This window comes from Lithobates pipiens, unplaced genomic scaffold, assembly GCF_037356315.1.
Source record: "Lithobates pipiens isolate NorthernLeopardFrog02 unplaced genomic scaffold, aLitPip1_a1.2 Scaffold_1, whole genome shotgun sequence".
Lineage (NCBI taxonomy): Eukaryota > Metazoa > Chordata > Amphibia > Anura > Ranidae > Lithobates > Lithobates pipiens.
This window is the reverse complement of record NW_027507685.1, coordinates 190611681-190720682: the sequence shown is the minus strand read 5'-3', so window position 1 is coordinate 190720682 and position 109002 is coordinate 190611681. Positions and strand designations below refer to the sequence as shown.

Here is a 109002-nt window from a genome sequence, read left to right as displayed (position 1 = left end):
TAAATAATGTTACACAATTTGTATGAGTCTCTCTTTAGTACTAATTAAATAGGACGTTATTAATATGTACCCCCTTTATATATATATATATATATATATATATACATTTTTTTTTTTATATATATATCTATTTATTGTATTTTTATTGCTATTTTTATTTCATTTATTTATTTAACATATCCTTTTTCTTCTGTCCGAGTTTACCTGGGAGTTACCTATTTAATCTTCCCCAGGCAGAAGCAATTATACATATTCCTCCCTGAATAGAATTTCAGCTCAAAACAAAAATAACATAATGGGGAAATGCTAAGGGATGCCATTTACATTGGGTACGGTTTTCAAAGGTATATAGGTAGGCTGCAGTGCTCCGAGGCTAATTTAATCTGTCTCCCCTAAGGGCGTTATAGACGGAGGGGAAGTAACCGTGCTTATCCTTAGCAGAGTAAGGGCATCCCACACCCAAAATGGCGCTGTCAGTTTAGCGCAGGCGTAGTGGAGCACTGCACCCTATTTAGGTAGTAAGGTGCACCAATATGGCCGCTCCAGAGGACGTCAGAGTGACGAAACGCATAGGGCGTGGCCACGTTGTGTGCACTCGTTTGAACGGATAGAGACGAACGGCTGAGTTTTTTTCCATACGCATATGCTTTTAATGTCAAATGTGAGTAGGTTTTTTATACTAATAAACGAACGATCTGGTTAAGAATGTATTCCACTATGGATATGTCTTTCCTCATATATAATTAACGTTGGAGACCATACGGACGGAATAGCGAAGCTTCACCCAGTGCACCAGCAGCAGCAGCCAGAGAGCAGCACAGTGGCTTACATTGTAAAGGTCCATCCAGCCCCATAAGGGGCATTAACTCTGGTGAGAGCATTTACATACTATAGCACTGAGTGGTGCACCGGGGATGAAGTTTTCTAATTGAAGACCCGCACTGTTTGCACGAGTGAATGAAATATTCCCTATTGACTTTACGCATCAATTACAGCAATAATCTGAGGAGGCAGTATCATTAAGCCAAACATTAATTTCAGATTTATATTGGACATAGATGCGTCTTCATGCGATTATTGGTTGAACATATTTCTGATCCCTGGCTGTTCTGATCCCTAGTCGCTTTTTTGCACTTGTTTTGCACATGTTTGCACAGTTTGTTCTGAACTAGCACATTGTTGGATACAAACAACATTTTCACCATTTTGTATATCTAAATGAATGTTTATATATTTTTGGTATTCACTCATAGCAGGCTGACACGTATAAGATAATTTAATATCTATTTTGGATATAATTATGATGGAACACGTATGTTGATTCAATATTGATTACACATATATTCTTTCAATTAGGATACAAAATTGTTTTAGGAAATCTTTGCACGCTATTGTCAATAGCTTTTTCTTTTTAAAAAAACACCATGTTTTGGTGATAGGTTAATTTATCACATCACTGATAGGGTTTAGCGCCATAACCTTTTTATTTTACACCGAGGGTGAGACATGCCTGTCCATCCCTGTGTGTCCGTCCATCCCTGTGTGTCCGTCCATCCCTGTGTGTCCAGCCGCCCTGTGTGTCCAGCCTACCTGTGTCCTGAGCCTGTGTCCTGCACATACGGCGGCCATGCCAGGATCGCCGCACCTCTTCTCGTCTGTGACAGATGGCGGCCATTCCACTGTTGAAAAGCCACGCCTCCGTCTGTGATAGGCGGAACACTCAATTTCCCAGCAGTCTGTGTTCCGCCTATCACGGACATCCTCTCATCCTCGTCCGTAGTATGAGGATGAGCAGATGTCCGTGATAGGCGGACCACTGACTGCTGGGAAATTGAGTGTTCCGCCTATCACAGACAGGGAGGCGCGGCTTTTGAATAGTGGAATGGCCGCCGTCTGTCTGCACGACACGCTGATCGGGTAGACAGACGGCGGTGACTCGAGTATAAGCCAGGGGGGGCACTTTCAGCCTAAAAAAAGGGGCTGAAAATCTTGGCTTATACTCGAGTATATACGGTACTTTCTGGGCAGTATCATTTTATGATCTTTTTGTTTAAGAGGATATTTAAGAAACAAGAAAGATGCCATAGAGGGGAGAAGGCTTAGGGACACTGGAAGACTCCCAGACAAACCGATACTCATGCACCATGCATGAATACACATTTTTACATTCATGAAGATCCCTGCTTCTTGGAACTCGGAGGTCACACAAAGTAATTCCTCTGTAAGAGAATCCATGTTGAATGCCCTGGCAGCCATCTTAAAAATCCTGGTAACCAACAATCCACACTAATAGCCATATTTGGAATGGGTAAATATTTGTTTATTATATCTTCTATGTTCTCTTAAATATTGATGTTTTCAATATTATTGAAAATCTTTCTCCTGAATCAATAATCGCCTTTTCGATTTTTCTCAATTCTATTTTTCATTATAAATTTATTTTTTTGCATAGTTGCCAATTTTATTGACAAACAAACGTCTAATTTATTTCACATTGTTAAAGAGGGATTCCACCTAAAAAAAAAAAAAAAAATTAAAAGCCAGCAGCTCTAAATACTACAGCTGCTGACTTTTAATAAATGGACACTCACCTGTCCCGGGTTCCAGCGATGCCGAGGCCGATCGATCGCTCAGGTCTCGCCTGCTGCCGTCACCATTCTAGGTAAGGGAATCAGGAAGTGAAGCGAATCAGCTTCACTTCCCGGTTCCCTACTGCGCATGGGCGAGTCGCGCAGCGCAATAGAAATTGTCCGCGCTGTCACTGGGACCCGTGTGTGTCCCAGCAGACAGCGCGGCAGGACAGGAAATTACATAGACTCCCACGGAAGTCTATGCCCGGAAGTGGGTGTAAATACCTGTCTTTGACAGGTATCTCCACCCCCCTCCCCCCTGTAAGGTGTCAATTATGACACCGGAGGGGGGGAGGGTTCCGATCAGCGGAAGTTCCACTTTAGGGTGGAACCTCGCTTTAACTACTTACTTACCTGCAGTATAGTAACGGTTGGACGTGTGAAATACAGACATTCTGTTTAATTGTCAATTATCAAAAGGGTATTGATTCTACCGAGAAGTGATAATGGTGATAATTAAGTTCAAAGTACTATACGCCCATTTTGTGGGTGTCTCCATTAATTGTCAAGGTGTTCATGTGACGTAATCGATATTTTAATTTCATGTAAATATTTGTCTTTTGTCAACCAATAAATGTAACTATTTTTTATGATCACTTGTCTCCGTGAATGTTTCACATGTATAGACTGTGTCATATAGATTGATTTTGTATCTTAAAAATATCTTCGTTTAAAAATTACTTAATAAATATTGTGCGGGAAACTGTCCCTAAGAAGCACAACAGCACGAACGTCTGAAACTAAGAGGGATATCAGTCGTACTGTATCTGTATGAGCTGTTACTTTTTGCAGACTTCAAAAGCCAGGTCCTGACAAACATGCAGGTGGCTCACTTCAAGGGCTTAGGTTGGCTCCTAAATTTAGAGAAATCAAATTTAGTCCCAGCACAGGAGTTGAAATTCCTGGGTTACACACAAACTCGGTACTTCAGAAGGTCTCCCTCCCCCTAGGAGAAGATACAAGCTGTAGTAAGGCAGATTCAAACCAAACTCTTGGTGTCTGTTCGGACAGCTATGGCAGTCTTGACTCTCCACAGCATCCATTCCAACCAGACAACATTCCCGGCCACTCCAGATGAACATCCTTCAAAGATGGGCTCACCAGGAGCTAGCCAGCCAATTGCTTACCTGGGCAGAGCGAAACGTGGCTTCACTGATGGCAATCCATCTAAAGGGGTCCCACAACCTTCTAGCTGATCTGCAAAATGGAGCCTGTATCTGGTGGTCTTCCTGATGTCACCTAGGTATGGGGTCAACCTCAGATTTGTTTGTAAGCCAGCAGAACTCAAAAGTGCAGATGTGCTACCTACCTTCCAGTTGATACCGCTTGTCCTCAGGAAGTTCAGAGAGGAGAAGTCTAATCTGATTCTGGTCGCTCCCTTCTGGCTGGACACTGGATCCTACATTACCGAACAGTCGCCAAAACATTTTAGGAAATCCAAATGCTCTCTTCATAATCTTCTCGAGATGCCACAAAGGGGAAACCGCTTCCAAGAACACTCTAGTTAGGTGGCTTAAATGGGCAATCATGCAAGCCTACAAAGCTAAGGAGAAGTACCCCCTTCAGGTATAGCTGCCCCCACTCTACAAGAGCAATGGCAGTTTCCTGGGTTGAAAGGGCTGGTACTACCTGGTCCAACTTTTCTACGTTCCTCCATCAATATAGGCTTCGGCAGGAAGGTGCTGCAGGCAGTGGTCCCACCCTAGGGTAAGTTTCTCAGTTATCCTCTCCAAGGCTGTTCCGAAAGTCGATTTGAGAAAGTCTTAGCCCTTGTACACACAGTCGGAGAATCCGTCGGAATGTGTCCTATCGGACCATGTTGTCGGATAATCCGACTGTGTGGTATGCATCGGACTGATTCCGTCGGACCCAATTTTCCAACTTGTTGGAAATATTTCCCAACCAACTGGGCCGATCGGACATACTCCGATCATGTGTAGAGAATTTTGATCGGACCAAGTGCCACGCATGCTCGGATCAAATTTCTACATCAAAGCTATTGGCTACTAGCCTGAATGTAGTCCAATCGTAACGAAATTACGTCATCACGTTCTGAAAGATCGGATTTTTCGACAACTTTGTCCGACCCTGTGTATGCAACAATTTTGGACAAAATCCGACGGGCAAAATCCGACGGATTTGGTTGTCGAAATCTCCGACCGTGTATACAGGGGCTTAGACTTGCGGTGACTGTACTTCTAAGAGCATTTCAGGACGGCAATTACTACCCTTCCTGTTGTCTTTAGGAGTGTTTAAGTATCTGTCATGGTTGTGTTGATGTTTTTCTGTGCTTTGTATTCCAGCATGTCAAAGACCACACAATAACTAAGGCCATGGTGGAAGAGGAGGGATTATAAAGCTGCATGTGTTTCCTGGAAAATGGGTGGCGTTATATTTTCTTAAAGGCTGTCCTGAAAGGCTCTTATACTGTCACCAGTAAGTCTAACAAAGCCTTTTCTCTAGTGTCCTCAGGTGATAATCAATAGTGACTTCTCTACAAAATCAAGATGACCATTTCATTATTAGAGCTTTTGTTTACTTTAACCACTTTCAGACTGGACCATTTTGCTGGTCAATGACCAGAGGTCTTTTTACAATTTGGCACTGCGCTGCTTTAAGTGGTAATTGTGCGGTCATGCAATGTTGTACCCAAACAAAATTTGCGTCCTTTTTTTCCCCACAAATAGAGCTTTCTTTTAAAGGTATTTGACTGACTCTGCGATTTTTATTTTTTGCGATATAAACGTAAAAAAGACCGAAAATTTTGAAAAAAAATTATATTTTCTACTTTTTATTAGAAAAATTCAATAAACTCAATTTTAGTCATACATTTAGGCCAAAATGTATTCAGCCACATGTCTTTGGTAAAAAAAAAAAGTCAATAAGTGTATATTTATTGGTTTGCGCAAAAGTTGTCACGTCTACAAACTAAGGTACATTTTCTGGAATTTACGCAGCTTTTAGTTTGACTGCCTATCGAACTTCTTGAGGTGCTAAAATGGCAGGGCAGTACAAAACCCCCCCAAATGACCCCATTTTGGAAAGTAGACACCCTAAGGAAATTGATAAGAGGCATGTTGAGCCCATTGAATATTTTATTTTTTTGCCTCAAGCGATTGAATAATGACTAAAAACTTTTTTTTATTTTATTTTATTTTTTTACACAAAGTTGTCACTAAATGATATATTGCTCACACATGCCATGGTAATATGTGGCATTGTACCCCAAAATACATTCTGCTGCTTCTCCTGAGTACAGGGATACCACATGTGGTCGACTTTTTGGAAGCTTAGCCGCGTACGGGGCCCCGAAAGCCAAGCACCGCCTTCAGGATTTCTAAGGGCATTCATTTGTAATTTCACTCCTCACTACCTATCAGTTTTGAAGGCCATAAAATGCCAAGATGGCACAAAACCCCCACAAATGACCCCATTTTAGAAAGTAGACACCCCAAGCTATTTGAGAGGCATGTTGAGTCCATGGAATATTTTATATTTTGCCACAAGTTGCGGGAAAATTACAAACTTTATTTATTTTTATTTATTTTTCACAAAGTTGTCACTAAATGATATATTGCTCACACATGCTATGGGCATATGTGAAATTACACCCCAAAATACATTCTGCTGCTTCTCCTGAGTACGGGGATACCACATGTGCGGGACCTTTTGGGAGCCTAGCCGCGTACGGGGCCCCGAAAATCAAGCACCGCCTTCAGGCTTTCTAAGGGCATACATTTTTGATTTCACTCCTCACCACCCATTACAGTTTTGAAGGCCATAAAATGCCAAGATGGCACAAAACCCCCACAAATGACCCCATTTTAGAAAGTAGACACCCCAAGCTATTTGCTGAGAGGCATGTTGAGTCCATGGAATATTTTATATTTTGCCACAAGTTGCGGGAAAATTACAAACTTTTTTTTTTTTTTTTTCACAAAGTTGTCACTAAATGATATATTGCTCACACATGCCATGGGCATATGTGAAATGACACCCCGAAATAAATTCTGCTGCTTCTCCTGAGTACGGGGATACATGTGTGGGATTTTTTGGGAGCCTAGCTGCGTACGGGGCCCCGAAAGCCAAGCACCACCTTCAGGCTTTCTAAGGTCGTATGCAGGGTCTCCACGAGGACAACAGAGTTCATTGTCGCTGAAGTGCATGAACCGCAAAATCTGCTCGTATTGTGCCCTGGACATGGAAGCAGGGAACACGTGCATATGGTGAATTGGGTCAGTGGACCAATATGACCGCAACTCACTCTTTTTGGTTATGCCCATGTTGAGGGAGAGGCCCAGAAAGATCTTAAATTCGGAAACCGTAATTGGTTTCCAATGTCTGGCAAGGGCGGACCGGGGAATAGCGGCGATGTGTTGACCAGCGTACAAATTGCTTTGGTCCACAATAGATCTATAGAGATCTTCGGTGAAAAACAGTGAGTAAAAATTAAGTGGCGTAAAATCAACTGTTTCCACATTAATGCTAGGTTGGCCAGTGAATGGGGGAAGTACGGGTTCTGCAGAAGTGGTGGGCACCCAATCAGGATTGGCGAATTTTGCAGGAAGGGCACTATGGGTACGACGGGCCTGTCTTTGTCTTCGTCTTGGTGGCAGCGGGACACTACTTGTGCTTGCCACCTCGCCAGCTTGAACTGCACTTATGGGACTCGCCACGTCACCGTGTGCTACTGCAGTGCTGGATGTACGTCCAAGGTTTACTAGGCCGCTGGTGCTTGCCAGTTCACCAGAAGGATGAGCGGCTCTAGTAAGTCTCTGCTCCATACGAGGGACCTGCGATTCTTGCACCTCAACAACAGAAGAAGTTCGGGATCGGGTACGCCTGCCCTTAACAGGGACCTCATCTCCGTCGTCAGAGCCATCTGTCATGGAGCCGCTGTCCTCTACAGGATCGTATTCTGAGCCTGAATCTGACAGATGAGTGACTTTCTCTTCACTATCTGTCATGCTCAAACGTGTAGGCCTCTTCACTAGTGTACCTTCGCTTTGCCATTTTGGGCTCTAAATTTAGGGGTACACCAGTGAGACTCACAGGTAAAAAAGCACCTAGGCTGTCGGCGACTGTATCAAAACGCTACAAAAAAAACTGTTAGCGATCGCAGGGATCAAGCCTGACTCTGTGAACGCTGCAGTTATGTGTGTTGTGTTTTGTAAGTGACAGTGATCAATCGATACTGCACTTGGGTGGGCTGGGCTGGGCTTGGCTTGGCGGAGGGGGAGGGGCTAAACGCAGGTGCTAGCAGGTATCGGGGCTGATCCCGCTAACAATGCGTTTTTGGGAAACCTAAACTGCTGGCAATGCTAATATAGATCTGATCAGATCAGATATTGATCTGTTCAGATACTATATTACTAAGGGAGGTGTATGCTTTGCGCGTAGGTGTTAGCGGTACTGGCACTAACCTAACGCTGCCTGGGGCAACGCAGACCCTATCTGACCCTCAAACTTATATCACCCGCCGGGTGATCAGGGGGTTAAACCTTAGGTAATCAATGGCGGTTGCCCTGAAACTATAAAAAAATAACCAACCAACCAGCGTCACCTGTAACAGTTATATGGTGATCACTGGTGAAAGGGTTAACTAGGGGGCAATCGGGGCTTTATGCGGTAGTATATGGGGGTCCCTGACGCTATAAAAAGCTGCGGCGAACCTAAATACCTACCTGCCTAACTAGCATCACCTGTGACACTAATACAGCGATCAGAAAAACGATCGCTTATTAGTGACACTGGCGACGGGGGGTGATCACGGGGTTAAACCTTTATTGGGGGGGGTTAGGGGGGTACCCTAGACCTAAAGGGGCTAACCCTAATTGCCCTAACAGTTATTGCAGTCACAAATGACACCAATGCAATAATAAAATAAAAAAAATGCAATTGGTGTCACTGTGACTGGGGGTGCAGGGGTGATTGGGGGGGTGAAGGGGGGGTGAAAGTGTGCCTGGCGTGTTCTACTGTTAGTGTAGTGTGTTGGTGCAACTCACTGATCATCTCTCCTCGGTGCCGGAATGAAAAAGACCAACACAAGGAGAGATTACATCACTTCCTCTGCCTGTGTTTACAATACAGGAGAGGAAGTGATGTAGAGGAAGCATTTCATTAGTCAGGAGCGATCGCGAGGGGGTGGCCATGAATGAATGGCCGCCCCCTCATCCCGGATCGCTCCTGCACGGAATCCGACCGCCGCTGGCACCGGGGGGGCCCCCGATCGGGCCCCCCACCCGCGGGAAAGCAGGGACGTACCTGTACGCCAATGTGCCATTCTGCCGACGTACATCGGCGTGCGGCGGTCGGCAAGTGGTTAAAGTGGAAGTAAACTCCCCTATTGTTTTCAGCAAAGGAAGCTGCCATCTTTGCCTCTGTTTAATCTTCAACTGCTATGGTGCTGCACATGTGATTCGTTATGACACCAGCCATTGGATGGTTTGATAGTTTGGCTGAGAGCACAGCCAATGTGCAGTTAGCATTCCCGGCATGCCTTTTTTTTATTTTTTTTATTTTTTTTTTTAACTGTTTAAATCCATGGGTTTACTTCCACTTTAATCAACTCTTCATTGTCTAAGCAGTGCAACCTCAGTAAAACCTTCAGAACTTTACCTTGACCCCATGCTGTGGGGACAGTCGCAACAGGCACTGGGTCCTGTATGGATGCTCATCTTGGCACTGGCTCTTGGTACCAGAGCAGTATCCTAACGTGTGTCTGCATCTGTTTCTAGCTACATTGCTAGAATGCAACAGGTGGATTATGTGATTTTTTTTTTTTAAAAGGCAGAATTTTCTGCAGTTGTCACAATTCCTCGAACAGCTTTAATACAGCCATCACTGTCAAGCTGAGAAAATTCTAGTCAGATTCTGTTATATCTGCCTTTCAAAAGTAGAAAAGAATTTGAGGTCTTGGACGATTTCTTCCAAGGGTCTCTATGCATGTAATATGGCTTCACACAATAAATAATGGGCTCAATCCAGGAAGAATTTTCAGTATTCCAAAAACCATTGCCAAAATCTTTCCACTGGATAAGAGTTTGTAACGAAGTGGGCTATTTCAATAGGTAGAGCTGTCGTTTTAAGTTGTTAGCATTTCCCTAGCTATAAAAAAGAAAAATCCTACGTTCATAGGTTCTGCAATTGGGAAGTTTGCAACACTCTCTTTACACTTGAACCAGCTGTTGCTGTGATTTCTGTCTGTCAGAACAATGCTAACTGGGCTGTGGTTATGTACAGCCATTACAATCCTGTTTTTCCACGACTCTACCTTAAAGGAGCAACTGCAGAAATGACTCCCTTCCCTGCTCCCTTGTGGAGATGCAGTAGAATTAGTTCTAACATACATTTCTAGAATGGCTTTGACTTTCACTAACGTGTGCAGAATCTTGCGCCTGGTCATCAAAAGTGGTCTGCCAATCTGTTACCATCCTTAGCCAGTGCTAGAACTATAGATTCAATCAAGGCCTCAGAAGTACAACACCCTGAACCATTGTTTGTTCAGGGGATTAGTAGTTTTAAATACTACTAGAGGTCAGATGTAAAAAAAAGTTTCTACTTTAATCAAACAGGACATAATGTGACCAGGTGGATATGCCAAAGACTGGGCGAAAGGGAGCCAATGCAAAATTGCAGGCAAACGTTTTGTTCTGGCGACGACTTGCATAAAGCTCAACCCTGGTGATGATTCCTTGTTTTAACATGATCTCTGCTTATTGCATGCCTGAAATAAAGATAGATTGCATTCTATTTGACTAAAGCAGAATACTCTGAATCACATTTCCTTTGATGGATTATGCCCTCAATATATCCATCTTCATTCAGGGCCCGAAATGCACCACTTTCGTTTTTCAACTAGCGTTGAATCTTAATGCCGGTCCTATGGCACACAGAAGGGTATGGAGAGGATATTGAGGCAGTATTGAAGGAAGCTGTGGAAGACCTCTTCCCCCTGCCTGCCACCATATTGAAGAGGGAACTTCTTTATTTATTTACACTGATGCACTTTATGTTCTTATGCTGGGATTATATATTTTATCAAATTATTTACACTGCACTTTATTGGATATCGTTTTCAAGCACTGAGGCACTTTAGAATGTGTACACTTTGAAGTAGTTAGTTGTTAGCAGATATTTTGTATTTATATTACTCTTAGTTTTGTGCACAGGCACATTTATTGGTAGGTATTTATTGTATTAATTTGGAGTGCAACACCACTTATTGATTTTTTACTATACACATTTGGGGAGGGTTTGCACCCCTGCCGGTGATTTGCTGCAACCATAGTTTTAATTTTGTTTTATATTTATTGTTGCGCGAGAATACCTTTATAATTATTTCTTGTAACATGCATTGTAATGTTTAAAGCTCATTGCCTCTGTCTGAAAAAGCTTTACAATTGTGCAGCCTGACTTTTCTTCTGGCCTTTTGGGTACAAAGAGACCTGCAAACCATTTCCTGTTCACGAACAGATAAAACCCTAATTTCAAGAAAAAAAATTTGGACATTGTAAAATCTACATAACAATGCAATGATTTTCACATCTCATAAACCCATATTTTATTCACAATAGAAAACAAATCAAAATGCTACCATTACCCTTTTTTTCTTAAAATGGTAAATATTCTCTGTTTATCCACTTCCCGACCAGCTACCGCAGTTGTCCTGTGGCAGGTTGGCTCCCTTGGGCAAAACTAAGTTACCCTACGTTGCTTCGCCTTTTGGCCACTAGGGGGCACTAGCTGCCGGAGCCGATGCGGGTGCCTGGTGGCCGCCATGGCCAGCAGGCACCCGTGTTTGCTCGTGACAGAGCGAGATCTGTGTATGTAAACACACAGATCCCAGTTCTCTCAGGGAAGAGCAGACAGATAGTATGAACACCAATATCTCTCTCCTAGTGTGTCCCATTCCCCTACAGTTAGAACACACACTAGGGAACACAATTAACTCCTTCCCTGCCAGTGACATTTATACAGTAATCCGTGCATTTTTATAGCACTGATCGCTGTATAATTGTCACTGGTCCCAAAAATGTGTCCAATATCACAATCCTGATAAAAATCACTGAAAATCGCCATTACTAGTAAAAATAAAATAAAAAATGCCATAAATCTACCCCCCATTTTGTAGACACTATAACTTTTGCGCAAACCATTCAATATACGCTTATTGCTATGTTTTGTTTTTTTCCTGTTAAAAAAAAACTATTTTTTTTTTTCCCTCAGTTTAGGCCAATATGTATTCTTATACATTTTTTTTTTTTAAACAAAAATATGTATAAGAATACATATCAGCCTAAACTGAGGGAATTTTTATTTTATTTTTTTTGGAAAATTTATAGAAAAAAGTATAAGAGTGTTTGTTTGTTTTTTGTTGTTTTTTTTTTAATTCAAAAATGTCATTTTGTTTATAGCACAAAAAATCGCAGAGGTGATCAAATACCACCAAAAGAAAGCTCTATTTATGGAAAAAAAGAGGACGTCAATTTTGTTTGGTTTCAGCGTTGCACAACCGCGCAATTGTCCGTTAAACTGACGTAGTGCTGTATCTCAAAAAATGGCCTGGTCATTTTGAGCCAAATCTTCTGGGGCAGAATTTGTTAAACATTTGACATGATTTGCAAATCATTGCATTCTGTTTTAATGTAGATTGTACATAGCATCCCAACTTTTTTGGAAGTGATGCTATAGAATGTGTAGTTTAGGACTACTGGATCAAAAACCAGTCCTTTAGTTCTCCCCAGGTGTTAACCTCAAAACCAAGGCTTAATATTGTCACAAGCCTTCCAAGAACCCCTCTTCACAATAAATGTTTTTTTGTGGCACTCAGGACTTGAGACATCCAAGACCACTGGGTTCAAACTGTCATTTTTTTTGCCTTCTACTATCCAAGCTGCCAGTTTCAGACCCAAAGGAAGGCAGATTTAATGATGATCTTCCACCAACTTCAGGCAAAACATGTTTGTACAAGTTCCTTTTTTAGAGGCACAGTTTCAAGGTTTTTATTCAAACTTATGTACAGTGACAAAACCAAATGTGTTTACCCATTATTGGACTTAAAATCCATAAAACAATTTATTTGTGTACCAAACTTCCAGACAGAATCTATGAGATCTGCTATTGTTTCTCTCAAAGAAGGGGAATCCTCTTGAAGTCAGTATACATTTGAGATGCCTGCAATTTTTTCATCACACGTTTTGATGTTTGAGACCTGCACTTAATTTTTTTTACTACCATTCAGGCACTTCTCTGTACCCCAAGTGTTCACAAAAATGCTTGTTCTGCTTCTGGCTCTTCCATGAACTCAGGGCATTCATGTCACAAGTAACTTGGATGACCACCTCTTGAAGGACAATTCAGTCAGGATCTTGTAGGTCTTGCACACCATTCTCCTAAGGACTATCCAGTTCCTTCAAACCTTCCCAAAGTCTAACTTCCAGTCCTCACACCATATGGAGGACCTGGCAAGAAAGATTGCAGCCATAACTGCTACAAGAGTTGTTTAGGATACAAAGAAAAACCCACAGGTAACCTCAGGAGAAATACTTGAACAAAAAGGAGCTGCATGGTCAAGTTGTCAGAAGCCTTTACTGTGCCAATGCCACAAAAAAAGCCTGGCTACAATGTCTGAGAACACCTTGACACACATCACAGCTTCGAGCACACTGTAATCTGGAGTCACAAGACCAAAATGGAGCTTTATGGTAACAGTCTTCTGCAGGAAAGCTGGGCATGGGATGCTCTTGGACTTAGCCCGACAATGATCCTAAACACAAGGCCAAATTGACCCTTCAGTGTTTACTGCAGAAAAAAGGTGAAGGTTCTGGAGTGGCCATTACACTCACCTGACCTTAAAGTGATTGTAAGGGTTTGTTTTTTAATTTATTTTTTAAATAACAAACATATGCTTACCTCCACTGTGCAGCTCGTTTTGCACAGAGTGGCCCCAAACCTCTTCTGGGGTCCCCCGAGGGCTTTCGTGGCTCCTCCCCACATCAGATAACACCCTAGGAGAAGTGCTCTCCTGGGAGGTTACCTTGCGCGCACGCTCCAGAGTCCAGCATTCGGTGTCCATAGTTACCGAATTTATGACTCAGCCCGCCCCCCCGACACCATTGTATTTTATTACAGCAGTGGGAGCCAATGGCTGCACTGCTATCAATCTATTCAATCAAGAGCCGAGAAAAGTTTTCAACTTAATATCATCAAACCACTCGGGAGATCTCAAATGTGTTTTTCATGCAAGATGACCAAAGACTTTGCATGACCTGGAGGCTATACCACCTGCAAGATTTTGAGGCCTCATAAACAATTATTACAAAATCCTGCACGCTATCATTAATGCAAAAAGGGGAAATGCACAGTATTAAGAACTAAGGGTATGGAGATTATTGAACAGGGTTAATTTAATTTTACTTCTTGCCATGTTTTATGATTGTGCCATTCTCTTATGACCTACAGTTACAGAATATGATACCAATAAAAAATGTGTTTTGCCTGTTCACTCATGTTTACAAATGATACATACTGTCTATTACCAGTTCTCCAAAAATATGCAAACTTTTAAGCAGACCTGTATTTCAAAATCACTGCCTAAGGTAGTGGGGAGAACCCCATGAAAACATTCTGGCCTAGATCTTTTAGCCTTTACAGTAGATGCTCTGATGATTCCTTGTTCTCTATTTTAGCTGGGTTCCCTTACCTTTGAGGAAGATCCTCCTTGGACTGATGTGCAAGATAGGAAAGAGGTGCGGTGAGTCTCATCACACTAAATTGATCCAGAAGAATGTGACACACAGACAAACTTAGGTTTCTGGTAGCTGAGACTTGGCATCTTCCAAACAGGCAATTACTGGTCCAAGGCCCATCCTGCTTCTCGGTTATTGGCTTTAATGGCATGGCTTTTAAAATTCCACACCGCTGCTGGTCTTACAGTGGTAAAGGTTAAGGTACAAGTACTGCTGTCTTCTGCTAGATAACAAAAATACTTTTGCTCGTCACTCTTTCCTGTCATTCAGCCTAGACGAAGCACCATCATGCTGATGCTCCTAAACCACTATGTGGCTCTCCAGTCTCCTACTACCTGCCTACTGTGATTGCAGCTGCCTAACCCAAATTGGTCACAGATGTTAAAATGTCCTCCTTAGATTTCAGTTGGGACTAACTATAGTGTCTGTTCTTTCTATATTGACAGTGACTTTAATCTTCCAAACTGTCAAAATGGGTAGATTCCCTAAAGAATTCCTTGCAGGCCCCGGATCCATAGAGCGGCTGGAATTAATACCAGGAGCCTTGTGCTTTAGTCGTGAGGGCTTGTTAAAAAGCATCAAAACTAGTGTCTTACGTGGAAGGGTTGTACATACAAATGTGTTTGCAAACTTTGGCTGTGTGCTTGGGATGGTGATACATCCAAAGAACATTTGTCGTCTAAACCCTCTGTTTATTAGAGACAAGGTTATAGCGATAGGGGCGAGACATCTTGAACTTTAAGTACTTTAAAACAATTATTTTCCTCTTGTCCACTACCTCTCACTAGATAATGAGACCTCAGTTAGTAAAAGAGGTCAAATGAGCATGAAAGCGACAATGATATAGATTCTAAAAACAAAGGACCAATCCCACCCGATTTCTAAAGATGTAAACTCCCCGGGCATCCAGATCTCAGTTTACAGGTATATAGAGGTCAATATATACTTTAGGGAAATTCAGCCACAGATGAGGAAGTATCCATATCACTAGATAGAAAGCAGCTCCCATCAATGCAAAAAGAGAAATACACCAAAAGTGTGATATATTTTTTAATTAAAAACAACTTGTTAAAACATAATAAAAGCTGGCAAATTAATTAGAAAAAACATCTCCAAACCCAGACAGTGCATATCATCACCCCTGATGATGTTAGCTGTGATGAAACGGCAGTAGGGACATTGTGCGTGCATACATACATACATGCAGTGCGCGACTCCCTTTTTTGGAGATTAGCAGAGCTTTTTTTTTTTTTTCATCTTTTATCCTTGCAAGGAACGTTTTTATGTATTGTGAATCTGTTGGTACCTTTTTTTGAATAAATTAGTCAAAGGTATCTCTGCACTATTGGAGTCTTTTTTTTTTTTTCTTTTTTTCCTTTATAACTTTTTGTGGAAATCCATTGGATGACTACATCCCACTGGTGGATGGAAACGTCCATTGATACGCAGTGATCATCTTCTGAAAGAAGCGCCTTTGAAACCACTTTCCACAGACGTTGGCCGGTTACCTGTGAGGACAGTCGTTGGTACTTCAGCACAAAGCCTCCTGTTCTACTAAGCCAGGCATGCCCAAAGTCCGGCCCGCGGGCCAATCGCGGCCCGCGGCCCGGTTTTGAATGGCCCGCCTGATTATTTAAACATATATATCTTTTGTGGCCCCCCGGCGATCTCCCAGCGCCGGGGCCACAAAAGATATATAGTCCGGCTGCCTCGGAGGGAGGAGGCGGGACGAGTGCCGTGCACACAGGAGGAGAATTTCCTGTTTACACGGCAGCCTCTGTAATAGGAAGTCCCGTCTCTGCCATTGGACGACTGTGCTGTCCATCAAAGGAGGCGGGACTTTCTCTTAAAGAGGCCGCTGTGTAAACAGGAGATTCTCCTGTAGGATGTCTTTAGCGCTCGTCCTGCCCTCCATGGCTGCACTGATGGTAATGGTGGCTGCATTCCTGGCAATTGCAATTGTGGAGCTGCATTCCTGGCAATGGTGAGTGAATTCCTAGCAATGGTGGCTGCATTCCTGGCAATGGTGCCTGCATTCCTGGCAATGGTGGGTGAAATTCCCGGCAATGGTGGCTGCATTCCTGACAATGGTGGGTGAAATTCCCGGCAATGGTGGGTGAAATTCCCGGCAATGGTGGCAGCATTCCCGGCAATGGTGGCAGCATTCCCGGCAATGGTGGCTGCATTCCCGGCAATGGTGGCTGCATTCCCGGTAATGGTGGCTGCATTCCTGGCAATGGTGGGTGAAATTCCCGGCAATGGTGGCAGCATTCCTGGCAATGGTGGCTGCATTCCTGGCAATGGTGGCTGAATCCCTGGCAATGGCGGGTGAATCCCTGGCAATGGTGGCTGCATTCCTGGCAATGGTGGGTGAAATTCCCGGCAATGGTGGGTGAATTCCCGGCAATGGTGAGTGAATTCCCGGCAATGGTGAGTGAATTCCCGGCAATGGTGGCTGCATTCCCGGCAATGGTGGCTGCATTCCCGGCAATGGTGGCTGCATTCCTGGCAATGGCAAGTGAATTCCTGGCAATGGTGGCTGCATTCCTGGCAATGGCGGGTGAATCCCTGGCAATGGTTGGTGCATTCCCGGCAATGTTGGCAGCATTCCCGGCAATGGTGGCAGCATTCCCAGCAATAGTGAGGGAATTCCTGGCAATGGTGGGTGCATTCCTAGCAGTGGTGGGTGCATTCCTGGCAATGGTGGCAGCATTCCTGGCAATGGTGGCAGCATTCCTGGCAATGGTGAGTGCATCCCTGGCAATGGTGGGTGCAACCCTGGCAATGGTGGGCACTGCATTCCTAGCAATGGTGGGTCTGCAGATGGACACTGACCCTTATTTTGCTTCACAGTTCTTTATTTAAAATTGTAAGTTTTTTTTTCCTGAAGCTTCCCTGAAGTGATGGTGCGTGTTATACGCCAATACGCTGTATCCAAATAATACACTTGAGTTCAAACATTCACCACACACAGCCACAAAGGCAAGAGAATTCTTGTGGGGAAGTGTATTAGTGCTCGGACGAACACACTTAGAGCGAATTTGAATGGTTCAAAGAATGTCAGGCAAAATGGTCGGCCCTCGCGCATGTTCACTTCATCAAATCTGGCCCTCTTTGTAAAAAGTTTGGACATCCTTGTACTAAGCCTTATGTGACCCCCCTGGACAAGGGTGGTCGCTGGCTTTTTGGTAAGCCTCCATTGCTTATTCCTAAGTGACAGGCTGCACTAGTGGTGGAAACGTATCATTTGGATTTTGTTTGTGAACACTTCTTTATTGGATTATTTCACCCATGAACTGTTTTTGCGTTTGATACATGTGCTTGTTTCTTATGGATTGATCATATTAACACATATGGACTATTATGTTTTTTGGATTACTTGATTATTTAGAACACACCTTTGTATAATCACGGTTTTTATTCATAATCCCTTGCATTATTAGTTTATCACCCAACGCTGCACTTTTTGTCTATAGTGCATATCGTCAGCAAGTGTAGCTACGCCAATGTGTTTCAGACAAGACGACACCATCAGGGACGAAGATGTGCCCCCACTTGTACAAGTGGAGGTCTGCCCATCCAGATGGGTTTGTTGTCAGTTTACCTCCCTTGCTATTTGGATGATCAGGCTATGACCCTTGTAGCTATCAGGCTAAACCCTTCAGCCTGGCATCTTTCTGCTGTCTTTTTTGCAATCTCTTTTTTTTTTTTTTTTTTTTTATTTATGGGTGCACAGAAAATGTCAGTGCAGAGTCAATTATAAACAGCTTGTAATACAGATGAGATTGATACTTGTAGCTTAACCCACAGATATCATCACGTAAATGGATAAAGCGGTGGAATCACAAACTAGCAGACAACTATTTCAGACTGGTCAATAATCTCATTACATCATGAGGATGGCATAGGCAGTATTCTCACAATCTTTCTGTTACTGCAGGCAACTGTGTCTCTTAGGTGTAACTGGGTTCTCCATATCCTCAGACCTTTTGGTTCTTACTCTGGCAGGAGCTTAGTTATGGAAGTGGTACCCTACTTCGAGAGTTCCATATGCTCAAGTACTGTTGAATCCTTTGCAGTACTGAATGCCCCTAAGCTAGAACCCTCCTCTAAGGGACCTCCTGACAATCAACAAGGACAAGTTTTTTTGTGGTTGAACTGGATGGACTTGTTTCTTTTTTCAACTTGACTAACTATGTAACTATGCAAGTCCCTACTGTTCCTTACCTAGTAAACACCTGACCCCTTAGTGTCCTTTAGAAACAGTGGCTACTGATCAAAGCACTGAACTTTATATTTACCCAAGTGCTTTTTCATGGTGTCCCCATTGTAGAATCCCCAGAAGACACTTGCTGAAGGTGGATAGTTTTCTGAATTCTAGTAGACTGATCCCTTCTGATGGGCCCAACACCTGCGTGCCTCGTCTGTATATGGTTACCCAGTTTCTGGTTAAAAAAAAAAAATGGACCAATCCTTTCCTTATCTGTCAAAGTACCTCTTCTGGGCTTGTAGGGTATATAGGGAATACCCAAAAAAGATGAATAAGCTATTGTGCTGATTAGACCCCAACCATCATTTAACAGGACACATGAGTGCCAGGAGAGTGGTAGGGAACACCAGGTGAAGTGCATGCAGCTCCTCGCAGATTAGGTCTTGAGATTCTAATACATCTATACAAAACAAACACAAGAGGGCACCTCCATCAAGGTGTAGCGATTTATTAAAAAGAATAAGACAATAAAAATGCACTCACTAGTTAAAAGTGGAAAAAGGCTTGTCATAAGCCCATAGAGACCTCCAAATGGATCACCGCAAAGGCTGCAGCAGAGTTATTGGTGGAAGTACAGCTGTCAGGCTTTGGCGGCTTCTGGGTGTAACAAGATGGCTGTGGCTCCAAACAGCACCTATCTCAGCTGTATAGTATAGTATAGTGACGGCAGTGGATGAGGCGTGACTACATGTTTCAGGGCAACAGGACCATCTCTTTATCAAACCATAGGTATATCCCCCTGCACTTGCTGTCGCCATCACGCAGCCAAGCGTGGTGGTGTTTTTCCAAGCCACAGCCATCTTGTTGCACCCCGGAAGCTGCTGTTGCCTATGTTACAGCATGAAGCCTGACCGCTGTACTTCCACCAAGATCTCTGCTTCAGCCAGCCGCTTGCCTGTGGACCTCTGCAGCCTCATGATGATCCTATGGAGGTCTTTATGGGCTTAGGACCAGCGTTGATCCACTTTTAATTAGTGAGTGCATTTTTATTGTCTTTCATTCTTTTTAATAAATCTCTACACTTAGATGGAGGCCCCCTTTTGTGGTTGTTTAATATTTGTTTAGGAAATTTCCTCCTATCGTGGTCTCCTCTTCCCTTGTGGGCTCTTCTTTCCAGCCTTTGCCTTTGTCTGGGAGCTTAGACTCCTGACAGAAAAACTCCTTAGACTCTCTGGACAAAGCAGTCCCTGGTGAAACCCATCAGCTTCTTGCAGGGAACGGGGTGATTTCTTACTCTTGTGAATTTATATTCTGACCTGATCTTCTTTGGACATTACCTAAAACGTAACTCCATAAATACCTTCTTTTCAACGTCTGCGAGGTCCCTCACCAGCATCTTCTCTCTGGTCTCTCCTGAGAACCAGGTCTTTGGTCACCTTTTTTTTTGCCTTTTTCAAAATATTCTTGTTAACATTGTTGATGATCTGCACTACAAACAAAAAATACACAAAAACAGAACAATTTTGGCCTCTATTGGATGATATAGCTCCTGCACCTGGGTAGGAGTTCATTCATCTTGGCACTAAGACACAAAATAAACACAGCTCAAATGTACATTCCACAGAATATTGCAAACAGGCAGGTAAGGTTGCTTTATTAAAGATGAGATCTAGAATGGAATGTCTGCAATGAATAGCCTGTTTGCCATAATTTTTTTTTTTTTTTTTCATATGTTCAGTTTATTACCACTATGTCTTGCGGGACTTTCACCTCTGGGAATGTGTGGGAACTCTCCAATGCGACAGGTCGTATGACCCGTTCCCTATGCTGGGCAGTGCTGAATATCTCACTTCCCTACAGACATCGCCTTCTGGATCTCCTACTTTGATGCTTGTCTCATTGAAGAGTGAGAGGGTTCAGCACCTGAATGCTCCTGCCAGCAGGCAGAACATGCTGCGATTTGATGCAGATGTGGGATCTAATCACTGAAAGATGGGTCCTCCTATGGCCGAATTGCAATCTCCTTGAAGTTTTCCTTTTAGACTTCTTCCAAATTCCTGTCTCTAGTAAGGCAAATAGCCTTTGTAGTGTGAATAAGTCCATTGAGAGACACAGGTTTCACCTATTTTTGCTGGGTATAGAGCCGCTTATATGGAGGTTGGTTTACAACTTTTCTGTTTACCAGTGTCCAAACCTCCTGTAGGTAACCGTATACCCCTACTACCTTGTGAGCAAGGCCGTTGCTGAAATGCATCTTCCTCTGCTGTACTTTTATCTTGATGGAGATGTAATAAATTTGGACCGATTTAACCACTTCAGCCCCAGAATTTTTTTTGCGATACGGCACTGCGTTGTTTTAACTGACAATTGAGCGGTCATGCCCAAACAAAATTGATGTCTTCCCCCACAAATAGAGCTTTCTTTTGGTGGTATTTGATCATCTCTGCAATTTTAATTTTTTGCGCTATAAACAAAAAAAGCAATAATTATTCTTCTACATATTTTTGGTAATAAAAATCGCAATAAGCATATATTGATTGGTTAGCACAAAAATTATAGTTTCTACAAAATAGGGAATTTATGGCATTTTTATTTTATTTTCATTTTTGGGATGATTGATAATTATATAGCGATCAGTGCTATAAAAATGCACTGATTACTGTGTAAATGTCACTGGCAGGAAAGGGGTTAACACTAGGGGGCGATCAAGGGTTATCTGTGTTCCCTGACTGTGTTCTATCTGTAGGGGGAGCGGACTGATTATAGAGGGGATGACAGACCATGGCTCCTAGCTATTAGGAACTCACGATCTGCACAAAATTTTTGTTTACACACGTGTCCCTGTTCTGCCTCTCGTGCCCGCCATCGCAACCGTCGGCCACGAACATCGGCACCCCCATAGTGCGCGTGCCTGTTATCCTGCTTAAAGGAGCCAAAGTATAGCTACAACGGCTCGTGGGAACGTGCCAACCTGCCGCAGTATAATGACGGCAAGTGGTTAAAGAGTATGTGTGGAGTTACGGATTGTCCCTTTTCCATTCATCACTTTGGCAGCTGAGCAACTGCACATCCTGCACTGGAAAGCTCAGGAGGACTTTCATTAATTTGGGGTAGTAGCACCTTTCTTTGTTGATTTTTGTACTGTCTCAAAATTACTTATTTTAGGGTAACTACAAAAATCCTATTTGAGACATCTGTTGCCTTTGGCATCAGATTGAAACATGCTAAAAAGGGACTCTTGAATAGTGAATGTTGGAATCTGGTCGACTTGGATCTTAAAGCGGGGTTTCACCCTAAAGTGGAACTTCTGCTCATCGGAACCCTCCCCTCCTCTGGTGTCACATTTGACACCTTTCAGGGGGGAGGGGGGGTGCAGATACCTGTCTAAGACAGGTATTTGCACCCACTTCCGGGCATAGACTCCCACTGGAGTCTATGCTGTTTCCTGTCCCGCCGCGCTGTCTGCTGGGACACACACTGGTCCCAGAGACAGCGCGGACCATTCCCATTGCGCTGCGCGACTCGCGCAGTAGGGAACTGGGAAGTGAACTCCCAACTCTTCACTTCCTGATTCCCTCACAGAGAATGGCGGTGGCAGAAGCCGAGAGATCGATCGGTCTCGGCTGCCAACATCGCTGGACCCTGGGACAGGTGAGTGTCCATTTATTACAAGTCAGCAGCTGTAGGATTTATAGCTGCTGGCTTTTAATCATTTTTTTTTGTAAGTGGAATTCCTCTTTAAAGACACTTTTGTAAATGCTTAATGCAATTCTAGCACCTGTTTCTGATTGCATTTTTACTTGCGCCATTGTGTATTTACAAATGTTAATATGCGAATGTATAGTGCATAATGCATGCTGTTGTAAGAAAAAAAAAAAATGTGTGTGATAGCAGAGGAAAGCATGCCTACCAATTGACCTTTAAAGTAACGGTTACTGCCAAGTAGCGATTCAGTTCGCATTGTGTGCTATACAAGTATTTCATTCATTCACGTTTCATCGAAGAGGGTTCTACAGCTCGTTAATGTTGCTTGCCCCATTTTATCAATTTGTAGCCAGGCTTTGACTGATTTGCTTCCATTAGTACATGCAAGCCCATAGGAAACATATCCGGCATTTTAATCAGTTACTGTATGTGGATTACAGTGTGCTGTATGCTAAGCGATCTTACAGATCCAGACATAAGCAGTTTTCCGTGCATCAAAAGAAATGTGCTTCCAAAGTTGGAATTTTATACTGTTACTACAACAACAAAAAAGGCTAGGCTGCTCCCAACACTCTAGTTTCCTTGGATTCTTTTTTTATTTGTTGGAGGAAACCATAAAACAGATTGGCTGCACCATGGGCAGCGCCGGGACTGGTGGTCAGGACTGCTCATCCCCCACTTAATAGTTGGAAAACTTCTCTCAAAAAATGACCAGTACTATATTTAAATTTTTGAAAATTTATTAATATTTAACTGAATAAATACATCTTTGTATACATAAGTGGTGTTAAACAGTGGGTTTCCTTTTAGAAGTGAAAAACTCCAGAGTCAGGTATTGAACATCTTATGTACTAAGGTGCATGGACGCCGGCAGAAGTAAGAAAGTTGGTGAACCCTTAGGCTGCAATCACAAAATTTGTTGTGCTTGCAGTACCATTAATTGTTAATGGAACCTCAAACACAGCAAGCAAGACATGTGGTTCTGCAGGAGGCAAAATATAGATTGTGTGTGTGTATATATATCTTACATTTTTTTTCTTAGATTGTAAGCTCTAACGAGCAGGGCCCTCTGATTCCTCTGGTACCAAATTGTAACGTAGCTGTAATGTTTGTCTGCCTTTTGTTAAGCACTGCACAAATTGTTGGTACTATATAATTCCTGTATAATAATATAATATAATACAAACTCAAAAAGATACTTAAAGCAGAACTTCAGTCGTTTTTTTTTTTTCATCTTTTATCTATTCAATCTTCTTTGGCTAGTAAAACATTTTTTTCCTGCCAGTAAATACCTTATACAGACCACTTCCTGTTTCTTGGCTGGTAAAAAGCCTAGGCTTATGACAACAGCTCTCTCTCTCTCATGAGTTTGGGGGGGGGGGGGGGCGAGGAGTGTCATAAGAGGGCCAATGAGAGCTGCAGAACTGGAGGTGGGCCTCTTTTTGTGTCTGTTTAAATCCAGGAAGTGAACAGGCAGCAGCTTCAGCTTCCCACAGTTAAAATGGTTGCAGCCAGACTCAGTGGAGGGAGATTTCTGCACCATATTTGGCAAGTACAGAATTACAGTATATAAAAAAAATATGCAAAGTGGTTGGAGGGAAGCTTCACAATGGCAAAGATGTTTTTATTACAAATTATGTGAGCAGACTGCAGTTCCACTTTAATGTTTTTTTGCAGCATTTGTCAGATGTAGGGAAAGCCCATTAAAATTAATGGGCTGCCCCATCTGTGACAACACGCTACACCAGTGTGTATGGGGGCTTATACTTTTATAAACAAGGATTTAGTCTATTTAAACCAAGAACAAAAATGTCATATATTGGCTTACCATTCCTTATATGCCAATTTTCATTTTTCTCTTTCATGTATTGAAGGACACAGCCATACTTCATGACTGATGGGTTTGTTGCCGCCTACATGAGCAGGATGTTAGGTGCAACTAAACTAAAAAGCACACCCAGTGGGCGGTCCTTTAGAGGTGGCCAACTCCCCCCCCCCCCCCCCCCGGGATTCAGTTATTTCCAAGCTTTCTATATAGCATTGCACCAATAATGGTATTGGTGCTCATATTAAGCATTTTCACGAGTAGTCTGTGCTGTACCAGCTGCCCCCTCCCTGCCTAGCTCTGATCAGTACAAAGGACTCTGATCCAGGGTCCCGGTGACCATTCTAGGCTGTCCAGGGTTCCCTCTGACACTATCCTCTGCCATCTAATCCTCCCCTGACCCTGTGTGGGAGCCCTCTCCTCTTCCTGCACCTCCCATCTACCCTGCACTCCTCACCCCATACTGATCCATGATAATAATTTTTCATTAGTCTAGAAAAAAAAAACTGTCACATGATACTAAAAATAGGTTTCAGTTATTGGTAGTACTTTCCAGTTTTCTAGAGTTTGTAGTTCCAGTCGATTCATTTATTTTTGGTCTTCAATCAACTGTCATTGTAGGCCAAGTATCCTAGATCCAGGTAGCCCCCCACCATTGCCTAAATTTTTCACAGTACAGAAAATAACCATTGACCCTGCCAGAAATCCAGTGTTCATGTAACACCCTGTGAATTAATCTAAAATAATGTTATGAACCTTCCTAGTTCTGTAATGGATGGGCAGAGTTGTGTGTCCCAAAATGGAAGAGCGGTCCTCTTTTATTGTCCAGTCACATGATGGCGACAGTACAAGAATAATACCTGCTACTTCTTTGCAGTAATCAGGTCTTCTGTCCTTGCCAGACAGGACTGTGTAAGTACTAGCACTAGATTGAAACAAATAAATTAGTTGACAGATAAAATTAGCTTCCTGTGTGTAGTGGTTTGCTCCAAATTCAGCTTTAACGTCTTGCTGCCTACAAAATTCAGATTTTTGTTTACTAGCATGATGGCCCATGCTGAGGAAACAGGAATCTATATTTAACTTTTGAACTAGGAACCTGCTTTCACAAACCGTACTGATCTCACACTATTGGGAACCATACTCACTGACAGACAATCATGGTGGTCTCATGAGTTAGCTAATAAAACAAGGCACGTGGATGAGTGAGTTTGGGGTGGGACTTGACTGGCCTGCACAGACCTCAACCCGATAGAACACCTTTGGGATGCATTGGAACGGAGACTGCAAGCCAGGCCTTCTCATCAAACATCAGTGCCTGACCTCACGAACTTCTGGAAGAATGGTCAAACATTCCCATAGACACGCCTAAACCTGGTGGACAGCCTTCCCAGAAGAGTTGAAGCTGTTAGAGCTGCAAAGGGTGCGCCAACTCAATATTGGATCCTATGGACTTAAGCCCCATACACAAACACTCATATTTTGTGCTGATTTTTTTTCCTTCATATTTACCAAAACCATATAATATGAGGTCAAACCTTAGGCGTTTCAATTTGTATGCAATCATGCCCTTGCACTACATGGTTTTGGTAAATCTGAAGACAAAAATCAGCAGAAAATCTGATAGTGTGTATGGGGGCTTAAGACTGGAGTGGCATTAAAGTTTATGTGCGTGTAAAGGCAAGCGTCCCAATACCTTTGGTAATATAGGGTATGTATGAGCGTTTATGTGCATATTGGGTTTGAGCGTAAATGCCTTCTACTAGCCAGTGGAATACATTTATATGCATACGGGTGTGTTTAGACAAGCAAGCAGATTTTTCTGCTCAAAAGCACCTCTCAGAACGCTCCTTTGGCGTTTTCTTCTTTTCTGTCTGTAAATGCTCCTCTTCAAATACTCCTGTAAATTTCTGTGTGCATGGCCACGTAGACTAACAGAGAAGCTTTTACAGGCCTATAAAAAAAAAAGAAATAAAGAAGTTGAACACCTGTATAAGTAGCGTTTTTAGGCTTGGGTTGCACGAGACCTTAATGTGAAATATACTGCAAAAAAAAAAAATTGTTTTGTAAATTGCATATTTTAAACATTTTTGGGAGCTTATACAAAAAAAAAATGCAGCTTTGTAAAATGTATACTGAAGACAAGGCTGTCTTTATTGCTAAGACTTTGGTGCAGTCCAGATAACATTGTAGGAGTTATTTAAGCAGAGATTCCAAAACCTTTACACAGCTGTATATTGAGTGTATAGGAATCTCATTTTCTCTGGTTAAAGGATAGGATCTGTATTGTCCATGCAAAAGAAAAAAAATATATATATATATTTCACACATATTTAATCAAAGTTCTGGTTTTCTTGGAATTCCATTTAAGTTAGGTTCTCCTAGATCTCAGGCTTTGTCGTCATCTTTGATAAATGGAAAAAGCACCTTCATGATTGAGGTAAGGGAGGAGGCACTTCCAGAATTAACAGTTACATTTTTTTGTGTGCTGATTTTCTGCCTTTTCTAACAAATTCACAGATTCTTCATCAGCCTTATTACCAGGTACTTCGTGCTGTTAAGAAAAAGAACAACCGGTAAAGGAAGTGCAGTTATAGAATGCAAATGTTTTGCTATTACCCCGTCCTAACCCAAGTGGAACTCGTTCGTCAAAAGTCGAAGGTGCTCGGCACAACTGATCTGCTTCTGAACTTTCAAAAAGACCTTTCATTTAGGGTGCATTCATACCTGCGAAGGCACCCTGCCTCCGATTAGATGTGAGTGGTTCCCAGGATTAGCTGCGGGAGGTAGCCCCATTATTATTATTACTATTATAATACAGGATTTAAATAGAGCCAGCAGTTTACGCAGCACTTTACAACATAAGGGCAGACAATAGAATTACAATACAGGAGGAATCAGAGGGCCCTGCTCATTAGAGATTTCAACCTAAGAGGGAGGGTCAAGTGATACAAAAAGGTAATAACCTTGGGGGATGGGCTGATGGAGAAAATAAATGTAAAGTTAAGTAGGGGCAGCATAGGCCTCTCCGAAGAGATGAGTTTTCAGGGATTCTCTAAAAGTGGACAAAGTAGGAGATACTTGGACAGATTGGGCTAAGGAGTTCCAGAGGATGGGAAAGACTGGGAGAGGCGAGCTTGTGAGGCGGTAACAAGGGGAGCTGGAGAGCAGGAGATCTTGGGAGGAACGAAGGAAACAATTTGGTATTTTGAGACTAGGTTGGTGATGTAGCTGGGGGCAGAGTTGTAGATGGCTTTGCAAGTTGTTAGTATCTGGAATTTAATTTGTTGGGTGAGTGGAAGCCAGTGGAGGGGTGGCAGAGACTGAGTGGTTGGCAGCTGTCATGACAGACTGAAGGGTGGATGTCCCATGTAGAGGTAAGTCAATAAGGAGGGAGTTGCAGTAGTTGAGGTAAGAGAGGAGGGAATGAATTAGAAGCTTTGTGGCGTCATTGGTTAGGAAGAGGGAATGAGGAATTGAAAGCAATGGGAGGCTGCTGGCTCCCGCAGCTAATCGCAGCCACTCACATGTGATTACTGCATGAGTGATCATAAGTGAGTTTCTGTGATTAGCTGCGGGAGTCAGCAGCCTTCCATTGCTTTTAAAGGGGCTGCCTTTTGCAGATAATCATAGGAACACCCGGCTTGGGTTCTCGCATCAAAATTGGAGGCAGGGTACAATTTCAGTTGTAAATGCACCCTCAATGAAAGGCCTTTTTGGAAGTTCAAAAGCAGATCTCAGTCGGGCCGAGCACCTTAGACTTTTGAGAAATAAGGCCTACTGCACAGACAATTCATACATATGGCTGTGGAGTTGTGCATATAGCAGTGTCTTTGGCTCTGTTTAGGTTCTAGTGCTGGTTAAAAGGAAGGAGAAAATCTGGGTGCTATGGGAATAACTATTCTTTCATTAAAGTTTTAATTGCTATCACTGATTACCCGCTAAGGCTTATTCATACCATTAGATGTGTTTTAGCACAGGTTTCTACATATCATTCCCTGGGCCAGCACAGCACATGCCCCAGTTCTAGCTTAGTGCCCTGAAAAGGTATTGTCTCTCTTCAGCTTTTTGCCAATTCAAGATTTAATCACTCTGCTGGTAATTGTCCTATAGCTGGTAGAGTAAAATCAGCCCCCCCCGCCCCCCCCCCCCCCCCACCTTAAATACACATTCTAGGCTCCCAAGCCTTGGAGATTTACTGCACACCTGCATCAACCTAACTTAAACTGGCTATACACAAATATTTCTCTCATTCAACCCAGCGGCTGAAGGAAAAAACATCCATAGATTTCCCCATCCATGCTAAACAGTATGATTCTCTTCCTGTCGGCTATTTGACAGATGGCACCGTTGGCTGTCCTCATTCCCCAATCTTAAATGCAGTTGATTGGCTGTAGTCATTCTTTTTGTGCCGTCTACTTCAATGTCTCAATCAAAGTTAGTTAAGTTGGGTGGTGTCTACAGGGCCACCTACAGCTTGAATTCTGTCTGATCCACATGAATTGGCCAACATTCGAACAGTGTATGGCCAACTTAAAAATGAGTAAGCATTTTCAAGGTGGGGTTTCAAATATGTCCCTGTGGGAAGGTTAAAGATTATTTTTACTTGCATAGGTTGCCTAACTTACACCAGTGCATTGCGGTAAAGCATACATACAGCAGTCAATGAACTGTATAAATGCCCAAGACCACCTGCATGCATTTCCAAACTTCTGAGTTTAACAAAAGCTTAGTAAACAGGGTTTCTTTTGAACTGGCTGACATTTGGCCCATAAGTACTGCAGCTGGTCTGACAGCAGCCAGCCATTCAGCCGGTTTCTGATAAAGGGCAATGACCAAAGAAAAAAACTGCCAATCTGCCCTCTCAGCCAATGGCTGAGAGTGATGATCGAAGTGTTTGGACTGGGGGACTGTCCCCGTCCCCCTGTCAGAACACAAAGCAACAGCAGGGGATATCACTGTACTAACAATGGATTTTTATTACAGTGGCACCGACCTGAGCTGTCAGTTTTTTCATTCAGTCCGTTGGGTTGAATGAAAAAAAAATATATATATTAGTGTGTACCAGGCTTAATTATTAAATGGGAGGAATCATCTGGGGGGGGGGGGGCGCGACACATAGTTAGACTTTGTTCACACAGACAGGATTTTAGCATACACCCATGTGAGGGCCTTGTTTATCTGCACAAGGATGTTCAGGTCAACTGGGATACAACAGTTGCATGGACAGATGTCAAGATTGTGAGCAGCCACTGTGTCTGCACAACTGCTGTGTCCCAATTGACCTGATTGGGACTGCCTGCACGGGGTTGCCCAAATACATGGGTATCCCCATATGGGCAAACTAGGCCCTTGCACAGGTGTACCCTTGAGTATGCATGTGTGAATGAGGATACTCAAAACTGGGTTCACATTTGCTGCAGCCTTGGCTCACAGCAGGGGGGTCCGGAGCATCCCTGTTGACTGATTCGGGTGCAAATTTCTGCCTGAATTAACAGCCAAACATGCACAGGATCCTTCTTCAATGCAGACCACCCGGGAGGTATGTGAACCGTCTCCATTTGAGAGTCCGGCACACTCTCCTGTCAAGCGAATTAGATGTGGGTTTCTCTGCATCTAAGTGAACCCAGCCTAAAAAGTGATGTTGAAGATGCCTTCTTTCTTCAACTTCTCACCACTTATTCTCACTGCGGTTTGTTCTTTGCGACCTTTCCTGTGTTGTATGGAAATAATGACGTAGGATGAACAAGATATTACATTGTTGGCGGTATTACAAAAGGTACACTTACCCCATAAATTGTAATAAAGATCAATAGATTTTCACAAAATATACATACATGCTTAAGGGCTAGTCTGACTGCTTGCACAAATGCTTCCTCTACATTCACTGCTTCCTTTGCACTTGTTTCAAAGTATTCTGCATTACATGATTTGCACCATTCTTGTGCCTGCCGAGGAGAAACCTGTAATAAAATACAGGTAAGTGAGGTGGTTGTTATAAAAATATATTATTTATAATATTATAACCAAAAGTTTACACCTTATTAAAGTTGATTTAGTGTGGGCTTTACCTAGATGACTACATTTTTTTTTTTATTCAATGCATTTTTAGTAAAAGGTTTCCAAAAGTTACAATACACCTTGGCTCAGTATCGTACTGTATGTTATTAGAACACATGCCTGTTGATTCAAATGTAATAAAAAAATAAATTAAAAAAAAAGTAATTATAATAAAAATGCATGCATGACAGACCATACAAAACACATATTATGCAATACATTAGTAGAAATTACATTTGTTAGGTCAAGGAATCCTGTTATCGGCTTAGAACTTTAATGCCGCGTAGACACAAGCAGAATTTTCCGACAGAAAAAGTCAGACGGGAGCTTTTCATCGTATATCCCGATCATGTGTATGCCCCATCGGACTTTTTACGTCGAAAATTCAGACAGACCTAGAAAGAGAACATGCTCTAAATTTAAAGGCAAAGGAAGGTTGCAGCTGATTGCACCCACTTGCATGTCGTCTCTCAAGCAGCGCTTACATGTGTGTAATCGCAGCATGATGATCAGAAGTTCTAACCCTTTTCCACTTTACTAAAACTTTTGGTCTGTGTTGGGGAGAATTACAATCATTGTCTTGACAGGAAGTGAGAAAAAATGTCCCTAATAAAGAACCCAGACAGCCCAACAAGGGCTCCAACTTTTTTCCACGCTAAAGAATCGGCTGAATTTGAGCTTTAATCCGGTTGGAACTGCCCAACGTGTATGTTGCAGTGACAAAACGCGTATGGTGGAGCGGCGTGCTGATGCCACCGTGTGCTACGCCAGTCCCGGAAGTTGCGGGCTGCTGTCAAGAGCTGGCCAGCTCGATTGTTTGTTGTTGCTGATTTTAACCAACTTTCTGTAAGTGTGATTTGTCTTTTCTTGATTAATAAATCACTTAAGGTTTTATACTATGAAAGCCCCTCCTCTCTCTATTTCTATGGGGATCTAACCATCCGATTTACTGAGACAAGGATTACTACTACCGGGATTGATTAGCTTGGTGCTTGCCACAGAGACCCCAGGCTGGGTTACTAGCCATCCGTGCTCCTGGGTCCCGTTACAAGGGACCACAACGTTCTGGTAAGCTGCAGTGTGTCTGTAGGTGGAGGCATTTTTTCCACTCCTTGAACGTTTTCCATGTGGTTTGGATAGGTCATCGTGATCAAGTTTTCTTCACTTATTGTGCATGGACTTATTTTCTTTTTTTTAATCAACCAGGTTTATTTCGATTTACAGTGCATACATGTTATAGATTAAATTTACAAAAATGGTACATATCGTACAAATCCTCAAATAACAATTATATAACCATCTCAAATCTTCGATATCACATCACGTTTTATGCATGAAATAAATAAAGCAAAAAGGTACCTTGTGTCGGTGTTTTGGATTGCTTCACTACCCATGGGCCGGAAGATCTACGTGTCATTTACAATCCTATGTGTTGTGCAAAAGCAGGCTATGAACAAGTGCTAGACTCCTGCAGCCACCTGTCCCAGATTTTGTAGTATTTCTCAGGACATCCTCTATTGATGTATAGAATTTTTTTTGTAGGGGAGGGTGCTGTTTATTTCTGCTTTCCATTCTGCAATGCTCGGGGGACAAGTCCTCATCCATTTCCTAGCTATTGTCTTTCGTGCTGTGAATAGCGTCTCGTGTAAAAATGTCTTCATGTACCTGTCGGTCAAGTCTGGCAAGAGTCCCAAAATGCACATTTTTGGGTCTAGCGTGGCCGGAGAGCCCATTTCGTCATGGAGGAATCTTACTATCTGTGTCCATAGTCCCTGTACTTTGGGGCATGCCCAGAGTAAGTGAATGAATGTTCCTCTCTCCCCTCCACACATTTGGCACAAAGTGGACTGGGAGCCTCTGTACCTGGCAACCCTGAGGGGGGTAAGGTACGCTTGATGGATTATGTAAATTTGGGTCAGCCTGTCCGAATGTTTTGGCGAAACCGCTTTACAGAATTCCAGAGCTGCCTCCCATTCCCCATCCTCGATAGGTCCCACCGCCCTTTCCCAGCGAGGCTTAAGTCCATAAGCTATTTTAGTTGCTACTGGGGTGGAGAGTAGGTTGTAGAAGGCTGAAATTAGTTTTTGAGGATCAGTGTTTTTGGTGATTGCCATAGTGACATTTGAAGTGGGCTTGGGGGGGGGGGGGGACAATGGGAATTGAGTACGGGTTGCATGTTTGACTTGCAGATATCTAAAGAACATATGATTGGGAAGATTGTACTCCTCTTGGAGTGTGTGGAAGGTTTTTAGAGTCCCATTGGTAAATAAATAATGGAAATAGAAGATTCCATAGGTGGACCAGCAATCTACATCAGGAATTTGCCAGAAGTCAAGTAGGGCCTTGTTGTGCCATAATGGGGTGAAGTCGTTATATAGGGGAATCTCCAGTTTGGCGGAGGAAATGTCCCATATGCGTCTATATTGATGCAGAAGGGCCAGCTCACCAGTCCTCAAACCAGTATTTCCGGTGTTTATTGTTATTGCATAAATAGGGTCTTTAGTGTATCTGGCCCACTTGGGGCACATCAGCTGGAGGAACCTCTCCCTGTCTGTCTTGTCAATGTGGTATAGTTGTGATAATTGGGACGAAATATAGTATAGGTTAAAATCCGGTAGTGCCATGCCAGTTTGTGTCTGTTAGGACCCCATACGAAAGGTTTGAGGAGGGCTTCAAGAGTCTTAAAGTATTTCAAAGGTAAGTATGTTGGGGAGTGCCATATAACATATAATACTTTGGGAAGTAGAACCATTTTAATTAAGTTTATTCGGCCCCATACCCCCAGTGGCAGACGAGCCCAGGTCCTCAGCTTAGTTTTTACATAGGACATAAGGGGTTCAATATTGAGATGTATAAAGTCTGTCGACATTCTGGATACATGGATTCCGAGATATTTGATGGTACTAACTCTCTGAAGTGGCAGACTGGCCTGTGACTCGGTTGGTGGGAAACTGTCTATTGGTAATATTTGCGATTTTTCCCAGTTAATTTTTAAACCAGAGAAAGTCCCAAATTGTTCAATTGTATGTAGTGCCACCTGCAAGTAGGTTCCCGGATCTGCCAGGTATAAAAGGGTGTCATCCGCGTACATACTGATTTTTTTAATCAGATTACCTGAGCATAGTCCCTTGATTTCTGGATTATCCCGGATGGATATGGCTAGCTGCTCAGCAGCCAGGGCGTATAACAACGGCGAGAGAGGGCAGCCCTGCCTTGTGCCCCTGGTGAGGTCAAACTGCTCGGAGGGCCATCCGTTCGCCGTCACCCTGGCTGTGGGCGACCGATACAGCAGTTGTACCCATTTAATGAATTTAGGGCCGAAGCCATACCCCTCCAGACATTTCCACAAGTTCTCCCATTCCACCGAGTCAAAGGCTTTCGCCGTGTCTAAAGTCCCCACCACCCTAGATCCTGCCTCCATGTGTGTAGCCTGTAGGTTGATGAACAATTTGCGCAGGTTAAAGGATGTGTTGCGACCCGGAATAAATCCCGCCTGGTCGACATGTATTAAGGAAAGGATAACTTTATTCAATCTCAAGGATAGTACCTTGGCGAGAAGTTTTATGTCCACCTGGAGTAGGGAGATTGGACGATATGATTCCGGATATCCCGGGTCCTTCCCTGGTTTGGGAATGAGCACTATTATTGCCTCTCTCATGGATGGTGGTAAGGAAAAGGTTTCAAACAGGTGGTTGTATAGCGTGAGCAGTTTCGGGGTAAGAAGTTCACTGTACTGAGAATAAAACTCGATTGGAAGACCGTCTGAACCAGGGGATTTGGATCTGGCAAAACTGGCTATAGCCGTGGCTATTTCGTCTGTAGTGAGGGGTGCCTCAAGAAGGTCAAGCTGGTCTGTCGTCAGTTGAGGGAGGGTAATGCTATGTAAGAAGGCCGTTCTCTGGTCCGTTGGGTCTGTAGTCGTTGTCTTGTATAAATCTGCAAAGAAGTCCAGGTAAGCCAACAGCTTGCCTGCCTTTTCTCCATGCTCAAAGAATTTCTGCTTCGTGAAAAACTGTTTTTGTCTGGCCTTTGTAAACTGAAGTTGAGTCGCCACTCTGGATTGCAGCTTGAGTCTAGCTGCTATCTCTGAAGTAGGATTAATGGCATACTCTCGTTCCATGGAGGATAGTTCAGTTCTGCTAGCGCCCTGTCAAAGATATCTGTGGATTTTGTCTTAATTGCATTTATGTGGGAGGTGAGGGTCGCGTGCGCATATAGTTTGAATGAGTCCCAAATCGCCGCAATAGAGGCAGTTTGGTCGTTTTCCGCAAAGTATTGTTTCCATAGGTTCGGGAGCTCGTCATCGTCCGGTAGCAGGGACAACCAAAATGGGTTTAGGTGCCAAGGCTTTGGGGGTTTACCCACGGGGATGCTCAGTGAGGTCCAGTATGGGCTGTGGTCAGATAGTAGTCTTGGGCAAAAGGCTGTTTCTAGTATCCGTGGCGTTAGGGTGCTTGATACAAGAATAAAGTCAATGCGGGACATGGAGTTGTGGGAAGGTGAAAAGCAGGAATAGGCTTTTGCGAGGGGAAATTTGTAGCGCCAAGTGTCTATTAAGTGGACAGTGGAGGTCAGTTTTGAGAATTTTGTCTCCCTGTTAGCCGCATCCGTCCCCTGTGTAGCCTGGAGTCTATCTAGTGCCGGCCGTAGGGTGGTATTGAAGTCTCCCATTCAGATCACTGGTATTGTGGGATGTCGGGTCATAAGGGCGAGTCCCTCGATCACAATCATACTGAATGGTGGGGGTATGTAAAAGGCCATGAGGAGAAACTGCTCGCCATTAATTTGGCATGAAGAAATACATATCGGCCCTGAGGGTCTGTAATTACTTCACATAGCTCAAAGTGCACCGATTTAGCAATTAATATTGAGACACCTGTGGCGTGGATAGTGTGCGTTGAATGGTATGCCCATCCCACCCACGGGCGTCGGAGGGCCATCTGCAGCCTCCCTTCTATATGGGTCTCCACCAATGCCACCACATCCGCCCTCTGCTTCTTTAGGAATGAGAGGGTAGCGAGCGTTTAACCTTCTCACGCAGGCCCCTCACATTCCATGTCAGGAATTTTATAGATGTCATAGCGTGGCTTGTGAAAAATAACACCACGGATCGTCTAGTAAAGAAGCATGGAGTATCCAGAGCTTGAGTAACATTAGAAACTGGTCTAGATCGTACAATACATGTGACAACCAGTGAGGAGACATACCTGTTGTCGTGGTCCCCTCTTGCGATAATACATGTGCACTGAGATATTGAAAAAATAACAGTATAACGTTCCCCTCCCCACCCTACACCTGCCCCCACATGTGCGGGCCTCATCCCCCGACAGTTGTAAACTAACTGTCCTTCCATAGCTTCGGTGATGGTGAACTCCAGGGTTTGGCGAGGCTGAACCTTGCTGCATCTCATGGGCTAATGGGAAATATATTATATAGTAGGGCCGAGGTACATACTTCACCACATCAAGCACCCCTTCACCACTTGAACATTTTCCGATAGCCAGTTCCTAAGGCACCATATGCACATTTAAACATTGCAAAATCAACTGTTGAACAACCCTCTCCCCCCTCCCCGCCTTACACCCACCCCAACTTGTGTAGGCATTATCCTTTAACAACTCAACTGTCAGCTGGGAAAAACAGTAACTGCACATCTAGAACGAAGATGAGGAACAGTTTTAGTCGCTGGATCAAACAGAGGTCCCGAGCCCACCACCGCAAAAGGAGGATGAAAATGGGGCCTAGTTGTGTGCCCCTGCAAGTTGGCATAAAAAGGAGGCAGCAAAGCCCAGATCCACCGTTCATCTACAAAGTCATGGTTCCCAGTGGCTAGTGGGGCATAAATTCGCTGCACTATGCATGCGGCTTGTAAGACCAACACACCTCTGAAGCTCCGTGTGGCGGATAAGATCAGGGGTATAAAAAAAAAAAAAAAAAAAAAAAAAGGGACTCCCATGAGGGGAGCAATAAAATATAGCAGGTCCACTCTAAACATCCAAAAGAACAAAGGGAAACAATTTGGAAATGTGGCCAGGGTAATTAGGAAGGCCGAGTGTCGGCGGAAACATAAAGCAAGGTGATCTCACCATTCCATTCACTGGATGTGTCGTCGGTCTCTCCCGTCGTGCGCAGGCCCACGTTCCAGCCATGAGATGACTTCACGAGTATCCTCAAAGAACGACACTCGGCCATCATGTTCCACTCTCAGGCGTGCAGGGAAGAGCATGGAATACTTCAGGTGACGGTCGCGTAGCCTGCGTTTGGCTTCCATGAAGCTCTGACGACGTTTTTGTATTTTGGCTGAGAAGTCAGGAAATATTGCCACCTTTACGTTTCCCACTGGGAGGTTACCTCTCTCTCTCTCTCTCTCTCTCTCGCAAGTCGCAGCGCGGCATCTCGATCCTTGTAGTTTAAAAGCTTTGCAATAAGTGTCACGTTACCTGGTAGGAGAGCCCAGAATGCAGGGAGCAGCGCCTCGTAAGCCTCCGGCTCGAGAGCCCCTGGAGGTGGAGACAGGGATTCAAGAGTTCGGAGGGCACAAGTGCCAGGCCGGGTTGCAGCAACGGAGATCCACCAGCTGGTGCAGGAGGTCAGGCTGGGACGGGAGGAAGTAGACAGCGGGCACGACAGGAGCAGCTGGTACTGGCAGACAGGCAGGAACAGCAGGAGCAGCTGGTACTTGGCAGACAGGCAGGAACAGCAGGAGCAGCTGGTACCGGCAGACAGGCAGGAACAGCAGGAGCAGCTGGTACTGGCGTTCAGGTGGGTACAGCAGGCGTGGTCAGGAACGAGCCGGGTCGGTAACTAGCGGGCAGCAGAGGTACACAGCAGAAGGCAGGAGCGTGGTCAGGCAGGCAGAGGGTCGGAGGCAGGCAGCAATCAAACAAGGTCAAAAAACAGGCTGGGTTCAGTATCAAGAACAAGCAGGAGCAGGTAGCAGAAGTCACGGGAACGCTGTAGACAGGACAGCACGGGCAAACGGGAGCAGATTCTTGAAATAACCTGTTGGGCGCCAAGAACGGTCGCACGGTGAGTTTGCGTGCCCCCGCGAGTAACCGTGCTCCCGTTCGTGACCCCGCGTACCCGCGTACGCCCGTTCGCTTTGTCGCGCACCCGTGTGCGCTCGCTCGTGTCAACGCGCACCCGCGTGCGTCCATTTGTGTCAACGCGCACCCGCGTGCGCCTGTTAGGATCTACACGCGTGCGTTCGTTCGCGCCAACCTGCGTCTGAGGACACCGACGAGCTTCTTGCAAAGGGAACCTGCGGGTGAGTTTCCTATGTACGATCGGAACAGTAGGTCGATCGTGACAATAAGTGTGCGGGGGGGGGTTTAGCGGGCATCCTATGCGCCCTCTCCACCACCAGCACAGGGGAGAAGGCCTCGCGACCGTAGGTGGCTACCAGCAGCTGTTCCAGGAACAATGTTGGGTCTTTGCCTTCCGCTCCCTCCGGGAGACGGATGAAGCGGAGATTACACCTCCTCAGACGATTTTCCATGTCGTCTTGCTTGTTGAGCAACTGGTTAATCTGTCGCTGCATGTGTTCAGATCCGGTCTGCAATGGCGGGAGGACATCTTCAATTGTGCTGATGCGGGTTTCCGTCTCTGTGACCCGATCGCGGATTTTCTGAAAATCTTGTCTAATCAGAGACACGTCCATCTTAACCCCCTCAATCTGGGCGGTGAGGAACGTCCTGCAGAGTGTGATCGCTTCCAGTAGTTTATTCATGTCTCCCTGCCCTCGCCCCCCTCCAGTCCTCTCAGCACCGCCATCTTCCTCCAGCTCCTCTCCTTCGTTCCAGCGGTACTGCGCAAGCTTTGCTGCGGATGATTTTAGGCTCTTCGGGGGGGACATCTCTCCACCTATTTCTTCAGCTGTGGTCCGCAGGCCTGCAGCTGCACCTCTGGACCCAGCCTGAAGACAAACAGTGGTGGCAACAGCTCGTTTTAGGTTTACCACATTTTTATTTTTGGTTTATTACCTTTGTATATATTTTAGTGTATATTTTGTATTGTCTTGAGTTTATTCTATTTTTTTATATAATCTATGTGCACTATTTCATATATATGTATACGTACACTGTTTCATATATTTTTTCAGTTCACTTTGAGATTCATTTTGAGCACTGCACTTATCTTCCACTTAGACCCCTTTCACACTGCAGCATTTTCAGGCGCTACAGCGCTAAAAATAGCACCTGAAAAAGCAGCTCCTTTCATTCCAGTGTGAAAGCCGGAGGGTCACAAAAAGTCCTGCCAGCAGCTTCTTTGAAATCAATGTGGCAGCGCTGCGATACCGCCAGCAAAACGCCGCTCTGGTGGCATTTTGCGGATGAATTGAACCCCTTTTCGGCCATGAGCGGGATGTTAAAAATGCCTGCTATTGGCCGAATAGCCCCACTAAAACTTTGGTAAAGCTTTACTGCGGACGGCCCCCTTAGCTCGGTGTGAAAGGGCTCTTAGTTTGAAGATCGGGATACATTTGAAGTGATAGGAGGAATGGGTTCATATGTGAAACTCATGTTTGTTTTTGCAGCCAGCATACATGTTCCTATAGCTCCCAACTGTCTCACTTTAATGGACAATTGCGCGATCGTGCGACGCTGTACCCAAAACTCATGTCCTTTTTTTTAGAGCTTTCTGATGATATTTGATCACATCTGGGGTTTTTATTTTTTACGCTATAAACAGAGACAATTGTGAAAAAATAAAAATTATTTTTTACTTTTTGTTATAATAAATATCCCCCCCCCCCAAAAATGTAAAAAATTATTCATCAGTTTAGAAAAAAAAAAAACGCAATAAGTTTATTGGATTGCACAAAAGTTATCACTTCTACAAAATAAATAGAAGATAGATTTAGGGCATTTATTATTATTATTTTTTTATACTAGTAATGGTGGTGATCAGTGATTTTTAATCGGGACTGCGACATTGCGGTGGTCAGATCAGACACCTGGCATTTTTTATTTTTATTTTTTACTCTTCTTCTCTGATCCCCCCCCTGTGCTCTACTCTTCTTCTGACCCCCCCATGCTCTACTCTTCTTCTGACCCCCCCCCCGGCTCTACGCTTCTTCTCTGACCCCCCCCCCGTGCTCTACTCTTCTTCTCTGATCCCCCCCGTGCTCTACTCTTCTTCTCTGATCCCCCCCCGTGCTCTACTCTTCCTCTCTGATCCCCCCCCGTGCTCTACTCTTCCTCTCTGACCCCCCCCCCCCCCCGGCTCTACGCTTCTTCTCTGACCCCCCCCGCTCTACTCTTCTTCTCTGACCCCCCCCCTGCTCTACTCTTCTTCTCTGACCCCCCCCCGCTCTACTCTTCTTCTCTGATTCCCCCCCGTGCTCTACTCTTCTTCTCTGATTCCCCCCCCCATGCTCTACTCTTCTTCTCTGATTCCCCCCCCCGTGCTCTACTCTTCTTCTCTGATCCCCCTGTGCTCTACTTTTCTCTGATCCCCCCCCCCGTGCTCTACTCTTCTCTGATCCCCCCCGTGCTCTACTCTTCTTCTCTGATTCCCCCCCCCCCCCCGTGCTCTACTCTTCTTCTCTGATTTCCCCCCCCCCCGTGCTCTACTCTTCTTCTCTGATTCCCCCCCCCCGTGCTCTACTCTTCTTCTCCGATTCCCCCCCCCCGTGCTCTACTCTTCTTCTCCGATTCCCCCCCCCCGTGCTCTACTCTTCTTCTCCGATTCCCCCCCCCCCGTGCTCTACTCTTCTTCTCCGATTCCCCCCCGTGCTCTACTTTTCTCTGACTCCCCCTGTGCTCTACTCTTCTCTGGTCCCTGTGCTGTTCTTTACCCTGCCATTCTCCTGTTACCCTGTACTGTCTCCTGACCACCCCCCAGCTCTGCCAGATTCCCCCCTCCCATCTCCCACGTCTGCTGTGGAAAATGTCAGGATTGAGAGCAGGGAAGACTTCCCTGCCTGAAATGACAGAGTAAGTTATCTGTACACATCACTTACTCTGTCCATTCCTAACTGTAGCATAATAAACTGTGTTTACAGCCACAGTTTACTATGCTACCACACCCACTTTTTGCAGCGGTGCACTACGCTTGTCACAGGTCAATCTCCCCCCTAAATGTCCCTCATTCTCACCTTCAAAAGTTGGGAGGTATGCACTGGTAGGCTGCTGGGCACTGGTGAGGCCCAGGCAGGCTGCAGATGATGGGCACTGGTGAGGCTGCATTGATCTCCTGTACCACGTCCCCAGTCTCTGACCATCTCCTGTATAAAAATATTTTTTAAAAACAGTCATTTTCGGTTTTCGGCCTAGTGTATTTTTCATTTTTGGTATCGGTTTCAGCACCAAAAAACCCATTCGGTGCACCCCTACTAATGACACTGGCAGGGAAGGGGTTAACATTATGGGGCAATTAAGGGGTTAAATATGTTCCTTACTAACTGTATGGGGGACTGTGTGACTAGGGAAATCTGGAGGATCTCCCCTGTCAGAACGTGATTTGCCATGTTTACACAGACAGATCCCCATTCTGTCTCTGCGGGGAGCAATCACGGGTTGCCGTCTAACATCGAGTCTGCCCCACCCGCTGATTGGCTCCCCCCTTAGCCAGGCGGTACGCCCAGAAGAGGGACTCATAATTCACAAATGGAGCAAAGGGTATGTGCTGCGTAACTGAAGGTTTATACCTTGGTACAGACCTACGGCTGGAGGAATAATCTGCAGGGGCCTGGGCTTCAATGCAAAAAAATGAATGCATGCATTTTAGTTCATTGCAACCCAACGTTTATCTAGAAAAAATATCAGCATGTTCCTTCTAAGTGTTTTATACCACAAAATATTTTGCACATCCTGAACTATGCTGTTGCTCAGCATGCTCACAGTTCATTCAGTCATCCTCTTGCTTTGAACCTGAAAGCCCATATGGGGATATAGGCACAAAGCTAGAGGAAGACTGTGCAAGAGCCTGACATTGCACCCATGATCAGCAGGTTCCAGTAAAATAATAAATTTTTCAGAAGATAGCAGGCTAAAGTGACACCTGCTGACGTCCCAGAAGTCAGAGCAGGCACCGCGTCATCCTGACAAAGTGTGGATCTGCCAGATCCTGGGACTGACATCCTGCTCAGCCTCTCAGCAAATCGCTGAGAGCCTGAGTTGGCCGCTCCACCCCCTCCATATCTCAGCGCCCTGGTGAGTGAGGAGGGGGCAGAGCAAGAGAGCCAGTGACTGACAGTCTGCAGCTCTCTGCTCACGGAGCTGTCAGAACCGAGTAATCGGCGGTGTTCAAATCGCTCAGTTTTAAGTGTAGAGGCACTGGGGGACAGATGCAGCATTCACCTAGGTAAGTATAAAACTGCAGAAAAGCCCAAACTCATACTTCTCTTTTAACAATAGGCATTAATATAAAGAGACTCGGCCTGTCTCTGAAGAACCAGAACAGATTTTTTGACAAGAAAAAATACGATTTTTGTACTCTCCTTAAAATCCTTTTCTCTGAAGTTCATTGACGGACACTGCTCCATTAATCTTGACCGTAGGGTTATTACGTCACCTTCAGGAGAGGACTAGGAAGAACATGTAATACATATGAAAAACAACAGAACTGTACAGTTCTGCCCAGGGCGGTTGCTCTGGCAATAACCCCTCGGCCTGCTTCCTGCAGCTCAGTGCGTCAACAGGCAGTATAACTTGAAGAAATAGGAGGGGAAGGTGTTGTGTCCATCAATGAACTTCAGAGAAAAGGATTTTACGGTGAGTACAAAAATCCTATTTTCTCTTTCGTTCATTGACTGACACAGCTCCATTAATCTTGACAGTAGGGACATCCCCAAGCAGTGTCATAATGAGGGGTGGGAACAGCAAACACAACTTCACCCACAACCAGAGGTGCCCCCCAACGGAGGAGTCACCACCTGAACCAACCGCATCAGAACTTGCAGCCAACATATGCATCAGAATACATTGACAATCAAAATGTAACTCTCCAACAAGAAGAAAGAGTGTAAATTGCAACAATTACACGGCCACCTGCAAAACTTTGCGACCAAAGCAGGCATCAGAAGATGCGCTTACATCAACTTTGTAGAGCTTTGTGAAAGTGTGAACAGACGACCAAGTCGCTGCCTTATACACCTGGGAGACTGATGCTTGATGTCAGAAAGACCAAGAGGTCTCAATTGCCCTGGTGGAATGGACTGTGACAGGAAAGGGGGGCACCTTCCCCTTCAAGGTGTAAGCCTGGACCACGTTCCGTCTGATCCACCTGGAAATGGTGGTCGACAAGACCACCAGCCCTTCTTTCGGACCAGCTACTAAAACGAACAGAGAACCTGACTTCCGGAAGGGAGCCGTGGCAGACAGATATACCCTTAGGGCCCGCACCACGTCCAGGGAATGGAGGGCCACCTTCTTAGGATGTGTCGGTTTAGGACACAGAGATGGTAACACAATGTCTTCATTGAGATGGGAGGCCGAAACCACCTTCGGCAGAAAAGAAGGTTCCGGACGCAACACCACCTTATCCCTGTGGATAACCAGATAGGGCGACTTGCAAGACAAGGCCGCCAGCTCAGAAACCCTCCTGGCAGATGTAATAGCCACTAGAAAGACCACTTTCTGAGAAAGAGTCAACAAGGGGATTTCCCCGATGTTCTCAAATGGCGGTTTCTGAAGCGATGATAGTACCAGGTTCAAATCCCACGGAGGTACGGGTGGATGTAGCGGAGGGACTACATGCCAGACCCCTTGCACAAAGGTGAACAACAATGAGTGAGAAGCCAGGGGTAATTGTGAAAAAAACAGCCAAGGCTGATATCTGTCCCTTGATGGTGCTCAAGGCCAACTTCTGCTCTACTCCACGCAGTAAGAACAGCAGGATCCTAGAAACGGAATAGGTGCATGGATGCCACCCCATCTCCTCACACATGGAGATATAAGCTTTCCAAGTACAATGGTATATCTTCCGAGAAGAATTCGTGCCCTCAGCATAGTGGAAATTGCCAAGTTCGACACACCTTGGTCCCTTAGCACCTGGCTTTCAACAGCTATGACGTTAAAACCAGCGACGGTAAAGCAGGTGGAGTATTGGACCTTGTGACAAAAGGTCTTTCCTGAGTGGACCCAGACACGGAATCATCCTCACTGTACGATTGGTCCTGGTCAGCGTCCTGACACATCAGAGCTCTCCCCGTTTCAAGGACCGCCGACAAAGCATCCAAAGGCACTGCACTATTTGCAGGTGAGCCAGTTACAATTGCAGGGAGGTCTGGGGAAGAAACGCAAGCTACTGATGCCATGCTGAGCCACCCTGTCTGCCACCCATGGGGACTTAGGACAAGGTGCTCAATCCCACCCTCCTAGCTGCTACAGACTGAGGAGCCCCCACCGCAGGACTCGCCACTCTGACTGAGTGCTGCCCCATGCTGTAACTGATGGCTGTGTCAGCTCACAAGTGTCCAGGAACAAAAACCATGCTCTTCTGAGGCACAGGAACCAGCAATTTGGAGAAAAAAACGTGCTGAGGCTACAAGAAAAATGGCCGCTGGGTGCCCTTGTATAAAAAAAAAAAAAACACAGGGAAAATGGCCGCCGACCATGCTTCTAACAGAGGCTAATAGAAAATGGCTGATGATCAAAACTGTACACAGAGAATGCACAGACAATGGCGGCGGTCAGCGTTATGGCGGCAGCACATGCAGAGCCCACAGACACCAGCAGAGAGACAGATGACAGCACAGGGACACAGACGGCCAGCACAGCCCCCAATCAAGGATCAGAGCCCCCCCGGAGGACACCTGGCCCAGGTACACACACCGCACTACAGCCCAGTCATGTAGCATCCCCCAGGGGGGGGGGGGGGGGCGGAGACAGGGAGAGAAGGGAGAAGAGGAACCCCCTAATTGACCTCCCAGGGAATGCCCATCTGATCTGTCCTGCTGAGACAGGGAGAGCTGTATTTACCATCCGGATAAGCTGGCGGCATCCCATCACAGACCCACACACTTAGTGGCTGCGGGCCACGGCACACTGTGACAAAGACATCCGTAGCCTGTCATATGTGTGCCCTGGAGCATTGCGCTCACCGGCCGCCCCGGGAGCCTGAGGGGCATGTCGTGGCTGACCCAGCGCGTAGCTAGGGCCTGCACACGCTTGATGGCCAGGCTGGGGAGACTACAAGGATCTATATTATCCAGCCTGCCACCCAGCCGGCTGTTGATAGAAGATCACAGGATCTTAAAATCTTGGAACAAAATCCTCAAGACCGATGGTCCCAACAGGGAGTCTAGGTTATTGCCAGAGGGACCGCCCCCTAGGCGGAACTGTACAGTTCTGTTTTTTTTTTCACATGTATTACATGTTCTGTCTAGTCCTCTCCTGAAGGTGGCGTAATAACCCTACGGTCAAGATTAATGGAGCTGTATCCGTCAATGACGGATGAAACAACCTTTTAAATTAAATGGGTGTGGTCTCATGAGCATGTGGCAGTGTTTGAGCAAATTAAAAAAGGTCTTAAAAAGGTAAATAAACCCAAAATTAAAAGCGCAATATATTGCAGTGTACAGTCCTTAGATGTGATGGCTGCATTCGTTTACTTTTTTTTTCGTTAAGCTAATCCCAAGGGAGGAAAATGTATATATTTGCACCCCATGTTATGGAGTTATGCGGTCAACTCCACAATTTAAAAATACTATGTTACAGCATCAACGTCCCCATAGGGGTATAGAAAATACAAAGACTTTATAGGTGCAATTAGTACAAGGACATACCAAATTGAATAAAATTTCAATTTATTAAAGTTACAAAGGTACATAAACACAATTTTACAATACTGAAGCTTTATGGTCATTTAGGATGTGTTATTGTAGCTCTTATAGTTATTCCTACATCTTAATCCTATATGTTTCGCTGTATGGCATCCTCAGGGACAAACGTGTTTTTTTGGCTACTATATGAAGGAACTGAAAGCAAATTACAAATGCATTTAGGGATTTCTTGCCAATGGATAAGATGTATTCATGTATCAAATTTATTGTATACGCTATGTATGGAGTTGGTATTTACTGATATAACATTACATGTATTGTTTGTTATTTACTATAGTGCTAAAAATAGCACCTGTAAAACTCTCCTCACTCCAGTGTCAAAGCCCAAATGCTTTCATACTATAGCGGAGCACTGGCAGGATGCTAAAAAAAAAAAAAAAAAAAAAAAAAAGTCCTGCAAGCAGCATCTTTGAGGCGATGTAGGAGCGGTGTATACACTGCTCCTACAGCTCCCCTTGCCATTGAAATCAATGGGCAGTGACAAAGTGCCAGAAAAGCAGCGCTTTTAACCCTTATTCAGCCATTAGTGGGGGTTAAAAGCGCTTCGCTAGCAGCCGAAAAGCCACTTTACCGCTGACACCCCCAGTGTGAAAGTAGCCTTAGTCTCTTGTGCCATGCCCACGAGTCTGTGGCCATCTCTTGGGCCATGCCCACGAGTCTGTGGCCATCTCTTGGGCCATGCCCACGAGTCTGTGGCCATCTCTTTTATCACTTCCATATTCTTTGACTATATCCTGTAGCGGGTCTCCTGTCTCTGACAATGCATAGCCGGTGAATTTTATGTGCGGCCCTTTGGTGATGTCAAGAGCATTATATGAGAACCAAAAATACCTGTGTTTTTTTTGTTTGTTTGTTTTTTTTTGCTAGAAAGGGCATATAGCAGTGTGCAGGGGGTTCATCCAGAATTTTTAGTGTTAACATGTGGTCACACCCCTTTAGCACCTGATGGGTTATATACATGTAGAAGCTTTTGGGATTTGAACATTACTATAAGCCTGAAACTTCAGTTTTTCTTCAATGTAGTCTTTTTACAGGAAACTGAAACCTATGATGAGAGAAGCTATTTTGAGGTTTAACTCCTTAACGTCCACACTATAGCCGAATGACGACTACAGCGCGGACCTACTTTGCCGGAAGTCCGTGATAGGACATCTTCCCCTTTACACACTCCCTGCACGCTCCGGTGACCAATGAGACCTGGCTGATCACAGATACTGGCCCCTTACCACATGATCAGCTGTCAGCCAATGACAGCTGATCACGTGATATAATCCAGGTCGGTAATTGTTTTTTTTATTTATTTTTTCCCTCTCACGCTAACAGCAGATCATCACCAGCTTCTGTGAAAGGGACATCGGTCCCGAAGAGTGATGCCTCAGCATACACCAATGAAGGAGAAAAAGTATCTGTTTGCAAACAAAATAGAAAAAAGTTTTTTTATTTTTTTTTTCCCCCAAAGATTTTCAGGCTTTTTTTTTTTTTATTTTATTTTTTTTTACAAAAAATGAAAAACCCAGCAGTGATTAAATACCACCAAAAGAAAGCCCTATTTGTGGGGGGAAAAATGATATAGAATTTGAGTACAGTGTTGCATGACCGCGCAATTGTCAAAGTGTGACAGCGCTGAAAGCTGAAAATTGGTCTGGGCAGGAAGGGGGTTTAGGTGCCCAGTAAGCAAGCGGTTAAAAAACACATCTGTATCAATGAAGGTGTGATCATGGTGCTGATCTCAATAACATTTGCATGATTGCTATAACAGAAGGTCATGTACATAGTGTATGTGTGCCACGTTGTAAAGATGTCTCCACAGCACAACCATCTTAGCCACTCAACGCCTCTCATGCAAACAACTGCTGAATGATGTGTACAGCCGCCAGCCAAGCGTGAGCCAGGACACAGGTGCAGCAGCCAGACCGGAGAACTCTGAAGTGACAGACTAACTGTGGTTTCTATGGAGGGTATAGTCTTTCAGTCACTAGGAGGCCAAGCTTTACCAATAAAACTCTGAATACTCTACAGGCACTTATATGTATCAAAACAAAAAAAGAAATGCAAAGAGACTATTCCCACTGTAAATAAAAAATGGACATTGTATTCTGTCTTTTTGTTTATAATAGTGCTACGATACAAAGCTTGGCAAAGTTACTAATGAAATAAATTGGTTCAATTTATAAAAAAAAATTCCTGTGCAATGTCTCAGGATTTGCACAGCAATTGCGAATAATCCCTGTACTACATCGATTTTTCTTTGTCAGCACCATTTAGTGGTCATAATGCAGTATTTTCCTGATTACAGTATTTCAATAAAATTGCATTGTGGCAACTAGGTGGAGCGGATGATCATAGTAAATACACATATTAGACACATTACGTCGATTATTTCCAACATTTTTTTTTAGTATCACATTTGTATGCAATACTAAAAAGGCAAATAAACCTTATAAATGGCAAAACGTAAAATAAAAATATTAGCCAACTGGGAAAATAAAATGAAGTTATGCACAGCTGAATAAAGTATATACAGTGCCTTGCGAAAGTATTCGGCCCCCTTGAACTTTTCAACCTTTTGCCACATTTCAGGCTTCAAACATAAAGATATAAAATTTTTATTTTTTGTGAAGAATCACCAACAAGTGGGACACAATTGTGAAGTGGAACGAAATCTATTGGATATTTTAAACTTTTTTAGCAAATAAAAAACTGAAAAGTGGTGCGTGCAAAATTATTTAGCCCCTTTACTTTCAGTGCAGCAAACTCACTCCAGAAGTTCAGCGAGGATCTCCGAATGATCCAATGTTGTCCTAAATGACTGATGGTGATAAATAAAATCCACCTGTGTGTAATCAAGTCTCTGTATAAATGCACCTGCTCTGTGATAGTCTCAGGGTTCTGTTGAAAGCGCTGAGAGCATCATGAAGACCAAGGAACACACCAGGCAGGTCCGTAATACTGTTGTGGAGAAGTTTAAAGCTGGATTTAGATACAAAAAGATTTCCCAAGCTTTAAACATCCCAAGGAGCACTGTGCAAGCGATCATTTTGAAATGGGAGTATGAGACCACTGCAAATCTACCAAGACCTGGCCATCCCTCTAAACTTTCAGCTCAGACAAGGAGAAGACTGATCAGAGATGCAGCCAAGAGGCCCATGATCACTCTGGATGAACTGCAGAAAACTACAGCGGAGGTGGGAGAGTCTGTCCATAGGACAACAATCAGTCGTACACTGCACAAATCTGGCCTTTATGGAAGAGTGGCAAGAAGAAAGCCATTTCTCAAAGATATCCATAAAAAGTCTCGTCTAAAGTTTGCCACAAGCCACCTGGGAGACACACCAAACATGTGGAAGAAGGTGCTCTGGTCAGATGAAACCAAAATCAAACTTTTTGCCCACAATGCAAAACGATATGTTTGGCGTAAAAGCAACACAGCTCATCACCCTCAACACACCATCCCCACTGTCATACATGGTGGTGGCAGCATCATGGTTTGGGCCTGCTTTTCTTCAGCAGGGACAGGGAAGATGGTTAAAATTGAGGGGAAGATGGATCCAGCCAAAGACAGGACCATTCTGGATGAAAACCTGTTGGAGTCTGCAAAAGACCTGAAACTGGGACGGAGATTTATTTTCCAACAAGACAATGATCCCAAACATACAGCAAAATCTACAAAGGAATGGTTCACAAATAAACATATCCAGGTGTTAGAATGGCCAAGTCAAAGTCCAGACCTGAATCCAATTGAGAATCTGTGGAAAGAGCTGAAAACTGCTGTTCACAAACGCTCTCCATCCAACCTCACTGAGCTCGAGCTGTTTTGCAAGGAAGAATGGGCAAGAATTTCAGTCTCTCGATGTGCAAAACTGAGACATACCCCAAGTGACTTGCAGCTGTAATCGCAGCAAAAGGTGGCTCTACAAAGTATTAACGCAAGGGGGCCGAATAATTTTGCACACCCCACTTTTCATTTTTTTATTAGTTAAAAAGGTTCAAAAATCCAATATTAAGATATAAAATATCCAAGACTTCACAATTGTGTCCCACTTGTTGGTGAGTCTTCATAAAAAATTAAAATTTTATATCTTTATGTTTGAAGCCTGAAATGTGGCAAAAGGTTGAAAAGTTCAAGGGGGCCTAATACTTTCGCAAGGCACTGTAGCCCACACCGTTTTTTGTTTTTTTAGCTCTTGATAGAATAGAGAATAAGAACGTAGTCAAGTTTTTCTTGCTGTTTGTATCCCTGCAAGGGGAGTGTTAGCCTCCTTTTTTTTGCCATGGTGTTTACTGTACCCGAAGCAGAAAGTGATGGGAAATCCAAAGTGTTATAAAAACGAGAGGTGAGGGTAACTCTTCCAATGGGGACCCCTGTTTCAGGGGCAACAGCCAAAGAGGTGAATTTCCCTCATTTTTTAGAGATTTTCTATCCCTTCTGATGGATCTCCAGAACATGAAATTTCCCAATGGAAATATACAGCAAAAAATTAATTGCTGAAAAATTTGGCTGCTGGGGAGAGATGCCTGTCAGCTGGGAGGTGTAGGTATGCTAGTTGAGGGTGAAGCCACCAAGAAGAGATGTCTGTTAGGGGGATCCATAATGCATTAAAGGAAGTAATGTCTTTCAACATGCAACTTTTGAGGGTTAGGTATACGGCCCTTAAGTTGCATGAAAGTCAGAACTAAAGTAGTGCATGAACTACTTTGAAGTCGCTGCAACTTTAAGTCGCACATATATGAATGTGTATCACTGGAAAATATGGGGAATGACTTGACATGCAGCTTTGATGTCCAAAGTTTCATGACAGGTTGCACAAGTGTGAATGGTGCCTTATAAAAATCTGCGGGGGGTGGGTGCATGTGAGGAGGCAGGGAGAGGTGTTTGTCAGCAAGAAGTAGGCTAGGGAAAAATGTCTGTCATTGTTGGGGAGGGATGTGGGGTGGCCAGGAAGGGATATCGGTAGACTTTGGGGGGGAGTGGAAGCTGGGGAGAGAGAGATGTCTGATGAAGGGATGAGTAATCTAATGTAGGGGGTCCCATGGATGCAATACAGCAGCTCCTGCAGAAGCTCTATGAAGAGCCGGCTGTAAGGCTGCATTCACATCTATGCGTAGTGGGAACTTACGTCCCCACTGGTGTTTATCTGCATGTTTTTCACGTGTTAACGCTTGTTGTGTGTAGGGCAGCCTATTCACTTGAATGAGCTGCCCTACACACGACAAAATAAGCTCCCATACTTTTTTGAAGCAGAGCATGGGGCACCAGGGTGCCAATTTAAATTTTAATGGCAACGCAAGCGTGATGTGCTTTTACAAAACACGCGGCAAAGCATGCATTCTTTATGCACTTTGCCGTATGATTGGAAATGAGGAGATGTGAACTGGGCCTAAAACCCAAGCCTGCAACACTCTACTTTGCTGGCCATAAAGCCCAATCATTTCTGGCTGTAGATCCCGATTGTAGTTCACCATGGCATGTCCAGTGCTTCTGCTGGACCACGTCATGCCTGGGAAACTGGTCTGTGTCAACCAGTGACTGGAAAAGTCAGTGGCAGTTCTAATAGTTCTTCTCACACAAATTCCCCTTCAATTCATAGTAAGATATAGTTCACCTCTAAGTTCAAAATAAATACAATAAAACAGCACAGAGAAGCAAGAAGAGGCTTGTTTACTCAGTGACGCATCAGCTGCAGTAGGAAACAATGCACTAACCTGACGTTCCTCTAGATCTGTCTTGTTGGCAACCACCACAAAGGGAAATTTGTCTGGAGATGAGGGATCAGCTTGTACCAGGAATTCTCTATGCCAGGTGTCAAGAGCGTGGAAGGAATTGGGGGACGTCACGTCAAAGACCAGCAAACAACAGTCTGTGCCCCTGTAGAGTGCTGCACCCAGTGACTGAAAGCGTTCTGTTCCCGCTGTATCCCAAATCTGGATAAAAAGAAAGACATCTATATTAACATGAAAATATTTAAATTGTATTACTCCATACCCATTAATCAGATTTTTATCTTTTTCTAGAAATTGATAGAAAATGATAGTTAGAATCTTATTGTTTTGGGCCAGTACAAAACACTTATTTTATTCATATATGGGACCTAATTGTGGAAACTATGGCATAGGAAAAGCAGGCCATGGGGCAAAGGACTAATTACCAGTATTACCTTTCGGCTGTCTGTGTCAATGGACGCAGGACTCGGAGTGCGCACGCATGAGTGCCCCCATGGAAAGCGCCTCTCCGTGGTGGCACTCGATGAGGAGGAGGGGCCAGGAGTGCTGCCAGGGGACCCCAGAAACACAGGGAAGGTAAGTATGACATGTTTTTATGAAAAAATAAAAAAAATACCTTTACAATTACTTTTAAATGCATTACTGTATGTACTTCACTATGGCTTGCCATTGGATTCTTGCAAGATTTCCAGTGTTTGTTAATCATCTTTTTTTTTGTATTGGTATAAGTTTTAGCAGACTTGCAGTGGTGCCATTAATTGATAATTGCACTGGATTTCTACTTTCTGATAGGTCAATGGTTATATATCTGAATTGTTCTGTACTTGCAGGGTTTTAAAGAAACAAACATGGGGAAATGTATTGAACGTTTTATTTTTATTTTTTTGTGTGCCCTGACTTGCACTTTAATTCTCCAGCAACCCTGGAGAACTATGGGGAATTGTCAATATTTGTAACAACCCCTGTGACATTCATCTCACATCTGTGTTCTTATGTTATCTTTTTCAAATATACGCATAATGTCAATTTACATTACGAGATCCCTAGAATAATTTTCAATGGACAAGCTCCTACATCCGCACTTAGACACAGGTAGATGCCCACCTTGGTTGTTGTTTACCTGTGCTGTCACCAGTTTGTCATCTAGTCGTAGCTCTTTGGTGAAGAAGTCTGCTCCTATGGTGGCTCTGTAGTAGTTGGTGAAGCGACTGTTGACGTACTGGTTCATCAGTGCTGACTTTCCCACTCTGCAAACCACAGATTCCTAATTAGATGCACATTCAATGTGGGCACAAAGAAGGCATACTCAGTTCTCTACTTGACATCTAGTAAATTCTTTGCATTCCACCAGTCATGTGAGGTGGAGGGTAAACACAGATTATAAGATCAGAATCAATAGAAGGTTTGCAAAATCCACATAAGACTATTATTACCCATCAACAGATACAGTGTACACTGTCCTTTTCTCAACACAGTAGGAGGAATCTGCTCCTACAGCCGCCATATATTTCAATACCATTCAAGCAGATCTTTCCTAGGAGGGACAGTCATGAGGCATGTCTTGAGATGTCTAGAGTGGACCTAAACTAAAAATGAAGGTCACCTAAATTAGGTCCTATGACCCAGTGTGCCAAGGATTTGCTTTGTTACATCTGACAGGTAGGTACAATGCATCCGGAAAGTATTCACAGCACTTCACTTTCTCCACATTTTGTTGTACAGCGTTATTCCAAAATGTATTTGAAATATTTGCAAATTAGAAAAAAATCCCATGTACAGTATCTCACAAAAGTGAGTACACCCCTCAGATTTTTGTAAATATTTTATTATATATTTTCATGTGACAACACTGAAGAAATTACACTTACACTGCTACAATGTAAAGTAGTGAGTGTACAGCTCGTAGAACAGTGTAAATTTGCTGTCCCCTCAAAATAACTCAACAAAAGTAAGTACGCCCCTAAGTGAAAATGTCTAAATTGGGTCCAAAGTGTCAATATTTTCTGTGGCCACCATTATTTTCCAGCACTGCCTTAACCCTCTTGGCATGGAGGTCACCAAAGCGTCACAGGTTGCCACTGGAGTCCTCTCCACTCCTCCATGATGACATCACGAAGCTGGTGGATGTTGGAGACCTTGCACTCCTCCACCTTCCTTTTGAGGATGCCCCACAGATGCTCAATAGGGTTTAGGTCTGGAGAAATGCTTAGCCATTCCATCACCTTTACCCTCAACTTCTTTAGAAAGGCCGTGGTCGTCTTGGAAGTGTCTTGGAAGTGTGTTTGGGGTCGTTATGTTCGAATACTGCCCTGCTGCCCAGACTCTGAAGTGAAGGGATCATGCTCTGCTTCAGTATGTCACAATACATGTTGGTATTCATGGTTCCCTCAATGAACTGTAGCTCTCCAGTGCTAGCGGCACTCATGGAGCACCAAACCATGACACTCCCACCACCATGCTTGACTGTAGGCAAAACACACTTGTCTTTGTACTCCTCCTAGCCTGGTTGCTGCCACACACGCTTGACACCATCTGAACCAAATAATTTTATCATGGTCTCATCAGACCACAGGTCATGGTTCCAGTAATTCATGTCCTTAGTCTGCTTGTCTTCAGCAAACAGTTTGCAGGCTTTCTTGTGCATCATCTTTAGAAGAGTCTTCCTTCTGGGACGATGCAGACCAATTTGACGCAGTGTGCGGCATATGGCCTGAGCATTGACAGGCTGACGCCCCCCCCCCCCCACCCCTTCAACCTAGGCAGCAATGCTGAGAGCCCCCCTGTCCTTTTGTTCCACACTGTATGTATCGCACACCTTAACGAGTGAGATGTGAAGAACCTGGGAAAGAAAGATACAGGTGGATACTAGCCGCTGGACGAATGTGGATGGATTAGCTTTGGCTTTTAAATTGTGTTTCTATACCAAGTAATTGAGGTGAGAGGCTGGGGGAAACTGGTGGTGCACTGGCTTGGCACTGAATTCAGTCACTGGATTAGCACACACTTTGGAAGTCACTTTTGTGCATGGACTTTGTTTTGTGTTCACGAAGCATTTGCATGAACTGGAATTAATGAGCATTAATTATTTATCAATATATTTTTTGATTTTTGCATTTTTTGCACATTTTCTTCTCAGCAATTTCTCTGGATTTTATATATTTTGGCATGATTATGTTATGCAAGCACATGTAATATTGTAGTAATTATTTTATTTGCATTTTCTGTATCGCACATTTTGCACTTTGTGAGGTGATTCACACTTGTCGCACTTTACATTTTTTAGATAAGGATTATTTTTATTTAGTTGTTTTTCGTGGTTAGCGCCGCAATTTATTCACTTTTAATGCTGGCAGCACTCCTACATCTATTTCCCAAAGACAACCTCTGGATATGACACTAAGCATGTGCATTCAACTTCTTTGGTCGACCATAGTGAGGCCTGTTCTGAGTGGAACCTGTCCTGTTAAACCGCTGTATGGTCTTGGCCACTGTGCTGCAGCTCAGTTTCAGGGTCTTGGAAATCTTATAGCTTAGGCCATCTTTATGTAGAGCAACAATTCTTTTTTTTTTCCAGATCTTCAGAGAGTTCTTTGACATGAGGTGCCATGTTGAACTTCCAGTGACCAGTATGAGAGAGTGAGAGCGATAACACCAAATTTAACACACCTGCTCCCCATTCACACCTAAAACCTTGTAACTCTAACGAGTCACATAACATTGGGGAGGGAAAATGGCTAATTGGGCCCAATTTGGACATTTTTACTTAGAGGTGTACTCATTTTTGTTGCCAGCGATTTAGACATTAATGGCTGTGTGTTGAGTTATTTTAAGGGGACAGCAAATTTACACTTACTACTTTACATTGTAGCAAAGTGTCATTTATTCAATGTTGTCACATGAAAAGATATAATAAATATTTACAAAAATGTGAGTGTGTACTCGCTTTTGTGAGATACTGTACATACAGTGGGGGAAATTATTATTTGATCTCCTGCAGATTTTGAAAGTTTGCTATAATTTTTTATTATAGGTGTATTTTAAAGGATAGAGACAGAATATCAACCAAAAATCCAAAAAAGACGCAATACAAATGTTTTAAATTGAGTTAAGTATTTGATCCCAATGGAGGAGATGTTGGCACTGGACAATGACACTTACGCCAAATTTATTTCTCAATGGTCGATCTGGCTCCGCTTCTCTTCTTCTGACGCTTTAATGAACCAAATCTTAAACGCATGAGGACGCTGTGGGCTCTCCCTTACCCTACCCCCCCTACCCATATTCCTTCCCCCTCCCCCCCTTCCTCCCCCTTTTCCATCCTCTCCTCTTGCTATTTAGCTTTCCCCTATACTGCCTTGCTCCTCTTTACTTTGCTCCTTTCTCTTCTCTCTTCCTTTCTATCTTTTCTTTTTTATGTTATTGTCTAAAAACTGCCTCATGTAGTAACCCATGGGTGTTTCTCACTACTGTGACCTCTGGGATCGGAAAACACAGGTCGTCTTCTCTACTCTCCAAGCTTCCCGTCAGGGACCGGCTGTGGCCGATTGTCATTGGCCGGTTTCCCGTAATTGTACCTCTGTTACTGTTCCTGTCTGCATTTGCCTCATGATGGTTACTGTTTATTGTTTTTACTTGACATGTTTTAATAAAAATATTTTCAATACTAAGTATTTGATCCCCTACCAACCAACAACAATTCTGGTTCCCACAGACTGGCTACAGTATGTGCTCTTGTACACAGATTAGTCCTGTCAATTTAAGAAGTGGCTCCTAATGACAACTCATTATGTGTCTAAAAGACACCTGTCCGCAGAATCTTTCTTCCATTCAACCTCACCATCATGGGCAAGACCAAAGACCTGTCAAAGGACGTCAGGAACAAGACTGTAGACCTGCACAAGGCTGTAATGGGCTACAAGACCATCAGCAAGGAGCTTGGTGAGGAGGAGACAACTGTTGGAGCAATTATTTGCAAATGGAAGAAACACAAAATAACCATAAATTGCTCTTGGTTTGGAGCTGTGTGCAAGATTTCCCCTCGTGGGGTAAGGATGATCATGAGAAAAGTGAGGGATCAGCCCAGAACTACACAGAAGGAGCTTTTGAATGATAATGCAGTTGCGACCACAATCCCCCTCCTCAGAAAGGCACATGTACAGGCCCATCTGAAGTTTTGATTCAGAGAAAGAGTGGGAGAAAGCGCTGTGGTCAGATGAGACCAAAATTGAGCTCTTTGACATCAACTCCACACGCCCTCTTTTGGAGGAAGAAAAATGCAGACTATGACCCTAAGAACACTATCCCTACAGTCAAGCACGGATATGGAAGCATTATGCTTTTGGGCTGCTTCTCTGCTAAAGGTACAGGCTGACTTTGCCACATTCAGGTGCCAATGGACAGGGCCGTGTATTGTAAAATCCTGGACGAAAACCTTCTTCCCTCAGCCAGAGCACTGAAGATGGGTGGTGGATGGGTCTTCCAGTATAACAATGATCCCAAACATCCCGCCAAGCCAACAAAGGAGTGGCTCAAGAAGGACAATAAGGTCATGGAGTGGCCTAGCCAGTCTCCAGACCTTAATCCTATAGGACAGGGATATGCAATCAGCTTTGATAAAGCGCATGCGCGCGAAACATGTTAGCAGGCCGGTCGGCATGACAACCCCCCCTCGCTACGGAGCCTTCCACGTGACCAATAGTGACCCGCAACCGTTCGGGCAAGCGAAGCGCTGCGCTCCAAGCCTCTCCAACACACAAGGTGGACGCCACCTTGTGTCCAACTTGCATTAACATCCTTCAGCGCTTACTGCACCTCCGTCCCGGAGCACAGGGAGCAGGATTGACCCTTTTTCTTCCACTCCTCCAGCTCAGCGTGACGGCGCCCCAGCCCTACAGTCCAGCCATTAACAAAAGTGAGTGTCTTTTGGGAACTCAGTTCCAACCATTTATTTACACCTATATACGAATTTCACTGGTTCCCCCTGCCTCTGGGAGATAATCACCCACAATCATTCAATCCACGTGTACAATAGACTACACTAGCAACACAGCCCTGTTTTTACCAACATCTCAAAGTTACGAGTAGAAGATCCCAGGGTTAATTTATCATCAAGCAACTGTTGTTTTATTGTCGTGATTGACTGATGTAAAGGTTTTAAGATCCCTGGAGGATCAGACGTCTTTTATTGAGTTTTTTTCTTTTTCATTTTAATAAATTGTTTTTATGCTTTTCACATCAGACTATGAGTCTCTCTGATGCGCTGTTCTTGTGATGGTTCAATTTCTGCTTTCTTCCACCATGTCCAAAGTGGTCTAGCAGCTGCACATTGAGACTAATTATAGGCCCTCTATGAGACAACAATTAACCTAATATTTGGATAAAGCGTTCTCTACAAAAGGTTTTTTCCATTTGTGCGCCAAGAACTTTTGTTTTTAATATTGTGAGGGATATGCAATTAGCGGACTTCCAGCTGTTGCAAAGCTACAACTCCCATCATGCCTCTGCCTCTGGGTGTCATGCTTGTGGCTGTCAGTCTTGCTATGCCTCATGGGACTTGTAGTTCTGCAACAGCTGGAGGTCCACTAATTGCATATCCCTGCTATAGGAAATGTATAGAGGGAGCTGAAACTTTGAGTTGCCAAGTGACAGCCCAGAAACCTTAAGGATTTAGAGAAGATCTGTAAAGAGTAAACCAAAATCCCATCATGAGATGTGTGCAAACCTGGTAGCCAACTGCAAAAAAAAAAAAAAAAAAGTCTTACCTCTGTGCTTGCCAGCAATTGAGCATAGTAGGTAGGATACACATACAGAACTTCAGTGCAACAGGCACTACAGCAACTAATTTGTTCACTCAACATACATGGGCATATAACACAGTACTGGGAAAAGTCAGTGCTGCATGATCCACAGAGTAGCATTTTGATACAAGGTTCATGAGGAGAGGGGGGGGGGGGGGGAGGGATACACATGGGGTCCACAGGGTATACCAATATGGGGTTTGTCTAGCTCCGACATTGCAAGTGGAGGCATCCTCCAGCCATCTATCCCAAATTTTATTATATTTGCTGGGGCAACCCCTATGAATGTAAAGTAGCTTCTTGTGGGGGAGGGCATTATTGGTTGCTCTAATCCATTGTTGCAGTGTAGGGGGGTTCCCTCATCCACGTCTTGGCGATCTGCAATCTGGCCAGGAACAATGTTTCTTGCAGAAAAATGTTCAGGTATTTTTCGCCATAAGAGAGTGAGAGGAGCCCCAGGATACATTGTCGAGGGCATAGGGATATTGGAGAGCCCATGCGATCGTGGAGGAACCGGACCCCCTGGGTCCAGTAGCCCTGTATAGACGTGCAGGCCCAGAGTAGATGATAGAAGGATCCGTTTGGGGAGTTACAGCTGGGACAGTTGTGTTCAGGCTTATATTTGGAGACACGGTAGGGTGTGAGGTATGATCTGTGGAGGATGTAAAGGTGGATGAGGCGATCCGAGAGCTTGGGCAACACAGTCTTGTAATTTGCCAGGGCCTCCTCCCAGTCCCCACCCAATACCACACCCAGGTCGTTCTCCCACCGGGAGTGCACCTGATGAGCCGTGGCAGTGGGCGTCAAGAGGTATGTGTATAGCACTGAGATTAATTTCTTGGGGTCTTCACCTAAAACGAGGTCTACCAACAGGGAAGTCTCGAGTGCTGGGATATGATCCCCGAATTGGGTATTGAACGTGTGTCGAAGCTGGAGGTAGCGGAACAGCATGTGAATGGGTAGCGTAAAGTCATCTTTGAGGGTCTGAAAAGATTTGCCCACCCCATTGGTCACCACCTGTGATAAGTATATGACACCCCTATCAACCCCCAGCCCGTGGTCTGGGAAGAGGGCAAGTTCTGATAATCCTCGGTTACCCCAGAGTTGTGTGTGGGAGTGAGGAGAGGGGGCCCCTCCCAGGCGCATGGCAAGTTGCTAGACCTTACAGTGGTGGAAGAACATGGGGTGCCTGTCCTTGGTACGAATCGGGATGTGGGGGCCACAAAATAGGATCTGGTAGGTATGAGCCAGTGGACCGGGGGTTTGTGAACAAACGAGTGGAGTAGCGGACCCTGTCTGTTTGAAGTGAAAGAAGAGGGAGAGTTGGGACGCTATATAGTAAAGGAAGAGGTCAGGGAGTGCAGTGCCACCTAGATCTGTTGGGCATTTTAGGACACGCCATGGCAATTTAAGCCGGGACGAGCTCCAGATGAACGTGTTGAGGATAGATTCCATTGATTTGAATATACGGGGGGGGGGGGGGGGGAGGTATAGTGGTGCTTGTCAAAAGATGTAGAGAAGCTTGGGGAGGAGTATCATCTTGACCAGATTTATCCGGCCCATCACCCCGAGGGGAAGACGGGACCATACTTGCGTTTTGGGCTTAAGAATATCAAAAAGCGGTTCAACGTTGAGAGTGTGGTAGTCAGGAAAGGATCTAGAGATATGCACACCAAGGTATTTGATGGAGCTCGCTCTAATTAATGGGAGTGCCGCTTAGTCAGCTGTGGGGGCCACGGGAGAGCGGGAAGGAAGGGGAGATCCTACCGTTTACCTGGATACGTGCTGTGGAGGCTTGGTATAGTAGCTTGAGCCGCTTAATAAATCCCTTGGGGCCCCCCCAGGTCACCAGAACTAGTGTCCTCATTGGAAGATTTCCCCTCTATTACCCTTCTGGGACAACTCAAAATTTTGTGACTTTCTTCTACTTTCACTTTCTGATAATGGAAAAACAGAATAAATAGAGAGGGTAAATGTCCCTAATGGGGGGACAGACTGCAATAAAAATGTAAGGGCCCATTCACACCTGAGCAATTTTCTGCTTGAAGCTTGCAGATCTAAAATGCTTAACAAGCCAAATACTGTTCAATTCAATGGCCACTGTTCACATCTGAGCATTCTCTCGCCTGAAGCAAAATGCCCCTCGCTCAAAAAAAAGTACATGAGCTTCTTTTTGGCAGATTAGAGTTTTTGGCCCCATAGACTTCAATAGAAACACCTGACTTGAGCGTTTTTCAAGCGTTTTGTCACTTGTTTTCTGCTCAAATAGCAGCTTTCTCCACCCCTAATTTCCTCTCCCTCTCCTAATGCATTCTACTGGCTAAACAAAAACACCTAAAGCTATAAAACGCTTGTAATATGCTTCTAAAAATCTGCAAAGACACCCAAAAAATGCCAGTAAATCACTACGCTCAGGTGTGAATGGAGCCTGACAGGTGTTCTAATCTCTCTCCACTCCCATCCAAAAAAAAACAAAAACAACAAAAAGTTTAATTTTAGCTACACTTTAATCCCTTCAGATCCTCGCTATAGCTGAACGACGGCTACAGCGTGGATCTACTTTTCGTGGCGCTCTGCGATCACCAAGTCAATGAGACTCGGGCGATCACAGATCGGAGTGAACCCCCCCCCGGGTTTTGGGATCCAGATCACTGGCTTCTGTGCAAAGGACATCTGTCCCAAAGTGAAAGAGGCGAAACCGCCTCAACGGTGCACACCAGTGCCGCCTGCCACTGCAAAAGTGCCAGCAATCAGTGCCACCTAGCAGTGCTGCCTATCAGTGTCACCTACCACTGCCCATCACTGCCAGCTATCAGTGCCACCTATCAATGCCCTTCAGTGCCACCTCATCAGTGCTGCCAATTAGTGCCCATCGATGCAGCCCATAAGTGCCTTGTTCATTTGCAAAATGACCTGTTTGCAAAATTTATTAACAAAATATAAAACGGTTTTGTATTTAAAAATAAATAAATAGAATACGTAAAATTTAAAAAACCTTCAGTCTTTCGAACGACTTTAACTTTGTCTTCTGGATCAGGAGTATAGGGCTTTTAGAGATGCTGAACATAAAACATGAGAATAGTGACGGTGTTGGCCATAGCAACCAGTTCTCTGGTTTATTAGATCACATGTAAGCAGGTACAGTTGGCTAGTCTGTCACTAGGCGGCTCTGTCGCAAAATAATGTGGTAAGAGGGAATTGTGTAATTGGGTGTTAGGTCCCCTTTTTACACAAAGTCTTCCTGTAGTGATGTAATGGGTGGAGTTGGGGTCCATATAAAATGGGGAGTGGCCTAGAAGGGCAGGCATAGGAGCCAAACACCCCACAGCATGTGGATGTAGTAAGCTATTGCCAAGGGCCCTTTATGGGGTTGAACTCCAGGTGAGGTAGTTTGACAACCAGAAGAGCCAGTTGTAATTATGGTTTAAGGCCTGGTTTACACCTGTGAATTTTTTTTGCGCTTTTCAGTTTTGCAGAAACACACTGCAGTCCATTTAACATGGTTTCCTATGGATGTAGTTCACATCTGTGCATTTTATGGAAAGAGCCAGGGACTTTTTTTTTCTGGTTTTTGGTTCCATAGAACAGTGGTCATCAACCCTGTCCTCAGGGCCCACTAAGGCTGGATTCACACCTATGCAGTTTTAGTGCTTTTTGCATTTTGCAGATTTGCACTACAGTCCATTTAACATGGTTTCCTATGGAACGCGTTCTGTAGTGCAAATCTGCAAAATGCATAAAGCACTAAAAATGCATAGGTGTGAATCCAGCCTAACAGGCCAGGTTTGTAAGATAACTGAAATACATCACAGGTGATATCATTTGCTGCTCAGTGATTGCAGTATTCTAGTCTGCATCTCCCCAAGGTAATACATAGGTTGATGGCCACTGCCATAGACTTCAATAGATGAAAAGCGTGTATTGAAAAATGCAAAACGCACCCGCAATGTGCAAACTGCAACCTGCATAGTTGTGAATCAGGACTTAGTGGTGGACTGTGAGCTGGATGCAAAAGGCATTTTAGGCCAAGCTAAGTGTTTTCTGATGTGAGTACTAGTACACCTGGGAGAGTATTCAGCTGGGCAGAGCTATGGAGTGGGAGGGTCAGTTCACACCATAGAAACGCAGTCTGGATGCTTTTCTGTAGGCGCGTTTTGATGAAGTCCAGTGCATTCCCCCCCCTTTTTTTTTCTTAACCTTGTATAAGGACATGTGTGGCATCCCTTAAAACCCGAACACCTTTGAATTACACAGATTCGAGGCTAATTAAATGCAGATAAGGCACAAAGTCAGTTTCGTTGAAAACCATATAACCTTTCCATGCAGAAAAAAAAAAATGCACTGGACTGTATGTGGGGGGGGGGGGGGGGGGGAGAGGGGAGAGAGGGGGAGAGAGAGAGAGAGAGAGAGAGAGAGAGAGAGAGAGAGAGAGAGAGAGAGAGAGAGAGAGAGAGAGAGAGAGAGAGAGAGAGAGAGAGAGAGAGAGAGAGAGAGAGAGAGAGAGAGAGAGATTGGTATACAACGGGTAAGCACCTTGTTAATCTCAGCTGACAAATCAGGATGTGTCACCTTGTTAATCTCGGTTTGAATGGAGCAGAATTCTACAGGACCTATAATGGGAGATGGGGCCCAACACTCTGGTGCTCCCAAAGAGAGGACAGTGGGTACAAGTGAAAGATGTCTTTTATGTTCCATTTACAAATGACTGTTACAGTATGTCCACTGTGTGTATGGCGTCCTATGTCCTATACCTGTCAGTACGTCAAGAGATGTTACATCATGGCCATCTTTTGAAGAGGAACAGTAAAGTGCAGAAAATACATCTTTGGTGTGGACATTGCTTTCTTTTAAATATAAAAGGCTCATTATGGCCGGGAAGTCCTGGGTGGGCCTATGGGAAGCATTTTGGCACAATATGGCAAAAGCTAGTGGTTCACTGTCTTACCCAAGAATTGGCGGAGTGGGGACTTTCACATTTTGGCACCAACTCCTGGCCAATCAGAAGTCCCCTTACAATGCTCAGGTCAGGCTGAGTGTTTTCAATGCACAGCACAGACTTTCTTCTTTTCAGTTTTAATAAATCACCCCTCATGGTCAGCATGACTGCTTTTCTATAATACAAAGATTACCATTTGTACTGCACAAGAAAAACTTACCCCGCATTCCCAACTAAAAGAATTTTGATGTGTTGTCTTGAGAACATCTCCCAATGTCAGGTAGCACAACATAAGTTGAAAGTCCTATGGAAAATATCTGCCAAGAGAGAAAAATAGTAAGTAATGGGGATCAGAGACGTATGATGTCTTGTTTCTTGAACAACGAGTATACTCCCTCTCCCAGCAGCACTTGGGCTGGGAGAGGGAGAAACAGCAATAAGAGGCAATCGCCACCCCCCCCCCCCCCCCAATGTCGAAAAGGGTTGTCGGAAAGAGGTCCGAATACCATGTAGCAACCATAAACCAAGTATTCAAGTATTTGGATTGTTGTTATGATGCAGTCCTATTGACCTCAATGGGTGAGTTTGACAGGCCGTCTGTCAAACTTGGCACAAACTTAGCAAGCCAAGTTAAATTTGCTGCAATACTTAAACAAGGAAGGCTCCCTGACAGCAGAATACAATAGCACTGCGGGAGGTATCCCCCCTCCCACATCAACCATGACTCTGTTGAAGAGAAAATTGCCTAATCTATGGCCTGCCTTACCTGCTTAGGCGTTTTTTTTTGTAAAGCTGAACTAACCCTTTAAGGTAGGGAGGTTGGGGGAGTACTTAAAGTGCGGATCAACCGCATGCTTTTAATGCCCCCCAACTGCAAGTCTAAACAAGTCCTTAAAGTGATTGATATTTTAATTGAAAACAAAAAAAAACCGTCACAAACATGTTATAATCCCCTGCTCTGTGCAGTGGATTTGCACAGAGCAGCCCCAATCCTCCTCTTCTCGGGTGCTTCTTCTATTACTCCTGGCCTCTCCCTCCTGTTGCTTGCCCCCACAACAAGCAGCTTGCTATGGGGGCACCAGAGCCAAGCTGCTGCTCTGTGGGTCCATTCAGACACCGAGCTGTGGTTCAGCCCCACCCCCTCTCTCTCCTGATTGGTTAACTGTTTGAAAGCAGCGGGAGCCAATGGTGCCGCTGCCATGTCTCAGCCAATCAGAAGGGAGTCCTGGATGGCCGAGACACTTGTGGACATCGCTGGACAGAGATGGGGCTCAGGTAAGTATTGGGGGGGGGGGGGGGCTGCTGACTTTACAACCTCTTTAAGGCAGGGCAGTTGGGGTTGCTTAAAACGCGGATCAACTGCATGCTTTTAATGCCCCCCCAACTGCAAGTGTAATCAGTTCCTTAATGGGGTGAAGGTAATAATGCTTAGAGAGTCGGGGGCCTTTGTGTAACACTGGAGCTTGTGTCATAGACTGTCTGCAAACCATAGAGAATGGTGGTGGAAAGGTCTGTGGAGACAAATTTGCCAAGTCTATTTTTTTTATTTTTTTTTTTGGTGTTAAGGTGCATACAGAGGGACCACAAAGTGCAGATTTTGCTCCTGTTTTTTGCAACTTAGTACTTTGTTTGCCTTGCTTGATATGCACTGCTTTTTATACTGTATATATGTTTTCATGATATGGTTTCCGATCATCCTCATGCTCTTGTAACAATCTCTGCACAAAGCTTGCAATCAAATTCCAGGGAATCTGTTTGCATGGCATCCTAGGGGGATATCCCAAGGCTCATGGGCCACAGCATAAACAGTTTAATTTTCTCAGCTGATAACACTGAAAATCTCTATCTAAAGCACCAAAGGATCAACAATGAAGTTTGCTCTTGCAAAGTAAACTGGGGTTTGTATTCAAAGTAAACCTTCACTCCAAAGTAACATTTTGCACCATTCCAATGATCCCTCAACTTTCAAAATAAGCTTTCTATAAAACAAAAAAAAAAAGTTTATGAATAAAATTTTTTTCATTTATCTTTTTTGTGTTTATTTTTTCCATACCGTCTACATTTTTGCCTAGGTGAGAATGAGGTTTTATTATCTTCCTTCTGCCCCCTGAGATACTAACATCACATATCCAAGGAGTAGTGGCGGCCCGTCCATTAGTCTAGCTAGCTAGCGGCTGAGAAAGGGTTAAAACCGCCCGCAATACACCACAATAGTGGTGTTTTTCACACAGTATTGCAGCGCTGCCTCATTGATTTCAATGAGGAGCAGCGGTGGAGGAGAGGTAAGCACACAGCTCCTTCACCGCTCCAAAGAAGCTGCTGGTAGGCATTTCCTGATGTCCTCCCAGCACACTACTCCAGTGTGAAAGCCCTCGGGCTTTCATACTGGAGACAATGGAGCAGCAATTTGAGGGCAGATTGCAGGTGCTATTTCTAACACTATAGCACCTACAAAGCGCCCTCGGTGTAAAAGGGGTCTTAGGGGGAACGCCATGTACAATGTAAGAAAAAAAAAAAAAAAAAAAAAAAAAAAAAAAAAACGGCACGGGTTCCCCCTCCAAGAGCTTATCGGGCCCTTCGGTATGGATTTTCAGGAAACCCCACTCCGAAAAAAACAGCGTTGAGGGCCCTCCTCAAAAAAATCCATGCCAGACCCTTATCCAAGCACACAGCTCGGCAGGTCAGGAAAGGGGGTGGGGATTAGCGAGAGCCCCCCCCCTCCGAACTGTACCAGGCCTCATGTTCTCAACATGGGGGGGGTATGTGCTTTGGGGGCACCCCCCACCCCCATGCACCTTGTCCCCATGTTGATGAGGACAAGGACCTCTTCCCGACAACCCTGGCCATTGGTTGTCGGGGGCTTATCGGAATCTGGAAGTTCCCTTTAACAAGGGGGGGGGCCCAGATCCCAGCCCCCCACCCTATGTGAATGAGTAAGGGGTACATTGTACCCCTACCCATTCACCTAAAAATATAAAAATAAAAAGCTCTGTTGTCTCTTCCTATCTCTTCTCCCCACTCTGGCTCTTCTGCCTCCTCCACTGACTTCTGCCCCTCTCCGGGTCTTCTCCGCCATCTTCTCGCTTTTTTGCTGGATCTTCTCCCGATGTTGACTCAACACTCTCTCCCGCTCTAATGATGGGTGCGTGGTGTGCCACTACTTATATTGGCATGGGAAGGGGTCTCCTTTTTGGAGCGACATGCTTTGGGTGTTGCAATTTAGGTGGCATTAAAACTGAATGGCACCTGAACAAGCCTTGTGTGATTTTTGTAATTTTTGCATAGTGTTTTGGGATTGTGGGGGGGGGGGGGGGGGGTGATGTGCATTTTAATTCATCACACAGTTTACAGCACCAAAAAAAAAAAAAAAAAAAAAAAGCAGCAATGAATGAGAATTCAGCCCACACCACAGTGAATGGGTGGTGACGATGCAGCTACAAAAAGTGCCCCCAGAATGGGGTCTTTAATAATTCACTTCTTCTTTCCTGTCGTCTCCCCTCCTAATCCACACTGGAGGAGAGTCCTTGCCCCGGGTGAAAGAATGTCTTGCTTTGCCACTGGGTAAGAATGCAGCCCAACACTTGTTTTTTTTCCTCCCCTCACAAGTGTAAATGAGCCCCAAGGGTCCTTTCACACGGGGCGGATCAGTTCTGATCCGCCCCGTGGATATCCATTTGCTCAGCGGGATCACTCCGTCGATCCCCGCTGAGCAGGGAGATGACAGGTCCGTCTCTGCACACTGCGCAGGGACAGACCTATCACAGCGCCGCCTCTCCCCTATGGGAGATCGGATGACAACGGACCGCAGTGCCCGTCGTCACCCGATCCGATCCGCAGACGGATGGAAAAATAGCTTTTTCCTCCGTTACACTTTTTCGGAGCGGGTCGGATGTCAGCGGACATGTCACCGCTGACATCCGACGCTCCATAGAGCTCTATGGAGCACCCGTTCAGGTCCGCCTGAAAAACTGACAGGCGGGCCTGAACGGGACGTCAGTGTGAAAGGGGCCTAAAGAGCTTTTCTACTCTGCTGTACATTGCACACTTTTTGATGCACCTGCAATGTATTTAGCGGATTTAAACTGAAAGTTCACGTAGGCTTTTAAGCGAAACCCATGCAAACGTGATTAAGGCTGACCATACATTATACAATTCTCTTGTACAATTTTCCTTTAGATTTACCTAACCTAAACACTTTCAATTTGTATGCAGTCAGGCAGGCACTGGCACTACATAGTTGAAAGTAAAGCTAAATGAAATTCAATAAGAAAAATGTATAATGTATGGCCAGCTTAAAGCAGAGCTCCACCCGAAGGAGAAGCCGATTGTTTGCTTCCCCCCTTCCCCGCCACATTTGGCACACTTTGGAGGAGGAGCGGATACCTGTCAAAACCAGGTGCCTTCTCACTTCAGTTTAAGATCATTGAAATAGGCAGACACGGAGGGAGAGACTGAACATACAGTGGGATGATAGAGGCACATAAACTGACCACAGTATCATGGGTCAGCATCCACGATTAGCATAGTCAGTGCACATAGAGGAACAGCAGGATCAACAGGTATTGTACAACAAATTACACTGCAGAAGCACTATGCTATAGATCATGCTTTATAGGAACAGGATCATTTTATATTATAATTTATGTATTCATTTATTTTTAGGGTTACAAACACTTTAATTTTCTGACCAAAGTTCCACATTAAGTATCCATTGCTAATGTTATGCTCAAAAACCAACTTGAGTAAAAAGAAAACCAGGCTTTTGTTTGTGCACAACCGCGTCTAATACAATTTATATGGATTTTTTGCTGGTGACGCAACAAGATGTACATCTATCAAGGATTGCAGTGCATTTTGTACATGCAACACAGCATGTGAGTGCATGTCAACACACTTGCACAGAACACACACGCTGTGGTGTGGATCATAAGCCTTGTTGGATTGTTAGGCCTCATGCACACGAGACGCAGATGAAACCTCTGTCAAAAAAAAGCTGAAACGCGCGTTTAGAAACGCGCGTTTTGCCGCGTTTGCATGTCGCGTTTAGACGCGTTTAGACGCGTTTAGACGCGTTTGCGTTTAGACGGTTTATAAAGATAACATCATGTAGACCCTCCCCAAGCTCTCAAAGCATTTTTTTTAACTATTTCTGCTATTTTGATCAGAGTGAGCAGCAGCAGCATAGAGAGCAGTTGTACACTTGCATTTGCCGTGTCACTTGCCACGGCACCTGCCACAAGTTGTGGATTGTCCACTTGCCACGTCACTTGCCACAAGTTGGGGATTGTCCACTTGCCACATCACCTGCCACGTCACCTGCCACAAATTGTGGATTGTCCACTTGCCACGTCACTTGCCACATCACCTGCCACGAGATGTGGATTGTCCACTTTCCACGTCATCTGCCATGCCACCTGCCACAAGCTGTGGATTGTCCACTTGCCACGTCACCAGCCACATCACCTGCCACAAGTTGTGGATTGTCTACTTGCCGCGTCACTTGCCACATCACCTGCCACGTCACTTGCCACATCACCTGCCACAAGTTGTGGATTGTTCACTTGCCACGTCACCTGCCACGTCACCTGCCACAAGTTGTGGATTGTCCACTTGCCACGTCACTTGCCACGTCACCTGCCACGTCACTTTCCACGTCACCTGCCACAAGTTTTGGATTGTCCACTTGCCATGTCACTTGCCACGTCAGCTGCCACGTCACTTGCCACGAGATGTGGATTGTCCACTTTCCACGTCATCTGCCATGCCACCTGCCACAAGCTGTGGATTGTCCACTTGACACGTCACCAGCCACATCACCTGCCACAAGTTGTGGATTGTCCACTTGCCACGTGACTTGCCACATCACCTGCACGTCACTTGCCACATCACCTGCCACAAGTTGTGGATTGTCTACTTGCCGCGTCACTTGCCACTTCACCTGTCACGTCACTTGCCACGTCACCTGCCACAAGTTGTGGATTGTTCACTTGCCACGTCACCTGCCACATCACCTGCCACAAGTTGTGGATTGTCCACTTGCCACGTCACTTGCCACAAGCTGTGGATTGTCCACTTGCCACATCACTTGCCACGTCACCTGCCACGTCACTTGCCACGTCACCTGCCACAAAGTTTGCGTTTAGACGCGTTTATAAAGATAACATCATGTAGACCCTCCCAAAGCTCTCAAAGCATTTTTTTTAACTATTTCTGCTATTTTGATCAGAGTGAGCAGCAGCAGCATAGAGAGCAGTTGTACACTTGCATTTGCCGTGTCACTTGCCCACGGCACCTGCCACAAGTTGTGGATTGTCCACTTGCCACGTCACTTGCCACAAGTTGGGGATTGTCCACTTGCCACATCACCTGCCACGTCACCTGCCACAAATGTGGATTGTCCACTTGCCACGTCACTTGCCACATCACCTGCCACGAGATGTGTTTGTGCCACTTTCCACGTCATCTGCCATGCCACCTGCCACAAGCTGTGGATTGTCACTTGCCACGTCACCAGCCACACACCTGCCACAAGTTGTGGATTGTCTACTTGCCGCGTCACTTGCCACATCACCTGCCACGTCACTTGCCACATCACCTGCCACAAGTTGTGGATTGTTCACTTGCCACGTCACCTGCCACAAGTTGTGGATTGTCCACTTGCCACGTCACTTGCCACGTCACCTGCCACGTCACTTGCCACGTCACCTGCCACAAGTTTTGGATTGTCCACTTGCCATGTCACTTGCCACGTCAGCTGCCACGTCACTTGCCACGAGATGTGGATTGTCCACTTTCCACGTCATCTGCCATGCCACCTGCCACAAGCTGTGGATTGTCCACTTGACACGTCACCAGCCACATCACCTGCACAGTTGTGGATTGTCCACTTGCCACGTGACTTGCCACATCACCTGCCCGTCACTTGCCACATCACCTGCCACAAGTTGTGGATTGTCTACTTGCCGCGTCACTTGCCACTTCACCTGTCACGTCACTTGCCACGTCACCTGCCACAAGTTGTGGATTGTTCACTTGCCACGTCACCTGCCACATCACCTGCCACAAGTTGTGGATTGTCCACTTGCCACGTCACTTGCCACAAGCTGTGGATTGTCCACTTGCACATCACTTGCCACGTCACCTGCCACGTCACTTGCCACGTCACCTGCCACAAGTTTTGGATTGTCCACTTGCCACGTCAGCTGCCACGTCACTTGCCACATCACCTGCCACGTCACCTGCCACAAGTTGTGGATTGTCCACTTGCCACATCACCTGCCACGTCACTTGCCACAAGATGTGGATTGTCCACTTGTCACATCACCTGCCACATCACTTGCCACATAACCTGCCACAAGTTGTGGATTGTCCACTTGCCACGTCACTTGCCACAAGATGTGGGATTGTCCACTTTCCACGTCACCTGCCATGCCATCTGCCACAAGTTGTGGATTGTCCACTTACCACGTCACCAGCCACATCACCTGCCACAAGTTGTGGATTGTCACTTGCACACCACTTTCCACGTCACCTGCCACGTCACCTGACACAAGATGTGGATTGTCCACTTGCCACGTCACCAGCCACATCACCTGCCACAAGTTGTGGATCGTCCACTTGCCACGTCCCTTGCCACGTCCCCTGCCACGTCACCTGCCACAAGTGGATTGTCCACTTGCCACGTCACTTGCCACGTCACCTGCCACAAGTTATGGATTGTCCACTTGCCACGTCACATGCCAGTCACCTGCCACAAGTTGTTGATTTTCCACTTGCCACGTCACCTGCCAAGTCACTTGCCGCGTCACCTGCCAGGTCACTTGCCACGTCACCTGCCACAAGTTGTCTATTGTCCACTTTCCACGTCACTTGCCACTTCACCTGCCACGTCACTTGCCACAAGTTGTGGATTGTCCACTTGCCACATCACTTGCCACCTGCCATGTCACTTGCCACAAGTTTGTGGATTGTCCACTTGCCACGTCACTTGCCACAAGTTGTGGATTGTCCACTTGCAATTGCAATTGTTTAAAATATTTTTCTAATGGTTTTTCATCATTTGCAATCATTTTTGAGATTTTTAATGTAAAAAAAAAGGTCACCTTTAAAAACGCATATAAACGCAAACGCGGCTAAACGCGGTTGCCGCGTTCAGCCGCGTTTAGCCGCGTTTAGCCCGTTTTGCGTCTGAAACGCAGAAATTTTTGTCTCTGAACGCATTTTTTTGCTTCTGGAAAAACGTGATTAAACGCAACTGCATATAAACGCAAAAAAACGAGACTGTGTGCATGGACACATAGGATAACATTGAATGAGTTCAGGTGCAGTTGAAAAAACTGTCCAACTGCATCTGAACGCGCGTTTAACTGCGTCTCGTGTGCATGAGGCCTTAAAGTACAAAAATGTGTTTGTGTATATATATATATATATAACACACACATTTTTATAACATTGCCAGCCAGCAAATTAAAGGAGAAGTACAGCCAAAGCTCATTTGGCTGTACTTTTTCTTTGGATCACAGGAGTGCAGTTCATTCTGTGCACCCTGTGACACATGAAGCCCGCTGTCGGCTTGATGTCACAAGACCGGTCCAGCTCGGGGCAAAATCAAGACAATAAACCCCAGACCCTGAGCCAGCACTCCCACCCCTTCCACAGCCCAGCGCATCAGTGTGAACAGGGGGGCACAGCACTGACAGTCACCAGCTCTCTGCTTACAGAGCACTGAGAACCGAGCGATCAGAGGTCTTTGATTGTGTAGTTCTCAGTCTTAGAGCCGGTGGGGGACAGATGCTGCATCCACCTAGGTAAGTATGATTTTATTTTTATTTTTAAAGAAAACCCTAACTTCTCCTTTAAGTGAAATCACACACACATACACTATATAGATAGATAGATAGATAGATAGATAGGAGGGGGGTGAGTCATAAGAGGGCCAATGAGAGCTGCAGTGCCTGTGTAAATCCAGGAAGTGAACAGGCAGCAGCTTCAGCTTCCCACAGAAATGTAAAAAAAAAAAAAAAAGTTTAAAAAAACTAGTAAATATGATATACCTACCTATCTACCGTATTTATCGGCATAGAACACGCACAGATCTATAACACGCACCTTCATTTTAGGAGGGAAGTTTAAGGAAAACAACTTAAATTTTAAATAATGAATTTTGAAGCAAAATAAGGATCAATGCCCATCAATGCAGCCTCACCATTGCCCATCTACAGCCTGATCAATGCCATCTGCAGCCTCACCTCAGATTACTGTGGCCACGGAGGGGACAGGGAGGGGGCGGGACGAGCGCCGTCGGATTACATAGAGCGAGAATCTCCTGTTTACTTGGCGGCCTCTTTAATACAAAGTTCCGCCTCCTGGACCGGCTTCTATGATAGACAGAACACTGGCCCAGGGAATGGGACTTCCTATTACAGAGGCCACTGAGTAAACAGGAGATTCTCGCTGTATGTAATCTGATGGGGCTCTTCCCGCCCCCTTCCCTGTCCTCTCTGAGGCAGCCCAAATTCCAGTATCGGCGTATGACACGCACACACTATTTGCACCCAATTTTCAGGGTGAAAAAGTTTGTGTTATATGCCAATAAATAAAGCATTTAACAATGCTAGCAGCATAAGGATTAAAAATAATCAATGTTGATAGGGAGAGAGAAGTTCCACTTTAAATTCTGTCAGAATAAATTAATATTCCAGCCAATGAAATGAATAAACACCCAAGCACCCGACTCGCCTAAACGCGTTTAAAAAAGCCCCAGTGTGCATGAAGCCTAAAAATGTCCCTGTGAGTTCTCAATGGTATAAAACATATTCCTCTGTTGCCACCCGCGTAACACATATGTGAGATGGTGGAAAGTGGTCTTAAATGCCAACATGCCACACACATGCATTGCTGGACAGCCGAGACTTCTGTGCCGAGAGCGCGCTTACTGCTGTCTGTGTCCCTATTAGAACTCTCCAGTGGCGGCTGGTGGGTTCTTCATTGAGGGGGCAGCAAACAAACAACCCCCTCCCAACAACATGGCACAGCACTGCCCACCCCGGGCACTTACCCGCTCGTGTGGTGAGGCTGTCGTATCCTCTCCTGGAGTGTGGCCGCGGTGGCTCCGGTATCCACTCCTCCAGCTTCCTCCGCCAAAGCGCTAGGCATCTAATAGGATTGCCTAACGCTTAGGCCAATCAGGAAGCAGGTCTCACAGACCTGCCTTTTGATTGGCGGGGAGGAACTTTAGTGTGTTAGCAAAAATGTATTCGCTATGGTCACACAACTGAGTGGGCTCAGAGTGCAATGCTCTGCGCTCCGAGACCACCCTTTTTTTGAAGCCTATGAGAGCCTTCGGCACTAATTAGGTGCTTCACCCCCACCAATTGGAATCCATGGTCACATGGATAGGGAAGGCGGCGCCCGTGTGCCCTCTATGGATGGGCCACCACCGGGATTTGGGACTCTATTTGTCCTGGTGACTGCTATCTCCCGAGAAGAAAAGTGAATTAAAAATTCCACATTTTGATTCAGTGCAGGAATTGAGGGGAATCTTTCAATGCAGACATAAGTTCTGGTGGCAATCAAGGATTTTCTCTAACTTCCTGTTGTGGCTATTGGACAAGATTTTGTGAGAAATCTCACAAATGGGACACAGAAATAAAAAAAAAAAAAAAAAAAAAAAAAAATCTGGCAGGAGTCATAACCCCCCCCCCCCCCCTTCTCTATCCAAATGAAAAAAAAAAAAAAAAAAAAATGTTTAGACCCTTCCTGCCTATACCGAGGTAGGACTTTCATTTGGAGCGCTGGAGGAAGCGTCAGTGGTCTATGAGTGTGGTAATCACCGCACTCGTGTTCTATTGAGAACTAAAAGACATTCTGCTGTGGTGGAAGACGGGACTTGTAGTTTATTCATTCGCAGATCTGGGGGTGGCCCATTTGTACCATGTTACATCCTAAACACAGGTGTAACATGGTCCAAATATGGAGTTAAGCCATGGATTATAATAATTCATGGATTGGAATTTGGCTGGTCCTTCAATGAGGACCAACTGAATTTTGATACATTTATGGACAGGGAGCTTGATCAACTTCGGTACAACCACCTGGTCGGATTTTCCCCTCTCGATCAACACTGCGGGCTATTTTACCAATGGACATTGGCTGACAGCTGAAAAATCATTCTGAAGGATGATTGTGGTAGACATTTGTCTGCTTGTATGCACTGAGCGTGCTCGCTAAGCATGGCGCAGACACCCTGGTAAAAGCTTATCACTGAGAACAATAGAAATTAACTGGAAAATCACCTTGTTTGATATTTTTTCCCAATCTCTCCTAATAAGGGTCGGCCAGGTGGTGTCCTTGGGGGTGGCGGAGAGAGACAATTGACAAGCAATCTTTGTGTATTTTGATAAAACCAGCTTTATCTGGTGACCAACATTTTATAACAAAGGGTTCCTTTATGAACAAAATGTAGATTATTAAATTATTATTTTTTAGTTCAACCATAGGCTAACTGAAATCAAATAATGAGGGCAAAGACAGACCAATGTTAGCACCACATCCCTAAAATAAATTGAAAATGAAGACAGGGACAAAGGGGTAAACAAAACCCTGTGACTTTAAAAGGTGCTGTGTGATGTACCGGTATATAGGAAATAGATATTCACAGAGTATGTATCATAAAATCACAATTTTTTTTATTTTATTAACAAAAGTACAAAATAATATTTACAATATATTAAAATTGTTATCCACATCAATGCTCTATGATGAAACAAAAGAAATAATAATTATCACTTCGGAGTATACCCCTCAACATGTTTCACTCCTCTAGAGGCGATTCAGTTCGCATTGTGCGCTATACAAGTATTTCATTCATTCATTCCCTCCTCTGAGCTTCCTCAGGAGTTAAAGGTACACTTAGTGGATAAATAAGAATTAGCCAGTTACACCGCAACAGTATAGTAGCCACCAAGTAGAAAGTGCTGTAACAGGATTTTAAGTCACAGATAGGCATTTCTGAATCCGGGGGTCACAGGAAGGCTACTGATATATGTAGTGATCTGAATACTAATTAACCACTTGCAGACCGGACCATTTTGCTTGTCAAAGACCAGACCACTTTTTGCGATTCGGCACTGCGTCGCTTTAACTGACAATTGCGCGGTCGTGCGACATGGCTCCCAAACAAAATTGACGTCCTTTTTTTCCCACAAATAGAGCTTTCTTTTGGTGGTATTTGATCACCCCTGCGGTTTTTATTTTTTGCGCTATAAACAAAAATAGAGCGACAATTTTGAAAAAAACGCATTATTTTTTACTTTTTGTTATAATAAATAGCCCCCAAAAATATATATAAAAAAAATTTTTTCCCTCAGTTTAGGCCGATACGTATTCTTCTACATATTTTTGGTAAAAAAAAAAAAATAAAAAAAAAAAAAAAAAAAAAAAAAAATCGCAATAAGCGATTATTGATTGGTTTGCGCAAAAGTTATAGCGTTTACAAAATAGGGATAGTTTTACAGCATTTTTATTAATAATTTTTTATTATTTTTTTTTTTACTAGTAATGGCGGCGATCAGCGATTTTTATTGTGACTGCGACATTGTGGCAGACACATCGGACATTTTTGGGACCATTGTCATTTATACAGTAAATGACACTGGCAGTGAAGGGGTTAACCAGTGGGTGGCAGTGTAGGGGTTAAGTGTTCCTAGGGGTGTGTTACTAACTGTGGGGGGGTTGGGCTTTCATTTAGTGAACACTGATCTCTGCTCCAATCACATGGAGCAGAGATCAGCGTCACTAGTTGCTAGGCAGAATGGAAAAATTCTGTTTACACGGCATTTCCTCCATTCGGCCGCTCCGTGAGACGATCGCGGCGATCGAGTCCGCGGGTCCCGCGACCGGACTCACGGGGGTCCCGACAAGTGCGGGAGCGCGCCGCCGGCGGCGCGCTCCCAATGGCAGGGCGGCATTGAATATTGGACGTACCTGTACGCCAATATGCCTGCCCGTGCCATTCTGTCGACTTACATCGTCGTGCGCTGGTCGGGAAGTGGTTAAAGTAGAATTAGCAAGGTATATCCTCAATTGTGGTTAGATGCCTATTTGGTCATTCGATAATAACTTGACCCCTTAGGACCGAAAGCAAGATAGAAAAATAGTTCTGATGTAATAGAGTATCAAAAGCTGATAGATCATGAGGTGATGGATGGATATACCACCCCACATACATGTACTGTGGCAGGGTGGCCCTTAAGTGCGTAATCACGTACAGTACGTCATCGGCTCTAGGGCGTGCGCCTCTGGAGCCACGCTCCCACTTGGATCCAACACAGCGGGAGCCAATCGGAGGGTTTGGCTGCTGCAATGGCATTCAGAGGAGAGACAGAGCGGCGGTCTGCCTATGTATACAAGGCAGACCACCGTTCTGTGAGGGAGGAAATTGGAGGTCTTGTGTTTTCTGCCAATCAGAAACACGGGTCTGTTTTCCTCCAGCGTCAGCATTCCCCCCCCCTCAGTTAGAAAGCACTCCCTAGGAGCACACTTAACCCTTTGATCGGTTAACACCTTCCTTGCCAATGTCAGTTATACAGTGACAGTGCATTTTATTTATTTTTTTTAAGCACTGATCACCGTATTTGTGTCAGGCCGCGTACACACGGGCGGACTGTTCGCCCAACCTTGTCCGCTGAACAGTGTTTGGGCGGACAGTCCGCTCGTGTGTGGGCTTTCAGCGGACAGTTTCAGCGGACAGTTGGACGGACAAAGTCTTTCGGAAATTCCGAAAAACTGTCCGCTGAAACTGTGTTTGAGCGAACAGTCCGCCCGTGTGTGGGCTTGTCCGCTGTACTTTCGAAATGAGCGGACTGTTCCCGCTCGGAAAGTCCGCCCATTTCGAGCGCGTGTACAGGTAGGCGGGGCCCGCGAAGGAGACGTCGCGGGCTCCGCCGCCTGGAATGGGCTTAAAGGGGAACCCCAACGCCGAAAAAAATCGGCGTGGGGGTTCCCCCCAAGTCCACACCAGACCCTTGTCCGAGCACGCTACCCGGCCGGCCAGGAAAGGGGGGCGAGCGAGCGCGCCCCCCCCTCCTGAGCCGTACCAGGCCGCGTGCCCTCAACATGGGGGGTGCCTTGGGGAAGGGGGGGCCGCGCGGCCCCCCCACCCCAAAGCACCTTGTCCCCATGTTGATGAGGACAAGGGCCTCTTCCCGACAACCCTGGCCGTTGGTTGTCGGGGTCTGCGGGCGGGGGGCTTATCGGAATCCGGGAGCCCCCTTTAAGAAGGGGGCCCCCGGATACCGGCCCCCCACCCTATGTGAATGAGTATGGGGTACAATGTACCCCTACCCATTCACCTGTGAACTAAAGTACAATAAAAAACACAACACAGAGAAAAAATATTTTATTGCACAGCTCCGGGGGTCTTCCGTCTTCGGGGGTCTTCTCGCCGGACTCCTCCGCTATGTGTGTGTAGCTCTTTTGCTAGCGGAGGAGTCCGGCTTTCTTCCTCCCCGCCGCCGGCCTCTTCTCCCGACTTCGGGGGTCTTGTCCCCCTCTTCGGTTCTTCTGCCGGGCCACCGCGCCTGGTCCGGTGGCCCGGTCTTCTGTCGCCGTCTTCCGTTCTTCTGTCGCCGCCTTCGGTTCTTCTGCCGGGCCACCGCGCCTTCTTGTAGCTCTTTTACAGGCGGTGGCCCGGTCTTCTGTCGCCGCCGCCGCCTTCCGTTCGTGTTCTTCTTCTTGTTCTTCTTCTTCTCCTGGAGATGTTGACTCGACGAGCTCTCCGGCCGGAATGCCAGAGCCGCGCTGTGCGGTCACTTATATAGTGACAATGGGGCGGTGTCACATGGTATATGTCACATGGGTTGGTCACATGGTGACCCCGCCCCCTTACGATGTCATAGTCCCCATGTGACATCAACCCATGTGACCAACCCATGTGACATATACCATGTGACACCGCCCCATTGTCACTATATAAGTGGCAGCGGAGCGTGTCCCTGGCATTCCGGCCGGAGAGCTCGTCGAGTCAACATCTCCAGGAGAAGAAGAAGAACAAGAAGAAGAACAAGAACGGAAGGCGGCGGCGGCGACAGAAGACCGGGCCACCGCCTGTAAAAGAGCTACAAGAAGGCGCGGTGGCCCGGCAGAAGAACCGAAGGCGGCGACAGAAGAACGGAAGACGGCGACAGAAGACCGGGCCACCGGACCAGGCGCGGTGGCCCGGCAGAAGAACCGAAGAGGGGGACAAGACCCCCGAAGTCGGGAGAAGAGGCCGGCGGCGGGGAGGAAGAAAGCCGGACTCCTCCGCTAGCAAAAGAGCTACACACACATAGCGGAGGAGTCCGGCGAGAAGACCCCCGAAGACGGAAGACCCCCGGAGCTGTGCAATAAAATATTTTTTCTCTGTGTTGTGTTTTTTATTGTACTTTAGTTCACAGGTGAATGGGTAGGGGTACATTGTACCCCATACTCATTCACATAGGGTGGGGGGCCGGTATCCGGGGGCCCCCTTCTTAAAGGGGGCTCCCGGATTCCGATAAGCCCCCCGCCCGCAGACCCCGACAACCAACGGCCAGGGTTGTCGGGAAGAGGCCCTTGTCCTCATCAACATGGGGACAAGGTGCTTTGGGGTGGGGGGGCCGCGCGGCCCCCCCTTCCCCAAGGCACCCCCCATGTTGAGGGCACGCGGCCTGGTACGGCTCAGGAGGGGGGGGCGCGCTCGCTCGCCCCCCTTTCCTGGCCGGCCGGGTAGCGTGCTCGGACAAGGGTCTGGTGTGGACTTGGGGGGAACCCCCACGCCGATTTTTTTCGGCGTTGGGGTTCCCCTTTAAGCCCATTCCAGGCGGCGGAGCCCGCGACGTCTCCTTCGCGGGCCCCGCCTACCTGTACACGCGCTCGAAATGGGCGGATTTGCCTCCGCCTTACGTGGGCGAGTCCGTTCATTTCAAAAGTTGAGCGAACTGTTTGCACAACCTTGTTCGTCAAACAGTCCGCTCGTGTGTGGGCAAGTCCGCTCATGCTAATTTTGAGCGGACTGTTTGATGAAACTGTTTGCCGAACAAGGTTGGGCGAACAGTCCGCCCGTGTGTACGCGGCCTCACTGTCACTTAAGCCCCATACACAGATTTTCTGCAGATTTTTTTTTCCCTATGATTTACCAAAACCATATAATATGAGGTCAAACCTTAGGAGTTTTGTATGCAATCAGGCAGGCCCCTCCACTACATGGTTTTTGTAAATCTGAAGACAAAAATCTGCAGAAAATCTGATAGTGTGTATGGGGCTTTAGTGTCAGATTTGTCTGCTGCAATGATGCAGTCCCACTAAAAAAAAAGTCCATAAAATGATCACATAGTTTGTAGACACTATAACTTTTGCGCAAACCAATCAATATACGCTTATTGTGATTTTTATTTTTATTTTACCAAAAATATGTAGCAGAATACATATTGATTGGATGTTTTATAGCAGAAAGTAAAAAAATGTTTTGTTCTTTTTTCAAAATTGTTGCTTTTTGTTTATATTAGCGCAAAAAATAAAAACCTCAGAGGTGATCAAATGCCACCAAAAGAAAGCTCTATTTGTGGGGGGAAAAAAAAGGACTTTTTTGTTTGGGTACAATGTCGCACAACCGCGTAATTGTCAGTTAAATGAACGCAAAAAAAAAACGGCCTGGTCATGAACGGTGTAAAACCTTTCGGAGCTGAAGTAGTTAAAGGAAAGAAAATAGCTTCACTCCTCCAGTCAGTTATTAATGGGGGAATCCATTTCGCTGCGCTATTGTGTGCTCCCCTCAGAATACACTGATCCCTGCCGGCGGCTACATCCACCGGCAGCGATCGCACAAGAAATACCCAACAGGCTGGTTGTGCTGAAGTCTGTCAATAGATCGACTTCAGTACAACCAGCTTGCCAATACATGGATCGAAATGAACCTGCCTAATTTTGATCCCTTTATGGCCGGACTTGACAAAAGGTTTATCCTAAAAAAAACAAAAAACGCTTAGCTAATCCTAGCACTAGAAGTCTCCAGTGCTTCAGTCAGATTGTCTCGGTGTGCCAGATATAAAGCAGTATTAGTCTAGGTTCACATTGAAGCGATTTGTCGTCATGCGATTTGAGAGATCAAATCGCTTGACAAGTTGCAGCCTATTGGAGACAATGGCACTGTTCCAATTGGCGCGACACAAATTTTGCGGCTCCGCACCAATATGCAAAATAGTTCCTGCACTACTTTTGCTGATTTCAGGTGCGACTTCAATAGACATCTGTGCATGAAGCCACACAGGTGTCTATCAAGTAGCACCTGAAATCGCGCTGACCTTGCTACTTTGAAATCGCGCTACTTCAAGTGAAGCAGCGCAATTTAAAAAAGTAGCTTGAATGTGCACCAGGGCTTAAACCCAAAAACATAAATGATATACTAAATATTGCAGCTTACCAATTCTTAAGGGCCCATGCACACCAGAAACTGCGTGTTTACTGCAAGTGTTTGCATGCAGAGTGATGTGCATTTTTTAAACACGTATTTGCATGCATTTTCGGTGCATTTTGCATTTCATTTGAGGTCACTTCCATCTTCTTTCCTCGTTGGGCTTTTATGTGTACTGAACTATGTTGCAGTTCAGAAAAATGCAGGATGCTGTACTTTTTTCACTGCACTAGTGTGAACTATACCCATAGAATAACCTTGATTCTGGACTGTCCTTGCAGCTAAAGTGCAGTCAAAAATGCATCTCACTGCATCAGGTGTAAATAGGCCCTAAGGCTGCATTCACATATGATCGCAGGTGGAATCACCGCCATTCCGCCACCATGGTTACTGTAAAATTGTGTGAATGCATCAATGCAGTGCATGTTCTCTCAGCTTGGATTCATTGAATGAGTTTACCAAAAATGTAAATAGTGAAGAATATACAGCCTCATGCCACATAACTAAGCTCCATTTTATGGTGAATAAACTAAATTATTAATGTATGTTAACCACTTACCCACTGGGCACTTAAACCCTCTTCCTAACCAGACCAATTTCGGTGCGCTCATATTTTGAATGACAATTACTCAGTCATGCAACACTGTACCTATATGAAATTTTTGTATTTTTTCCCCACACACATAGAGCTTTCTTTTGGTGGTATTTAATCACCGCTGTTTTTTTTTTTTTTGCGATATAAAACAAAAAAAGACTGAAAATTCTGTAAAAAAAATTAAAAATGCATTTTCTTCGTCTCTGGTATAAAATGTAGCAAATTAGTAATTTTTCTTCATATATTTTGGCCAAAGTTTATACCGCTACATAATCTTTGGTAAAAATAACCCAATTTGGTGTATATTATTTGGTCTTTGTGAAAGTTATAGTGTCCACGAGCTATGGTGCCAATCTCTGAAAATTGATCACACCTGATGTACTGACGGCCTATCTCATTTCTTGTGACCCCAGCAAGCCAGGAAAGTACAACCCCCCCCCCCCAAATGACCCCTTTTGGAGAGTAGACATTCCAAGGTAAGAGGCATGGTGAGTTTTTTGAAGTTGTAATTCTTTCCCACAATTCTTTGCAAAATCAAGATTTTTTTTGATTTTTTTTTCACAGAATTGTTAATTAGCAGGTTATTTCTCACACACAGCATACACACAGCACAAATTACACCCCAAAACACATTCTACTATTCCTCCCGAGTATAGTGATACCACATGTGTGAGACTTTTACACAGCGTGGCCACAGAGCCCAACATGCAGGGAGCACCATCAGGCGTTCTTGGAGCATAATTTACACATATCATTTCTTGAGTACCTCTTATGCCGCGTACACACAAGCAGCCTTTTCAATGGACTAGGTCCGACGGTCTTTCCGACGGACTTTCAGTGGAGTTCCGACGGACTTTCCGAGTAAACGAACTTGGGCACAAATAAATCACACCAAAGTCTGACAGATTCGAACGTGATGACGTACGACCGGACTAGAATAAGGAAATTCATAGCCAGTAGCCAATAGCTGCCCTAGCGTTGGTCTTTGCCCGTCAGACTAGCATACACACAAGTGGATTTCTCGATAGGAAATTTGAAACATGTTCTATTTCTAAAGTCCATCAGATTTTTGGACAGCAAAGGTCCGATGGAGCCCACACACGATCAAATTTTCCGACAGATTCGCTCTGTCGGACCTTTTCTGTCAAAAAGTCTGGTCGTGTGTACGTGGCATAACACTTTTGAAGGCCCTGGAGCACCAGGACAATGGAAATGCCCCAAAAATTACCCTATTTTGGAACGAAAACACCCCAATGTATAATCTATGAGTCATAATGAGTTTTTGGAAAATATGTAAAGAAAATGAAAAGGCATTTTTTTTTAATTCAACATTGTCCATTTACACAAATGTTTCTAACACATAGCATGTACATAGCAAGCATTACACCCCAAAATAGATTCTCCTACTCCTCCTGAGTATGGTGATACCACATGTGAGACTTTTCTACAGCTTGGCCACATACAGAGGCCCAACATGCAGGGAGCACCATCAGGTGTTCTAGGGGCATAAGTTTCAAATCTAATTTGACTACCTATTACACTTTTGTGGGGCACTTTAGTGGTATGGACGATAACTGATGTGGCATGGATGAGCCGTGGCTGGGGATGGCTGGGTATGGATGGGATGGCTGGGTACGGCTGAGGATGGATGGCTGATTATGCTGAGTATGGATGGCTGAGCATGGATGGAAGGATGAGTATGCTGAGTATGGATGGCTGAGCATGGATGGCTGAGCATGGATGGATCAGTATGCTGAGTATGGATGGGTAAGCATGGATGGATGAGTATGGATGTCTGAGCATGGATGGATGAGTATGCCAAGTATGGATGGATGTGTATGCGGAGTATTGATGAGTATGCCGAGTATGGATGGCTGAGCATGGATGGATGGATGGATGGATGAGTATGGATGGGTATGCTGAGTATGGATAGATGGATGGCTGGAATGGGCACTGAGCAGCGCTGTGGGCTGGATGTGTAGTGCCCACAGTGCTGCTGCTCACACTGTACCAATAGGTAAGGGGAGGGGAGGGAGGAACCTGACATGACGCTGGTTTGTTTACAAGTAATCGCTCCATCAATTGACGGAGCAATCATGTGGTAAACAGTCGCTATCAGCGTCCATTTACCGTGATTGGTGATGTGCCGGGTCCTCTGGACCCATATGTTCCCGGGATTCTGGGAGGAAGTCATAGTACACCCTCCCAGAGTTATCCGACTGCGCTGCAGCCGTCATTCGGCTATAGCATGGTCGGCAAGTGGTTAAAATAGAAAACTATTTTTAGATAGATTTTTACTCCAAAAACATTTAATTAAAAATAAATTTGATAAAATTAAAAATAAATTTGATAAAAAAAATAAAATAAAAAAATAATATTTGATTTATATCCATCCTGGCATTGCATGTGGCTGTAGGGCAGTTGCAGCGTGGTCCCATTCAATTAGTGTTGTTCAACAGGCAGTAATGCCCCCAAACACAACACAATGACGTCGCAGTCCTGCTAAAAATCGCAGATCGCCGCTATTACTAGTAAAAAATATATAATAATAAAAATGCCATAAATCTATCCCCTATTTTGTAGCTGCTATAACCTTTGCACAAACCAATATACGCTTAATTTTTTTTTTTGCCAAATATATGTAGATGAGTATAAATTGGCCTAAACTGATGAAGAAATTAGTTATTTATTTTTTTGGATATTTATTAAAGCAAAAAGTTAAATTAAAATTTTTCTAAAATTGTCACTCTTTTTCTTGTTTTTAGCGCAATATTTAAAAACTGCAGAGGTGATCAAATACCACCAAAAAAAAGCTCCATTTGTGGGTAAAAAAAGACTGTCAATTTTGTTTGAGTACAGCATTGCAGGACTGCACAATTGTCACTTAAAGTGATGCAGTGATGTATCGCAAAAAAAATGGCCTGGTCATTAAAGGGGCAAATCCTTCCGGGGCTGAAGCTTTAACTTTCTGGATTGGGGGGGGGGCGGGACAAACTGTACAGTGGAAAATCATACTACATGAAGTGTAGAACTTGCTCCGACAGACATCACACAGCCCAGAGTAGGTGAGCAGTGTTTGGTACATGATCATATGCCTCCAGCACAAAGTAAACAGCAGACATTAGACGGAACACACCAGGACAAGTGCCAACCCTTATCTAAACAGGGTGGTACATATAAAATCGATTTCTGAATACCTGACTGTATTGATGTACAAATTGTTATGCACCTCTTATTGTGTATCGCTGCTACAAAACTTTAATAAAATGTTACTTGATAAATCGATTTCTAAGAAAAAAATAAAAAATAATAAAAAAATACATCCATATCTTCACGGTAACCCGGGGTAAAGCTATCCATAGATCTCAGTGGGCAGTCAAATGAAGTTATAAATCTTTTGATCCAAGAACATAAAATAGCAGTCTTATATCAAATAAGCATATAAGTTCAGGCAACCTGTAGACACCTCTAATTCTGTGACTGTCATTTTTTTTCCCCCAGAATGTCATCTGAACCTGCAGACACGTCTCTTCTAATGTTTGTATGGAGCTTTATTCTATATATATTTAAAATACAATAAAATAAAAGTACTGCAAACGTCAAAGCTTGCAAGGAATGTTTCTGAGATATTGCAGCCCCCGCGCCAATCGCATTGCAGTACCTACCTTGTATGCGTCTCCAGAGAGTGCAGAAAGTTTTGTGTGGGACGATTCCTGTAGGCAGAGTAATTGGAAAACCTCATGCTGAATAGAGTTCCTGGTTCCTGAGCATGTGAGAGGAGGAGCGGGCTGCCACTAAGCTCAGGGAGGTGCCTCTTCCCCCTAAGGTGATTTAAAAAAAAAAAAAAAAAAAAAAACACAAAAGCCTTTAACACATGTACAGCCAGATGCAATTACTGAATGAAAAATGAAACCTGCTTACCCAGGTAATGATTTAGTGACACAGAGATGAAAGGTCTTCAAACATCAGTCTGGCAGGTTTTTAGGAATGCTATGCGACATGAAATCTTGGAAAATTTATTTTATTTGAGGACAGATCATTTTTTCGTATCCAATTCCCATTTTGGACCTAATGTAGGCGTTAGGCTGACTATACACTATACAATTTTTCTTTCGATTTACTAAAACCATATATGAGGTCAAACCTAAACACTTTCAATTTGAATGCAATCAGGCAGGCACTTATGGCGCGTACACACGATCGGATCTTCCGACAACAAATGTTGGATGTGAGCTTGTTGGCTTAGTTTGACCGTGTGTATGTTCCATGGAACATTTGTCGTCAGACAAATGTTGGCTAGCAGGTTCTCAAATTTTCCGCAAACAAATTTTTGTTGTCGGACTTTCCGATCGCGTGTACACAAATCCGTCGCACAAAAGTCCACGCATGCTCAGAATCAGATACGAGCCGGAAGCGCTCGGTCTTGTAAAACTAGCATTTGTAATGGAGATATCACATACGCCTTGTACATCACTACGTTCGTAATTGTTGGCCAACATCTGTGTGACCGTGTATATGCAAAACAAGTTGGAGCCAACACCCCTTGGACAAAATTCCACTGTTTTGTTGTCGGAAAGTCTAATCATGTGTACGGGGCATTACACTACATAGTTAAAGGTAAATCTAAAGGAAATTGAACAAGAAAATTGGATAATGTATGGCCAGCTTTACGCAGCCTTTTTGTTAGTCATGATACTTTTTAGAAGTATGAAAACTCTTGCGGTCTTCCCAGTTTAACATATAAAAAACATACCAGAAAAAAGACCCCCCCCCCCAATCAATTCCGGATCCTTGTCCTAGATCTGGAACAGGTTTTAAGGTGGGAACCCACACAAAAAAAATGTGGGGTCCCGCCAGAATCCATGACAGACCCTTAATGAGGGTCTGGTATGGATTTTAAAGGGGACTTCATGCAATACAAACTAGCTACCCTGAAAATCCATACTGGACCCTTATCCTAGATCTGGTACAGGTTTTAAGGGGGAACCCACACAAGAAATATGTGAGGTTCCACCAGAATCCATGACAGACGTTAATCCTTAATGAGTGTCTCATGCAAAAAAAAAAAACTGGGCTCCCTCAAAAACCTATATCAGACTCTTATCTGAGCATGCAGTTTGGCTGCCCCCAACCACCTCCACCTCTTGAACCATACTAGGCAACATGCCCTTAACATGGAGAGGGTGCCTTTCCAGGGACTTCAAGAGAGAGGACAAGGGCCTCATTCCCACATCTCTGGCCCAGTGGATGTGAGGGTCTGCGGGGAAGTTGAGGGAACTTATTGGAATCTGGATGCCTCTTTTAAAATAAGAAGCCCTCCCAGATATACTGCCCTCCCAGACCATCTATACCAGGGGTGGTCAACTTTCTTTATATAGGGGGCCTCAAGCGCAGCCCTGACATCACCAAAGGGCTGCACATAAAATTCAGTGAATGTTCATTATCAGAGACAGTAGATGCACAATGGGATATAGTCAAAGACTATGAGCTTGACAAGAGATGGCAAAAGACTGTGGACACGACACAAGAGATGGCCAGAGACTGCGGACTTTGCGCAGTAGCCTGTCAAAGATCATTCTATAGGAGTTGTTGGAGACATGCTTGGAGAGATGGTCATAGACTAAACACATACTGAAAAGGGAAGTAAACCCTCCTATCATTTTTAGTCAAGGCAGCTGCCATCTTGGCCTCTGTTTAATCTTCATCTGCCATGGTGCTGCACATGTGATCAGTTATGACACCAGCCATTAGATGATTTGGTTGAGAGCATAACCAACATGCCGGAAATGTAATAGTTTTTTGAAACAGTTAAATTGATGGGTTTACTTTCCGTTTTAAGACCCCTTTCACACTGCCAGCGTTTTTCAGGCGCTACAGCACTGAAAAAAGCTGCTCCATGCACACTGGAGCGGTGCGCTTGCAGGGTGTCACAAAAAGTCCTGCCAGCAGCATTTTTGGAGCGGTGAACTCACCGCTCCTCCACCACTGCTCCTCATTGAAATCACTGTGGCAGTGCTGCGATAACGCCACGCCAGAACACCGAATCTTCCTCCAACCAAGGGTGCATGAGGGGATTATAATGAGGGAGGACTGTACTGATGGAAGTTGGAGGGTTATCCTGGACAGCGGCCTGCATTGATGGAGGGAAGGGTTTATCCTGAGGGGTGTGTGTACTAATGGGGTGGTTTGTACTAATGGAGGGGGGTAGTGTGTCCTGTGGGGGGTCTGTACTGATGGAGGGGGTAGTTTGTCCTGAAGGGGGTCTGTACTGATGGAGGGGGCAGTTTGTCCTGAAGGGGGTCTGTACTGATGGAGGGGGTAGTTTGTCCTGAGGGGGGTCTGTACTGATGGGGTGGTTTGTCCTGGGGGTAGTTTCCTGAGGTGGTTCTGTACTGATGGAGGGGGTTGTTTGTCCAGATGGGGGTCTGTACTGATGGAGGGGGCGGTTTGTCCTGAGGGGGGTCTGTACTAATGGAGGGGGGTAGTTTGTCCTGAGTGGGGTCTGTGCTGATGGAGGGGGGTAGTTTGTCCTGATGGAGGGGGGGCCTGTACGTGATGGAGGAGCGTCACCAACCCTAGTGATGCCACTGTCTGTGGCAAGACTTGAAAATTGCTGTTCACAGATGCTTTCCATCCAATCTGACGGAGCTTGAGCTATTTTGCAAAGAAGAGTGGGCAAAAATGTCACCCTCTAATTGTGCAAAGCTAGTAGAGACATCCCCAAAAAGACTTGCAGTTGTAATTGCAGCGAAAGGTGGCTCTACAAAGTATTGACTCAGGGGGGCTGAATACAAATGCACGCCACAATTTTCAAATATTTATTTGTAAAAAAAAAAAAATGAAAACCATTTATCATTTTCCTTCCACTTCACAAATGATGTGTTACTTTGTGTTGGTCTGCCGAGGTTCATATTGACAGTGTAAATGAAATTGTGTGAGTTCAGCTGAACTCGCATGATTTCATTCCCACGTCAGTCCCGACTTCGGGGGCGATTTCAGAGACCTCTATGGGGGTTTCTACACAGATGTCTATGGAAATCACACCCGAAGTCGACGATAGCACAGAAACTACTGTTGAAAATCGGTGCAGCGCCGCACCAATTCGGACAGTGCCATGTGCAAATCGCATGCCAAATCGCTTCAATGTGAACTAGCGCTGAATCACATAAAATACATTTGTTTTTGGTTGTAACATGACAAAATGTGGAAAATTTCAAGGGGTGTGAATACTTTTTCAAGACACTGTATTATCCTTTTCAGATGCCAGATGCCATAATCAATAAATACAATGAATATTTTCAAAGCCAAAGGTAAAGCTTGTTTTTTGTTTTGTTTTGAATAGAATGGAGAGGCATTAAACCCCCTGTGAAGGTTCTTTTGTCTATTCTTGTCCTGATAGGGAGATTCAATATCTCTATTTGCCCTGTGTATCATTATTACTGAAACTAAAAAAATCCCACATTTTGGGTTGTCCCCAGAACAGAAGTAGAGGGCAAATCTCTCAATGGGGACACTCGTTCTAGTGACAACCAGGAATTTCCTCATGTTTGGCTATTGGACAGGAAGTTAAGGGAAATATCCTCAAAAGGACGCAGATGGCTAAAAAAATAAATAAAAAAAAAAAACGCACAGGGGTTATAACTCTCTCCCTTAGGCCCCTTTCAGACGAATGGCCCGATCAAGTCTGCCTGTCAATTTTGCAGGTGGAGCTGATCGGACCCTCCTTTCGCTCCTATGGACTGGTGGAGGTAAACAGACTTGTGTCCGTTTACACCCGCCTACCTCTGGTCCGATCTGAAGAAAAAAATGGAAGGGGATCTGTCGTCCTCCATATAGACGGATCAGCAGTGGCAGCTGGTGTTCAAAACTTTTGGGGGGGCACAAACAAACTGAACAATTGTGAAAAAAAACATCAATTGCAGCCTCACTGTGCCCATCATATGCAGCCATTGTGATCATCATATGCAGCCTCACTGTGTCCATCATATGCAGCCACTGTGCCCATCATCTGCAGCCACTCAGTGTTAGAGAAGCAAATATTTGCTTTTCTAACACATCTGGGTGGACTCTGAACGCAACGCTTTGCGCTCGGAGTCCACCTTTTTTTTTCTTTGAAGCCTATGAGAGCTTATGGATCTAATCGGGTACTTAAAAAAAACACCCTCACCGCTGAGTGCCTGAATAGGGGGTGGCTACAGCGGCCATGGATATATTCATGCAATGCATGAATCTATCCATTCTACATATAGGGGCGGGGGGGGGGGGGGTGGCGCCTGTGTGCCCCTAATGGACGGGCCACCACTGCGGATCAGATCGGAGGGCAGACAGTGGAGTTTGTTTACTTGCAGAGCAGACTCTGTCTGTGTCCTCTCTGCATAAGTCCACTCTGCAGAGGATAAGCAGACAGATCCCCTACTGATTTCAACGGAGTCTGCCCTGTGTGAAAGGGGCCTTGCTCTATCCGAAAAAAATAATTACATATGCCTTTAGTTCTACTTTAAGGAAATGTGAGGATCATATAACACCATGGCTCAGTCCACGAAAAACAGACATTTCAGGTATGGGTGGTTGGATCACCTTCTGGTATCTGGCGAGGACTCTTGCCAAAGGTCATTTATTGGCCTGTCTTTGGCCTCCCAGCTGATAACAGAGGTGAACAGCTTTGTGCAGAATAGATTGCGGTACACCCATCGATTACACACCACATTTTTGTTGCTGCTGAGAACACATCGGATCCTGCATGTCTGTCTGGCCTCAGTCCCATCATTATTACCTCGCAGTCTCTATAGAAAACTCCATAGGTAAACATCAGAATTCAGGCACACTTCCCAAGCATTGTCTTACAACAAAAGGTTTCCAAGAGTAAATCTGGACCCTTCCAGCTACTCTGAAATTCTGTTCTCATTGATGTGTTTTTTATTTATTTTTTATTTTTAAGCACTGATTATTTATTTTTTAATGCAAAATTAGCAAAAATGTTTTTGAGAAAAGTATAAACTGAAAAAAGTGTAATAGAAATATAATTTTGACTAGGAATGAATATTTGTGAAATGAAATTTCCATCTTGGTAAAGTTTAGACAGATGACAAGGTCAGACTATTCTGAAAAGTGTCTCTAACCACTGAAGATATGTACTCTTGTCTGGGAAGCAAGGCCAGGCTTCTAGCATTGTTTGGATCTAATGTTTTCTCTTCATAATAAGAACAATTGCAAATATTTGTTATTTTTAGCCAATAGTTTACAATACATAAGCTCATAGCTAATACTGTGCAATTTTAATATTGTGCTTGGAGGGTCTTTCGCAAACACTGCTGGATGAAACACATTTCATTTAACAAATACACAAATAAAGACTGAAAGTTATTTGTCAGACAAATACTAGATTTGCTATATTTCTTATCTGGTATTGGCTGATCAGTGATCTATTTCTAAAGGAATAAAACACCAGGATTCGAACAAAAGGTAGGTAACACAATCTCCTGACCCCTATGAAATTCAGAGGCTACTTTTGGCAAAAATGCCGGATCTGTTTTAAAAACTACACGGACGGGGAAAAACTGCAAAAAGGTGCCCTCACCAAGAGAGCTTTGAGTTCACTCACTCTCCTTGCCGCAGTGATTGCCACCAAAAACATAATTTTGAAGGTGATCCATTTTAACATGCAGGTTCCCAAGGGCTTAAAGGGTTCCCCTGTGAGTGCCTGCAATACTAAAGAAAGATCCCACACCGGGAAAGGGGAGATTCTGACAGGCCTTTGTCTACTCAAAGCCTTAAAAAATCTGCCTATCCATGGATCTGTTGCTAGTTGCTTTTTAGAAAAACACTTAAAGCAGATACCTGTCCTTTCACAGTACTAAGGGGATAGGCCTTTATCTGCCCCTGCTTGCAGAAACTTCAACACTGCTACGGAGCTGTGTACATGGAAAAGAGCTTTCCAAGCACCAACTATTGAAACCCTTCCACACCTTCCGGTAAATAGCTTGCGTTTCCCTCTTTCTGCAATTTAGAAGAGTGGCTATTAAGCGATCAGAAAACCCTTTGCCCTTTAGTAACTCGTCCTCAGAAGCCAAGCTGCGAGGTTCCACCGCTCTACCTGAGGACAACAGATTGGCCACTGGAAAAGAAGATCCTCCTGGACTGGGAGCATCCAGGGGGGTTCTGCAGCCAAGCCCTTCAGAATGGAGAACCATGGCCCCCAGGGCTAGTGTGGGGCAATCAGGATGAGAACTGTGTTCTCCTCCTGGAAACTTTCTCAAAACTGCAGGAATCAGCACAGGAGGGGGGAAGGCATAGCAACTGGAGAACCCCCAGCTCTGAGCCAGACCATCCACTCCTAACCCCCCAGTCCCCCCTGCTTAGGGAAAAGAAAAGACACTCTTTTGTGTTTTCCCTTGAGGCAAAAAGGTCTACTGATGGGACCCCCCACCTTCGGGCGATCATTTTGAATATCTGCTTCAATACCCAGTTACCTTCCCTCAGAGTCTTCCTGCCTGATTCTGCTCTCCCTTCAAATGCATCGCCGAGAGAGACAGAACATTGGCCTCGGCCCATCTGAAGATGGATTCTGTCAAAACCCAAAGTGTTCTGCTCCTGGTGCCCCCATGTTTGTTGACATAAGCCACCACCGAGGAGTTGTCTGACCGGACCCTTACGTGTTGTCCCTGAAAGGCCCTGAGTGCCAGATCCACCGCTCTCAGCTCCCACCAATTCGAGGAACTCATTACCTCCATCTTCCCCCAGGAACCTTGCACCATCCTGGAACCTAGATGTGCTCCCCGGCCTGAGCCACTCACATCGGTTGTGACAGTCCTGGATATCGGTAAGACCCACTGCAGGCCCTGTGACAGATTTACCCCCTTTCTCCACCACCAAAGGGACCTCTTGACCTGGGATGGAACTGAAACCAGTGAATCCAAAGACCCCTGACTTTGGTCCCAGATCTTCAAAATGAACAGTTGCAGAGGACGAAAATGTAATCCTGCCCACTGCACTGCTTGAAGTGTGAATGTCAGTAAGCCCAGAGCTGACATAATCCCCCTTACCGAGACCTGACAGCTGCCCTGGAGAAGCAACATGCACTGTCTATCTTCTGAATTTTTTCCGAGGGAAAGAAGACCCTTTGCTCTGTCGAATCCAACACATAGCCCAGAAAAGTGACTTTTTGGGACGGGACTAAATTGGATATCTCCAGATTCAAGAGCCAACCCAGGTTTTCTAGGATGTCTCTTGTTACCTGAAGATCCCGAACCAACTGCTCTGGGGAAGGTGGAAACAGGAGTAGATCGTCTAGATATGCGATTATCGAGATGCCCTTGAGCCACAGGAACGCCAGCACCTCCACCATAATGTTGGTGAAGATACGGGGGGAAGACAGACCAAAGGGAAGGGCTTTGAATTGGAGATGAAGTACCCCTTTCACCATTCTTACTGCCAGCCTGAGAAACATTTGATGGCTTTCCGCGATGGGGATGTGCAAATATGCATCTTTCAAATCTATTGATGCCATGAAACAGTTTGGTGGAAGAAGTGCCTTCACCGAGTATACCGAATCCATCCAGAATCTCCTGTAGGTGACTGAGACATTCAGAGGCTTTAGATGTAGGAATAGAAGCCTCTGCCTATCTCGCCTACTGGAACCCGTACCACCACCTTCTGTTCTTCCAGCTCTTGTAGGGAGGACAGAAGAGCACAAGATTTTTCTGCGCTCTTTGGCATCTCGGTAACAAGAAGCCAGAATGGGTGGGGGGAGGGGGGGATCCGAGAACTCCAACCGATAACCTCTTCTTATGATCCCCAGCACAAACTGATTGGAGGTGATAATTTTCCATTGTGGGAGGAAAGCCCTCAACATTCCTCCCACTGTGATCCTATCATTGGGTCTTTTTTGACTGTTCAGGAGGGCGAAAAAACGCCACCCCCCCCCATGCCCCTTGCTCTTCAACCCCCAAGACTTTTTCTGTCTTTCAGTTTTTGGGGCCTCCAACTTCTGAGGACGAGCCTTTCTTTTAGCCTGTTCCCCATATTTTCTTTTAATAGGAAAGGCCTTCTTCTTATCGGCCGTCCGATCCAGGGCGGCCTCCAAACCTATTCCAAATAACAAATCACCTGTGAGAGGAATCCCACAAAGTTTGATTTTGGACGCAAATGCCATGTTTTCAGCCATAAGGCTCTCCTTGCTGAATTGGTCAGGGCCGTAGATCTTGCAGACATACGGACAGATTCCGCCGAAGCATCTGCAATATAAGCTACTCCCTTGAGTAACATGAGAAAAGAAGACAGAATAGTTTCCTTTGCTGTTCCTGCTTCGATATGGGCCTAAATCTGCGTGAGCCAATATTCCATATTATGCCCTACCACAGCAGCTGCCATGGCTGGCTTCAGGTTTACCTGAGACGAGTCCCAAGCTCTTTTCAAAAGTGAATCCATCCTTCGATCCATGGGGTTTGACAGTACCCCCATGTCCTCAAAGGCCAGATCAGTATGCCTGGACACTTGAGAAAAGGCCGCATCTAGCCTAGAATTGTTCCATACCAGAGTCTCTTCTGCAAAAGGAAACCTTTGTTTCAATGCTCTTGAGAAAAAGGGTTTCCTCTCAGGATCCTGCCATTCCTTCTTGATGGTATCTATTAGGACCTCGTGAACCAGGAGCACCCTCTTCTTCTTTTCCCCCAAGCCCTTGTACATCTGATCATGAAATGACAAGGTCTTCCTTTCCTCTTGGATACCTAAAGTGGCGTGAATGGCTCCTAAGAAATCCTCCACTTCTTCAAGAGAAAGCTTATACCTTGAGGATCTTTTGGATTCCCAATCCAAATCTTCCTCATCCGACTCCCCCTGGGAATCTGAGGCGGCACTGTTCGCATCATCCTCAACTTCCTCCCTGGAGCCCTCTGGCTTATCCCCGCCCGCAGGGACAATACCCACAGGGATAGGTGAACCACTCTTGTGCTGGAGGAAGGTTACTCTGGGACTGAGGTAACTGAAAGCTGGAAAATAGCGCCTTAAATGACTGAAAGGTGCTAGAGAGCTCCTTCAGCAATACTGCCAGCTCCACACCTTGTTCTGCTGCCTGTTCCCTCACCAGCCCACCAATGCACTTCCCCCATAGAAGCCCTGCATGAAGGACATTTTTTCTTGGACCCATGGGGCGATTTGCTAGTGGCTTTCTGAAACGCATAAGAGCAGACAGAGAAGCAGTATGAACCAAATGCCACCAGCACTGACAAGAGGACCACCGGGAGTGCCTTCCCTAGCACCAACCACCACCAGGGTCCCGGATGCACCCCCCCCCGACCACCAGGGAGGGATTACACCGGTGGAGCTACCGACATCTAGGCAAGGGAACGCCACCCCAGGGTTCACCTTACCTTGGAGTGGCTGGTGCTGTTGTCTCCCAGGGCTGTTCTTGAAGCCTCTGCTTCCGACATCACAGAGAACGGATGGTCACAACTCGCCTTCCGAACGCTGTCTGTACAGTGCAAAACAGAGAGGGCTTCACCAGCCAAGTGCGCGGTTTGCTTTGAATCTGCCTCGTCTGGAACTAGAAGACGCGGATGCAGGGAGGAAGCCCGCCCCCACCGGAAGTGACGTCGCCCGTCATCCGCTCTGGCCTTCCGCTCCGACACCACCTGCAACACGGGGTACTAGGTGCCTCCTCCCGCTGTGCCACGCTAGGCGCCACAAAGACAGACCTCCGCCTTCCCTAAGGGTAGCTGGGGTGCACAGCAGATATCAAACCTCAGCCTACCAGGATCCCTTAGCTGACCGACTGCCCAGGAACACCATAGAGAGACCCCTGTCTCCTCCAGGTAAAGCAGAGTAGCCTCAGCCTCCCCAGCTGACCGGCTTCGGTTCCTTGGTGGTGTCTCCCCACCGGAGGAAACACTATAACTGAGGGGCTGAAGGGAGCATGAGGCTTAAATCTCAAATTGAAGGCTGCGTTTCCTAGGAAGGGAGGAGCCAGGGTCTCTCTATGGTGGCTGTCCTGAAAGACGGTTTCGGGAAAATTTTTTTTTTTTATATATTTTTGGGGGATATTTATTATAGCAAAATGTAAAAAATAATACTTTTTTTCAAAACTGTAGTTTTTTTATTTTTTGGTTTATATCGCAAAAAATAAAAACCGCAGGGGTGATCAAATGCCACCAAAAGAAAGCTCTATTTGTGGGAAAAAAAGGATGTCAATTTTATTTGTGAGCCATGTCGCACGACGGCGCAATTGTCGGTTAAAGAGACGCAGTGCAGAATCGCAAGAAGTGCTCTGGTCAGGAAGGGGAAAATTTTTCCGGGGGTGAAGTGGTTAAAGTAGAGCAGAATATATAAACTATATTGTCAAAAGTATTGGGATGCTAGATTGTAAGCTCTAAAGAGCAGGGCCCTCTGATCCCTCCTGTATTGAAAGTCTGCCCTCATGTTGTAAAGCGCTGCGAAAACTGTTGGCACTATATAAATCCTGTATAATGATAATAATAATGCCTGCCATTGCACACACATGAACACCTTTGAGATGAATTGGAGCGGAGACTGTGAGCCAGACCTTCTTGACCACATCAGTGCCTGACCTCACATGACCCCTACAACTATTTGTGCCAGATATGTACTTCTCTTGTTACGTCACATTCAGCTTTGCTCTGTTTTCTTGAGTGGAATTTGTGTAACTCAACTAAGATTTTGTGCCTTCTCAATAAACTTATTTTCTTAATGATAAAAAAAAAAAAAGATGGGTGGTGTCATGCTGCTGGCTTTGCCAGGTGCCAATTGACCTGGAACTATGCAGGCACCATCAAATGGGAGGTCAAACAACCACAGCTCTGGTCACCCCTAGAAACCTCTGGAGGAATCCTAGTGAGAATGGCTACTCTAGACCAGTGGTTCTCAACCCTGTCCTCAAGTACCCCCAACAGGCCATGTTTTCAGGTTATCTTGCACAGGTGCTTTAAATATGAGTCATTGGCTCTGTATTTTTTTTTTAACAAGAAAATTGGCTTGGTATTTTGAACAGCTAATCTAAGAGAAATTCCCAAAACATGACCTGTTGGGGGTACTTGAGGACAGGGTTGAGATCCACTGCTGTAGACGGTTCAGGTTAGCTGGATGATGCTCATGCACTGCAAAGTTTAAAGCTGGTCATACATGGGTTGAAATTCATGAACAGTCCTGCTGGAAAATGTTACTTCGATCAGTGCTTATAGTCAATCAGTAACATTTGGTAATAATAGTGTAACCTTGGCCTGCTGAAAGTAGATCAACTTCTCTCCTTTTTGATAGCAGGCCAAAGAAGCCCAAACATGGATCGAAATTGAAACGGTTCAGTGGGGAGCAGCTGAGTTTCGATTTAGCATTTTTATTCATTTTGAATAATCCATTTTTTTTCTATTTAGCAAGGTAGGCAGTATATACAAAACAATAAAATAAAGTAAGGCCTAGTTCCCACTTTTAGTGCTTTTTGTAGAAATGCACTACAGTCCAATTTACATGGTTTCCTATGGGACATGTTCACAGCTATGCTTTCTTGGTGAGTTTTCAATAGACTTCAATGGAGGAACTTCAGAAAAGCATGTAGTGTGTTGTTGTTTTTTACCATGATTTTGCCTAGATTTGCATTTTTTAATCTGCCCAAAAACAAATTGGCCCCAAAAAAACCCCATAAAAAATGAAAAATGCTTCAAAAAATACATGTGCAAAAAATGCAAAATGCGCTGCAGAAATGGATCAAAAGCAAACTGCATAGGTGTGAACCAGGCCTGAAGGAATTGTATATTTTGAGCTATTGGAAGTGTTATGCCACGTACACACAATCAGAATTTCGGCCCGCAAAAGGCCGATGAGGGTTTTTCGTTGGGAAATGCGACCGTGTGTATGCTCTCAATTTTTCAGTCAGGAAAAGTTCCTATCCTAAAATGCGAGGGTCTGTGTCAATTCCAATGTGCAATATTCCTACACATGCTTGAAAACAATTTGACGCATGTTCGGAAGTAATGAACTTAGTTTTCTTGGCTTGTTGTACATCACTGCGTTCTTGACGGTTGTAATTTCAGCAAACTTTTGCATGACCGTGTGTTTGCATGGCAAACTTTAGCGGAATCCCATCGGAAGAGCTGCCATATCTTTTTCCGATTAGAAATCCGATCATGTGTACATGGCAGTAAATTTGTTGGCCAAAATGTTCACTCATGATCTCATACGTCCTCAACGCTTTTTCCTATATTGTAATTGGGTAACTATTTTGTTTGCTGTTACAATGGTTCCTTTTAAAGTAAGGCAATTTTTGTAGCACACTCTGATACAGGGCAATATTACAAAAAAAGCTTCTATTGGGGTCTACTAGTCACCATTTACTTCAGTCTCAGACGCTGGACTTTGTAGCTTCTTCATAGCGACTCTTGGCCTCCTTGTGGCTTTTCTCCTATGTTTGCTGAGCACTGAAATGTCCAATGTGCTCATTTTGGGATAATTTGGTTAAAACACAAAGTTAGCTCACATTTCTCATGACCTTCAGAGCGCATTTCAAAGGTCTTCTTTAAGCTGACTATAAATGGCTAGAATTGTGCATGAAAATTGTTAGGAAACGTCATAAGAAAATTCAGATAAAAAACAGAACATTATCAAAACATCCTAATGTCGTTTGGAAAATTTTGTTTGCTTTCAACATTTCATTTTGGAATAAATGGACTTTACCACATGCAAAACACATACACTGTTAGAAATTTGTTCAAGAAAAAATTTCCATCCCGTTCCTTCTAATTTTCTGATCATTGCCGATGAAAAGGAGCGTTGATTCAACCCACCGATGATTAGGAAAATGAACACACTTTCTTAGAATATTCTTCTCCTAAAAATTGTAATCCAAAATTCTACCCATCAATGGCCAGCTTTAGAACTGTACAGTCCGGCCAACCTAAGACGAGGTAGACACCATGAAACATATAATTCATTTAACGTGACCATTTTTCTGTAACCTTCTTTTTTGTTGAAAACATGGGAGGTTTACTGGCTTACTAAAACCTCATGTCTAAATGTTAAAGGGTATCTAAACTCAAGAACAAAAATCTAATATGCTGCAACTTTTGCAACCAAAAGCTTTAGCCTAGCTCTTACCACTACTTTTTCTGTTTGGCCCCCTGAGCAAGAGGAACTACTCGTCTATGTGTTCCCTGTGTTGCAGTGTTCTATTACTTGCAGTTGATGAAGGAAGTAGACAAACTTGTACTCCTCTCTAGTCTCTCCTCTCATCCAGTAGTAATCCCTATGACTGACTGCTTTCACTATTCTAACTACCATCCAATGGTAGTGGGGGGGGGTTGTTACTAAAACGTGCACACAGAATCTGGTGCAGCTTTGCATAGTAACCAATCTGCTTTCATGTTTCATTGTCAAAGCTTAACCGCTTAACGACCAGCCACCATCATTATACTGCGGCAGGTTGGCTCTCCTAAGCGAATTGCCCTAGGTGTACGTCAGCCACTTTAAAAGCGATAGGGCGTGTAATGCCGGAGACCATTCGCGTACCTGTCGGCCATCCGTGATCGCCCCACAGAGAGCCAAAAGGGGGATCTGTCAATGTAAACAGACAGGTCCCCATTCTGACAGGGGAGGAGAGACATATTGGCTCCTCCAGTCAGTGTCCCCCCCCCACAGTTAGAAACACCTCCAAGGGCACACATTTAACCCCTTGATCGCCCCTAGTGTTAACCCCTTCCCTGCCAGTGATATTTACACAGTAATTAGTGCATTTTTATAGCACTGATCTCTGTATAATGTCACTGGTCCCAAAAATGTGTCAAGTGTCCGGTTGCAGTCCCCCTAAAAATCACAGATCACCACCATTACAAGTAAAAGAAAAGAAAAAGCCATAAATCTATCCCCTATTTTGTAGATGCTATAACTTTTGCGCAAATCAATCAATATATACGCTTATTGCGATTTTATTTATTTGTTTTTTTACCAAAAATATGTAGCAAAATACATATTGGCCTAAACTGATGAAGAAATTTTTTTTTTTTTTTAAATTCCAGATATTTATACAGTACAGTGCCATGGTAGTTTATCGAAAACTACAAGCCAAAACGTACAAACAAAATGCTTGTGCCTATGCTTGAACAATCCAGCCACCAACTTTGTCCTGACAGGCAGCGAGTGTACATGTTTGGCCTATGGATTAGGGAGTGAGGAGGCTCTTGTGTATTGGCTTATCTCAGGAAGATAATATGAGCGATAAGGCAGTATAAATCTCACTTGGCCAAACACCCTGAGAATGTCTGCCAGGGTTGGTGGGAATGTAAAAAACATATGATCATTAACTGATCAAACCTAAATTGGCTGAATTGGACTAAACCTGGAACACACAATGAGATTATCAGACGCATAATTGTCTGTTTTTTTTTTTTTTTTTGCATGCTAGTCGTCGTATCAAAAATTAATAGGTTACTAAGGCATGAAAATTCTGGTATGGCAGAGTAACAATTCGGAAGCGATGTAATGTGTTGTATTGCATTTGTATTGTATTTTTGGACGAAAACTGTGATTAAACGAAAATAATAAATCTGGCATCATACGAGAAAAATGTTTGTTTGTCCCTTTGGATAATAGATGTATAATAATGATCAGATTATCATACGCTCACTTTGAAAGTGGCCATTTCAGGCTCTCTTCGGCTCTCTGAGAGGCTGAGCCAGATGTCAGTCTAGGCACCTGGCGGATCCAGACTTTATTGTTGTGATGACGCGGTGCCTGGACTGACATCCGTGATGTCAGCAGACTGAAAACGGGTCACAAGCATGCAAAACAAATTAGATCCCGCAGGAGAAGTCCAGCCAAACAAGCTTTGGGTGGACTTCTCCTTTAGGCTGAGTTCACACCGCAGCACGGAGTGGCCCACAGCTGAAGTTCCGGTGCGTCCCTGTTCACCATTTCAGGTCCAATTTCGGTCCAAATTTTTGGCTGAATTCGGACCAGAAAATGCACAGCACCCCTATGCTATTCGCACTGGAGATGTGTGAACCGGCTCCATAGAGAGCCGGTCGCAAACACTCCTGACATGCGAATTGAATGCAGGGAAATCTGCAAAGATGTTTTTATCACAATTCATATGAGCAGACTGCAGGTCCTCTTTAAGCACCATTTTTTGATAACTCATGGTTGGTCACTAGTTTTACCATTAAGCCTTGTGTATTTTCCAGTGAGAGATGTAAACTTTACAGAGTGTTTTGGTGCCCAATGTTGACACCGGAACACCGCTACAGGGCACTACTGGACATTCTCACTTTACAGAAATTGCAGTTTTTGGGGAAACAAGATCAGCATGTGACAAGTGGTCCATATAGTGAATTTGGTATTGGGTTATTAATTTTCAGGTCATTACAGAGGACAAGGGGGTACTCTTTTCGTCTGGAGGAAAAGAGATTTAATCTGCACATATGGAAAGGCTTCATCACAGTAAGAGCTGTGGAATGTAGAATAGAGTCCCCCAAAAACTAGTTCTGGTCAGTACAATGTTAATAATACCCCCAGATCGGTTCACAGACCACAGTGCGAACTGTGGATTCGGACAGGAATTGGATCGCATTGTGTGAGAACACCCATGTGATGCGATTCCAGTGCGGGGGAAAACATTTTTTTGCGATATAAACAAAAAGAGTGACAACTTTGACAAAAAACAGTATTTTTAACTTTTTGATATAATAAACATCCCCCAATTTTTTTTTTTTTATTAAAACAAATTTCTTCATCAGTTTAGGCCAGTATGTATTCTTCTACTTATTTTTGGTAAAAAAAAAAAAAAAAAATCGCAATAAGCGTTTATTGATTGGTTTGCGCAAAAGTTATAGCGTCTACTAACTATAGGAAAGCTTTCTGGCATATTTTATACTAGTAATGGCGGTGTTCTGCTATTTTTAGCACTATTGCGACGGACAGATCGGAGACTTCTGACACATTTTTGGGACCACTGATATTTATAGAGCAATCAGTGCTATAAATATGCACTGATTACTGTATAAATGTCACTGGCAGGGAAGGGGTTAACATTAAGGGGCAATCAAGGGGTTAACTGTGTGTTCCCTCACTGTGTGGGGATGGGACTAACTAGGCGAGATGACAGATTGCTGTCCCTACTTTGTAGGAACACACAATCTGTCTTCTCTCTGACAGCACAGGGATTTGTGTGTTTACACACACAAATATCCCTGTTGGCTCCCACGCCACACGATCGCTCCCGCCAGTCCCCCACCACGCAGCAGGCATGCATGCTCTATAGTGGCTCTCCTGGGCAGAGCCGTATATATACGGGATTTCGCCCAGGAGAGCCATTCTGCATAAGTATATCTGCGAGAGCCTGTCGGGAACCGGTTAATCATAATCTTTTCCTATTTAATGTATTCCAGTTATACTAGAAATCATACATAAAATTTTAATACAAGGTAGACTTTGCTTAGATACTATTAGTATTTATCTGCTGCATGGTTGTTTTGTTTCCATTTTTAACTATACAATTTGATGGTGTCATTTATGACAAGTAATATACTTTCCTGTAATATGATTATCTTAATGTAACAATGTAAAACTTTTCTCTTCACACATTTTATTCAATGTTTTCTGACAATCTTTAATAAAATACTTGAACAAGGAATAATAATAAAAAACAAACAAACTGTAAAACCATACAAAATATATTGATTATATAATATATATTACAACTGGTATACATGATTTTCCTCACAAAGCAACTTTTACAAAAAAATGTAATCCCCATCCCATACCAATACATAACATGCACAGACATTTTTTTTTTTTTAGAAAATGCAGAGGATCCACGAGGAAGTACAGAAGCGCAGTAAGGTCCCTTTCACACCGGGCGGATCAGTAATGATCCGCCCCGTGATGATCCGCTCGCTCAGCGGGGATCGCTCCGTTGTCCCCGCTGAGCCGGCGGCGGACAGGGCGGTCTCCGCACACTGTGCAGGGACCGCCCTGTCAGCTCTCCGCTCTCCTCTATGGGGATCGGATGAGCACGGACCGCCTGTCTGTGTTCATCTGATCCGCTCTGCAGACGGATAGAAAAATAGGATTTTCCTCCATCTGCAGAATCGGACAATAGCGGGTGTCTGCGGATGTTCATCCGTAGACACCCGCTATACCATAGGGATGCATGTATGTCCGTATTTCATCGGCAAACGGATGGATGAAATACGGACATACTGTCTGCATGTGTGAAAGGGGCCTCACCAATAGTAGCCAATCCGCTCTCAGTTTGTTAGCATCAGATTAATAAAAGAGAAACTCTGGTTGCTACTTGCCACTGTGCTCTGCACTATGTCTTATTAAAGAATAACTCCAGTCCCAATAAAACACCAAATCTATAAAGTAGTTCCTAATGGCACATATAACAATCCCTGCATAACCGAATAACAGGTCTGCTTTAGTTTCCAGATATCCATTAAATTACCTGATATCCTAACTAATCAGGATAATTTGTTGTTCAGGGTGACTTTAAAGTGGTACTAAAGTCACTGTACTCCAATGGTACAACATCTGAGAAGGTCCTTTGCTGGTGCTCGCAATCTTCTTCCCAGCTCCTCCAGGGTGCCAGTCTTCAGTTGTCTTGATTGGCCAGCGCAGGATGACGGAACACCTAGGCATGCACAGGAATCTGTCATCCAGGCCAGACCCCATGTAAATTGGGCTGCAGCAGCTCAGTGTACATGGCACAAGACTACGAGCAAGCAGGTGGGTTTATTTTATTGCAGATGCGTCATTGCATGTCTCTTTTGCAAGAAGTATCCTTCCTGTATGTTTTCTTTTTTTTCATTTTTAGCTTAGTTCCTCTTTGAAATCATTGGGAGACAGCAGGCTTTATTCACAAAGCTTTAGCACAAGGATAAGGGTCCTTTCACACAGGCGATCGTAAGTTCAGTCACATTTTTTGGTAAGAAAAAACTGATGAAGACAGATTTGGGTTATCTGTTTATAATCAGTTTACAAATCCATCTTTAGTTCAGTTAACATCAGTTTGCATTTTTTCATATCTTTTTAAAGCATAACTAAACCCATCAACTACGAAGTGTGGTGCGCAATTCTAATTTTGTTTGTATTCTTACACACTTGCCGTTCATTCATGGCAATGTACAGTTGCACAATGTGCTGCGCTGCTGTACAGTGCCATGCGATTCTGTACAGTGCACTGCAATATAATGCAGCATGTCTGCATTTGAGCGCAGCCCCAGGTGTGATTGGGGAAAAAACAGGAAACAATTGTTTTGTGTGTTCTTGCAAGTATTTCCACCCACAGAAAAGGCTGATGCATTCTTAGAATTACATTGGAACGATAACACAACCACTTCGAAATACAGTTGACCCCCAAAATTTGCGGGGGTTATGTTCTTTAAGCACCCATGAATTTGATGTAGCACCCTGGTATTTAGACAGGGTTGCCAACAAATTTAGCTTGCCGGGTGGTAATTGTCCTGGCTAATTGTTAGAAGATTAACTGATTCTTCTCTAATTCTGGAATTGCTGCACTTTTTCTCTTCTGTCACTAGGTGGCACTGTGGCTGGTGACATTAGAATGACAGGGGCTTAGCAGGGTCAGATCATGATTGGATGGGGTGTCTCAGGCAATTGGCAGGTATTTCTTTAGTCTCTTGGCCTGCTGGGAGAGCCTACTTATTTGTGTGGAGTCAGGTGATCGGGGTTCTGTGACACCTAGGCGACTGTCTGGGTGGACTTGTGTTACGTCGAAACAGGTTGCTAGGCCAGAAGCCTTAGGCCTATCCCAGGGACACCTGGCTGCTAGGCTGCCTGAGGCCTATCCAGGAGAAGCAGCGCAGGGTTGGGACTGCAGGATTGGATTCCAACTGAGTGTAAGGGCTGGCTTAGCCCTTTCTCCTCTGGGCTGGCCGCTCAGCTGTCGGCTAATTGCCAGCTCTCTTCTCTTTCCACAGTTACCAGCTGTTCCTGATGATGCTCATCTGACCTGCCTATTTAAAGCCTTCCAGCTCACTCTTTCCTTTGCCTTCGCGTTGGTCACATCACAAGGAACCATCTCCTGCTGTTTGTTTCAAGACTGGCTTGCTGACATCCCTCCTGGCTTCTTATCCTGCTTGCAGTTTCTCTCCTTGGATCCCTGACTTCTGGACTGGCTGATTACCCGATCTGGTTTATGAACTTTGGACTGGCTGACTACCCGATCTGGCTACTGGACTCTGGCTATGCTTGACTACGCTTTTTTCTATTTACCTTTTTATTTTTATTAATAAACAAGCATGATTTGATTGTACTTCTGTCTCAGTCTGTTTCATGGTTTCTGACACTGAGTTGAGAAGGTTTAGCCGGATGGGGTACCAGTTGTGGTCGGAGGCAGAAAGGAAGCTGTCGCCACTAAGGACCAAACTATCTTACTGCTGGAGAATACTGTGAGTAAGCTTGGGCAAGTACCTGAGCAGTCTTCTCACCAGCCGGGCATGGTGAATAAGTGGGAAAGCATCAGCAAGTGCCAAGCCAGGGACCCAGCAGGATAGCGGGGGTGACGCTTGAGTATACGGCGGGATAGCTGTGGAAGAGCTCAGGGGATCCAGTGACGACTGGGATCTGGAAGTCTAGTGAGAGACTGGGAGCTCAGTGAGTGAAGATCCACAGTGGGATACTGTGAGATAAGTAAAGGACTGTTCTGTGTTAAGAAGGAAATATTGCGTAAAAAAATATCGGCCGGCACAAACAGAGCCCTTCCTCCTACTCCAATCGCGTGGTGACGCCACTACATGCCTTCCTCCAGACGCATTTTGTCATCAGCAGACGTTGTCAATAGAGGAAGGCACGTAGTGGCGTCACCATGCGATTGGAATAGGAGGACAGGCTCCGTTTGTTTGTGCCGGACGGCATTTTTTATGCGATATTATTTCCTTTTTAAATGTAAGTGCAATATCGTTTTAATAAACTGAATTTTAGACTGTATTATGCTATGGCCAGTTTTCTTTTCTCCCGGTGCATCCATTTATGTGCAAGTAGATATCCCAGCAAGATAGAGGGAGCGATCATCCAGCTGAATTTATTTGGTTTATCGTTTACACTGTGACCACCTGCAACTTAAAGGCATAGGCAGGGCTAAAGTCAATCCACCCTTTATGCTTGCCATCTGGTAAGCAGAATTTACAGCTACAGTGTTCCGGCACGTTCCTTGTTTGTGTGTGCACACTGCGGTGACATAGAGTTTTCCAGTGAAGCTGAATCAATTTTCTTGTTTTATTTTTGTTTCTGTGGACTCATTCATTGAGACTTTGTTTAGCGCAGCTTTTTAAGTTTTATTTAGTTATGTACAACTACTTTTACTGACTGTTGCAAGATTATTAGTTGCCATAGGAGACAGCGGCCCTACCTATACAGAAGTGTTATCTGGCTAGAGGCCTTCCACTGTATAGCTGTCTACCTATAGAAGTCTTGGAGTCTGCCAATCTACCTAAGGGTGTCCTGGCCCTAACCCTCTCTCCCACAGTTCTTGTTAAGAGACAATAAATCTTTTGTTCATATTCAAAAGTGACTGGCGCCCATTATTTCTTCTTGCATCACACCCACCATGCCTGCTAACCTACTCTACAAGGAAGGATGTCAGTTTTTCCTGATTCTGGAGGTCATCATTAGGCCTTTAGGGGTCGTGGCCATTGCTACATGTAAAAATCAATACATTTTGGATGGGGAAAGTCGCCCGACTCCTGCATCGCTGAGGCCGCACACTCTGAACCGCGACTTTGCTGGGGTTGACTGTAAATAGTAAAAAGCAGCAGTTGCTGAAAGAGAAGACAATTGGGGTACTTGTGGTTTCCTTCAAGACTCTATTGCATGCATGTAAAGTATAGTCACAGACAGCAGTACATTGTGGGATCTAATTGCAAATGGGTATCTATAGAAAAGTTTTGCCATTTATAGTGTTGAGGAGCTTTAAGGGTCCCCCCCCCCCCCCCCCGGCCTCCCACTTGTTTTTCTTTACAGAAGAAAGGAACACTTTTCCAAGGGTCTTCTGTGACATCACAGCTTCGACTCCAGATTCCGATAAGCCCGCAGACCCCCATAACCACCGCCCAGGGTTGTGTGGAAGAGACCCTTGTCCCCATCAACACAAAGAACCACCCCCATGTTGAGAGCATGTGGCCTGGTATGGTTCGGGGAGAGGGGGGGGGGACTCGCTTGTCCCCCCCCTCTTTCCTGACCCACCAGGATGCATGCTCGGATAAGGGTCTGGTATGGATTTTGGGGTGAACTCCACAACATTTTTTTTTTCTTTTTTAATTGACATGGGGTTCCCCTAGTTGAGGCCGTTTGATTTTTTTTTAATCTCAAGGTTGGATCCCGTTCATTAACTTTGCATTGACAGTATGACGTTAATGTCGCAACAGTGTGAACCGGACCTAAGTCTAACAGCTCATTCACACGTGTGGTGCTTTCTGATGAGCAATCTACATTTGGACAGGCAGTGAGAAAGTGTTCTCTCATCTCCTCACTGCCTGCATTAACCTCTTGGACCCCGAAGTAACACGCTGCAACCATGTGCATTGCACATGGTTACGGTGCACTTGCAGAGCAGCCCCATTCACTGCAGCAACAGGGAGTATAATTCCTGCTGTGATCACGGCATGTGTACATCTCCGGCCACTGCTTCTGCAGCTAAAGGGGGAGTGTCTCTCCATTTACTAACCTAAGTTGCCTACACGCAGCTCCAGATTTGTAAACACATTTTGCACTTGTTCTGTATGGGCCTGAGCCCTGAATGAGGCCTATAAAAAGCAGAATATGCTTTAGACTCCTTTCATACTAGGGCGCTTTTCAAGCATTTTAGCACTTAAAATAGTGCTTGTAAAGAGCCTCTCAAGCAACTCCAGTGTGAGAGCCTAAGTGCAGATGGGAAAAAAGTCCTGCAAGCAGCATCTTTGGGGCGATGCAGGAGCAGTGTGTACACCACTCCCAAAATGCCCTGCCCATTGGAATACATGGGTAGCGTTGCCAAAGTGACTGCAAAATGCTTTGGCAGCGCCGCAAAACGGGCGCTATTAACCCTTTCCTCAGCTGCTAGCAGGGGTTAAAAGTGTCCCGCTATCGGCTGAAAAGCGCTGATTTACAACTAACTTTCGCACCACCCCAGTGTGAAAGGGGTCTCAGTCCAAATACAGACCAATAATCATTGCAGCGTTTTCAAAGTAAAAAAAAAAAAAAAAAAAAAAGGATCAAAATGGTTGACCTGTTGGCCAAAAGTCAAGGAATCTACAGGTAAGCCATTGTACATGTCAGGTGAATCCTTTACATTTCAACATGTAAAATTTTGTCAGGTAACATAAAGCAGACTATAACTTTAAAAGTCTACATAAATCAGATGATATACTATAATAAACAGCTACTTGTATTTAAAAAAAAAAAAATGTACCTGATATCTAAAGCAGTCCTTGAGCTTCACTCCGGTGACTAAGCCTAGGCACAGAGGTGTAATCTGAAAGCATGTCATCAGTATGCTGCAGGCAGGAGGAGGCATTGCCTCATTCTCCTCAAACCATCACTCGGACAAATGCTGGAACTTTGAAACAAGATGGGGCAGCAAGCTCATGTGTGTCTAGCTGGCCATGAACATTAACATTTATCTGCTGATACCACCTGTACAATCTCATGTTTTTCATGTAGTATAAACAGATGGATAAGTTAACTGATAGCAATCAGAGGCATAAGAGCATTGATTAGTACTAGAAGTGTAATAACCAGTTACTAGACATAGCTGCACACAGACTAGGGGTGGCTATGACGAGAAATAAATAATCTTAAGACAAAAGAAATGATCCAAGAAAACACTGCAAATGGTAATCATATAGGAACCCATATAGTACTTTATTGAATAACAAAAATATATTTAGACACCAACCAATAATATTTTTTCAATCTCCCAGTAGCTTCCATTTCTGCAAAAACTGTGTGGCCCTAAGTTATACCCATAGTGGGGTAAAGTGATTTTAAATCTGTATCTGCCTCCATATCGGTAAATTACATCTCGATGATGCTATAATCCAAATGTAAACACAATAAAAATCACTGTATTACATTGTCACATTGTTTGCCTCTCTCTGCTTTCTGTGACAACAGATAACCTAATGTGCAGTATTGTTCCAGTTTGAAATGGTAAAGTCATATTGAACCCTCAGTGTTTTAGCAGCTGATTTGATCACGTACTGAGTATGCAGCTCCTATATCTTTTTATTCCTTGCCTATGTTCTGGTTTAATCTGGTGCCATGACCGCTGCCCCAGGTTTGCTGTTCAGGGTCCCCCTGAGTCAGGAGGAGTCCTTTCTCCTGGAGCATCCTCTGCCCTTGTATGCAGGGACTTGAGCTGTACACTGTGTGCATCAATAGAAACGCAACCCTGTAGCCTAGGCTGGGAAGGCACACCACTGCTCCTTCCTGCGCTATGGTAACATACTGGCTTAGGGACTGCACTGTCTATTATTAACACTTCCCTGTGAAGATCTGAAGTTCAGGTAAGCAGCATTGAACGTGCAGGAACCAGCAGCATAGAAAGTTCTAAACTTAAGAAACATAATAATTTTAAACAGTTTATTGTGCAATGTTTATTTTACTTTGCTCAATGTGTTAAATTTATAAAAAAAAAAAACACTGAGGGTTTAATACTAGTGATGGACGAACTTCCGACGGGACGTTTCGCGAACGCGAAACGCGAACGGACACAAACGTTCGCGAAAACGACCGTTCGCCGCGGGCTCCATTGACTTCAATGGGAGGCGAATTTCGCAAACCTTTAGGTCGAATTTGCGGCCACGGGGTAATTATTAGGGGGTAGCACGTAGTCCCACCACCTGGACAATAGCATAATACATGTATGAGGTGAATTTGGGATCGATAACTACAAGCATTTTTTTTTTATTTGGGAAATTGTTCTGACAATTCAGGACTATGGAGCTAATGAAGGCAATGGAGGAGAGGGAAGGTCAGGGACCAGGGTAGGCAAACAAGAGGGTGCAGGAGATACAGAGCACTGACAGCAGCACCGTAATACAGAGCACTGACATCAGCACCGTGACATACAGCGCTGACAGCAGCTCCGTGACATACAGCGCTGACAGCAGCTCCGTGACATACAGCGCTGACAGCATCTCCGTGACATACAGCGCTGACAGCAGCTCCGTGACATACAGCGCTGACAGCAGCTCCGTGACATACAGCGCTGACAGCAGCACCGTGACATACAGCGCTGACAGCAGCTCCGTGACATACAGCGCTGACAGCAGCTCCGTGACATACAGCGCTGACAGCAGCTCCGTGACATACAGCACTGACAGCAGCTCCGTGACATACAGCGCTGACAGCAGCTCCGTGACATACAGCGCTGACAGCAGCACCGTGACATACAGCGCTGACAGCAGCTCCGTGACATACAGCGCTGACAGCAGCTCCGTGACATACAGCACTGACAGCAGCTCCGTGACATACAGCGCTGACAGCAGCTCCGTGACATACAGCGCTGACAGCAGCACCGTGACATACAGCGCTGACAGCAGCTCCGTGACATACAGCGCT

General features: G+C 44.8%; 1 protein-coding gene across 3 annotated transcripts; it reads right to left on the bottom strand.

The window, feature by feature from the left end:
• Positions 1–26253: 26253 nt before the first annotated feature.
• Positions 26254–84246, bottom strand: LOC143981137 (ras-related protein Rab-7a-like). 3 transcript variants are annotated; one of them, XM_077479058.1, is made up of 7 exons: positions 84111–84246; positions 62643–62739; positions 51810–51936; positions 50672–50890; positions 40280–40408; positions 29958–30083; positions 26254–26674 (listed from the first exon to the last, which is right to left on the bottom strand). In XM_077479058.1, the coding sequence occupies exons 2-7, from the start codon at positions 62687–62689 to the stop codon at positions 26585–26587; spliced, it is 738 nt and encodes a 245-aa protein (XP_077335184.1). In that variant the 5' UTR covers positions 62690–62739; positions 84111–84246; the 3' UTR covers positions 26254–26584. The 3 variants fall into 3 exon arrangements, with proteins under 3 accessions (XP_077335184.1, XP_077335186.1, XP_077335185.1); XM_077479060.1 differs by lacking the exon at positions 40280–40408 and having other exon boundaries at positions 84111–84245; XM_077479059.1 differs by lacking the exon at positions 51810–51936 and having other exon boundaries at positions 84111–84232.
• Between the last annotated feature and the right edge of the window lie 24756 nt (positions 84247–109002).

Excerpts from the sequence above, each read along its gene's own strand:
- LOC143981137 (XM_077479058.1), bottom strand. The coding sequence starts at position 62,689 with ATGTTCTCAAGACAACACATCAAAATTCTTTTAGTTGGGAATGCGGG. Across the intron at positions 51,937-62,642 it reads CTTTTAGTTGGGAATGCGGG|AGTGGGAAAGTCAGCACTGA; the intron begins GTAAGTTTTTCT and ends TGTGGTTTGCAG. Across the intron at positions 50,891-51,809 it reads ACAAACTGGTGACAGCACAG|ATTTGGGATACAGCGGGAAC; the intron begins GTAAACAACAAC and ends CTTTTTATCCAG.